At 42.2% G+C, this 144,179-nt stretch overlaps 3 protein-coding genes and 1 non-coding gene across 4 annotated transcripts; 2 read left to right on the forward strand and 2 right to left on the reverse strand.

The window, feature by feature from the left end:
* Positions 1-4,705: 4,705 nt before the first annotated feature.
* ITIH2 (inter-alpha-trypsin inhibitor heavy chain 2) lies at positions 4,706-66,749 on the forward strand. Its single transcript, XM_077472767.1, has 21 exons — positions 4,706-4,872; positions 7,324-7,377; positions 13,468-13,500; positions 17,928-18,100; positions 20,298-20,402; positions 21,290-21,452; positions 21,550-21,657; positions 24,317-24,442; positions 28,743-28,859; positions 29,317-29,485; positions 31,795-31,920; positions 32,346-32,527; positions 35,368-35,556; positions 36,228-36,367; positions 38,195-38,367; positions 40,305-40,460; positions 41,030-41,143; positions 50,648-50,846; positions 52,632-52,804; positions 55,091-55,202; positions 66,165-66,749. The coding sequence occupies exons 1-21, from the start codon at positions 4,783-4,785 to the stop codon at positions 66,310-66,312; spliced, it is 2,850 nt and encodes a 949-aa protein (XP_077328893.1). The 5' UTR covers positions 4,706-4,782; the 3' UTR covers positions 66,313-66,749.
* Positions 38,302-38,402, forward strand: LOC143965211 (U6atac minor spliceosomal RNA). Its single transcript, XR_013271592.1, has one exon. It is a non-coding gene; the product is annotated as a U6atac minor spliceosomal RNA (small nuclear RNA).
* KIN (Kin17 DNA and RNA binding protein) lies at positions 66,058-118,030 on the reverse strand. Its single transcript, XM_077472768.1, has 13 exons — positions 117,838-118,030; positions 115,140-115,234; positions 114,273-114,316; positions 112,440-112,562; positions 103,710-103,891; positions 99,764-99,812; positions 96,885-96,942; positions 95,614-95,734; positions 93,091-93,141; positions 90,734-90,802; positions 71,120-71,219; positions 67,763-67,863; positions 66,058-67,420 (listed from the first exon to the last, which is right to left on the reverse strand). Exons 1-13 carry the CDS (start codon positions 117,949-117,951, stop codon positions 67,358-67,360), a joined length of 1,170 nt encoding a protein of 389 aa, XP_077328894.1. The 5' UTR covers positions 117,952-118,030; the 3' UTR covers positions 66,058-67,357.
* Positions 118,031-130,167: 12,137 nt separating this feature from the next.
* On the reverse strand, positions 130,168-134,196 carry LOC143963257 (uncharacterized). The gene has a single exon (XM_077472828.1). It carries the CDS (start codon positions 133,993-133,995, stop codon positions 133,429-133,431), a length of 567 nt encoding a protein of 188 aa, XP_077328954.1. The 5' UTR covers positions 133,996-134,196; the 3' UTR covers positions 130,168-133,428.
* Between the last annotated feature and the right edge of the window lie 9,983 nt (positions 134,197-144,179).

Here is a 144,179-nt window from a genome sequence, read left to right on the forward strand (position 1 = left end):
GTATGATATAATCAAGCATTTTTGCACAGTATTTTTTTCACAATAATTTGTATAATTATTTTTGCACAATATTTTGCACAGCATTCAGCACTTTTTTGCTTTATGTCCATGGACATATTATTGCACTTAGCACTTTCATATGCATGGATTTATATTGAGCAGTATTTATTCCTTTTCTAGTGCAGTGGCTAAATAGAAAATTGATTAGAGCGCATCATCATTCAGACAATTAACCCTACGAGTGACAGAACACTATTATATGGTCGCGGCTTAATCATTTAGTTTTTTTCTATTTTATATTCTCAGCACATATATATTATCATATCAGCGCTTAGGCCCCTTATATTTTGTACATAGTGGCTGATAGTTTCCCAGTGACTAATGAATTCCACAAAGTGGCTGCCCTTGCCAATATAGACTTCCCATTATGCTGAACAGTTGGCATGGTTTGATAATAAAAGTGCCATAAAAATACATAAATCTTTCCCATAGCTTGTAGACGATACAACCTTTGCACAAAGCAATCAATATACGCTTTACCAAAAATATGCAGAAGAATATATATTTGCCTAAACTGATGAAGAAATGTATTTTTTAAAAACATTTTTGGGGATATTTATTATAGCAAAAAGTCGTCGCTCTTTTTTTGTTTATAGCGCAGAAAATAAAAACCTATGAGGTAATCAAATGCCACCAACAAAAAGCTCTATTTGTGGGGAAAAAAGGATGCAAATTTTGTTTGGGTGCAGCATGGCATAACCACGCAATTGTCAGTTAAAGCGACGCCGTGCTAAATTGTAAAAAGTGCTCTGGTCAGGAAGGAGGTAACATTTTTCAGGGCTGAAGTGGTTAATATCTAAACTGCTGGCAACAAAAGTGAGTACACCTCTAGGTGTAAATGTCCAAATTGGGCCCACAGTGTCAATATTTTGTGTGGCCACCATTATTTTCAGGCACTGCCTTAACCTTCTTCGGCATGGAGTTCACCAGAGCTTCACAGGTTGCCACTAGAGTCCTCCTACACTCCTCCATGATGACATCACGGAGCTGGTGGATGTTAGAGACCTTGAGCTCCTCCACCCTCCACTTAAGGATGCCCCACAGATGCTTAAAAGGGTCTAGATCAGGACACATGCTTGGCCAGTCCATCACCTTTACCCTCAGCTTCTTCAGCAAGGGTTCGAGGTGTATTTTGGGTCAATCATGTTGGAATACTGCCCTGTGGCCCAGTCTCTGAAGGGATGGGATCATGCTCAGTATGTCCCAGTGCATGTTGTCATTTATGGTTCCCCCAATGAACTCTAGTGCCTGCAGCACTCATATAGCCTCAGACCATGACTCTCCCACCACCATACTTGAATGTAAGCAAGACACACTTGTCTTTGTAATCCTCACTTGGTTGCCGCCACACACGCTTGACACCATCTGAACCAAATATGTTTAACTTGGTCTCATCAGACCACAGGACATGGTTCCGGTAATCCATGTCCTTAGTCTGCTTGTCTTCAGCAAACTGTTTGCCAGCTTTCTTGTCATCATCTTTAGAAGAAGCTTCCTTCTGGGACAACAGCCATGCAGACCAATTTGATGCAGTGTGTGGCATATTGTCTGAGCACTGACAGGTTGACCCCCCCCACCCCTTCAACCTATGCAGCAACGCTGGCAGTACTCATCTCCCAAAGACAACCTCTGGATATGACGCTGAGCACGTGCCCTCAACTTCTTTGCTCGACCATATTGAGGCCTGTTCTGAGTGGAACCTGCCCTGTTAAACCACTGTATGGTCTTGGCCACTGTGCCGCAGATCAGTTTCAGGGTCTTGGCAATCTTCTTATAGCCTAGGCCAGTGATGGCGAACCTGGGCACCCCAGATGTTTTGGAACTACATTTCCCATGATGCTCAGCTACACTGCAAAGTGCATGAGCATCATGGGAAATGTAGTTCCAAAACATCTGGGGTGCCAAGGTTCGCCATCACTGGCCTAGGCCATCTTTATGTAGAGCAACATGTTTTACTTCAGATCCTCAGAGAGTTCTTTGCCATGTGGTGCCATGTTGAACTGCCACTGACCAGTATGAGAGAGTGAGAGCGATAACCTCAAATTTTGCACATCTGCTCCACATTCACACCTGAGACCTTGTAACACTAACAAGTCACATGACACTGGGGCGGAAAAATTGCTAATTGGGCCCAATTTGGACATTTTCACTTAAGGGTGTACTCACTTTTGTTGTCAGCGGCTTAGACATTAATGGCTGTGTGTTGAGTTATTTTAAGGGGACAGCACATTTCCACTGTTCTACTATCTGTACACTCACTACTTTACATTGTAGCAAAGTGTCATTTGTTCAGTGTTGTCACGTGAAAAATTTACTAAAATATTTACAAAAATGTGAGGGGTGTACTCACTTTTGTGAGATACTGTATAATTCAAACTAGACTGTTAATCCCACAGAACTGTCAAGTAAAACCAGGTTTAAAATCACTTGGGTATTATACCTAGTACACACATTGACTCTCTTTGCTTACACAAGCAATGTTAGTCAGTGATCTCCCCCACTGTGCTATTGTATTCTGACAGGGGGACTACCACCCCACCAAAACACACCAGTCGGTGCTCTCAGCCATTGGGTGGTGTCCCCCCCCTCCCCTACAGAATTCATTGATCAGTGCTCACAGCCATTGGCTGCCAGTGCTGCTTGGCTGCTGGTTGGGCGCTGGATTTCCAGCTAGCCCATTTGACAGAAGCTGGTTGTGAGACCGGCTTCTGTTGGACAGGCAGCTGTACACACCATCCAAATGTTGGCCAGTTCAGCATATTTGGATCGTGTGTACCCAACATTAGTCATAAGAGTAGTTTAAAGAAATGCACTTAAAAGGAGACTAATCTTCTATTACAACTTAAACCAGTTTCTGCTGGACAGGCAGCTGTACACACCATCCAAATGTCGGCCAGTTCAGCATATTCGGATCGTGTGTACCCAACATTGACTAGTCATAAGAGTAGTTTCAAGAAATCCACTTGAAAGGAGACTCATCTTTGCACAGAGCAGCCCTGATCCTCTTCTTCTGGGGTCCCCTGCTGGCACTTCAGGCCCCTCCTCTTCATCAGTTGCCCCCATGGAAAGCCACTTTCCCTGGAGCATTCTTGCGGGCTCACTCCTGAGTCCTGCTGCTGCGTCCATTGGCACAGAAAGCAGGACTCGGCCTCACCACCACTCCTGTGTCACAGGATTTGATTCACAGCAGCGGGAGCCAATGGCTCCTGCTGCTATCAATCTGTTCAATGAGAACAGAGACAGTGGCTGAAGCCGCTGCGCTTGTGCTCATCACTGGATCGGATCTGGCTCAATTAAAAAAAAGGGCGGGTCTGAGGGGGAGCTGCAGCACAGAATGTTTTTCAACTTAATGCACAGAATACACCCTGAGGCTTAGAACCACATTAATGAATGTGGTGAAGTTTTGTTGACCTCCACCATCCTATAACCTGCAAGCAAAAATTATGTTTTTATTTCCCTTGTTGGGTATTCTTCAAGATGAATGTTCACCAAATTCACTAAGCTAAAAGAAAATCCCATTGCAAAGAGCAAATTCCCTTGCAAAGTGCACAGCCTATTTGCCTTTAGTAAAATAACCCTTTAGTCAGCTGAGTTAAAGACTTGCAGTGTGAGAAGAAGTCATAAAACACAACCATTGTGTAGCACAAGGGTGTCCAACCTTTTGATTTTCATGGGCTACATTAAAAGAAAACCAGTGTGATATTGGACACTGTTTTTAAAACAAATGCATCTATGTCTGGTTTGATGTATGTAGTAGCAATTCTCAAGGTGTTCATTAGATATTTGGGTTGTAATTTTGCCCTTTGTGTGCTTCATCCTTGAAGATAGTTGCTCGCAAATGTAGGTACTGACAAAAACTGATGAAATGAATAAGACGTGATTGCGAAAAGTGGAATATTTTTCTTTGGGCAGATAAAACCTATTAGTCCAAAAAATATAGATAATTATAAAACATGTAAGTATATTTAAAAATTTGTGTTGGGCTGCATTCATAGCCATCTTGGGCTGCATGCTTCTTGTGAGCCACAGGCTGAACACCCCTATATTAATCTATATTAATCTGACTTATTTTATACTGTATGGACATAAAAATCACTTTTAATGTAAGGCTGGGTTCACACCAGTGCTAATTGGATGCAGATTTTTCGCATCCAATTCGTATAGCACGAGATTGTGACCGGCTCACTATGGAGCCAGTTCACAACATCTCCGCAGCGACTCTGGTGTCAATTGCACAGGAGCCCTGTGCATCTTTTGGTCCATTTCAGGTCTGAATTCAGCCAAAATCAGGCTGAAATCAGACCTGAAACGGTGAATGGAGACGTAGCAGACTCCTGCTGTGAGTGGCTACATTCTCCAGTGTGAACCTAGCCTAATGGTGCACTGGTCCTAGCTGTTTTCCATATATTGTTTTCACTATTAAAGGTTAAGATCAAAAATCAACTTCAAAGTAAAAAGGGAAAGATGCAAAGACAACATCCCCAGTACATGGTTATCATGAGATGATAAACTAAAAACTGCATGTTTGCATAACCTCTCAGTCCCTGTCCTAGCTGTGACTTCTTCTACATGGCAAATATTTGCACTGGACAGAACAAAGTTTATCATTTTAGGTTTAGAAAAAAAGAGAAGTTATAAACTCAACTTTAAAGTGGATTTCGCTACATTGGAAGAATTTTTTCTTGCTGGATGCCAGGATTCTCTGGCTGACAATTAGAAACCATGAGGAATCTTCTTTGTCTTGTGTTGCTACTATTCTCTGCTGAAATAAGGGGATTTGATCTGTACATAGAGGAGTTCCCCGATGCTGCTGTAAGTATTACAATTTGAAATCTTCTCTATATAAACCATAATATACAAACTACTGCATGCATGTTCTCATCTAGATTTAAAAATCAAATGCAGTGGCGTTTATTGCCATTAAAGCCTTTATTGTCTAAAGTCTGTTGTGGATAACCATAAGTGATTGGCTATCTGCTTAAGTTATGTGTTACCTATGTCAGTCTATTTCAAGTGCTTCTATCTATCACCTGTACCTTATACATGTCCATATGCGTTATGATACTGAGTTTTTTTATTTTATTAAATAATGTTTTTTTTTTTTATTCCAGTAATTTTATAAGTATCATTTGTTAATAATATTTCACTAGAAATGTTATGATTAGTTTTGTTTTAAATTACCAAAATGACCAGGGTCACACTACATATAGTAGGGGCTCGCATTAGCTCAAGGGTCCCCAAACTCTCCAGCTCATCTACCCCTTTAAGTAGTTTCAGACAGGTCATTGACCCCCAAAATATTTATTACATGAACTTAATTTATTAAATACTACTTCCAATAATAGTACTAGGGATTGTAATTATAAATTCATCACTTAATATTAGTTAATATTTTCAATATGAAAAATATTACAATTAGCAGACCATTGATACTAAAACTATTATCATTAATGGAAAGGATACATCTGATAAATATCATCAAGGGCACTGCAATTTTGTTGGAGGTTGGTACATTTAAGCCATATGTTACCATGCTCTTCCAGGTTCAGTCTATTCCTCTGCTTGATTAGAATTGTATTTGTATAGCTAAAACCAGCTTTACCATGTACAAACTTGGAAAAACAAAGTAAAAGTGGCTGAAGCATTGCTTACAGTTGAGGATATTAAGAAATAGTATTTACATTGCTCCATTACTCATGAAGCTCTACAGATACCTCAAAAGATTAATTGGGCCCATTTGACATTCCATAATTCTGTCACCAGTATCTCATTGCGGCCAATATTAAACCAGCAACAAACAATTTTCTATAGTCTGAGCAATGAAATCTTTTTCTGGTGGTATGAGTTACGGAGTATCACTGCTGATTAAAGAGAGCCTGTAAGGATAGCTGCAGAACCTGTCACCATCTAGCCCTAGGAGCTGGCATCATGGCCCTTGGAAGTGGTGCTAGTTTAAGGCAGAACACATAATACATGATGAGCAGTGACATGTAAGCCCAGGATCTAGACCTGACACCCTCAGTTGGGCTATGGCCTCTGGTTCTAGATAGAAATCTTAGCTGTGATTGGTAATAGACATCCAGAGGATGAGTTAGGGAATTTTCACAGGCCAAAAACAATTTCATGCACATATATATATATATATATATATATATATATATATATATAATATATTGAAATGGAAAAATGAAACAATATATAGTATGGCTATTTACTGACAAAAATGTTAAGACAGTTTCAGTGTTGCCTTTAAAGCCCACATGTTTGAAATAATGATTTCTTTAAATTCCTCTCCAAAGTTATCACAAGGCAGTGGTATGTTTAAAGTTCCATGAATGCACGGAAATTGTGAAATATAACAGATTATTGTATGGTCCAACAGAAATTTCCTTCTAGACCACAGCGATCTGTTGTTCTTCTCTAATCCCTTACATAAATGCAATCAGTCCTGCCACCAATCATAAAACCATCTGTCAGTAAAAATTAGCTCAATGTATACCTATCAGAAACAAATTGTCATGTGTAAAATGATATGCCCTTCAGAAACAAGAATACTATGCACAGATATATCACATTGATGTTGTAGTATTGTTGGTTTCTTATTAACAACAAAGCCTCCGTTTGCTCAAATGCAGTAAAGGTTTTAAAAAATATAATAGAGACATTCAGCACCAATATAATGGTTATTTCCTATTTTTCATTTTTTTTATTATTATTTATTATAGAATTTGTCTTTAAACACTATAGATTGTAATGACACTTTTGTGTTTAAATGCCTGTGATAAGTCTAAAATAATTACTTTTAGGACAGGAACTGGTGTGAATATTTCTATATATTATGTTTAATATGCACCTGCTATATATAGATTAAATAAATCACAGACTGGAAAGATGTTTTAGGTGAAGTCTACTTTTAGTACTTGCTTTTCTTCTTTAATAGCCATTAATTTGCCCTAAGAACTCTATTTTGGATTCTAATATTTATTTTTTCTAAGTCAAAGCATTCAAAGAATACAGTACATGCACCCAGGTTTCAGAAAAAAAAGTAAGCTTTGAAACAAGCTTTTGCCATTCTTTTGTTTCTTCCTTTCTGGGGTTTTCAGTAAATGCTAATACCTAGGTATGCTGGTATAGCCCCGTAAGATAAGTTAGATAAATCGGCATGTTTTTAAGTAAATATAACATATCTTCTGTCATATGGTACTATATGCTCTGGATAACCGAAAAGGACTAACTATAGAATAATGTGTTTTATTCTTTTAGGACCTTGGTCAAGTCATGGATGAGTTGGAACCCCATATTAAGGAGAGAATAAAGGTAAAATGTAAATGATCTTAGTAAATTACATAAATAAATCTTTATATCTGCAAATATTGTATATTTTTGGAAGGATTTGAGGTACCTAGCACCACATACTGTCTACACTACAGTGTCATAGCTTTGCCAGTTCTGGCACTCCTAAGTTAGATCTAAACCCAGGGACAGAAATGTAATACATTGCATTATACCAGTCCTTACATGCTACTGCAATTGGGTTTTTTTCAGTCTAAATTACAAAAAAAACAAAACATGGCTGATCTTACCAGAATGTCAGTTCCCTTGCAACATCCTGGGCTTTGAACTAATATATCAAACAATGTTACCAGCCTTCCCAGCTATCTGTGCGTTACAAAATACCTCCCTACTATTTAACAGATGTGAGAAGAGAGGAAGATTGTGTAGTCTAAATTAGAAGAGCAGACTAGGGGGGCAATGATGTTCCTTCATAAATACTCAGCAGTCAGTGAGTGTTATCATTCTAGCAGTGTCACCAGGTGAAATTAAAGAACAAAAAGCCTGAAGGAATGAATACAGCCACTACAGCTAAGCACTGATCAGCTGCAATGTATATATTTTTGTATTTAGGTTTAGATATGCTTGAAATAAACCCTGTATTGTAGTCTGCGATTGCTGACCTTCTGCAACTGCTAGTCCCCGGTCTTTCCTTTCTTTTGTTGTATTCTTTATTGAAAATTTTTCAATCTCTGGTCTTTCTGAGTATAGTACTTTCTGAATCACTGACCTAGAACAAGTATACAGTGAGTAAAGTCTACACTTGATTTACCTTTTACGAGTCAGTGAAATAGAAAGAATTGAAGCCATTTGATCAGCAGGCATTTCCTCAGCTGATATGCTATGGCCTCCATAATTCTCTCTGCATTCATTTTCCTAAATACTTTGGAGCATTGACGCACTTGATATTATTAAAAGAAAATTCAATTAAAGCACAATACAAGCCAAAACTTTGTCTTTTGTTTGGAATAGAGACGAATAGAAACTCTTTTTTGTTTATTGCTGTCTATGTCTCTGTTGGGTAGATTTTCACTCATTTGAAAATGATGGAAAATCTACAACAAGGACACAGACAAAAACACATTTTAAGTAGGGTGAGTAAGGTTTAGAACTTCTGAGAGTGCTTTTGTTGCTGTTTGTGCTTTCCCGTCCCCCATTCATATTTGTTGTGTGGGCATCACGGGGCCAGGGTGTGAGAACAAAATATCCCCATTGGAGTCTTAAAAAAAATTCACCACTTTCCCCAAAACTAAAAATAAAATTGTGGCTGGAGTAAAACATTAGGCATCATTTACATCTGAATTTGTAAATTAAAGTTTATGTCCAACAACCATCAGTTCTAACAGGTTAGAACCCATGTCAGGTAATACCTGCTATCCAGGTCTCTGTTAAACTGGCCATACACAGTTTTTTTTTTTTGTTCATTCAGCCAGTGGGATTCCTCAACAGCTGTCAGAATATGATGGTCAGTGGTAGCAGCTGCTGATTAACCACTTATCAACTGTATAACATAGATATATGGAGGCAAGGCAGCTCGGCTGCACCAGATCACATACTAGGTATGTAATCGGACACTTCTGGGTAGGGGGCGTACTCTCGCCACTGGGGGCCCAGCTGTGCTGTGATTAAACATAGCAGATGTTGATCAGCGGGTGTTGGCCCATGAATTACCGCCATCACCCAGCGATCGTCATGAATTTACACAGGACAGAGCCCAGCCTATGTAAACAAGGCAGAGCCTTTTTCCTGTCAGCAGGGAAGTAATAGATTTTCTTTCCCCACAAAGCAAAAGATAAAAATAAAATCAAACTCATAAAGTACAGCGCTACTAAATAATAATACAATAAAAAAAGCAATCAGCACACACAAAAATATACAAAAAAGGCTTGCAAAGATCTTCATGAAAATGATTTCAGTAACTAGTTTAGGGGACTGACAAATTTATTATCAGCAGCCCTAATGGATCTAAACAGCCATTAAAGAAAACTTTTCACTTAGGTTTCTATAGTACTCATACTTAGTCTACTAAGCTTTAATGCATTAGAGTATCTTTATTTAACGTACCAGATTTTGTTTTCAACAGTGAAAGCCAATGACAGCTAAAATATAACAATCAATCTAGCAAATAACTTGTTTATTAAGGTAAAATTATTTAAATCTAGTGTTTTAAATTGTTCAAAATTAACAATTTGTTAGCCTCTATTTATAGCTTTAACTGCATAAAAGTCATATAATGATTAAAATACATAAACGAAAGATCTTATGAACTGTGATCTTTAACCTGAATAACATACTATGAACTCCTATTTGCTGATGTGCAAATAAAACTGCTTGCACAATGTCATGTATAGATGTTCTTGAACTTATGTCACAATGTACATAGTTCTCAGTATTACTGATAGTCTTGTCGTTCTTGTAAATACCTACACAAAGTGCACCATCTATATGATGAATTATTGTGAAAGTGGAATTGGTAAGAAAGCAAACAGTACCTAAATGATTTATTCCATGTAAGACTAAAAGCATATTTCACATCACGTTCTCTTGTTTGAAATGGTCTTTTGGAACCAATGAAGCACAACATCACAAAATTGCAACATTGTAGGTTAAGCAAATAGTGTTTCATTTGTACATCTGATCTCTGCCACCATGAAAAAACAGTTGTTTTGCACACATCTACCAGGAACTTGGCAGAAAAGATCTACTTATACCTGAAATGGCATTTCAGTGATCACATATTTAGGATAAATAGCACAGATTTGAGAACCTTAACCACTTGCCGACCAGCCGTCGTCATTATACTACGGCAGGTTGGCTCTCCTTGGCGAATTGCCGTAGGTGTATGTCAGCCGCTTTAAGAGCGATCGGTAGCATGCCCGTAGCATGTCACCGGAGCTGATGCACGTAGCCAGCGGCTGCAATGTTCGCTGGCCACACGTGCACAGAGAGCCAAAATGGGGATCTGTGGGGATAACAAGTAGAGGGAGATCTGTTGCTCCTAGTAATCAGGAACAGTGATTTCTCTCCTCCTCCAGTCAGTACACTTCCCCCACAGTTAGAAACACCTCCCTAGGGAACACTTAAGACCTTGATTGCCCCTTAGTGTTAACCCCTTCCCTTCCAGTGACATTTATACAGTAATCAGTGGCTATTTTTACCCCTGATTGCTGTGTAAATGTCAGTGGTCCCAAAGAAGTGTCAAAAGTGTCTGATTTGTCCACCGGAATGTCACAGTCCCGCTAAAAATTGCAGATTTTACTAGTAAAAAAATAAATAAAAAAATAAAAATGCCATTAATCTAGTCCCTATTTTGTAGATGCTATAACTTTTGCGCAAACCAATCAATATGAGCTTATTGCAATTTTTTTTACCAAAAATATGTAGAAGAAAACATATTGGCCTAAACTGAAGAAGACATATTTTTTTACATTTTTGGAGGGATATTTATTATAGCAAAAAGTAAACAATATTGTTTTTTTTTATTTTTTATTGTGGCTCTTTTTTGTTTATAGTGTAAAAAATAAAAACCGCAGAGGTGATCAAATACCACCAAAAGAAATCTCTATTTGTGGGAAAAAAAAGGACGTCAATTTTGTTTGGGTACAGCGCAGCACGACTTGTCAATTGACAATTGTCAGTTAAAGCGACACAGTGCCGTATCGCAAAAATTACCTGGTCATTAAGGGGGCAAATCCTTCCTGTTCTTAAGTGATTAAAAAAGGGGATGTGTGGAAATAATTAGAATATGGGTGCTCAACCTGTGGCCCTACAGCTGTTGTGGAACGGCAAGTCTCATCATGTGTCTGCTTTTGTGAGTCATGCTTGTAACTGCCAGGCTCATGGGACTTGTATTTCTGCAACAGCTGGAGGACCACAAGTTGAGTAACCATGCTCTGAATGCAGTGGCAGCCCGTCCATTAGGGGCACCGCCCCCATCAATGCCTCTGCCCCCCTAATCTACATGCAGGGTGCCGGATGCATGGATTCCAATCATGTTTTTTTTTTTTGAAGCACGTGATTAGAGCCAGAGGCTCTTATAGGCATCAAAAACATGTGGGCTTGGGGCTCAGAGCACTGCACCCTGATCCCATTGAGCTGTGTGACAATAGCGAATGAATATTGGTTATTGCCACAGTGATTCTCCTCCCGGCCAATCAGGAAGCGGGACCCGTTTCCAGATTGGCCAAAAGGAGAAGCTTTCCAGGGAGGAGGATGGAGGAGATGCACCGCGCAAGCAGAGGAGAGCAGGGGATGAGGAAGCCGCCACCCATCGCTCCCTGAGGGAAACGCTGCCCACCATAGATGGGGTAAGTGCCAGTGCTCCAGTTGCCTAGGGGGGTGGCTGGGGGTGCACTGTTTGCTGCCCTCCCCCCCAAAAAAAGTATCAATGTTTTCAGGATCGATTACTATAACTGCTCTTACGTAGAGCAAAAGGCATTCCCCTTGTGACACTACCCTAAACTGACATTCCATGCAAAAATTCATATATTGTTATTTATGGGCCAAAATTTGCTTACTTACGTGTGATTTCTTCATGGTTTACATTGCTGCTATCTCCAAACTGGATATCTTTTTCTGCTCCCTCTGTGGAGTCTCAGTCCATCTGCTGCTCAGTAATCTTATGCATTGTCATATACCTAAAAGTAAATATGTTCTTTTTTATATGCTGAATGTATTTTTTCACTTATCTGGAAAAATCTGTACTTATGGTAGTACATTAGAAAGAGTGTGGTAAACACAATTCAACTCTCTTCTGCCTGAAACAAAATATGATAGCAGTTGTTTGATAAAAAGGAAATATTCAGTATTCCTGGACGCAAAGGATTTTGTTCATGTTCTGGCATGTTTGTCTATGAAAACTGGGATATTTTTGGTGTCCATAGGTTATCACATTCATTTCGTGCAACCCCGTGGGGTTGCACGAAAATAACCTATTGTGTGTACCAGGCTTTAGGTTGGGAAAGAACTGGCTAGATGGTGATAGACATCCCCAGCCAGGAAATGAGGCGACTCTCTGAGTTGATGCAGCTTCTACACATTGTGAGTAGCTCACACTTTGTAGTAAAATCAAAGTAAGCAATTTAGTGCAGGAGAGAAGCCTGTATAACTGTGCAAGATTAAAGGAAAGGCTGGAGTTCATCTTTAAGTTAATCAAAATGTTGGAATTTTCCCAAGGTCTTTAGAAATATCTAGTAAATTTACTGTAGAATGGACAAGGGGTCATTCATTGTCTGTTGAAGAAAGTTCACAATCAGTTTGCTAATATTTGCATAGCCTTTCAAATTCATCGTCATCATTTAACTCTACTATAACTATGTAACTATAACCCTAAAAATGCTGTAAGTTCAATTTTATCCTATTCCATAGTATCTGCCCCATTCCTTTTACACCCCTCAATATCACAATGCTTACTACAAATATTGAAAGCACATTGAAAATTTTTTCCTGTACCAAGACTCATTGAAATAGCAAAAAGAATAAATGCCCCAATGGATTGTATGGGTGGGGTTTAAAAGTAAATCAGTCAAAAAGAAAAAAATAATTAAGAAAAATATATAACCAATTTTTATTCATAAATTACAATATAACATAGTAATAAGATACTAATACATGCAGTTGCTCTTCCAGAGTGTGGGAAAGGACCCTCTAAAGTATAAGAGCACCATTGAATACACTCCAAATGTCCAACATGTTTCGGACTAATATTTTATATATATAATTCCTTCTTCAGGGAATTTTGAAGAGAAACTGCATTGTCAACTATAAAGATAAATAAAAAATACACGAATAACATAATATTTACAATATATACATTACAAGCAAAGTCATACAGAGCATATGGCATAGAATCAGACAGGAAATTCAAAGACCAAGACTCATTGACCTCTACAATAAAAAAACAACTGTATTATATAGCTAATCATGGTATCAATACTATATTATGGTTTGTACGTATAACTATTTCGTTAATTTAGACAGATATTTTTGTAATTGTCTGGGATAATTGTAATTTACAACAATGTTTTCTTTACAATGAAAATAAAATTGTATTTCATTTGTTTTATTTTATTACAGAGAAGTTTGACATTTGGAGATGATGGTATACAGGTATGTATTACTACTGAGCATGCAAGGTTAATGTAAGATAACCATTAGCTGTTTCTTTGACTGCAAGGTGAATGACACCAACCACAGGAAAAAATTAGTAAGTTGTCCATCACCAATGAAGACTAATGAATAAACGTTAGGCACAAAACATCATGGACACAACATGCCTTAGTATATCTAGCCATCTGCTTAATTTGTCTAGGAAAACTATGTCAAATAGTTGTAAAATCATTACTAAACATTTTAGAGGGAGCATTACATTTTTTTTATGTTATGTATGATTTAGGCCACCTCTGGGTCCTCCTCTCTCACTCTTAGTAAACAGTAGAAGGATCTCTGTCCTAGTGATGCTTTATGTGCATGGTAGGATGAATACGCCCAAGAAATGGGGAACACTATCAAATTGTATCACTATACCAATATCACCAGAAGAAGCTCCTACCAATAAAAGTTGTCCTAAGAAAATCAAGGAGCTACAGCAGGCAATCTTCCAAAATCTTAGCATAGTAACAGAGTCCATATATAACCTAAAAACCTAAAGTGGTTATCCCTTACATTGGACTACTCTGATATGCTCCATTTTGGTTTGTTCAATGTATATTTGAAAGTCTTTTCATCCCTAAAATAAATGTTGAGCCTAACAAAATTCTGGTGAGCTGATAACATCCCATGTTGTCTTTTGTGCTGACTGTTATCAATTAGCATTGCTCTCAGCTATCTCTAGGAACTACAAAACAGCTCCCCCATGTTATGGAGTAGAGGAGAGGAAGATGTGTTCTGTAGTCCTGTCTTAGACTGAGAATGTTGCTCCTTCATAGATATAGTATAGTACATTTTTATTATTATTATGTAGGATTTATATAGTGAAATGAAATACTTGTATAGCGCACAATGCAAACTGAATTGCCTCTAGTGCCAACAGTTTGCACAGCACTTTACAACATGAGAGTAAACAGTACAGTTACAATACAAGTCAATAAAAGAGCAATCACAGGGCCCTGCTCATTAAAGCTTACAATTAAAAGGGAGGGTTAAGTGATACAAAAGGTAATAACAATGAGGGATGAGCTAATGGAGAAAATAAAAGTACAGTTGTTAGGTGGAGGATATGCTTCTCGAAATAATGGAATTTCAGGGATCACCTAAATGTAGACAGAGTAGGAGATAGTCAGACAGATTGGGGTAGGCAGTTCCAGAGGATGGGAGAAGCTCTGGAGAAGCCCTGGAGGCGAGCATGGGAGCAGGTGACAAGGGAGCTATAAAGCAGGAGGTCTTGGAAGGAACAAATAAAATTGTTTGATTGGTATTTTGAAACAAGGTTAATGATGGGGGCAGAATTGTGGATGGCTTTGTAAGTTGTTGTTAGTATTCTGAATTTTATTCTTAAGGTGAGTGGAAGCTAGTGGAGCAGGGGCGGGCTGAGACACGGGCAGGGTGGCAATTTCGCCCCAGGCCGTCCCAACTTATATGCAAAAGACCGATGGTTGCCCGCTGCCTGCTGATGATTTTTTTTTCTGAGGAAATTTGGCCAGGGGCACGGTCATGGTGGTCAACCGCACCCTGTGGCATTCTGGGAGTTGTAGTCCAAGCACGCTCAAGCTCCTGGCGGGTGGAGAACTGAGAGCAGAGCAACGCAGCCAGGAAACTACAACTCACAGACCTTGGAGGCAGGCAGAGGCAGTAGGGCACGCCAGGGTTTCTTGACCCACATGACTGGCTCGGGCTTCAAGTTTAATGGACCCCAGGACAGGAGCATTACACCCCCAGGACCGGAGGAGGCCATGTAAGGACCTGCTGAGCTGGCACTGGCATGGGCAGCTGCCATCACTGAGGTGAGAGACCCTGACACCTGCAGCTGAACCCCACCATCCCATCTACCCCATACACCCTATGTTCCAGGCCAGTGCCACTGAGTAACCTTAAAATAGCCCTCAACACTGTGGGTCCTGCTGGGAGCTGGCCATAGCCTGTTGATCCTGCTGAGAGCTGGCCATGGCCAGCAGGACCCCAAGGACATGATCAGCTCCCAGCAGGACCCACAGTCCAGTGGCCAGCAGGACCCAAAGGTCAGTGGCCAGCAAAACCTACAGTTCAGCGGCATGCAGGACCCACAGGTCAGTGGCGTGCAGGACCCACAGGTCCGTGGTCAACTCCCAGCAGGACCCACAGCGTGTGTCCCCGGACTGAGGACACTATCCCTGGATTAAGTCTGTCCTCAGTATTGTCCCCGCTTTGCAGGGCCGATCCAGGGTGGGTGCACCGCATGCCAGGGCAGTGGGAGGGCACCCACGGCTCCCGCTAGGCCCGTTGAGCAGCCTTGGAGGGAAGGGGGGCAAGCACCACCAGATTACACAGAACGGGGATTTGCCGCTCACCTGGCGTCCGCTGTCATACAAATTCCCGCTTCCTGAACTGGCTCCTATGATAGATAGCACACTGATGACGCTGATGACGTCTATCATAGACAGTCCAAGAAGCGGGACTTCGTATAACAGCGGTCACGCTGGGTAAGCGGGAGATCTCCTCTCTGTGAAATCCAGAGGCTCTCTTCTTTCTAATCCCCATGCACTGAACAGGCTGCATTGATGGACACTGGTGAGGCTGCATTGATGAGCACTGATCAGGCTGCATTGATGGACATTGGTGAGGATGCGCGCATGGGCACTGGTGAGGCTGCATTGATGAGTACTGGTGATGGGGAGCTTATTCTGTAATTCAGTGGGCCACTTGACCGGACTTGCCCCCGAGGCCTAAGGCTGTCAGCCCTCCCCTACAGTGGAGGGATTGGCAGAGAGGAGTAGCAGACATTGAAACTAGACTGCCCTAAACTGAAAATGCTGCTCTCGGTAGAGTAAATATGATTTTCAAGTAGGTTGTATAATAAAATATTATTCTTGAGTTTAGATTTTAGACAATTTTATTTCAATGGGTTTTTTCCCACCACGCTCATTAGGTTGTTGTTTTTCAGAAACTTTTAAAACTGTCATTACCCCAAAGAAGGCAGGGTGATGGAAAGATATGGAGCTATACAAAACACACGAGAACAAGTCAGTTTATACAATATGATTGTGGAAAATCCGAAATCATAATAAATAATAATTAAAAATCTGTGACAAGTTGCTGCAAAACCAATATATGTGCTCCCACATATAAATGGCAATATAAGACAACAAAAAAGTGTTGCACTTTTTAGGTTTAAATACCTTAATTATGTGTGACAAGCAATGAGTCCAGATAATTGTGCCAAAATGTTCTTCAATGTTCAAATCAAATGCATTCATAAGTGCCTACTGAATGACCAACAAAATTCAAAAATGAATATAAAGGTGCCCATAATGAACAAAAGGTCCAGCTAATTGTGCCAAAATATTCTTCAATATTCAAGATGAGTACATTTATAAGTGCCACCATAATGACCAGCAACATTTAAATAATAGTGTGAAACGACTAGTGCTGCCACCGCCACACAGAATGCTCGCTCGCCTTATGGCATGGACCCATACATATCATACAGGTCATGCATGCTTGGTAAATTAATGGTGCTGCTTCCACCTCTCCTCGTTATACCAGGCTCATCCAAATTGTATTGTAGGTCTATTTAATTGAATGGTACCAAAACCACCAGACTGGTTATGGTACCCAAAAAAAAGGAAAAGCGCTCCATAAATTTATTAGGGATGATTCCTGAGGAAGTCGCATGGGTTAGTGATACAACACATAGCATGGAAGATGGGTGACATATGGAGTGTATGCTTAGTGTCTGTACTATTAAGTATGCAATGAGAGTGCAGTTTTATTATATTTTATATCCATTTCTCAATAAATGTATCTCACCATGGAGCAATTTTCCTTTTTTTAAGCTCGGTGGTTTTCGTACCATTAATTTGAGGCAACCTTCTGTACAGCCTGGATGAGCCTTGTGTAAGGAGGAGAGGTGAAAGCAACACCATTCATTTAACAAGCATGTCTGGCCTGTATGATATGTATGGTCCATGCCATAAAGTGAGCAAGCATTCTGTAGGGTGGTGGCAGCATTGGTTGTTCTGAAGAGAGATTCACAGGCACCTTCACACTATTTTGGGGATTTTGCTAATCATTTTGGTGGCACTTTTAAATGTATTTGTTTTGAATATTGAAGATTGAAGATTATTTTGGCAAATTATCTGGACTTATTGTTCATTACGGGCACCTTGATATTATTTTTAAAATGTTGTTGGCCATTCAGGAGGCACTTCTGAATGTTTTTGTTTTTGAACATTGAAGAACATTTTGGCACAATTATTTAGACTCATTGCTTATTATAGATAATTTGGGTATTTATATGTTAGCAACGCAGCACTTTTTTGTTGTATTACAAAATCAGTTTCTGTTTATCTTCTCTGCAAGACTATATTCTGAAATATAATATCATATCTTTATTCTTACAGGCTCCATCTAAGGACTCAATCTCTCTGTACAGCTATAAAGTAGAGTCTACCATCACATCACATTTCGTCAATACCATGATACAGAGCAAAGTGGTGAACACTGCTCCACATTCACAGAGCCTCTCGTTTGATATTCAGATTCCCAAAGGGGCATTCATCAATAATTTTACCATGTAAGATTTTTTCTTAATAGCCATTTCAAGTTACCTTTAATCAATTGTGTTGTTACTACAAAACAAATCTGGTACAAAGGCTCGCCAATCATGGATGAATATGCTTAACAGTGATATTTATTTGAACACAGAGTGGTTGGATTTTTCATTACTCTTTGCCCACATGCAGCCTGAAGATCCGGAAGATGGCTGAAATGTGTGTAAATGTTATCATATTTTGAAGCTATTTTTGCTTAAAAAATGTAAGCAATTATTAGCAGGAGGTTTCAAACAGAATTTTTTTCGTGAACACATACTTTGATTTATTATTTTATGTTTGTAATTTGGATGTGACTTTTGCATTTGTACCTTGTTGCTCTTTAATATTGTTATTGTATTTAGTGGTGATTTATAGATTAGTCTCTAGATCAGTCTGCCATCATACATTGAGATACAGAGGCTGATATACTGAAGGGGCTAATTCTGATATAGACATTTAAGGCACTGATAATAACTAAGCAGAAATATATATAACATCATATGAGAGGGGATATGATTTCAATGTACAAATATCATACTAGTGACCCCATGATAGGGATAAAACCATTTTATGTGAAAGGGAATTTAATAGGACATGTGGACATTCACTAAAATTAGAAGAAAAGCGGTTTAACCTTAAACTACACATAAGGTTCTTTACTGTAACAGCGGTTAGGATGTGGAATTCCCTCCACAGGCAGTGGTTTCAGCAGAGAGCATCGATAATTTCAAAAAAATATTATATAAGCACCTGAACGACCACAACATACGGGATATACAATGTAATAAGATAAAGAAAGAGAGACAGCGCCCTCTAAGTGCAGCAATTAGGTTAAAAGGATTTATTATGTGGATTAAAAACACTCACATGAAAAAGGTGGTGTACAGGCACATTAATATTGGAAGGTTCATCCGTATATCCCTGTGAAGCACAGACCATAAGACCCGATGTACAAAGGTGTCGGCATCCATCCTCTAGCCAGTAGCCGGCGGTGTGGTGTATTCCATGGCACTTCCGGATGGTCAGAGCACAGCCGATTGATATATTCCTCCTGCTCCGCTGTGTGTTGATAGTGTGGCTTCCGGGAGCGGGCTTGAGTGAGCGGCGCTTCGGAGCATGCGTGCTCCTTCCTCAGGCTCTATATTCCCATTTGTTTTTTCTATAGAATCACACACATAGGTTGGACTTGATGGACTTGTGCCTTTTTTCAACCTCGCCTACTATGTAACTATGTAAAAAAAAAAGTATATTTTTATTGTTACAAAGTCAGTGTAAGACATGAGGTTTAAGAATTAGTTGGCTGACCACATACATAGTTACATAATTACAGTTTGGTTGAAAAAAGTCCATCTAGTTCAACCACTTATATTGGAACATTCATCTAGACATCAACATCACCAAATCACCCCAAATACTACATGGAATAAGTAATACTGTATATCAATCATTGTCATGATGATAGTCCAACGAATTTCAAAATTAATCTTTTTCGGGGATAAGAGTAGTCATATATATATAAAGTGAACGTTAAACACATTGAATCAGCCAAGTTATAAAAACACAAACATCCATTGCTCAAATGGAGTTCACAATGTTCTTCATCTTTGGGGGAAAACGGGGAAGGCCATACACAAAGATTTAAGAGACACCCCATTTGACAAACTCCACTCCTAGGTGTCGTAGCCAATAATGTCAAGCAAAGAGAGCCTATATCCTTCCAAGACTGTTCCACCAGACGCATGTTAAACATTTTGTCTTTAACACTCAATTTATATATATATGAGTGCTCTTTTAATGTGGCATACCATTTTGCCTGCAAACCCCTCTTATGAAAGCATGTGAAGACATTGTGTTGTAAAGCGCTGCATAAACTGCTGGAGCTATATAAATCTTGTACTATAATAATAATAATAATAATAATAATAATAATTGGAGCTTTGCAGCCGGATCACCAATTTTGAAAGAAGGGATAGGAAGTAATATCACATGAATCACTGTTTGTAAGATAGATTAAACTGCATTTGGTTTTTGTTGAATCATTGTCTGTGATCAATGACTAAGTAATTGTTTATGGTCAATAACTAAAAGGCTATATTTATAATTTTATCATGCCAGTATGAACAATATTCCATAAATCCGATAATGTACTGTACATTGTTTGCTTTCCTTTTTTTTAAGGAATGTTAATGGAATCACATTTAGTGGCTCAATTAAAGAGAGGTCAGAGGCAAGAGGTCTGTATGCTAAAGCAAGAGCAAGAGGAAAATCAGCAGGTATACTGAGGTTAGTAACTCTGAACACCTTATTGAATTCATTTATGGCTTCTATATAAGCTTTCAAGATTTGAACTCAGCAGCAAACAAGTAACAGCCAATCAAAACATTACCGTCCTGCCCCTTTAAAAGACCTGGACCTGAAATTTTATCTTTATCAATTTGGCATACCAGATGACTGCTGGTTGTTTTCTATGTGTCATTTGGCTTATTGCTCTTCACCTCATTACATGTCTATATGTTTTGCAATCATTATCTGAGGACTAGAGATTTTTAAACGTATATGTGGGTCCAGATTTCACTACATGGCCACCATGTTGAGTTTTGTCAACCTGGTATTGAACATAATAAGGACAGATGTGGTATGGAAATAAAAATAGATGTGAACCTAACCATTAAAATTGTATAAAAGCTTTAAAGTGGTAATGTAATTAAAAACATTATTTTCACAATGTCAAAGTCTGTAGATTTAATTAAATAAAATCTGGTAATCCTGCTGTGAAGATTCTTGTTCAGGCACTTTATGTTTTATGGTGACGATACTCTGGCCTGTGTGTTAGCAAATGACCTCACAAAGGGAGATCACAAGTGTCTGAAACTGTTGGATGGAATATTATCTGAAAATATCTACAGTATATATATATATATATATATTAAAGGGCAAATTAAAATGTTTAAAGAAGAGAATATTTTGTCTCCTTGTACTTGGTAAAGTAAAATACAATATTTTGAGGGCCTTTTATTTCCAGGCTCAATTATGGTTCTCTAATAAAATAATCCATAAAAAAAATCCTTTTGTCTGTTTATTAAAAGGCCCCGAGGAGTAATCATGGAAAAATTTTGGCAAAATTTTGTTAACATGTTAAAGTTGACATTTTCCAATTTTGTTGTGAACAGAACAAATTCTCTTGATATGGAAAACTTCAAAGCTGATTTAAATGTACCAGGAGGAACCAAAGTTCAATTTGAAATTCATTATCAAGAAGCCCTTCAGAGGAAACTTGGGGTATATGAACATGTTCTCTATCTTCAACCAGGAAGAATAGCAAAACACTTTGAGGTGAGAGAGCCTGTGAAAAAAAAAAGATGGTTGCACTGAGCATTAGCTGGTAATTTGTAGAAACTATTTTGGTTGATATTATTTATTTTTATTTTAGGTGGATATCTATATCTTAGAGCCAGAAGGTATTAGCACTGTCAATGTGGTGAAATCAGTTGCAGATAAGTTTTCTAATCTCATTAAAGTTGACAAGAGTGATAAGAAGGTAATATCAGAATTCATCACATATTTTAATCTAGTACTGTATTTAAACTTTACTTGCTGTAAGTGCGGTAAACCTTAAGGCTCGGTTCACACTGAAACTGGCTGCGGGTCACACAGGAACACTGCGTGTCCCCATTCTCCGGTTCAGGGATGAATCAGGGCAGAATGTTTGCCTGAATTCTGTCCTAAAACGGAGGCAAAGACGCACAGCGTTTCTGTGCAGTGCACTCTGCAGCAGCCCCGGAGGCATGTGAACTGACTCCATAGATAGCTGGTCACATTCTCCTGCTATGCAAATTGGATGCAGGGAAACCCGCATCCAATTCGCATAGGTGTGAACCCAGCCTAACTGTAACCGTAAGGCAACAATCTAAAAATGTTCAGTTCATAATAAATTGTTAAAAAATGAAAAGTACAAAACAAATTATTGACAAAATTAGAAGCAAACCAAGTTTCCTCTCATGCAGCAAACAAGCATTTACGACCCATGCGCCTGTAGAACTGGGCAGCCAACTGTGCCAGGTTGACAACGTTTCTGAGACAGATTTATCACTGTAAATGAGACAGATTTTCACGTTAAACAAATGTACAAATTAGAAGTTCACAGGATCAGTTTTTTTTTTATTATTTATTATTATAGTGCAACACAGAGCAGCTGAGGCAGAAATGTATGATTTAAAGTGGACCTTACCTCCCTACTATAATGAAAATCTGTTGTGCATGCACCTGTCATCCCTTTCATCGGAAGCAGTGATCTCTGTCATGTTCTAGTGAGGCAATCCCCCCCACAGTTAGACTCACTCCCTAGGACACACTTAACCCCTTGATCGCCCCCTAGTGTTTAACCCCTTCCCTGCCAGTGTAATTTACACAGTAATCAGTGCATTTGTATAGCACTGATCACTGTATAAAAGACAACGGTACCAAAATAGTGTCAAAAGTGTCCGATGTGTCTGCAATAATGTTGCAGTTATGATAAAAATTGCAGATCGCCGCCATTACTAATAAAAAAAATTATAATAAAAATGTCATAAATCTATCCCCTATTTTGTAGACTTTATAACTTTTGCGCAAACCAATCAATATACGCATATTGCGATTTTTTTACCAAAAATATGTAGAAGAATACATATCGGCCTAAACTGAGAAAGAAATTTGTTTTCTTTTATATTTTTGGGGGATATTTATTATAGCAAAAAGTAAAAAATATTGCTTTTTTTTCAAAATCGTCGCTATTTTTTTGTTCATAGCGCAAAAAATAAAAATCGCAGAGGGGATCAAATACCACCAAAAGAAAGCTCTATTTGTGGGGAAAAAAGGACGTCAATTTTGTTTGGGTGCAATGTCGCACGACTGTGCAATTGTCAGTTAAAGGGACGCAGTGCCGAATCGCAAAAAGTACTCTGGTCAGGAAGGGGGTAAATTCTTCCACGGCTGAAGTAGTTAATATTTTATTTGCTACTTTTCTATTACCTTTTCCTGGTTATTGAAGCAATGGTGATGTAGGCAGGGCACACAGATGATCCTTTGGAAGGCTACGTCACTCGTACGTTCCAGTGAGATCTTACATACATTGCAAAATCATACAAGATTATGGGGGTAAAGTTTTATGTTTTAGTCCTTCAGATGACATGTAACTTCATATGATAAAGGTGGCAGATACAAAGCTATTCATGAATTAATGAAATTCTGCAAGATTTTTTTAATTCATTCATCAATCTGTTTATGCTTTCTACTACTGTTTATGGGTGCCGTAAGAGCGCTGGAGATAAGGAAAGTGAAAGTATTCAAGGCTTGAAGTAAATAGTCCTTTTTTTTATTATTGTGTTTCTCCAACATTTTTAAAGATATCTTTACCTTATGTTTGGGTTAATGTCTACTTAAGCTGTAGCCTTGTAGTAAATTTGTCTCAAAATCCATTTCACTACCCCTGTTTAGCAATGACTTGCTGCGTGAGAGAATTGATACATTCCAATCGCACCCCTATGATTTTTCTTTGTCTGAAATTCATTTTTGTTACGTTTTGGTAACTGACCTAAAATTTGATAAATGATTATCTTAAGTCCTGAAATTCTTTTTTCAAGACCCATACAAGCTGCTTTCACATAGGGCTTTAGAAAACAAGAAACCCACTTGGTAGACTTTCTTTTATAGCCCAGTAGCTTTAAAGTATCCCCAATTCCTGGTAATGTTTTATCCAGCTGAGAATTGGGCTTCAAAACCTCAGTTTTTTCTTCGATATTGTTACTATCCAGGCTTTGGTTAAAAAAACAAAACAAAACAAAAAAGTTTAAATTCTAACGTGAAACTGGGAAAGTCAACATTAATTCAGTCAGAACCTGTGTCAGATTTTGTCAAAGTGTGTAATGTTTTATATTTGACAGTTACATGTGTTTTTCTTTTTTTATTTGAGTATGTATAGAAATCTTCAGGGTGGAGAACCATTTTTGAACATGGCATTTTTTTACATTGGTTATTAATAAATTATTTCGTTTTGTACAAAGTATACATTTCATTTTTTTTATATAATTGAATATATAATTTAATATGAAATTTTGGAGACAGGTATGTATTCAAAGATGTAAGAAAAAAGCAGATGATCCATGGCATTCTTTCTGTTTTTGTTATTCATTTTAATAATTACATTTATACTGCCACAGGCTCACATATCCTTCAGACCAACTGTGGATGATCAGCGTGAGTGCCCCACCTGTCCAACTACTGCTGTGGATGGAAGACTCAGCGTGAAATATGATGTTAACAGAGAAAAAGCCAGCCAGCTCCAGGTAGCATCCTAAACCTGAGAAGAAAATTAGATCTCTGGATATTTATTAAACGTGGGCGATGGTCAGAAAAATATTTAACAACCTTAGCTCTCTTTTGGCATGCCATGTGTATTCTAAACATAATTCCTAAATTGCTAACATACATTGCAACCTGTTGAAAAACCCTAATCTTTACACCCACAATTGGAAAAGCTTAGTGTCAACACTGTAGTTAAACCAAACATACAATGATGCTCTAACATATGTTTTTTAGTATATATACTGTATTACTATCATACAAATATTTTGTAAAACAAGGATTAGGGAAATATTGGCACATCTCCTTCATCTTTAGTGAAAGTGATGAGAGCATTAATATAAATATTTGTCCTGAACTGGGAGAAATACACCCTGTTTCCTTCCAAAACCGTGCTAGCTCCTATCCATAAGGTAGAATACAGAGGGATTATTTTTTTGTTGCTGACTTAATTAGGAAAGGAAATATAAAAAAACATTTTTAGGGGCCCCCCATGTTGTAATATGGATATGTTGCCCATTGCTAGAACATCTTAATGAACACTATCAGTAATCCAATTGAACTGCTTTTTGGGACTCACCAGTACCTGGTTCAGCTGATATCTCTATGGTATAAAAACACCACCTACATGTGATTGATTGCAATGCCAGTGATATAATCTATCTAATATAACAAAAACTATTATAAATTTCATGAAAAAATAAAAAAAAATATGAAAACATAACACATAAATTGCATATGTGCAATCAAGTGAAAAAGACAACATCAAATTTTGCAATCTAGAAAATTATTATATAGAAAAACCTCAATAATGCTTCCACCAAGCTCTTCTTTTAATAAAGTGTCCAGTGCAATTAAATGAACACCTTCCCACCCGGCCAATAGCAAATTGACGGCCAAGTGGTGGTTTAGTTATCCTGACTGGGCATCATATGACATTCTGTCAAGTTGTCCCGATTGTGTGGTCGCAGGGCCACGCAGCGGCACGATCTGTCACCAGCCACATCCATAGGACATTGCCAATGACCGATCTGAGTACTGGCTCCCTGCCGATACCATGTGATTGCCATGACGTATTACAGCAGGTCACATGACAGTTGTAAACAATAGATGGGTTCCTTTCATGCCATCCAACATACAACTATATACAAATGTGTTGCTAGATGTGCTTGGACAGTGTGATCACATGGCACATACAGGGCCAATCAAAGCCCATCTGTACCACCTGACTAGCTCTGGCCAATCACAGCTAATCAAAACAACACAGACTGAAATGAGTCAGTTTCATTGAGTAAAATGCTTGCTTATAGCAATGTAATGCATTGCTATATGCAAACATAATGTGTAAAAAAAAAAAAACCCTGATCACTTCCCCAAAGTAATACAATGTTATTATGGTAACATTATATTGCTCTGGTCACAGTGTGTTGCAAAAAAAAAATCGTAAAAAAAAAAAAAAAGAAAAAAAAGTAATGTAATAAAAAATAAAAATAAAATAAATTATTAATTTTATTTGTTTGTACTGTGACCAGTCAGTGTCCCTGATAACTACCACACCCGTTATATGATAACACTGTACTGCTCTGGTGACAATATGTTAAAAAAATAAGATTTTTTTTATTTTCAAAAAGTTATGACAAAAAGTTACAACTTCAAAAAACTTGCCATGCCTCTTACTAATTACCTTGGATTGTCTACTTTCCAAAAAGGGGTCATTTAGGGGGTATTTGTACTGTCCTGGCATTTTTGGGCCTCAAGAAATGAGGCCATCACTACATCAGGATTGATCAATTTTCAGATATGTCCCATAGATTGTGGATTCTATAACTTTCCTACAGACTAAGTAATCTACATTGATTTGGTTTATTTTCACCAAAGAAATGTAGCACAGTACACTTTGACCCAAATTTATTTATTTGCAAAATTTTATAGCCTTTTTTGTTTATTTAGCAAAAAAGTCAAAAACCCAATGGTGAATAAATACCACCAAAAGAAATCTCTATTTTTGTGAACAAAATGATAAAAATTTCATATGGGTACAGTGCTGCATGACCGTGCAATTGACATTCAAAGTGTGACAGCACTGAAAGCTGAAAATTGGCCTGGGCAGGAAAGGGGTAAAAGTGCCCAGTTTTGAAGTGGTTTCAAAGTAATTGATAAATTGTCCCATGCACAGAAATCATCCATATATAAAGTGCAAAAAAGTCTCTGTGCAAAATGTGCAGGAAGGAACACTGCAAGCTCCACCATAAAATGTGTCAATAGTACTACCACAATAGTACTAAATCACCCACCAAAGAGACTGGCTGGTAAACTGAAAAAAAAAACAGCACATTTTCAAATAGAACCATCACTAGATCAGCAAAGATTCCTGCAGAGCATCACAGTGGATCTCATGGAATGATCCCTATAATTGCCATAATAGGGAATAGAGAGCTCCCATAGTGTAAGACTGTATATTTATTATCCTTAAAAAGCAATTACCATAAACGTACATAAATAATGCCACAAATGATACTAGTGTAGCGCATTCAATCTTATTAACAGACTGGCTCCTGCCATGGCTTCCAGGCTGCAAGTGCAGACCTGGCATGCGTGATGATGTCACGGCCAAAGGTCCCTATGCGTTGCATCTCCTGATGTGTTCTAGGGGTGAATTGAGTGGTATATCACCACTACGTTATTTATAAAATAGCACAATGTAGACATACCAAAAAACAAATCTATTTTAAAAACACAAAAGCAGCATATAACTATCTCTAATGGGAGCAAAAGACATTTAAAAACAGATAACTTTTTAGAAATACTGCACCAAAGCAGAATATTAGTGTCTTGAAGGGACGTGCACACCTAAGGCACCACTCCAACCTAAAAATATTACTGCAGCATTATATGCACAAAATAGATTAAAGCCACACTTTATGCACACTCAAGGCAGCACTCTAACCTAAATGTATGCACAAAAAAGGGTGGGTTAAAGAGGCACGATAAAGTCAACGAATAATAATGAAAAAAAGCAAGAAAATAAAATATGAATAAAAAAACACAAATAACCCCAAAGTAAAAAATATATATATATATAATATATATATATATATATATATATATATACATATATATATATATATATATATATATATATATATATATATATATATATATATATATATATCAAAAAAACTGTTCAAATCAATATCAATGTTCATGCCATCTGGTTGCAATGTGTCCAATTCAAATATCCATTTTGTTTCCCTTCTAGAAACCTCATTCATTAAATCCTTCCCCGTCCAATCATTCTTAATCCTATCTATTCCCTAGAACAGTGTTTCTCAACTCCAGTCCTCAAGGCGCCCCAACAGGTCATGTTTTCAGGCTATCCTTTATTTTGAACAGGTGATTTGATCAATTTCACTGCCTTGGCAATTACCACAGCCATTTCATCTGAGGGAAATCTTGAAAACATGACCTGTTGGGACGCCTTGAGGACTGGAGTTGAGAAACACTGCCCTAGAAGACTAATAACCTGGGATCCTTACTATGTTTCTACCTGAAATGTCTAGATACACTATGTTTCTTGAAGTTATTTATTATCTTATTAATATGTTCTCCTATCCTATCCAGGTCCTTTTCCATCCTAGATTCCCCCAGAGTATAGATTGCATTTATATTTTTGCCACCCAAAGGAATTATTTTACATTTTTCTATATTGAACCTCATTTGCCATGTAGTTGCCCACCCCATTTATTTGTTCAGATCTTTACATCCTGCAGAGAAGTTATTGCCCTGCTTAGCTTAGTATCGTCTGCAAATACAGAGATTGAACTGTTTACCTCATCCTCCAGGTCGTTTATGAACAAATTAAACAGGATTGGTCCCAGCACAGAAACCTGGAGGACCCCACTACCCACCCCTGACCATTCTGAGTACTCCCCATTTATCACCACCCTCTGAACTTGCCCTTGTAGCCAGTTTTCAATCCCTGTACTCACCCTATAATCCATACTAACGGACCTTATTTTGTACAGAAAACGTTTATGGGGAACTGTGTCAAATTATTTTGCAAAATGCAGATACACCACGTCTATGGGCCTTCCTTTATCTAGATGGCAACTTACCTCCTCATAGAAGGTCAATAGATTGGTTTGGCAAGAATGATTCTTCATGAATCCATGCTGATTACTGCTAATGATACCGTTCTCATTACTAAAATCTTGTATATAGTCTCTTATCATCCCCTCTAAGAGTTTGTGCTAACATAATGTTTCTATTATTTTTCTATATTAGGTGTTCAATGGATACTTTCTCCACTTCGTTGCCCCAGAAAATCAGCCTCCACTTCCAAAGAATATTTTATTTGTTATTGATGTCAGTGGTTCCATGTGGGGAATTAAGATGAAACAGGTAAGTGTAGGACACAACCTAGAAGAATACATTTAAAGAAAAACTCCAACATTAAAAAAGGAGGAAAAAACACATCTAATCACACCAGCATGGTCTCATAGTACTACTGCATTGAAGGTTGCTCATACAATACATGACTACTGTTAAGTACAGAAGAAAGGACTGCCTACCTCCACCATTGGAAATGAGAAAGGATCTAAGATGTCACCAGACTGGCCATGAAACCATATGCAAATTTTTATTTGTTATTCGTTTACGTGATGTATGTCCATTGGAAGGGAGCTAAATCACACATTACAGCAAGGAAATCCCACCATTGTAGCAGCTGAGAGATATGAGGTCAGGGTGTGATTTTTCTCTCCCTCTCCACCCTCCTTCCAAGTGTCCATGTGAAATTAAATGAAAGTTATATTTAAAGCATTTTTTATACCAATTTGTTGTGTTTATTTTTTCTTAGACAGTTGAAGCAATGAAAGCTATTTTGGATGACCTTCGTCCTGATGACCAATTTGGTATTGTTGACTTCAACCACAATATCCGATGCTGGAAGGATGAGCTTGTTTATGCAACACCCACTGAGAAAGATGGTGCCAAGAAATATGTTCAGAATATACAGGCTATTGGAGGTAAAAGCTTGCATTAAAGCAGTAGTAAAGTAATTTATTTAACTTTTACCTACAGGTAAGCCTATAATAAGCCTATAATAAGGTTTACATGTAGGTAAAAAAAGGTTTAGGAGATATTCCCCTTGTAATGAGCCACTGAATTCACCGGCACATGTACTCCGGGGATTCTCGATCATTATAAGTGAAATAAATAATGATCAAATAAATTATTAAAATAAATTTTAAGAAATTTTATATTTTAATAATAATTAAAAGTTCATCAGTGATATGACTAATTCATCAATAACAAAATTTTCCATGACAAAAGTATTTCATAATGAGCTAGTATGTAACAAAACCCACATTTTTTGTTCTTTTTCCCCACAAATAGAGCTTTCTTTTGGTGGTATTTGATCACATCTGCGGTTTTTATTTTTTTGCGCTTTAAACAAAAAAACCAACAATTTCGAAAAAAACACAATATTTAGTAGTTTTTGCTATCATAAATATCCCAAATTAAAAAATTCATTTTAATTTAATAGTTTAGGCCAATATGTATTCTTCTACATATTTTTGGTAAAAAAATTGCAATAAGCATATATTGATTGGTTTGCGCAAAAGTTATAGCGTACAAAATATGGGATAGATTTATGGCATTTTTATTATTATTTTTTACTAGTAATGACGGCGATCTGCGATTTTTATCAAGACTGCGACATTGCGGCAGACAGATTGGACACTTTTAACACTATTTTGGGACCATTGGCATTTATACAGCGATCAGAGCTAAAAATAGCCATTGATTACTGTATAGATGTTACTGGCAGGGAAGGGGTTAACACTAGGAGTGATCAAGGGGTTAACTGTGTTCCCTGGGTGTGTTCTAACTGTAGGGGGGATGGGACTGACTAGGGGAGGCGAGAGATCGGTGTTCATACCTAGTAAGAATACACGATCTGTCTCCTCTCCCCTGAGAGAACCGGGATTTGTGTGTCTACACACACAGATCCCAGTTCTCGCTCTGTCACAAGCAATTGCGGGTGCCCGACGGTCATCGAGCCTGCCAGGCACGTGCATCGGCTCACCTGCTATGATGTCTTAAAAGAGAGACGTACAGCTACAGCGATTTGCCCAGCCGAGCCAACCTGCCACAGTATAACTGCAGCAGCTGGTCGACTAGTGGTTAAAAAATGCCACCTAAAACTCAGTCTAAGTCTAAATCACAATCATGAATGTAATCCAAGTTTAAAACATGCAATTTAAGAAAATCCCTCTTGTAAGAGTATTGGAATTTATTTATGTGCCTATGGTGTGCTTCAAAGAGGTCAGGTTCCTCATTAAAGGGACCCTGTCACTATACCATTAATTTGAACAAAAATACAACCATACAATCATATATGAGGAGGATTTGGGCCAGCACAAAGATTAATCAGTTACTCCCAGAAGTGGTGAGGACTATGACAAGGATGAAGGGAGTTGTTCTAGGAAATTTACTTTTTTTTCCTAGCAAGTTAAAAGACAGGTTGCAAGTGAACAAAAATCATAAATGAATGGAAAGCAAAAACACTGCAGGTAGACATTTAAAACACTTCGTTTTTCTGTGCTGTTACTTTCAAGTTGGTGACAGAACTGCTTTAAATATCTGCCAGACGTTGCTGACAAAATGATTGTTGTCATGTAAGACAATGATTGTTTCAGCAACTGTCAGATTAATATGACTATGTAGAGAATACAGAGAAATGACAAGGAAAAGTAAATGTAAAATGTTCACAAAACCTCAGGCAGACTCTACCATATCCACTTGACCTCGGGAAGATTAGCAGTCATTAGTGCCTTAGATCTCACACTGCAGATATACAACAATGAGGCTACTCATATAAGATAGCAAATCTTGATTTTTTTTAAATTCAGGTCCAATGTGATGCTTGATGTGGGATGTTTATTATTATACATTTTGGCATACAATAATTTAGTTTCTATATCACCATGTATTACTTAATGTGTGAGGTTTAAAGCTAAGCTAAGTTTAGTGGTATGTTCAGAATAGGGTAAGGGGGTAGTTTAAGGCCACCCTTAAATTTTTTGTTAAATTGCATTACCTACAAAATGTAAGACTGTATTTCTGTGATTAACATCTTACTGCCACACAGTACCTAAATAAAATGTCAAGAGCTATCAAGAATCATCTTGGGTCTTAAAAAAGATTTATACACATTAGGAAAGACACATATGTTAGTAACTATTTAATAAATATCAACTGTCATAAAATGTAGTATATACTGTCAAGGTGTATATGTTAAAGTAATATTTAATGCTAATCATTTTAACAGGTACTAATATCAATGAAGCCCTTCTTAGAGCTATGTTTATACTGAAGGAAGCCAATGACCACAAACTGTTGGAACCAAACTCAGTTTCCTTGATTGTGCTGGTTTCAGATGGGGATCCAACTGTAGGTAAGAGCGCATTACTGTAGGCGGGTAGTAAGTGCACACACTGACCTTAACACTTTAATGAGAAAATTTGTCATTCTATATAGTAATCACTTCTATGGTATTAGCTGTAGCTGATCATACTCACAACTATGAGTTAATGTGCTATAAATGGCAAGACAATGATTTTAATGCTGCTGTTAGAAAAAGCCATTTATGTTGATGCTGAAATGTTTTTTTTCTTTTTTTTTTAAACTTGACATGTCTATATCCTCTTTCAACATAAAGAATGCATATAATTCAAATTTTGAGTATTCATAATACAGATCATTTTATGGTCAACACATTTTTGAGTTGAAAACATGTCACCTCATGATGTGAATGGTTATTTGAATTTGATTGCTCTGAATCGTATATTAAATGTATTTATATTGACTGTTTCTGTCTAGGTGAACTGAAGCTGTCTAAGATTCTGAAGAATGTTAAGACAAATAATCGTGATGAGTTCTCCCTTCATTCTCTTGGGATTGGATTTGATGTAGACTATGACTTCTTAGAAAAACTTGCTCAGGAGAATCATGGATTAGCTCAGAGGATCTTTGGAAATCAGGATACAGCTGCTCAGCTCAAGGTACGTTGTCTCTGCATTGCCTTTTTGCTCTTGTTAATCCTGGAAGAAATAATAATAATGATAATCTTGCCCCCTTATATTTCTGTAATGCCATATTTACTTTAAAATATGTTTTTTAGAATATTTTCTCTAGTTCCCTTGAAAAAGTTACATAGAAACAGAAAAGTGACTGCAGAAAAAAGGGCAAATCATCCATTGAGTCTGCCCGTTTTGTTTTGTTTTTTGTTTGTTTGTCTGTTTTAATTTATAAATGCTATAGGTTTTTTTTTTGCTTTTAGTTGAGATTGATTTTTTTTTATCTTTTAGCATAGTCCTATTTTCTCATTTTTGTCTTTAGTTTAGTCAAGATATGTTTTTATGGTGCTTACAAGTATAGTACTAATTTCAGCCATCTCATCTAATTATAGTCAGTTTGGGAAGCAATAGAGTGTATGTATATAACTCCCAACCTCGCCAGCAATCCCATAACCAAGAAGAGATAAAATTAATTAACCGTTGGGTTTTTCCAGACAATCGTACACTGTATATTTTCGTAGTGTGATATACTATCAGGGTGTTTAAGCAATGTTTCCTTCTTATATATAAAGGTGCATACAAAAATAGTGTTAAAATTCCAAATAACTAATTGGTTGCACGTGGCGCTATTACCTGTGTACCTTTCAGTAGACGTGCCCTCACCTCCTCAGTGATCCTATCTCAGACCATAAATTGTGTGATCAGTAACAAATTATATAGATATTTATCACTCAGTGAATACCCAAATTTACATTTAGATTACATATACAGTGACAAATATAAATGAATGTGAATATAGTCCATCCACCAAACAATATTTGAAAATATCCAGATTACAGAAAGTCTTTCTATAAATGCGTGAAAAAAGTATCCAGTGTTCAGATTCCTTTTTACAAGTGACTCCTTCACCACACCATCCGTGATTTATGCTCCCCCCTTCGTGAAAACACTCACCGACTGCTAAGCCTTACACTCTCGTGTGAGGCTCAAGGGCTTTCAAAAAATCTCTCAAGATGAAATTCAGACCCCAGCACATCCGATTGGAACTTCTCCACTTACGCACTTCATTGTATATATATATACCTCAAGGAGAAATCACAGAGGGAGACCCCAATAGTGTAATACTGCAATCACTCTTTAATGTTTTAAAAAATCTCACTCCTTATGCACTCACATGAACTTAAAAAAGCAAAATCACTTCAAAAGAGTAAAAAGACTCGCTTCACAACTTCACTCCACAATACTATTCTGAATACGTCGGGGCATTGGTGGTCACGGCGGACTCATTAGATGCGGTACTGAATCGCTTAATCTCACCCCTCCTCGTGCGTCCCGCCTGGTCCCACACAGCAGGTCTGTTCGAAAAAGGGGCGCCTTCAAGTCAAATGATTCAGTCCTCTTAGTCCTGTGCCTCCTTCCCAGCTCCGTGTATGTCAGCTCAATATTCACCAGATAGCCACGCCCCCGACATGTTTCGTCATATCAGACTTAATCATGGGATATGATATGACGAAACATGTCGGGGGCGTGGCTATCTGGTGAATATTGAGCTGACATACACGGAGCTGGGAAGGAGGCACAGGACTAAGAGGACTGAATCATTTGACTTGAAGGCGCCCCTTTTTCGAACAGACCTGCTGTGTGGGACCAGGCGGGACGCACGAGGAGGGGTGAGATTAAGCGATTCAGTACCGCATCTAATGAGTCCGCCGTGACCACCAATGCCCCGACGTATTCAGAATAGTATTGTGGAGTGAAGTTGTGAAGCGAGTCTTTTTACTCTTTTGAAGTGATTTTGCTTTTTTAAGTTCATGTGAGTGCATAAGGAGTGAGATTTTTTAAAACATTAAAGAGTGATTGCAGTATTACACTATTGGGGTCTCCCTCTGTGATTTCTCCTTGAGGTATATATATATACAATGAAGTGCGTAAGTGGAGAAGTTCCAATCGGATGTGCTGGGGTCTGAATTTCATCTTGAGAGATTTTTTGAAAGCCCTTGAGCCTCACACGAGAGTGTAAGGCTTAGCAGTCGGTGAGTGTTTTCACGAAGGGGGGAGCATAAATCACGGATGGTGTGGTGAAGGAGTCACTTGTAAAAAGGAATCTGAACACTGGATACTTTTTTCACGCATTTATAGAAAGACTTTCTGTAATCTGGATATTTTCAAATATTGTTTGGTGGATGGACTATATTCACATTCATTTATATTTGTCACTGTATATGTAATCTAAATGTAAATTTGGGTATTCACTGAGTGATAAATATCTATATAATTTGTTACTGATCACACAATTTATGGTCTGAGATAGGATCACTGAGGAGGTGAGGGCACGTCTACTGAAAGGTACACAGGTAATAGCGCCACGTGCAACCAATTAGTTATTTGGAATTTTAACACTATTTTTGTATGCACCTTTATATAATTGACAGTCTATGGTAAGTGGCCGCTAAGGTATAAAACATTGGGTTATCCGTAGCGCTGTGACGATACACTAGGTAAAGGGTTTTGTGGAGTGTGTATCTTTAAAATAATATAATGTTTCCTTCTTGTATATAAGCACGAACATGCACTCCAGGCTGAACTGAACCACAATTTGTATAAAAGATCTTTTGGTGGTTGGAATATGCCTGTATTTCCAACCACCATCTAATATTTCTAGGTGGTGTAAAAAGTAGTAAAATCATTTTTACAATATAGTAACTCCTAGTATTGGTAGAAATGTATATGTGGGACATTACTTGATAGTAAAAGAGAATATATGCAAAACAGTTTTGAAAATACAAGATTTTGCACATTTACAACTATTTAATTGTTTGTTGTAGGAATTTTATAAAAAAGTTTCCACTCCGCTGCTGAAAGACATTATTATTCAATACCCGACAAGTGGCATTTCAGATGTGACTAAAAGCCGTTTCCACCACTATTTTGGAGGGGATGAAATTGTTGTTGCTGGTAAAGTTGACACTGATCAGACATCGAAGGTCGAAAGCTTCATCGAGGCAACGTCTGCTGTAGGTGTTCAATGCAAATCAAGTCTGCCATTAATGCAAGCTATTCTTTTTGCTTATTGTTTTTTTTTTCTTAGTTTCTCTATAAAGACCACTGGAAGGAAATATTGTAAAAATGTTGTAGCTTTTTGTAGCTGTGTACCACCATAAAAGGCATCTTTCAAGTCAAGTGCTACCTTTAATAATTCTTATTAGCATTCAAAATTCTGGGATATATATGGGACACATAAAGATCAATTCATATAGTAATCTTGGTGTTTTTGTGCTGTAATTCTTAATGCAGTCGGGTGGATATCTTTACTTACTCTTGCTTCTCTGTCTACTTGACTCTCAGGACAGGTGCTGATACCTGTGTCACTGGAGACCAAGGTAGACACTTCTGCTCTGCAGTGTTATGATTGTGTTTCTCTCTAACGATTGGTACCTGGTACGGTCAAAAGTCTTACTTTTGCAACAGTTACCGATCAGTGTAGGAAGAGTGTTATCTAAACTCCAGACAGAAAGTGTATTTTCAGTGTTTTCCATTTGGACCACCTTTAGAATAACACATTCACTGAGAATGGGTCTACAGCAACATTACTAGACATTTTAATGGTGACATTGTGACGTTTAAAGCTATTTAAGACAAGATATGTGCTTTGGCAATAAATTTATCATATGTATTCCATGTGTAGGGGGATACACAGTTCTTATTGGATACAGTAGCAGAAGTAGAGGCCCTAAATGAATTCTTCGCAGAAAGCAAACGTGCCTTCCCTGATTTTGCCAAGCAATACTGGGCGCAGCTGACAATTAACCAGCTATTAGCAGAGAGGTAAGGAGGATTCCATGCCTTGTGTTATCTCATTGTTCGTATACTAGAAACCTCAAAGACATTGGCAGCTTTCAGCAAGGGTGTGAAAAAAATAATTATATTGTTAACTGAAAAAAAAAAATTGTATAAATGGTAAAGCAACAAAAATGCACCATCAAAGTGTCTCAACAATAATTAATTATTGTGCATCACATTAATACAAAGCTGGAGATGGGCTTTAACAATCATTTCATTCATTTTGATCACAGGCCACTAATCTGTAGGTTGATGGAGCTGCTCAGTAGAATTATTAATATAGGATTTATATTGCACCAACAGTTTGTGCTGTGCTTTACAATTTAAAAGGAGACCGCACAGTTACAATACAACTCAATACAAAAGGGTTAAGAGGGCCTTTCTTGTGAGAACTTACAATCTAATAGGGAGGGACAGGTGGTACACAAGGTAATTATTGTGAGAGGGATGAGCAGATGGAAATTAAAAGTTCAGTTTTTAGGTGAAGATGGGATAAGCTTCCCTAAAGAGATAAAGTGAAAAGTATAGACATAGACTTGGGTGTAAATAGCATTAGAGATGGTATTGAAAGCCATGAGAAGCTGAAGGAGATTAGGTGACCAAGGGAGCAGGTTTAGAAAAGAGGTCGAAGGACAAAGCCTTGGGGGACACAGAAAAAGAAAGTGGAGTAGAGAAGTCAGAGTTGTAGGCAACGCTGAAGGAATGCTGTAATAGGTAAGAGGAGAACAACACCAGGAGAGAGCAGAGTCTTGCTGGCCATAGGAGTGGAGATTTTGAGGAGTAGCAGGTGGTCAACAGTATTAAAGGCAGGACAGAGATCTAGTAGTATGTGTATGGAGTATGACCATTGGTTTTAGCAGTTTTTTAATCGTAAGTGAGTTTTAGTAGGGCACTTTTTGTAGAGTATTGCAAACGAAAGCCAGACTGTAAGGGGTAAAGAAGGTTTTTGTTAGTGAGGTAGCAGCTCAGACAGTTGTAGACTAGGCATTCTAGAAGTTTAGATGTAAATGGGAGCAAGGAGTTGGGTCCTAAGTTATTCAGGCTGGTGGAGTCCAGTGAGAGTGAGGTGACCAGTGCATACTCTAAAGGGGAGGTGAAACTGCCAGTAGAGAGGAAAAGAGTAAAGATGTGAGTGAGAGAGTATAAGATAGAGGAACAGGGTGACTGTAGTAGCAGCGAGGGAACATGGTCCAGGGGACAGATGGTTAGGTGAGTGTCTGAGAAGAGACTGGCAAAATCTTCACTAGTAACGGAGTCAAAAGATTAAAGTATTGCATGTGTTTTAATCAGGGTATGTTAAGTGGGGAGAAATCTTTTCAGTGGAGATGTCCCCACAAATTGCATCTTGTTTTTGAAATGATTGGCAATCTCCTAGGAAATATATTCCCTAGATGACATTATATGGCATAATGGAAATGGCCATGCCTTGCTATATCAGCAGAACTAATATACCTCCACCCCCCTAAAAGTGAAGTTATCAGTCCAATCTCCCAAGAATGGACTAGGCATTTTGTGAAATAGATACCAGGCTAGAAGGTACATGCCATTTACATTTTTTTTCATGTATTGCCATACTATTATAATTGCATATCTCAAGGATGTCAGAGAGTATGCTGACATTCAAACCCTTAATTTCAAAGAGTGCTATTAGACATACTGTAAATAGTCAGTGCAATGAAAAAAATGTGGAAAAAATATTTTGCTATCATTTGTATGTAGCCTTTTGACGTAATGTTAAGGTAAGATATTTGATTAACAGAATTTTTTACATAGATTGTAACTATAATTTGATTTATTTGATTTCTACTACAGGAGCTTGGCAGCTACAGCCGAATCCAAAAGGACACTTACCCACAAAATAATGCAGCTGTCAATCACACATCATTTAGTGACCCCTTTCACATCACTGCTGATCGAAAGTGAGGATGGAAAGGAGAGAATGTTGGCAGATCCCCCAAATGTTATCAAAGGAGCATGCTGTCAAAGTGAGAATTGTTTTTACTTTCAGCAATTTTTTTCTAGATCATATATTGATATTCTTTAGGCTCAAGTGCACATGTTTTTTTTTTTGCGTGCTCCCACGCAGCGTGTTTTTGTCCATTAATTTTAATGGACTGCCAAATGTGTTAGAATGAGCCAAAAAACAGATGGTACTGCAATTCCATGCATTTTGGGGGCCATGAATTCCTTCGTGTTTGCCAGATGTGGGAGTGCCTGCAGAGAGCATCGCGGTCCCACACTGCAATTGATGTGAACCATACAAAGTCCATACAATGTGTAAAAATGAACAAATATTTTTCCAATATGTGAAAAAGCAATACGCCAAACAAACCATTGTTTGTCCCCAAAAAATATATATTTATCATAAGTAATGATAGCTTTAGTGCCAAATTTAGAGGCCCTTACTTAAATATGAAAATGGCAAAGGAGTTCAACTGGTTAAATCAAGGAATAAAGTATTAATGTTTTAACAGCTTTTGACATACCACACCGCTTCACCTGGGCTGTAATTGAACAATATTAAGGCCTGGGCAGGTGTGGTATTGCTCACATCAAGTGGGTTTTGCAATCCTATACAAGTCTATGCCAAACCTGCTAGAATTAAGTCAAATGAAGGTCAGAAGGAGGCCAACTGCAGGTAAATGCACCTGTTAATGAATTCTGAATAATCTGAGAAGTGTCTCAAAGGGATGTCAAACTACCTAGATAGCAAGCAATTGTGCTGCAAGCTTGAAAATGACTTGCTAAGCTATTGATAGACTTGTCAGGCTTCACAAGCTTGCTGCACAATTTAAGCAAGTCCGCATTGCAAGACTCCAGATCAACTTTCTTTGCAAACATTCTGCAAGTCTGCTGCAAGTTCTGATTCAGTTATGTTGCGCAATAGTCATCCCACCACAGGGGTCACTGTGGCTGGATTTTAATGCTGTAGACTTGTAGAGCTCTTGCTGCAGACACACCACTGAAACTTTGCTCTTGCTAGAGGCTTGCCATGCAAATTTGCCACAAATTGGAAAAGAGTCAACTAAAACTTGTGCTTCAAGTGCTCTGCAATTGTACAACTTGCCAGTGAAAATGTGCAGTGAGTTAATAGACTTACAATCCAACACATCCACAAATTTGTGGCAAGTTATCCTTGCTATATAGTCGAAAGACAGTTGACACAGACCCCGAGGCTGGATTCACACGTATACAGAGAATTGCAGCTCCAAGTTTCCCTGCAAAGATAAAAATCAGTTATTCAGCGTTTCCTCTCTGTTGTAGCTGTGGATCAGCTGACCAGGGAGAGGGGAGAGGTGTAGTGAGGAGGGGGAGAGAACTTGTGCTCAGAACAGAACACATTTGCGAATCAGATGCTTTCCCAATGAAGATTATGTGCCTGCAATTCGCACCACACTGCGTAGAAAATGCACACTTTTTTGTGCAATGCGGACACCAAAGTCCATTTGTGAACCAGACCCATTGAAAATAACATATTTTCAAATGTTCTGCAAATTGAATGCATGTACCCAGCCTTAGAGAGGCTGACGTGTGGACTGGAGATATAAGATTCAGGTACCCATCCCCTTTCCAGTTTAGGATATATACTGGAATTTTTGAGTTTTGAATAAGGGGGTGGTCTTCAGAGCATAAGGGACCTAGGCAATTGCCCAGTTTTTTCCTCCAGGGACACCAGCCATAATATTAAGCACATTGTATTGTAGATACAGTACACACAGGGCAAAGAGACAATTGTCATTTTACTTTAGCTCTTTGCACAGTATTAAAAGAAAGATGGAAGATCTTCAAATCAAGACTGCTCTCTTTAGCATAATGTACATAAGGGCTGCCCTATTCCTTGTTAAAAAATCAAATGAATGTTTATGGTGAACACTTCTTTAACACTCTGTAAATGATTAACACTTGATTTTTTTACCAATAGCAACACTAGTTACAAAGCCTCCTCCTAGTGTTCACACATTACCACCAAAGCCAACCCTACCTCCACCTGAACCACCTGTATCTAAGGAGTCAAAAGGAGGAGCAACTGAAACGATGACTCCATGCAAGAATGGAAAAACTCCAACACCAACTTGTGGTAAGTATACATCTGGTCATACTTTGGCTATAATCCTAAGTGATTTAGTGAATGGGCTATAGCATATCTATAAGTTTTGGATGAGCTATAAATTGTTCTGACCTTTTCCCAGTTTACAGCAGCCTTGAGGGGATAAACATTTTATATAATAAAAGTCTGGCTACAACCACCCCCACCCCATGGTCTAAGCTAGCTCTTCATCTCAGTTATCTGATAAATTGTAATGTTTGGAAGCTCAGTTTACATTTGGATACCTGTTAACTCACACCATATTTAAATATACTAAAACTTTATGATAGATATTATGATCAGATTAATATTACATTGTTGACTAATGTTACTACACTTAGGTATACTTTAAGGCCTTCAGGCCTGTGTAATCATATCCCTCCTTTTTTTCCCAAAAAACCCTCTTATGGAATAAAAAAAATATATTATATGATAGGAATCAATTTATTTTAGATATTCCAGCAGATCTGTATATAAAACATTTGATAATGACCTCTGCACTATATAGAGTAAAAATACATAAAAACACCAGTATGTGAACACTAACAATTATTTTGCAGTTGATACGGATCCACATTTCATTATAAACTTGCCAATAAGCCAGACAGATGTCTGCTTCAATGTTGATGCACAGGCCGGAAATATGTTGAACCTCCTGACCGATACTGAATTAGGTAAGTGTAATCATATAATATACAGTATGTATTGCTTTTTATTAGCTAATGAGGAGTGTCATCATTCAGTCTACCTTTATGTCTGCTGCCTGGGTTTCATCAAAGTGACTGCAATGCCCGAAGATCATTATTTTTTCATATGGTGAAGTAGATGGCAGCCTACCCCATATTTCATATGGGTTATTCTTATTTTTGACTAACTGTTTGGTAATCCATTCTATGACTTGTAATGTCCCAGAGTGATCTGTACTCACCAAGGTGGTTATTCTAATGCTGCGTACACACGATCGAATTGTCTGGCGTACTTAGTCCGACATACAATCCGGCAGATAGTCTGGCGGACTTTCTACCAAACGGACTTGGCCACACACGGACACACAGAAAGTCCAACGTTCGCTTGCGCGATGACGTACAGCGCGTACGACGGGACTAGAAAAAGGAAGTTCAATAGCCAGTAGCCAATAGCTTCCTTTTTCGTACTTGCTTCTGAGCATGCGTCATTCTTAGTCCGCCGTACTAGCATACTGATGAACGTATTGTCCGCTGAAACCCAAGTCCGACGGGAAGATTGGAGTCCAAAAATACTTTCTTAGTCCGCCGGACTTTACGCTGGAAAAGTCCGCTAAAGCCCACACACGATCAAATTGTCCACTGAAATGCGTTTCGGCAGACTAAGTACGCCGGACAATCTGATCGTGTGTACGCGGCATAAGTCTGCAAGCCGAAAGCAAAGACCCTTATGACCTTAAAAGCAGCCTTTCTCAAACTGGGTTCTGTGGAATCTGAGGGTTCCTTCTGAGGTTGCTTGGGGGTCCTTGGAGCAGTGAATAGAGGTGAATTTATCAGGGGACACTAACATTTTCACTGTCCACATTTCTGTTCTGTTATTATTATTCCTTTCATGTCAAGATTATTACCGAGAATAATTTTGTTGTATGAAGAAAGGGAATGCCATGGATGTTATTCTCCTATTTAAAATTATTTATAACTTATTGATCACACTAATGTCCCATGAACTGTAGATATAATCATTTTAGCAGGACTTGAAACCTGAACATCACTTTAAGAGTGCTCAAGGGCAGGGCCTTTATTTGCCACTTAAAAGAGAAGCTTTTAGGCCATACTTTTCTTACGGGTAACAGGAGTACTTGTGCTCTCTCGTGATCCTGAATCAGCCGACAGTGGGCTAAAATCTGCTGTTGGCTGACCTCACACAGACATTACAGGCTCTGGAAGGATCACTGGATCCATCCAGATGCCTTTTTGGCAACTGGCTCAGCCTTTCAGAGTCACGTTGAGAGCCTGTGCCAGCTGCTCCAGCCCCCTGCTCAGCCTGGCGCTCCAGGGAGCGCTGGAGGGGTAGGGCAGAGAGTGGTGACTGACAGTTACTGCTTTCTGCTAAGAGCAAACCAAGAACTGAGCAATCAGCAGTCATGTGTTTGCTCAGTTCTCAGATTAAGAGCATGCAGGGGACTACTGCAGCATCACAGCAAGGGATGGTCCCAAAGTTCTAATCGAACATAAGTTCAACTCGAATATCTGGTGTTCGTTTGTACGTAGCCCACCACAGAGAATCCCATAATACACTGCAAGATCGCAGTGCATTGACAGCTGCTGATTGGCCAAAGCATACCCCTGACCTGTATGCTTTGGCCAATCACAGCGCAATGTGCTGCGAGAGCCATTATTGGCCAAAGGCCGGGTGCCCCACACTATATAAGGCTGCTGCTTATATGGCAGCCGTATATATTGTGAATGAATGGAGATTAGGCAGGTAGTTAGTGTAGTGTGCAGTCAGTCAGTGTAGTATATGTAATACAATTCAGAGTATATAGTGCAGTTAGTGTAGTATATACTGTATCTCACAAAAGTGAGTACACCCCTCACATTTTTGTAAATATTTTATTATATCCGTTCATGTGACACTGACGAAATTACACTTACCTACAATGTAAAGTAGTGAGTGTACAGCTTGTATAACAGTGTAAAATTGCTGTCCCCTCAAAATAACTCAACACACAGCCATTAATATCTAAACTGCTGGCAACAAAAGTGAGTACACCCCTAAGTATAAATGTCAAAATTGGGCCCAAAGTGTCAATATTTTGTGTGGCCAGCAATATTTTCCAGCACTGCCTTAATCCTCTTGGGCATGGAGTTCACCAGAGCTTCATATGTTTTCACTGGAGTTCTCTTCCACTTCTCCATGACAACATCACAGAGCTGGTGGATGTTAGAGACCTTGCGCTCCTCCACCTGCCGTTTGAGGATGCCCCACAGATGCTCAATAGGGTTTAGGTCTGGAGACATGCTTGGCCAGTCCATCACCTTTACCCTCAGCTTTTTTAGCAAGGCAGTGGTCATCTTGGAGGTGTATTTGGGGATTGTTATCATGTTGGAATACTGACCTGCGGCCCAGTCTCCGAAGGAAGGGGATCATGCTCTGCTTCATTATATTACAGTACATGTTGGAATTCATGGTTCCTTCAATGAACAGTAGCTCCCCAGTGCCAGTAGCACTCATGCAGCCCCAGACCATGACACTCCCACCCTATGCTTGACTGTAGGCAAGACACACTTGTCTTTGTACTCCTCACCTATTTGCTGCCACACACGCACCTGAACCAAATATGTTTATCTTGGTCTCATCATAGCACAGGACATGGTTCCAGTAATCCATGTCCTTAGTCTGCTTGTCTTCAGCAAACTGTTTACGGGCTTCCTTGTGCATCATCTTTAGAAGAGGCTTTCTTCTGGGATGACAGCCATGTAGATCAATTTGATGCAGTGGGTGGCATATGGTCTAAGCACTGACAGGCTGACCTCCCATACCTTCAACCCATGCAGCACTCATATGTCAATTTCCCAAAGACAACCTCTGGATATGATGTCGAGCACCTGCACTCTACTTCTTTGGTCCACCATGGTGAGGCCTGTTCTGAGTGGAACCTGTCCTGTTAAACCGCTGTATGGTCTTGGCCACCGTGCTGCAGCTAAGTTTCAGGGTCTTGGCAATCTTCTTATAGCCTAGGCCATCTTCATGTAGAGCAACAATCCTTTTTTTCAGATTCTCAGAGAGTTCTGTGCCATGAGGTGCCATGCTGAACTTCCAGTGACCAGTAAGAGAGAGTGAGAGTGATAACACCAAATTTAACACACCTGCTCCCCATTCACACCTGAGACATTGTAACACAAATGAGTCACATGGGAAAATGGCTAATTGGGCCCAATTTGGACATTTAGGGGTGTACTCACTTTTGTTGCCAGCGGTTTAGACATTAATGGCTGTGTTTTGAGCTATTTTGAGGGTACAGAAACTTTACACTGTTATACAAGCTGTACACTCACTATTTTACATTGTAGCAAAGTATAATTTCTTCAGTGTTTTCACATGAAAAGATATAATAAAATATTTACAAAAATGTGAGGGGTGCACTCACCTTTGTGAGATACTGTATAATACTAGGGTTGCACCGAAACCAGTATCGATATCAGTATCTGTGCCGAGACCGAGTATTTTCAAAAGAATCATACTCATGCAAATGTACCGATACCTGCAACGGCTCAGTTCTTTGAGCTGTCAGTGGGTCTCCTCGGTTGACATCTGAAGTTTTAAAGAAGTCTGGTAATTGGAGCTGTCAAAAAAAAAAAAGTACCTGCCAATGTTTATTAACAACATTGCTCAGCCCCTGAAACACTAAACTAAAAAGAAACATTGGGGGTTATTTACTAAAGGAAAATCCACTTTGCACTGCTAGTGTACATGAAATTGCGCTGTAGATCGAAAGGGGGACATGCAAGGAAAATAAAAAAACAGCATTTTAGCTTGCACATGATTGGATGGTAAAATCAGCAGAGCTTCCACTCATGTCAGATCTACCCCTTTGATTTAGAGCGACTTTACTTCCAAGTGCACTTTCAGGTGCACTTGCAGTGCAAAGCGAATTTGCCTTTTGTAAATAACCCCCATTGTTTCTTTTTGTATCTTTCTGTTTTTTCATCTGCAGATCAAAGGGATGAGCACATGTTCCTCTGTTTAACACCTTATTAACCCTTAATTTACTTGAATCGGCCTTAATTAACTAACTATTCTCTTACATTTAATTATTATTTTCCTGCCTTTTTTTATAAATGATAAACAATTAAAACGTTTACACATATATATTAACATATATTTACACATTTACATTGAAAAATCACAAAATAAAAAAAATAAACAATTTATTTATTTTATAAATAACTTTTCAATGCTTTGTACCATTGCTGACAGCTGCAATGAAAATATAACAGTTGCGTTAGGTATTGGTAATTGGTATCGGCGAGTACTAAAAAAAAAAGTATTGGTACTTGTACTCGTAAAAAAATTGTATTGGTGCATCCCTATACTGTATAATACAATTCATAGTATATAGTGTAGGCAGTGTAGTATAAATAATACAGTTCAGAGTATATAGCGCAGCCAGTGTAGTATATATAATACAGTTCAGAGTATATAGTGCAGTCTGTGTAGTATATGTAATACAATTCAGAGTATATAGTGCAGTTAATTTAGTATATATAATACAGTTCAGAGTATATAGTGCAGTTAGTTTAGTATATATAATGCAGTTCAGAGTGTATAGTGTAGTCAGTGTAGTATAAATAATACAGTTCAGAGTATATAGTGAAGTCCCTGCAGTATATACATAATACAGTTCAGATTATATAGTGCAGTCAGTGTAGTATATATAATACAGTTCAGAGTATATAGTGCATACAGTTCAGAGTATATAGTGCAGCCATTGTAGTATATATAACACAGTGGAGAATATATAGTGCAGTCAGTGTAGTATATATAAGACAGTGCAGGGTATATAGTGCAGTGCAGAGTATATAATACGTTGTATTGAAGTGGTTAAGGGGAACTCTATGACAGAATTAAGAAAACAAATGGCGTAGGTCCCCCCTCAAAATCCATACCAGTCCCTTTAGGCCTGGCATTTTAAGGGGAACTCCACGCCAATTATTTTTTTTTAAATGGCATGGGGTCACCCAAAATACATACCTGACTATTATCCGAGCAGATGCCTCCCCCCCTCCCCCATGTGCATGTGTATCGGGTAAACTGTACGCCTACCCATTCTCCAAAAAAAGTCTCAAAAAGTAAAAACCACAAGAGACAGTTTTTGACAATTCTTTTATTAAAAAATAAAGTGTCCTGCGATGTACATTCATCTTTAACCACTTCAGCCCCAGAAGATTTTACCCCCTTCCTGACCAGAGCACTTTTTACAATTTGCCACTGGCTTGTTTTAACTGACAATTGCGCGGTAGATTGACGCTGTACCCAAACAACATTTGCATCCTTTTTTTCCCACAAATAGAGCTTTCTTTTGGTGATATTTGATCACCACTGTGGTTTTTATTTTTTGCGCTATAAACCAAAAAAAACTATTTTTGAAAAAACTATATTTTTTACTTTTTGCTATAATAAATATCCCCCAAAATAAAAAATAAAAAGTATTGATCAGTTTAGACCAATATATATTCTTCTACATATTTTTGGTGAAAAAAATCGCAATAAGCGTATATTGATTAGTTTGTGCAAAAGTTAGAGCATCTACAAACTATGGGAAAGAGTTATGGCATTTTTATGGCATTTTTATAATTTTTTTCTTTTTTACTAGTAATGTCGGTGATCTGCGATTTTTAGCGGTACTGCAACATTGCGACGGACAGATCGCACACTTTTGACACTTTTTTGGGACCATTGACAATTATACAGCAATCAGTGCTATAAATATGCTCTGATTACTGTGTAAATGTCACTGGCAGGTAAGGGGTTAACATTAGGGGGTGCTCAAGGGGTTAACTGTGTGATCCCTCAGTGTGTTCTAACTGTGGGGGGATGGGAGTGACTAGGAGAGGATACATATCGTTTTTCCAACTTAGTAAGAACAAACAATATGTTTCCTCTTCCCTGAAAGCACAGGGATTTGTTTGTTTACACGCACAAATCCCCATGCTGGCGCTCGTGCACGTGATCGCGTGTGGCCAGGGTCGATCATGCCTGCTGGCCACGCGCATGGGTTCCCCCGCCCTGTCGCAGGTGCGCTCTCTGGTGGCCGAAAAGTGGAAGGACATCCCCGGATGGGGTTTCGCCCAGGAGAGCCATTCTGCCGCAGTATATCTGTGTGAGCCAATCATGCTGCCCGATGGACCCGAAAAATAGAAAAGGGAGACCTCCCAGCGACTGCTGTCACTTGGCTTTGACAGCTGTTATATAGGCAAGGACGGGGTCACCCAATGACATAACCGAGTGATCCCCTCCCCCGTCTGACATCATAAGATGTTGTGTTCTGAGGGGGTGGGGCCATCCGGTCACAGTATGTGCCCCGCCCTTGCCTATATAAGAGCTGTCAAAGTGAAAAGACAATAATCGCCGGGAGGCCTCCCAAGCAGACAGAGTTTTTTTTTCCTTTTTTATAATTTTCGGGTCCATTGGGCAGTGTGATTGAAGGTGGATTTACATTTTTTTCTGTTTCAATAAAGGAATTTAAAAAACGTTCTCTTGTTTTTTTCACTTTTTGACACTTTTTTTGGTGAATGGGTAGGGGTACAATGTACCCAATACCCATCAACATGGGGGGTGGGACCTGGGGGCCAGCCCCCTTGTTAAAGGGCGCCTCCAGATTACGATAAGGCCTCCACCCGCAGACCCAGGCAACCAATGGCCAGGGGCATCCCTGCATGTTGAGGGCATGCGGCCTGGTATGGTTCAGGAGGGGGGTGCTTGCTCACCCCCCCCCCCCATCCTGACCTGCCAGGCTGCATGCTCGTATAAGGGTCTGGTATGGATTTTGGGGGAGACTCCACACCAATTTTTTTTACATTTTGGTGTGGAGTTCCCCTTAAAAGCCATACTAGACCCAAAGGGCCTGGTATGGACTGGGGGAGGGACCCAATGCCATTTTTTTTATTGATTTTTCATCTATATTGCCAGGAGTCGGCAATACACTACAGCTGCGACCAAGTTTAAATGACATTTTTTCCTTTAGACATGCCATTATTGCTGTGGGATGTTCTATACATCACACATATGCGCCACTTTACAGGCAGACTAAGGGGACCCCCAGGTACAATATTTAAAGGAATATTTCATTTTTATTGTTTCACTTTAAGCATCATTAAATCACTGCTTCTGAAAAAAAACTTTTCTTGTGTTGATACATGTCCCCTAGGGCATTACCCAGAACCCAATACACTTTTTATGACAAAAACTTGTATATAAGCCTTTAAAATTAGGACTTTTAATTTTTCATATTAGTGTCCCATAGACTTTAATAGGATTTGCATGTTTGCTAGAACTTTTTACCTGTTCAAGGTGTTCTGGTGTGAACCGAACTTGGGGGTGTGATCGCCCCATCCCTTATCACAGCGATCGTGCATCCACAGAGTTAAGTATGAATGTTGTTGTTTTTTTTTTATTCCCACGCTCTTCTTTAATTGTTCTCCAACAACAGATTGACAGCTGTTAGGGCTTAAAGCAGAACTATTGGTAAAACTTTTTTTTTCCTTTTTGGTAGAGTATGGGAGGGTTATAACCTCTTTTGGATTTTTTTTTTCGCCATCTTGTCCCATTGGGGAGATTTCCCTTCACATCCTGTCTCATAGCCAAACAGGAAGTGAGAGGAAATCCTTGCAAATTAAGGGAATTTCTTGGGGACTCCCAGGTCACATTTTACCTCTTTTACACTTCTGGGGACAACCCAAAATTTTGGATTTTCTTTTACTTTCACTTTCAATGGTAATAGTAACCGGACACATAGAAAGGGTGAATCTAATAAAAACTGGTAAGCGTTCTAGTCCCTCTCCACGCTAGAAATTTTTTTTCTTTTAGTTATACTTTAATTTTGATGTGGAGAGAGAGGGCTGGTAATGCAACCTGAACCCAAGAGTCCTTCCCAAGCTCAAAAAACACACTGGATGACAAGTACAGGTATTTGCATTGACAACAAGATACAACGATTCTTTCAGTAAATCAACTTTGCAACATTAAAGCGGGAGTCCGCCGGGACTTTTTTTAAAGCCAGCAGCTACAAATACTGCAGCTGCTGACTTTTAAAATAGTGACACCTGTCCAGTGCGCCCGCGATGTCGGCACCCGAAGCCGATCTCTAGATCGTCTCTCTCGGGTGCTGCCGCCGCCATCTTGTGTATGGGAATCAGGAAATGGAGCCTTTCGGCTTCATTTCCCGGTTCCCTACTGCGCATGCGTGAGTCGCGCTGCGCAATAAGGACGGTCCCCGCTGCCTCTGGGATCTGTGTGTTTCCCAGCAGGCAGCGGGGCACTTGCGGAAAGGGGCGGGCACTTGCGGAAAGAGGGTTCCGATGAGCGGAAGGTCCACTTTAGGGTGGACCTCCGCTTTAACAAGTTCAGTATTTCTTTCTTGAAAGCTAAGCTAAGTGTCTATATTTAAAGAGTAAATCAGCAAACAAATTTCTAATTAGTGTTGCTACTATATGTGCATATTTTGCTGTTTGATATCATATAAAGGAGATTTGTCTGGCACAGACCTCTATAAAATAGAGTAGAATATAAAATATACATTTATATAAATATACAATAGTAGTAGCGTAGTTTATCCTAATGTTGGTCTAAAAGAAATTAGAGGTCATTTTGATCCAAAACCTGTATATCAGTTTCACCAAGACTCCTTAGCTATCAAAAAACACCAATGGATTGTACCTGTTGGAAAATAAAACGATTGTTGGCCTATCCAGTTGTAATGCTGTGACACATTGGAGGTCTTGTAGGAATATGGAGACTGAATGTATTTAAGAAAAAAAGGAAAATATCCCATGTGTGGTGGACTTTTCATGGATTCATGGACTGCATACCTCCATCTTATTGTGAGTAGGATGGATCGCATGGATTATTAGGCTTAATGGTCTTCTGGGGGTAGACATAGAATCAGTGGAAGTCTTTTTCCAGCTATGGGACTTCCTTTTGTTCTATTTTGAAAGAGATGAGGGTGAGTGCTACTTACTTAATAGGGATGGGATTTTCATTTGTTCTTATTTTTATTTGATGGTGGACTTTTAAGGCACAATATTAGATCAAAGCATTTTACTAGAATCTTGGGGATCTTGCCAGAGAATGAATGAACCCCTTTGTACTCATCCAAGCATAATGTAATAATTAATAATAATAATTAGAAAATAAAAAAAAACTTTTAATTTTACTTGAACTGGACATTTTGTTAAATTAAATCCACAGAACACTGATATCAGAGGGTAAGGGTTGTAGTTGGGCACCAGTAAGTTGAACTATTTACTTGCTACTTATACCTCTTGGGGATCTACCCAGAGCAATTGGTTCTTCGCTTATGCTACAGCCAAAGCTAAGCCAATAAAGACAGATCACTAATGCATTCTTTGTATGCAAAAAAATCTCTTTGAGAAAAACCGAAACAAGAAAGTCAATAGGATGCAAACTAATACGAGTAATGTTTTCTTCTGCAGGTATTGCGATTAATGGGAAAATAGTTACCGCTAAAAAAGCTAAGGATGGCAAGCTGAACACCTACTTTGGTACTTTTGGCATGTATTTTAGACAGCTAGATATGAAGATTGAAGTAAGCACTGACAAAATAACACTGAAAGATGCATCTTATACCAGAGTGATGCGCTGGTCTGAGTCCAGCAGCCTGGCTTACAAGAGGTGAGTGTAGCTTGAAAATGTTGTATTTATTGACTGATAAAACTTACTGGAGAGATATTAGAAGTTTCCTTAATTCCGTTTACATATAGTAGCTTACAAAGAAGTAATTGTAAATGATTGGTGAGTATAGTTTTGTAAATTAAATTATTTAAGAATATGCTTAAAGTTACCCTGTGAAAATAGAAACGTGGGAAAGAACATTGCAGGCACTATGGGAGGGAGTTACTGAAACTAGTGCACACAGAATCTGGTGCAGCTGTGCATAGTAAGCTTCTAGGCTTTTTCAAAGCTTAAAGTGATATTAAAGGTAATATTTTTTAAAATAACAAACATGTCATACTTACCTGCTCTGTGCAGTGGATTCGCACAGAGCAGCCCCAATCCTCCTCTTCTCGGGTCCCACATCAGCGCTTCTGGTCCCTCCCTCCTGCAGAGTGCCCCCAAAGCAAGCAGCTTGCCATGGGGGCACCCAAGCAGGCTCACTCCTGGACTGCTGCTCTGCGTGTCCATTCAAACTCAGAGCCATGGGTTGGCCCCACCCCTTCTCTCCTCATTGGCTCACTGGCTGGGATTGACAGCAGCGAGAACCAATAGTTCCCAGTGCTGCCAGTGAGGAGGGAGAGTCTTCAGGGAGCCGAGGCTCTCTTGCACATCGTTTGATCGCGATGAGGCTCAGGTAAGTATTAGACAGGGCTGCACAGAGAAAGTAGCATGAAGGTAAAGACCCTTCAGCTTTTAGAACCACTTTATTTGAAGAAACCAATGTTAGAAGCTGAGCAGTGATTTGTCCATCCGCTGGCACCTATTTCTATAATCCCTTCTGGGTCCCTATACCCATACAATGGCCTTGAGTTTAACCTATGGACCAGGGAGGAGGATCAAGTGGAAACAAATTTTATTTAAATTTACCTCGGCCCTATCTGGGCTAGTGGTGTCTATGGTCACCATGATTCAGCTGTTTTTACCCTGGCAAGTGTTGTATTCTTCTGGTTACATTGATACCTTGCTCCCTAGGATGGATTCAAATATATGTACCATGGCTAAAGAACCACCATTTTTTTTTAGTCTGCTGAGACACACAAGGATGAGGGAAGGTTGTACAATATCAAACCATGTAACAAAAGGATGTAGTCACCCTTCAAACATTTTAAAAACTTTCTATAACATACTATAATGTATGCATCTCTACTACTACCTGATAGCAGAGAAAACATCCACCATCACTGGTCTTGCTGACTGGAGCTTAGCACTGCTCTAATCATTCAGATGACCTATTAATGTTACACTGTTTTATGACATGCAGTTATGTTTTTGATTCCTCCATTCTAACTCTACTCATCATCATCAATTTCACTGTTAGAAAACTTACAACCACGTACCATGCTTGTAGATCAACATCAACACCAACTTTTTCCCCATATTGTAATATGAAGTGGAAATGGGGTGACCAGTGGGCTTTTTTCCACCATTTAGATCTACCTACATACTGATTTTTTACTAAGAATTGAACAACAGGTAACTCTTTATTAAAAAATTATAGCAAATTTGGATACATCATATATTGTACATGGTGTGTATGTGTGGTGGTAGATAATTTACAGAAGTGATACCGTTATGATTTCAACATGTATATGGTCTTTATATCAGGGTCTTTTGAGGGCAGCTTCCATTATAGATAGCCTTTTTTCAGATTATTGTTACACTAACTGCAGATTTTTGTTGTTTTCACTATTTGTAATAATATGTATTTTTTACATATTTACTAAACCCGCCTTTTTTTTTTAGGCTCACTGTGTCAGTGAAGAAGGAGAGTAATATTACTATTACCGTAGATGATAACATGACTTTCCTGATAATCTTGCATCGTGTATGGAAGAATCATCCTGTCAACGTAGACTTCCTTGGACTCTACTTTCCTTCTAGCCACTCATTTTCTGATGGGGCACACGGTTTGATAGGTAAGCCATGATGTACTGTATGGGCAGGGCCAATTAAATTACTGGGAATGTAAAGCATAACTGTCTCCATTTGTCAAAGTCGCATTAAAGCCATTTTTATTAAAATAAAAGCAGTTATACTGTCTAAGAGATTTCCTATTGCTTTATGTTGTGTCTATAGGATAGGATTTGAAAACTTCCCAACATTCCACAGCAAAAAAAAAAAAAAAAAAAACCCTAACAGGAGTTGAAAGAGATTTGCGAACATGTGTAATGTACACATTTTACTTTGCTGCATCTTTTATGTGTCTGCGTCATATGAGGTCCTCAGTTGGCAGTGGTTATACTGAGATGATGCCTGCAGCTACCAGAATCACCCCGGTATTAACATATTCAGTCGACGATGCCCTGTACTACAGAAGTGATGAGTGGCTAAACACTCAATCACTCCTGTGGGCGGCATGAGGCGGTACCCCCACCCTGCCATCTGGTCGCAGAGCCCGGCAGCACTCTGACCAGTGGTACTAGACATACAGACAGGAACTGACGTTGTTCCTCCCTCTCTGTGACCTGGGAACCGCAAGTGACAAAGATTTGGTCGCTTCCGGTTCTGCCTCTCTTTTTACCTGGTCGTTAACAGCGGAAAGAAGTCGTTCAGAGTGACAGAGTGATCTGTGTCTGATTGGCATCCCTTGTGATAGGAATAAAGTTAATAAAAAATAAAAAAAGAGACAGTGTAAAAAATAGTTTGGGATAAATTGATTAATAAAATAAAAATTGTAAGCGCCAACCCTCGAGCACATGTAAGTCCCACACGCATATGTAAATGGTGATCGCACGACAGGGGGGTATCGTCCAAAACATCAGAGCAAGAGCAATAATTCTACTGCCAGATCGCCTGCTCTGTAACATTAAACTGGTAACCTTTAAAAATGTTTAAAACTAGCCTATGGAGTATTTTAAGTACCGCAGTTTGGTGAACCTCCACATATGCAATTTTAAAGTGTGACATGTTAGATATCTATTTACTCCGTGTAACATCCGTTTTTAAGTTTTACCAAAAAATAGGTACTATGTTGTGTGTGTGTGTGCAATAAAGTTCATTAAAGCGTATTTTTTGGCCAAAAAAAATTGTGTTTAAAAACTTGCTGCGCAAATACCCTGTGACATAAAAAAAATTGCAAAATCAATCATTTTATTCTATAGGGCCTCTGCTAAACAAATATATATAAAATGTTTTGGTGGTTCTAAGTAATTTTGTGGCAAAAAAAATTGATTTTTACACGTAGAAGTGTAAGAATTGGCCCGGTTAGCCAGTGGTACTTTTATGAAAATGCATGTCATATAGCGTTAAATGGCAGAGATCCTAAAACACAAGAAAAACGTGTCTACAAAACAACACACTGCACAGATGTGAGCCAGCTATAATTACCTGTGTCAAAAAATACTACCTGTTTGTCTCTATCTTGCTTGGAGCAACTGATATATAAGAAGCATGCATATTAGAATGTCATAGTGCCCAATGTGTATAATTATTCCCAGTCACTATGTTTTTAGGGTATTAGGGTACAAACACATGGCCAGAAGAAAATACAGCTAGTATGCAAGATCTTGCTGGCAGAAAGATGTGTAAAAAGTGCTCCGTATGGCTGTAACATTTGAGTAATGTTTACATGTGTACAGCATATCAGTGTAAGTGGCCCGTTTACTAGAAGAAAGGCAGCTTCTCTAGGAAGTCAACCTAGCCCCATTTCATTGCTAAGACTCAGGCAGCTTCTCAAGGAAAGCTGCCTAGCGTCCTCTGTTGCTAGGATGCAGGCAACTATTGCCACCTAGTGTTCACCATTGCTAGGACGCACACAGCTCTTGTACTTCAATAGAGTACATTTGTGCAATATGTATACAAAAGTTAGTACAAAAATGTTTACATGCATACAACAATATGATCCAAATGCAGGACTTCAGAAAGATTTTTCTATTTTTCTTTCTGCACTGAACACGGTGCAAGTTTACTGATCTAAAAATGCTGCGTCTTGCGGCCATGTGTAAAAGCCCTTGAAGTCAGCTGGACAGCCAGAGAACAAGCATTTTCAGAGGTATAGGTAAGCAATAGTAGGCCTCCTGACAATATTTGCTAAGACTTACCTGTATGCAGACATAATCAGCATGTGCCATTGGCACTGGCTTGGAATATTTATTACTGAAGTTGTAAAACTTAAAAGAAAAGGAATATTGCTTTGCATATACTGATATATTGATGATTAAAAAGGGAGTCTAACTGCAAGTAATTTATCTTCATTTATTTAGGCCAGTTTATGAAGGAACCAGAAGTAAGTGTCTATGATGTGCGAGCAGGTACTGATCCAGAGAAACCAATAGCTACCATGAATGTAAAAGGAAATAAGCTGACAGTAACAAGGTTAGTATATATTACAAAAGAAAAAAAAATAGCTACTATGAATGTAAAAGGAAATAAGCTGACAGTAACAATGTTAGTATATATTACACACTGCTCAAAAAAAATTAAAGGAACACTTTTTAATCAGAATATAGCATCAAGTCAATTTAACTCCTGGGATATTGATCTGGTCAGTTAAGTAGCAGAGGGGGCTGTTAATCAGGTTCAGCTGCTTTGGTGTTAATGAAATTAACAACAGGTATACTAGGCAACAATGAGATGACCTCCAAAACAAGAATGGTTTTACAGGTGGAGGCTGTAAGTTTTGCATTTGACTAGGGTCAGTAGCATTAGGGGATATCTGGACCCTATAGAGGTTGCACAGGCATTCCAACTCCTCAAGGATGGCAAGTCAATACATGGCATTGCCAGGAGGTTGGCTGTGTCTCCCAGCACAGTCTCAAGAGAATGGAAGAGATTCCAGGAGACAGGCAGTTACTCTAGGAGAGCTGGACAAGACCTCCAGCAGGCCACTGGTTTAAATGTCTCTGACCAAGCAATCAGAAACAGACTTCATAAGGGTGGCCTGAGGTCCCCATGTCCTCTAGTGGGCCCTGTGCACACTGCCTGGCACTGCTGAGCTGGATTGCCATTTGCCACTGAACACCAGAATTGGCAGGTCCACCACTGGCGCCCTGTCCTTTTCACAGGTGAGAGCAGGTTCACCCTGACCACGTGACAGACGTGAAAGGATCTGGAGAAGCCGTGGAGAACATTATGCTACCTGTAACATCGTCCAGCATGACCAGTTTGGTGGTGTGTCAGAGATGATCTGTGGAGGCATATCCATGGGGGGATGCACAGACCTCTAAAGGCTAGACAAGGGCACCCTGACCGCCATTAGGTATCGGGATGAAATCCTTGGATACATTTTCAGACCCTATGTTGGTGCAGTGGGTCCTGGGTTGCTCCTGGTCCACGGCATTGCCCGGTCTTATGTGGCGAGAGTATGCAGCCATTTTCCAGAGAATGAAGGAATTGATACCATTGAATGGCCCCCACACTTACCTGACCTGAGTCCAATAGAACACCTCTGGGACATTATGTTTCAGTCCATCCGATGCTGCCAGGTTGCACCTCAGTCTAATCAGGAGCTCAATGATGCCCTGGTCCAGATCTGGGAGGAAATACCCCAGGACAGCATCCATTGTCTCATTAGGAGCATGCCCGGATGCTATCAGGCATGCATACAAGCACATGGGGTCCATGCAAAGTACCATTTTGCAATTAAATTCCAGCAAAATTGACTAGCCTGCTGCATCATCTTTTTTCACTTTGAGTTTCGGAGTGTCTTTGAATTCAGCCCTATGTAGATTGATCATTTTCATTTCCATCAAATGATGTGGCATACTTTCGTCCCTAACACATTACTCAGTTCATATCAGTATAGATATCTAGCATATGTTTCCCCATTGAGAACTGGCGTGTTTTCAAAGGGTTCCTTTCATTTTTTTTTTGAACAGTGTATATTATTGAAAAATTAAATACGAAAAACAGTATATAAAATGAATGTGAGGCCAACCATTGGATCCCCTAATGATTTGGCAGATGAGGAAACTTTTATTGACTGATCCCCCATCATTCAAATACAGTGGGGTAAAAAAGTATTTAGTCAGCCACCAATTGTGCAAGTTCTCCCACTTAAAAAGATGAGAGAGGCCTGCAATTGTAATCATAGCTATACCTCAACTATGAGAGACAAATTTTTTAAAGAGTTTATTTGCAAATTATGGTGGAAAATAAGTATTTGGTCAATAGCAAAAGTTAATCTCAATACTTTGTTATATATCCTTTGTTGGCAATGACAGAGGTCAAACCTTTTCTGTAAGGCCGCGTACACACGCGCGGACTGTTCGCCCAACTTTGTCCGTCCAACAGTTTCGGCAAACAGTCCGCTCAAACTTAGCATGGACGGACATGGCCACACACGACGGACGAACAGTTTGCTGAAACCGTGCGCGATGACGTGAACGGCACGTACGACGGGACGAAAAATACGACGTCCTATACACTGCATTATAGCTTTCGGCGTGAAAATCCTTTCTGAGCATGCGCGCAACTTTGTTTGACGAACAAGCCTACACACGAGCGGACTGTTCGCTGAAACAAGGTTTCAGCGGACAGTTTTACGGAATTTACGAAAAACCTTGTCCGTCCAACTGTCCGCTGAAACTGTCCGCTGAAAGCCCACACACGAGCGGACTGTCCGCCCAAACACTGTTCAGCGGACAAAGTTGGACGAACAGTCCGCCCGTGTGTACGCGGCCTAAGTCTTCACAAGGTTGTCACACACTGTTGTTGGTATGTTGGCCTATTCCTCCATGCAGATCTCCTCAGTGATGTTTTGGGTCTGGCGCTGGACAACATGGTCTTTCAACTCCCTCCAAAGGTTTTCTATGGGGTTGAGTTCTGGAGGCTGGCTAGGCCACTCCAGGACCTTGAAAATGCTTCTTACAAAGCCACTCCTTCATTGCCCGGGGGTGTGTTTGGGATCATTGTGATGCTGAAAGACCCAGCCACGTTTCATCTTCAATGCCCTTGATGATGGGAGGAGGTTTGCACTCAAAATCTCACGATACATGGCCCCATTCATTCTTTCATGTACACGGATCAGTCGTCCTGTTCCCTTTGCAGAAAAACAGCCCCAAAGCATGATGTTGCCACCCCCATGCTTCACAGTGGGTATGGCATTCTTTGGTTGCAACTCAGCATTCTCTCTCCTCCAAACACGACAAGTTGTGTTTCTAACAAACATTTCTACTTTAGTTTCATCTGACCATATGACATTCTCCCAATCCTCTTCTGGATCATCCAAATGCTCTCTAGCAAACCTCAGATGGGCCCGGACATGCACTGGCTTAAGCAGGGGGACACGTCTGGCACTGCAGGATCTGAGTCCCTGGCGGCATAGTGTGTTACTGATGGTAGCCTTTGTTACATTGGTCCCAGCTCTGCATGTCATTCACTAGGTCCCCCAGTGTGGTTCTGGGATTTTTGCTCACCGTTCTTGTGATCATTTTGACCCCACGGGGTGAGATCTCGCACAGAGCCCCAGATCGAGGGAGAATATCAGTGGTCTTGTATGTCTTCCATTTTCTAATTATTGCTCCCACAGTTAATTTCTTCACACCAAGCTGCTTGCCTATTGCAGATTCAGTCTTCCCAGCCTGGTGCAGATCTACAATTTTGTTTCTGGTGTCCTTCGACAGCTCTTTGGTCTTCACCATAGTGGAGTTTGGAGTGTAACTGTTTGAGGTTGAGGTTGTTATACTGATAACAAGTTCAAACGGGTGTCATTAATACAGGTAATGAGTGGAGGACAGAGGAGCCTCCTAAAGAAGAAGATACAGGTCTGTGAGAGCCAGAAATCTTGCTTGTTTGTAGGTGACCAAATACTTATTTTCCACCATAATTTGCAAATAAATTCTTTCAAAAATCAGACAATGCAATTGTCAGGATGTATTTCCACGTAGTTGAGGTGTACCTATAATGACAACTACAGGCCTCTCTCATCTTTTTAAGTGGGAGAACTTGTACAATTGGTGGCTGCCTAAATACTTATTTGCCACACTGTAAATGCTGCTGGGAAAGAACCTCAGCGATACATGTAAAGTGGAGGGGCTGCGGAATGGGACCACGGGTCTCATGTTACAACCTAAAGAAGGGTGCAATTATTCTTTAAATGCATGTACACCCTAAAGCACCATACACACTATCAGATTTTCTGAAGATTTTTGTCTTCAGATTTACTAAAACCATATAATATGAGGTCATACCTTAAAAGTTTCAATTTGTATGCAATCAGGCCAGCCCTTGCACTACATTGTTTTGGTAAATCTGAAGACAAAAATCAGCAGAAAATCTGTTTGGGGCTTAACAATGAACTTTTATTTGCATCTTTTTGGTTAACCACTAGAGATCCGCGCTATAGCCAAATGACGGCTACAGCGCAGACCTCCTTTGAGGGGACTACGTCTATTGACGTCGTCCCGTGCACGAGCGGCCTGTGCGCCCCCTGAGGGGCACGTGCGGCGCGCTCTGTGATCGGCATCATGGATCCGAGAAAGGGGTCGATTCCGACCCCTTACCACATGATCAGCTGTCAGCCAATGACAGCTGATCATGTGATACAACGGAGCCGGTAATCGGCTATTATTCCTCCTCGCGCTGACAGCACGAGGAGAAAAAAAAAAGAGCCGATCACTGGCGGCCGTAATCGGGACATCAGTCCCGATCACGGCCAGCTTACCAGTGCCCACCTGCCCCCCTCAGGAATAAATAAGTGCCCCCCGTAAGTGCCACCCAGCAGTGCCCACAGTGCCACCCACAATCTGCCTCAACGGTGCTGCACCCCAGTGCCACATATCCGTGCCCATCAGTGCCACCTATCAGTGCCCATCTATCAGTGGTACCTATCAGTGCCCCTTAGTGCCACCCATCCGTGCCATCTTATCTGTGCCCATCTTTGCCCATCAGTACTGCCTTATCTGTGCCGCCTTAACTATGCCTATCAGTGCCCACCAGTGCAGCCTATCAGTGCGCCTCATCAGCGCACTTCAATGAAGTCGAAAAATGACCTGTTTGCAAAAAATTTTATAACAAACTATTAAACATGATTTTTTTTTTTATTCTACATCTTTTTTTGTTTGTTTAGCAAAAAATAAAACTCCCAGATGTAATTAAATACCACCAAAAGAAATCTCTATTTGTGGGAAAAAAATTATAAAAAATTTCATTTGGGTACAGTGTTGTAGGACCGCGCAATTGTCATTCAAAGTGCATCAGCGCTGAAAATTGGTCTGGGCAGGAGGGGGGTTTAAGTGCCCAGTAAGCAAGTGGTTAAAGTATACCATTGAAAGCGATTTAGGTCTGTTTGCCAAAAAACTAAAAAATTACCTGTTAATCACATCAGAAATTCAGAGCAGTCTTGTGTTCAGTAATTAGCCCTTATGTTCAGACAACAGAAGGATTAGCCTTTATTATGTTTTGCAGAGATGGGAGAGTAGGTGGGGCTGAGTAGTTTGGCAAACTGGACAGGGCTCACAACATATGAATATATATATATATATATATATATATATATATATATATATATATATATAGCCCTGGCACTTTATGAAATATGTCCTTTGCATTCCTTTGTGGTAAAATGCGCACGGTCTGCAATGATAGGGCACACATGCATTCACGCACCTCTTCAACAATCCCCCAGCTGTCTGATCACTCAGACATCATTGGATGTAAAGTTGAACTAAACTGTATCTGGGCATCAAAAGCTAAAAATGTTTTTTTAATATTCAGAGCAAACTCACCCATCCATGTCTCCATGTTTTATTTTGTTTGCAAATCACTCCCTAGCATTTCTAGCCACGGCCGTCTTGAATAAGGGCAGACGCTTCGTGTGGCATTTACTTCCTGGAATCCACTTGCCTTTAGCTCAGGCACACACGTGCTTAGATGATAAAAGCCCTCCCCCAGAAGGGGAAGAAAATGCCCATGAAGATTCCGGGGATGTATGACATAATTTCGGCCTATGCAAGAAACCAATTGAACAAAACGTAACAAAAAAATGTTAGAACAACTAAATAGAATATCTTCCTATCTCTTAACTAATGCTAGTTGCACAGAGAGTTAGTTCCACTTTAAGGGCAAAGTTTACATACATATCCATGATCTCTACAATTAAGCACGTGGGAGGAGACAAGCTGAAGCCAACCTTTCACATATCGGGACTGGGCTGACTAATTTAATGCAGTTTCCTCTCTCATACTCAGTTTCAGTGGGCCAGGCAAGCCCTAACTGGATATCACCGTAAAAGCATTGGATTTCTTACATGGTGGCGCTTGGAGCAGTGCTCTGTGGATTGTTTAGGGTTGCAGTGCAAAATTTCAAATGGTTATTCTTTGATTTCCCTCCTCATATACACACTTAGCCACATTCCTGCCAGATTTACGGGGAGATGCACAGTTGCCATAGCAAAACTCTCCCAAGCTGTGCCTCACTTTTGCGTATTCCCAAAAAAAAAAATAGGATTTTTTGTACTCACCGTAAAATCCTTTTCTCTGTAATTCACCAACCGACACAGCTCCTCTCTAACAAAATGGGTTGTCAGCCCTATCATTGGAGATACTAGGCAAAGTTGTAACACAACATTTCAGAACTTTCAGTTCTGCCCAGGGGGCGGTCCCTAGGCAACAATCCCCACAGCCTGCCCTAGCAGACTCAGTACGTCAACAAGCAGTATAACGTAAAGAGAAAAAGGAGGGGCGGGTGCTGTGTCGGTCGGTGAATTACAGATAAAAGGATTTTACGGCGAGTATACAAAAATCCTATTTTCTCCTATATTCACCGATCGACACAGCTCCTCTCTGTAACAAAATGGGTCGTCCCCAAGCAGTGCCAAACGAGGGGTGGGAAAAACTGCATAAAAACTTCATCCACCATGGCAAGTGGGAACTAGTGAAACTAAACCCACAAAAAACAGCAGTGTGTGGAAAAACACCACCATATAACCGGGTATCTTCAACAGGAGTGATCCCCAAGACCACAACATTGCGGAAGAAATGCAACAGTGCATACACATAACAGTACTGCATTTTTATCAAAAAAACAGGAAAAACAAGCTTGCATATCCAATTGCAACTACCCGGCCGCCTGCAAAACTTTGTGGCCAAAACAGGCATAAGCCGTTGCACTGACATCTACCTTGTAGAACTTGGTAAACGTATGGACAGGCGAGCAGGTCGCCACCTTACACACCTGAGCGACCGACGCTTGGTGTCGGAAGGCCCAAGACATTCCGATTGCTCTTGTAGAGTGGGCTGTGACTGGAAAGAGGGGCACCTGCCCCTTCAAGGCATAGGCTTGTACTACAATCTGTCTGATCCACCTGGAAATGGTGGCCGACGAGACCGCCATACCCTTCTTTGGACCAGCCACCAAAACAAACAGGGAGTCTGACTTCCAAAAGGGAGCCGTGGCAGATAAATACACCTTCAGAGCCCTAACCACATCGAGAGCATGAAGGGCCACCTCTTTGGATCCGTCAGGGCTTTCTTGGATGCCTGGTCAGCAGACCAGCATTTTAGCCAAATTAGGTGCCTCAGTACCACAGCTGACACTGAAGCCCTGGATAACAGAGGGAGAGTATCCAGGGCCGGGTCACAGACGTACTTAAGGCCTTGCACTAGTTGGTCTGCTAGTTCCACGCAGACAGGGGAGGCATGTTGCTCTCCCAATTCGCGGTGCAAAAGTTTTGCCCACTCAGTCAGTGTCTGCGACACCAGTGCGGATGCCAGTACAGGTCGCACGGCTGACCCCACAACCGTAAACAAGGAACGAGCCAGCACCTCGGCCTTCCTGTCCGTGGGATCCTTGAATGCAGGAGTCCCCTCAACCGGGATAGTCGTACTTTATTTAACCTGGACACTGGGGGGGTCCACGACCGGAGGAGCCGACCACTTTTTTTAGAAGGCTTTCCTCAAAGGGGTAATGCACCACCATGTATTTGGGGACCGCAAAGGTCCGTTGCAGGTGACCCCATTCCTTGTAAATGAACTTATCAAAATAAGTCAGATACAAGAACACCTTAGGTCAGGGATATGCAATTAGTGGACCTCTAGCTGTTGCAGAACTCCAAGTCCCATGAGGCATAGAAAGACTCTGACAGCCACAACCATGACACCCAGAGGCAGAGGCATGATGGGACTTGTAGTTTTGCAACAGCTGGAGGTAAGCTAATTGCATATCACTGCCTTAGGTGAACGTGCTGGCTTGCGGGACCCAAAAGGGACCGGTACATCAGCAGAGGGATCCGCTGGCCCCTGAGGGTATCACGCACAGCTGTGATAAGTGCTCCAACTAGCGCTTTGTCGCGCATGGACCCGGATGGGGACTCATCCTCCCTGTCCGAACGGTCCTGGTCAGCGTCATCTGACAAGACAGAGCAGGGATCACCGGCCTCAGCAGGACCCGAGTCTGCGTCAGAGCTGTCCCCAGAGGAAAGGGGGGGGGGCAGGGGCCGCTTTTTAGCACCTTTCCTTCCCACGTACCGCCTCTATCTTGGCAACAAACGAATTGAGGACTGCCGTAAGGGTGTCCATAGTGACCCGGTTGCAATTGCCTGGATTTCGGGGGAAGAAACACCAGTTTCTGAAGCCATGCTGACCCTACCCTGTCTGCCACCCGAAGGGGACTTAACTCTAACCCGCTGGACTCACCACCCTAGGCAGTTCCACGCTGTATTACCGCAGCGCCTGATGATCCCCAGCTCTCCCAGATGCAGAGATAGCAAAACTGTGTCGGTGGCCGGCCAGTCGCACGATCGGTGAGCGATCTGACACGTGTCCAGAATCACAGGAGAAACCTCCCAGCGCTCTGTGATGACCAAACAGGAAGCTGAGGGCACAGGGGCTGCTGCTAGAGCACAAAAAAACGTGGTCGGCTGCAAGAAAATGGCCGCCAGTGTTCTAATAAAAAATCAGTAGGAAAATGGCCGCTTGAAGCCAGAAGCATGTCTGACCCGTGCCCATTCTTAAAATGGCCGCCGAACAGCGCTATGAGGGACTAGAGAGAACATGTGGCAGACACAGTGCTGCACCAACACAGGGCAGACTACACAGGCATCCAGCGGGACTAAGCTGCAAGACCCAGGCACCCAGTACAGCTAAACCCCCAGGTGAGAGCCCAGGCACACACACACCGCTCAGCACATGTACAGCCCCCCCGTGAGGGGGGGGAAGGAGGGGATTTAGGGACAGGGGAGAGAAGAGAGGGGGGCCCCCCCCGAATCGACCTCCCAGTGAATGCCCAGCTGCTCCACCCTGCCAAGGCAGGGAGAGCTGTACTTACTAGTCCTGAAGAGCTGGGGGACATTCCATGGTAGTCAACTCCTGATCAGTACAGGGAAGACTACTGGCCCAGCATTCTGTGACACAGACATCAGTAGCCCGGTCATATGTATGCCCTGGAGCATAAAGCTCAGCAGCCATCTCTGCAGCTGAGGTATGTCGTGACCTGCCGAGCCGAAGCAGCGACCTGCACACGCCCGTGGCCAGACTGGGGAGACTACAAGGATAAGTGAACCAGCCTGTCACCCAGCCGGCTGTTGATAGAAGATCACGGGATCATTCATCTTGCGCAAAAAGCCAAGCTTCTGCATCAAAAAACTGAGTCCGCTAGGGCAGGCTGTGGGGGTTGTAGCCTAGAGACCTCCCCCTGGGTGGAACTGAAAGTTCTGAAGTGTTGTGTTACAACTTTGCCTAGTATCTCCAGTGATAGGGCTAACAACCCATTTTGTTACAGAGAGGAGCTGTGCCGGTCGGTGAATATAAGAGAAATATATTTTTCATTTATATAAAAAAGGTTGCCCATTACGTTTCCCAACATTAGACAGCCCAGTTATAGTAATGAATAGGATTATTCCACACATACAGAAGTGAGGGCCTGGTCAAGAGTTTCCAGTAGTCACTCCGCAGCTCTCCATGTTCTTTACTGTGGTGATTTGGCAGGAGCATGGCGAGCATACTATAAGAATTTGGGTGGGACTTAAAGGTAACTATTGAAAAGTAGTCATGCAGCAAAATAGTGCATAACCTAGTGCTATTCTTTATTGACTAAAGCAGATTCTCTCAACCTTTTCACACAGAGGAACCCTTGAAATAACCTTCCTGCCTCAGGGAACCCTACTAAAAAGTTACTATACTACAGCTCATGGTACATTAGTGTGATGGAGTAATGCACCGAAATGTGGGCAGCCTAAAATTATTGTAGCCATTGGGAATAATCCCCAGTTTACAGATCACAAAAAAGATCAGTGTTAACAGTGGGAACCTATACGAGGAGAAATTGGTCATTGCTCAAGGAACCCCTAGCAACCTCTGGAGGAACCCTAGGGTGCCACAAAACCCTGGAAGAAAGTGATTCTTATTTCTAGAAAACCGATATGTGGAATTATGAATCATGCGCACACTTATGTCCAAAATTTACTACAGTTACATTTACTCAAGTTGCATCTCTAGGAAAATGTTTGTGTTTTTTTTTTAGTTTTGGATAGGGTGGGGGGGGAAAGGATAGACCCTCTGGTTAAGATTTGACCATACTCAGTAACAATGAAAGTAAGGGCAAATACAACATTTTAGTTATTCTCAAAACAAGAGGGGAGAGAAAATATTTAAATCAGAACATCTGTTCCAAGGAAAAAAACATTCAAAGGGGGAATATACCTCCTTAAGAGATTTCTTCTAACTTATTTTTTCATCTCTGGGACAGGAATGGAAGGAATATTCTCCCAATGGTACAAAGACAAAATAAACTGACAGATGTCATATTTCTTCTCAAAAAAAAAAAAAAGTTTTTGGCTATAAGGCCCTTTTCACACAAATGGACTGATCAGGTCCGCATGCCAGCAATCCATTGCTCTCTATGGAGGTGCAGATAACAAGCATGTGTCTGAGAACACCCGCCAACATCCAATCTGGTCCCGTCCGCTAAAAACAGACTGATGAAGATCTGTTCCCCATCTGTCCGGCAGATCGGATGACAGGAGGTCTGTCCCCCATAGAAGACAGTGGGCTGTGTCCGTAGTCACTCTGCATCAGTGGCGCAGACACAGACCTGTCATCCACCTGCTCTCGCTAAGCAAGTGGATCCGGTGGCAGACTTTGCCAGTGTGAAAAGGGGACTAATCGATACTGTTGTCAGCCATGTCTGTGCCTACCAAATTCATCAACTTGCTCATTGGTTAGTTGCCTATTCTCACACTACAAGTTCTTTGTGATGTAAAGTTACCATACATTCAATAAACACTCTGTGAAAATTAAAATTCCAACAATTGCAACTTTATTATCTACCACTGAAAGAATGAAATTTAAGAGCAGCTTTTCTGTGCAAAATACAACCTTTGATTTTGTCTTTATGTTACAGGGGAATGCAGAAAGAATACCAGCATAACCATCTGCTCGGCACCAAAGTCACTTGCTGGTTTGTACACAATAATGGAAAAGGTTTCATTGACGGACATTACAGAGACTACACAGTACCTCAGCTATACAGCTTCTTTAAACGTTCTTGAGGAGTCCAACACATACATATAGCATGGGATACATGTTTCTTCAGTTACAATAAAAAAGATTAATGTGGTATTATTTTCTATTCCAAATTCTTATTTTCAGTATTAGGAGTAAGATTCATATTAATGCTTGGAAATGCAATAGAACAGCACACAGCTTTTTTTTTTTTAATGGTTGTGGACTTCAATTGGGAAATGCCTCATTAAATTAAAAATAGAAAAGAAAAATGGTATACATACCCTCAACTTGATAAAAGTCAACGTCCAATGAATGTGAATAAACCTATCTTAATTGCAGCCTCATAAAACCAAGCTGTATCATGCTTTCATACAGGAACAGATGTGTTCACTCTTGCTTTATTTATATGCACATGGTGTATAAAGTGGTTCAGTTATAATTCATGTAATACTGAAATAAAGTCACTGTGTGCTGCCCTTTATTGTATTGTTCATTATTGGAAAAATTATTTAAAAAATAAATAAAATATCCTCAAATCAACAATATATACCAAAAGCCAAAACTCTGCATGACAAATGGTCCAAAGAGGAAAGGTTGGCATTTAAAACATTCATGTCTTTACTACTGCACATAGGAAGGAAACCAAGGGAAATAATTCTACCTATGATATGCCTCTATCTTCTGGGACTAAGCTGAACGAAAACTTATTTTAGACATTATATGATTTCCACAGATGGCCACTATCTGTGCAATTTTAACAGTGAAGTAGTGCACTCTTCAGTAGGTGGGATATAGAAAAATACACTGAAAAGTCAGAAGATGAGAATAAATATGTTTGTTCCTGAGCAAGGAGACATTACAATTAATTTATACAAATTATACTGTAAAAAAAAAAATTATTTTATTACAGGAAATTCCATTAGAAAATACCTTTCATTACTTTAGTAAGAGATAAGCTTTAATAGAGAAGGTAGATGCAAGTTGAGGCTAGCAGCTGACCATCCAAAATAAAGCAACAAATATATACAGTCTATAAAAACCCTGACATAGTAGAGTTTTGTATGTTTCCAGCAGATGTGTACACAGCAATCATGCCACCTTAGAAAAATCCTCATATGGCAGCTCTTCCACCTTACGACCTTTCAAAGGACCCTAGAAATAAACATTTGTGAAAGGTTACACACAAAGAAAAAAATAAGTGCGTGTGCACACGCAATATATAAAAAAATAAAAAAAAAAAAAAAAAAAAGAAGAGAGAGAGAGATAGATTATATATATATATATATATATATATATATATATATATATATATATATATATATATATATATATATATATATATATATATATATATATATATATATATATATATATATATATACACATACACACACACACACACACACACAGTGTTCAGCATAAATCGAGGCACTCACAAGACATGTCATGTAAAACATATAACATAGGACAGAACATATAAGAACGTATACTTACTGAATCAATAACTATTGTGGCAGAAAAGCGTTTCTCATTTATCGAATCTAGAACACCGTAATTTCCCTTGTATCCACCGTTTAAAATCAATATTTTCTTCCCTGGAAAAAGTAAAAAGGAATAAGACAAAACTTGAGAGCCCGTGTCATTAGGCTTTTAGTTCACACCAGAATGACTTCTCGTCTCATAAACACTCAATTGGAATGCAGAAGCAGGTTGTTGAAGCTTAGGAACAAGTAACATGCAGGTCAAATGCACCAGACTGAAAACTAGTAGTGTGTTTTTACTATGTTTTTGTGGTTTTTAATCTGCGGGTAAATAAAAAAAAATAAAAAAATAAAAAGGATAAAAGCTGCAAACTACAGAAAAACGCAGTTAAAAACAAAACCCACAAAAAAAAAAAAAAGAAAAAAGAAAACTGCATAGTTGTGAATGGAGCCCAAAATCCCTGGAGCTCCTTGGGCACCTGGGGAACTGCGTGAGCCGCCAATATAAATGAATGATTGTAAACAGCTGTGCTCAGTTAAACCAGTCTCTCCGGACATGGCAGCTTTTATTTATTCATATAAAACTTTTATCCCAAAAAAAAAAAAAAAAAAAACATTTGCTATAACTGCTTATAACGTGTGAGCTGAATTTCGGCTTCAATTCGTAGGTGTATTTAAATCTGCTAGTAAATTTAACACTACCCTCCCCTCCAGATTGATAATGCTACCTGCTGTGCCCTTTCATCCAGAGGGGAGGCACTCTAATACAGGTGTTTTACGAGCCAGATCACCAGGTGAAGACAGAGGGGGGGGGGGGGGGGAGCCTAAACAAAGAACTAATGCAGAAATCACAACTAATGATTGTTCAGCTGCAATATATTACAATTTAGGCTTGGGGTTTCACACTGCTGTTGGCTCTCCTGTAGTGTATGCCATTTCCTAGTGTAGACATAGCATAGAAGATGGAGCCGCCCACTCCTAAATTAAAAAAGGGGCTTTGTTACTTAGGAACAGGCTCTCCACTTTGGCACACAATTTTTCATTATTTCCCCCAATATATTCATTTGTAGCGGTCAAAGGAACTAAATGATATCTGTGGGTGTTTTTTTCTTCAAATGGAAGAGGAACGGCGCCTTCTAAGTGCAGTAAAACCCGGAAGTGACGCCGATCCCCGCCAGTGCTGGTGCCTAGTATTTGTGCTCCATAACCAACGGAAACATTGTATCCAGGGGTGTTTCCGGGCCTGGGACCGTCCACATCATCTATCCCTCTGCCGGATTTACTGCTGATAGCCTCTCCTCCCTGACGGCGACTAGCGGATGTTGAAATAATTACAATGCCCATCTATGAACCACTTTTGTGAGTGTATTGATTTTTAAAAATTTTATTAAAATTTACCGTTTTACTGCACTTAGAAGGCACCGTTCCTCTTCCGATTAGAAATGTAAAAAGTGCTCTGAAAAAGACTAATGGAACTGGCAGCCCCTATGGACAGTTTCTTTTAACAATTTTTCCTTATACTTCATAAACATTACTGACTGTAACAGCCCATTGTGGTCATTAATACTATTTATATTCTATGTTCATTCCCTTTCAACACTATATGAATTTGTTTACTAGTCATATTCAGAGTGCGCTGTAATATATTATATATATATATATATATATATATATATATATATATATATATATATATATATATATATATATATATATATATATATATATATATATATATATATATATATATATTTATTTATTTATTTTTTTTCCCCCCCTTATAAATACTTTACTAATTGCAGGGTTTCTTCAGTAACTAATTAAAGCGAAGTTCCACCGAAAAATGTAACTTCCGCTTTTCGGATTCCACCTCCCCTCCGGTGTCACATTTGGCACCTTTCGGGGGGGGCATGGGGGAAAGCAGATACCTGTCTAATCCAGGTATTTGCTCCCACTTCCAGACATAGAGCACTGCAGGCTCTGTGGCAATCTACGACATGTCCAGCCCTGTAAAAGTAAGGCAGTGCCGTAGCACAAAAAATGGCCTGGTCATTAAGGGGGTAAAACTTTCCAGGGCTGAAGTGGCTGAAGCAAACATAATAAACATATAAAGACCATGTCTTTTTATTTAGGTCAGTTTATGGACCAATTTAGATTCATTCCCTCTGCTTTACAATATGCCAAGTCATACAAGCCTAGTACACACTATCAGGAAAAAAAACCTGACAGCTCAGGTTGGAGCCTCCGTGCTAACAAGCCGCTGTTAGTACAGCGATCTCCCATGCTGAGCTATTGTATGCTGATTGATTTTCGTCCCCGGAAATATGCCACTGACAAAAAATGAAAAGGTTTTTGTCAACAAAAGTAACATTGGTGTGTACACAGGGGCAGGGGGGGGGGGGGGGCTTTACAATTTGGTTAAAACATATAGTAAACTTTCTGCATTGTAACTTTTTGCCATAACAAGGGAGCTGAGAAGAACGCTATGCAATATAGAAACATAGAAAAGGGATGGCAGAAAAAAAAAAAAAAAGACTATGTGGTCCATCGAGTTTCCTGGTGTTTTTTTTTTTTTTTTTTTTTTATTTAATTATATGGGTTTTGAATTTTTTTTTTGTTTTTTACTTTGTTTAGATAGATTCTAGAGTATAGATTTAGAATAGCATAGTGTAGGTGAGAGGTTCTCTTTAATGAGCTATCGGGGTCTCTTAGATCCCTAATGTCACCCCTGCACTCTGTTGAAGACAATCAAGGACAAACAGTGCTCAATTAGCTTTTTCTCCCGGGTAGAGCCGCCGGAGATTGACCGCTCTAAATACAGAAGTGCGCTTTAAGGTTCATTCTTCACAGGGAAGATCAGTAAAGCGCTGGCTTGCTGCTCTCCGTCCTGACAAACTATGATGGTCGCATTCGCCCAGGAAAGAAAAGTAAGCCAAAAAGGTGCATGACCGGGGAGGCACCTTGTGGAGCATGTAGAAGTGAATACTTTTACTAAAAAGCCTGCAGAAAAATGTAAACCATCTACAGCAGCCAGGGGTTTGTTTTATATGCCGGCGCTTTGTTCCAAATTAACAATGCATTAATTGGTTCATTGATGAATTTGGGAAAGTACAGAAGTTTACATTTAAATGTAATGTTCAGGGGAATGGAACTGGTTACTTATTACCTATGCAAATGCTTTTTAGCAATACAAAAAAGGTACAAAGGACAGCCAGCTATAATGACCCCATGAGTGACTGGAGCTCTGAAACATATTGCGACCCCAAACAAAAAATATTCAGAGAATTTCCATTTTATCCTCTTCCACAAATCTTGTGTACGTAGTGCACAACAGCTGTGTATCAGTAATCTAGCAATATTTTAGTTTTACCTGGTGCTGGGATAACAGTTTCTAGATGTGTCTGGTCAAGCTTCAGTTTATCTCCAGAATCGACAAGTTTCACAATTGCTGTGTATCTATTAAGCACTTCCTAAGAGTAACAAACAGCAAAGACAAAGTTTTAGGTTGTAATTATATTCATTTCATCTTCAGGTCATAAAATGTGATTATTCCCCAAAACAGCTCAGCATACAGCGGATATATAAAGTCTATACACCCGTTTAAAATTGTCAGGTTTCTATGATGCAAAAAATAATAATACACAAAGAGAAATTACAGAACTTTTTCCACCTTTAATGTGACATATAAACTGTACATCTCAGTTGAAACACAAACTGAAATCTTTTGGGGGGAGGGGTTAAGTGCATAAAAAATATGCATAAAATAATGTGGTTGCATAAGTGTACACACCCTCTTATAACTGGGGATGTACAGTAGCTGTGTTAAGAGTTAAGCAAGCCATAAAAAAAACTCATGTTAAATAGGAGTCAGTTCACCTATCATCATTTATAGTGCCTCTGATTAACCCCAAATAAAGTTCAGCTGTTCTAGTAGGTCTTTCCTGACATTTTCTTAGTTACATCCTACAGGAAAAGCCATGGTCCGCAGAGAGTTTCCAAAGCATCAGAGGGATCTCATTGTTAAAACATATCAGTCAGGAGAAGGGAAAAAAAAGAATTTCCAAGGTATTAGATATACCATGGAACACCGTGAACACAGTCATTTATCAAGTGGAAAAAAATATGGTACAATGGTGACAGTACCAAGAACTGAACGTCCCTTGAAAATTGATGAAAAGACAAGAAGAAAACTGGTTGAGGAGGCTGCCGAGAGGCCTACAGCAACATTAAAGGGGCTGCGGGAATATCTAGCAAGTACTGGCTGTGTGGTACATGTAAACAATCTCCTGTATTCTTCATAAGTCTGGGCTATGGGGTAGAGTGGCAAGACGGAAGCCTTTTCTTACGAAGAAAAACATCCAAGCCGGCTAAATTTTGCAAAAACACATCTGAAGTCTCCCAAAAGCATGTGGAAAAATGTGTAATGTCTGATGAAACCAATGTTGAACTTTTTGGCCATAATTTCAAAAGATATGCTTGCCGCAAACACTGCTCATCACCAAAAGAACACCATACCCACCGTAAAGCATGGTGGTGACAGCATCATGCTTTAGTGCAGTTTTTCTTCAGCTTGAACAGGAGGGAATTATGAACACTTCCAAATACTAGTTAATATTGGCACAAAACCTTCAGGCTTCTGCTAGAAAGCTAAACATGAAGAGGAACTTCATCTTTCAGCATGACAACACGCCAAAGCATACATCCAAATCAACAAAGGAATGTCTTCACCAGAACATTCAAGTTTTGGAATGGCCCAGCCAGAGCCCAGACCGGAATCCGATTGAAAATCTGTGGGGTGATCTAAATAGGGAGATGCCCTCACAATCTGACAGATTTGGAATGTTTTTGCAAAGAAGAATGAGCAAATATTGCCAAGTCAAGATGTGCCATGCTGATAGACTCATACCCAAGTGCCATGCTGTAATAAAACCAAAAGGTGCTTCAACAAAGTATTCGTTTAAGGGTGTGCACACTTATGCAACCATATTTAAGCTTTTTAGTTTGGACTTCCCTCCACCTAAAATATTTCACTTTGTAGTTCAACTGAGTTGTACAGTTTACAGGTCACATTAAAAGGTGGAAAAAGTTCTGAAATTATTCTTTTTTTTTTTACATCACAGAAATCTGACATTTTAACAGGGGTGTGTAGACTTTTTTTTATATCCACTGTACTTATTTCCATAGAATTGTGCTCTAATCATAAACGGTAAAAGGTGTGAAAATTACTAAATATAACTTTGGTTGCACCGATACCACTTTTTTTTTTAAGACGGAGTACAAGTACTGATACTTCTCTCCCAACCACCCCAACCCATCAATACCCCCCCCCCCCCCCCGCCAGACTAGCCGATAACGATATTTTTTATAAATGTAATGTGACAGTGGCACTAATATGCTTCTAATGAGGTGGCACTGATGAGGCGGCTCTACTATGCAGCACTGATGGGGTGTGGACTTTGTCAGTAGTTTTTTATTCATGTTCATTTGTCTTTGTTTTTTTACAATTTATTTTTTGACAAATATATAAAAATATATATATATATATATAAAAATATATATATATAAAAATATATATATATAAAAATATATATATATATATATATATATATATATATATATATATATATATATATATATATATATATATATATATATATATATATATATATATATATATATAATCTCCCTTTTGAGACAGGCAAAGAAACTGAGGACACAGATTCCCCAGTCCCTTTCTCTGCAGCCTCAACTGCACTGAGGATAAGTGGACAAGTGGGCAGACAGAGGTGCCTGTTCATTCATAAACTGAAGCATCGTAACAGTTTATGATGTTCAGTTATGAATGAAAAGAGTCAGTGAACACTGACTGTGCATTAGAAAAGGATGGAGCCGGTAAATGACATTTACCGGCTCCTTCCTCTCCATCCTAACAGATCCGGGATGAGGGTGGGGACCCGGAGAGCCAGGGTAGCACACAGAGGACCTGGGGAGCCAGGAGGAGGACCCAGAAGACAGTGGGGGGTGATCGGTGCGACGGTGGGGGCAGTTACAAGCACTGATCTCACTGTATAGCTTTCAATAAAGCAGCTGACAGCCGTGGGATGGAGAGGAGGAGAAGCGTCTGTCGGCTTCTTTATTAAAAGCTATACAGGGAGATCTGTGCTTGTAACTGCCCCCCACAGCCCCATCAATTTGAGGCTGCTCAGATGAGGATGTGGAGCCCTGTACAACAGGTATTGTTTTAAGCATCAGAGCATTTGCATGAGTACATGTACCGTGCTGATGCTAGGTATTGGCACAACCCTAAATATAAACAATAAAATACACCGATACTATTTACTTGCAATGACAGAGCAGTTATTGAAATCCATCATTCATACTCTCATAAGCCAGGTTTAGTACAAGAAGTCCTGTCCGCCAAAAAACTGTGGAGTTGACTTACTAAAACTGAAGAGTGCAAAAACAGATACAGCTGTGCATGGCAGCCAATCAGCTTCTACTTTCAGCTTGTTCAATTATGCTTTGACAAACAAAGCCTAGAAGTTGATTGGTTTCTATGCAGAGCTGCACCAGATTTTGTACTCTCCAGTTTTAGTAAATTACCCTGTTATGTCTGTCAAGATCAGAGCAGTTTGAAATCAGAAGCAATGGGGGTGAGCATAAATGCCACAACTAAACAGGTTTCCCTCATTGCGATATGGCCGAGGGCACGTTTGCTCACATTTTGGTCTTGCTTGAGGTTATGCACTTTCTGGGCAAATGTATTGGATACTATTAACTCAGTTGGCAACCTGTCTGTCCCTATGGACCCCTTAGTGTTAGGCTTCTTTTACACTTGTGTGACTTGTCCTGTGACTTGGGACTGCAAAGTCGCATGACAAGTCCTTCCCCATAATTTCCAATGATAACCATTCATATGTGCAACTTCAAGTCGTGCCGACTTCAAAGCAGTCCCTGCACTACTTTGGTCCGACTTTCATGCAAGTTGAAGTCCATATACCTCAAGTTTACATGAGGATTCCCTGAAATCACAGCGAAATAGCCTCAAATCGTGTGACTTTGAAGTTGCGGTAGTGTGAAAGGAGCCTGAAAGTCAAACTATTTATGTTATTTATGCTAGAAGGGAAATCCTGCAGAAATGGGAACGGCCTACTCCGCTTACGGTTTCTGGCTGGAAGTCGGCAGTCAATGGGGTTATTCCCCTATTTAAGCTTATGTGCATCAGCTGAAACTGTCCTGCTAAATTTGACAAAATTTGGGCTGGCTGGATAGAGGCACAGGGCATTACTGTTTAGGTGTTAATATCTCATGGGATATAACAGAGGGTTATCTATTGTACCTTGTGTATAGTACCCTAGCAACCCACACTGCTCCTTTCCCACCGTCTTCCCCAATCCCCCCCCCCCCCCTCATTCCCTTTCTCCCTGTCCTTCTTTTAGCTCTAACCCAAGCCATTGTATTTTTGGATTCTTGGATGTCACATTTCCCTAGGCTGTTTCATAGACTAATCACAGGACCGTTTTGGATTAATGAATGCATGACTCCTATGACCATTTATCTATGGTATTAATTGTGTTGTTTATGGACTGCTTGATTTGGTTTATGTATACCTTTACTTGTTCATACTGCTGAACAGGTTTAATAAAAAAAAAAAAAAAAAAAAAAAAAAAAAAAAAAAAATACAAACACACAACTGCCAAAAAAAAAAAAAACCTTCTCATTTGTTACTTAGGCACGAATATTCTGAAAAATGTACACACGGTCTTCAAACTTAATTTCTCCAATGTCTCACATGTCCAAATTAGATTTGTTGAGATGGGACAATATATATATATATATATACACACACATACATACAGTAGGTGCCTGCGATATTGTGTCAATCTCGCCGCTTTTATCCGCGAGATTGACACCCTGCGAGCCCCGTTGCGGATCGCATTGGGAAAATAAAAATGTTTCTCCTCCTTTCCCAATGAGCAACAAGCATTGCTGACATTGAGGCCGGGTTCACACTGGTGCGGGGATCCGACTTGGATTCCCGCCAATACCAGGCACTGTGTTTGGTATGAATCTTGAGGGAGAACTCCACACCAAATTTTAAATAAAAAACCGCCATGGGTTCCCCCTCTAGGAGCATACCAGGCTCTTAGGTCTGGTATGGATTTTAAGGGGAACCCCACCTATGCCGAAAAAAATGGCATGGGGGGGTCCCCCCAAAATCCATACCAGACCCCTATCCACGCTATGACCACGCCCCAGGCCTATATAAGTGATCGCAGAGCTCACACGGCATTACATCGGGAGAGAGCGTCGTGTCAACATCAGAAGAGACGTGGGAAGAAGGACGCAGAAGACTGGGCCACCGCTAGCAAAAGAGCTGGAAGAAGATAGCGGAGGAGCCGGCAGAAGACGCCAGAGAGCAGGAGAAGACACCAGAGCGCAGAAAAGAACCAGAGAGCGCGGAGAAGAACCAGAGAGCGCAAAGGAGTCGGAAGAAGACCCCAGGAGCTGCCTAATAAATTACTTTGAAAACCTGTGTTGTGTGTTTTTTTTATTGACACTTTTCCCCAGGGTACGATGTACCCCATACTCATAGGGTGGGGGGCCGGGATCTGGGACCCCCTTATTAAAGGGGGCTCCGGGATTCCGATAATCCCCCCGCAGACCCCAACAACAAATGGCCAGGGTTGTCGGGAAGAGGCCCTTGTCCTCATCAACATGGGGACAAGGTGCTTTGGGGTGGGGCGCCCCCCTTCCCCAAAGCACCCCCCCACGTTGAGGGCATGCGGCCTGGTACGGCTCAGGAGGGGGGGCACTCACTCGTCCCCACCCCCTTTCCTGACCGGCCATGCTGCGTGCTCGGATAGGGGTCTGGTATGGATTTTTGGGGGGACCTCCACACCGTTTTTTCGGCGAAGGGGGGGTTCCCCTTAAAATCCATACCAGACCCAAGGGCCTGGTATGCCCCAGGAGCGGGAAGCCATGCCGGCTCTATTAGAGAGGCAACATCGTCGCTTCTCTCGTGCTCGCTGCAATAGGAAAATGTGACATTTTCCTATTGTAGCTAGCGTGAGATGTACAGTGTCCTGTTGCCGAAAACCAGCACGATCTCATTGCGCTGGAAACACAATCTCGCGGTCAGGTACTGTACACACACACACACACACACACACACACACACACACACACACACACACACACACACACTGCAGTCTCTACTCAAGGCTTCCTAAAGGACCTGCATGTCAGGTTTCTGAAGTTTATATGGGCAGGTAAGCCAGCAAGGGTATGTAGATCTAGCCCGTTTCTTCCCAAGACAAAAAGGTGGTATCGGCTTCCTAGACCCACTAAAATACCATGCGGTAAGTGTACTCGATTGGTACGTCCAACGGAACAAGAAACCATGGGTGTACTTGGAACAGGCGACCGTGGGTATAGCATTGCCATTACACACCCCCCTGGCTGGAGCCACCCCCTGGACTGTTAGATCCTTTTTTTTAAATACTAAACTCTCTCCTTTCCCTAGCCCTTTAACCCCAATTTTGGATTCTCTGTCTTTTCAACCTGGACGCAATGATCCTCAAATCGACGTACCGTATATACTCGAGTATAAGCCGAGATTTTCAGCCTCTTTTTTGAGGCTGAAAGTGCCCCCCTCGGCTTATACTCGAGTCATCGCTGTCTGCCCGCTCGATCAGCGTGTCGAGCAGACAGACAGCGGCCATTCTAGAATTCAAAAGCCGCGCCTCCGGCTCCGCCTTCGCCTGTGATAGGCGGAACACTGAATTTCCCAGCAGCCTGTGTTCCGCCTATCACGGGCATCGTCTCATCCTCGTACTACGGACGAGGATGAGACGATGCCCGTGATAGGCGGAACACAGGCTGCTGGGAAATTGAGTGTTCCGCCTATCACGGACATCCGATAGGCGGAACAGCAGTCAGTGGGAAATTGAGTGTTCCGCCTATCACCGACGGAGGCGCGGCTTTTGAATCCTAGAATGGCCGCCGACGAAGAGCTGAAGGACGGAGGCTCGGCTCGGGACGGGACGGGCCGGGCCGGGACGGGACGCAGGCTGGACGGGACGCAGGCTGGACGGGACGCAGGCTGGACGGGACGCAGGCTGGACGGGACGCAGGCTGGACGGGACGCAGGCTGGACGGGACGCAGGCTGGACGGGACGCAGGCTGGACGGACACAGGTAGGCTGCACGGACACACACACACACACACACACACACACAGATGCATGGACACACACACACACACACACACGGATGCATGGACACACACACAGGGATGGATGGACCCACAGGGATGGACGGACACACAGGGATGGACAGGCATGTCTCACCCTCGGCTTATACACGAGTCAATAATTTTTTCCAGTTTTTTGGGGGTAAATTGGGGGCCTCGGCTTATATTCGGGTCGGCCTATACTCGAGTATATACGGTACTTATTTTCCAAGGTACCTTCCGATTGACGCATTTTCTCAAGCACATCGACCTATGACAAGTCTTGAAATTACAAGTAACAACACTAAAAAAATAAGGGCGCTACCTATAAAGTGCAATAAAATAAACAATATGAACAGAACTCAAAATGATCCAAGATGGCATTTACAAAACCATATAGTGAATAGCCCAAAGAAATTAAATATTTCCAAGAATGAATGTCCAATCACTGTGCTCTTATACAGATTGGAGCACTTATTTTACTGTATAGGACCACGGTGACAGGACATTCATTGTTGGAAATTTAACCACTTCAGGACCGCCGTATTGCCATTGTACGTCAACACAATGGCACAGGCAGGCACAATCACGTAGATTTACGTGATTGCCTTCCAGCGGGTGGGGGGTCCGATCGGACCCCCTCCCGCTGGTTACGGCGGTCCGGTTCGCTCCAGGAGCGCTCCGTGATGAGGGGATGGCCGTTGGTTTTCGGCCACCCCCTCTGGATCGCTCCTGGCCAATGAGAAGCTTCCTCCCCTGTGTATTGTTTACACAGGAAGGAGGAAGTGATGTCATTCTCCTCGGGGCGGTCTTTTTGACCGGACTACGAGGAGAAGACTAATAGTAAGTGTGCACCAACACTACACTGACATGTAGGTACACACAGGCACACAAACCCCCCCCCCGATCCCCCCCGCCCCCCCCTCCCCCCCCCAGTCACAGTGTCACTGATTGCATTGATCATTTCTTTACTGATCAATGCATTCAGTGTCAGTTGTGACAGTAAAAACTGTCAGGACAGTTAGTGTTAGGTCCAGGGTAGCCCCCTATCACCCCCCAATAAAGATTTAACCCCCTGATTGCCCCTAGAGTTAACCCTTTCACCCCCTTTTGCCAGTGTCACTAAGCGATCATTTTTCTGATCGCTGCATGTGTCGCTAGGTAGCTAGTTATTTTTTTAGGTTCACCGCCAGGTTTTTATATCGCTAGGTACCCCGATATACTACCCAATAATGGTTTTAACCCCCGATTTCCGCTAGTTAACCCTTTCACCCCCTTTTGCCAGTGTCACTAAGCGATAATTTTTCTGAACGCTGCATCAGTGTCGCTAGGTAGCTAGTTATTTTTTTAGGTTCACCGCCAGGTTTTTATAGCGCTAGGTACCCCGATATACTACCCAATAATGGTTTTAACCCCCTGATTGCTGCTAGTTAACCCTTTCACCCGCGATCACAGTATAAGTGTCACTGGTGACGCTGGTTAGCCAGTTAGTTATTTAGGTTCCCCGTCAGGTTTTTATATAGCGCCAGGGACCCCCATATACTACCTAATAAAAATTTGAACCCCCTGATTGCCCCTAGTTAACCCTTTCACCACTGATCACCGTATAAGTGTTACGGGTGACTCTGGTTAGTTTGTTTTTTATAGCATCAGGGCACCCACCATTTATTACCCAATAAAGGTTTAACCCCCTGATCACCCGGCGGGTGATATCAATTAGGTTTTAGGGTCAGGGTCTGCGTCGCCCCAGGCAGCGCTAGGTTAGTGCCAGTACCGCTAACACCCACACGCAAAGCATACACCTCCCGTAGTGGTATAGAATCTGAAAAGATCAATATCTGATCTGATCAGATCTATACTAGCGTCCCCAGCAGTTTAGGGTTCCAAAAAAACGCATTGTTAGCGGGATCAGCCCAGATACCTGCTGGCACCTGCGTTTTGCCACTCTGCCCAGCCCACCCAAGTGCAGTATCGATCGATCACTGTCACTTACAAAACACTAAACACATAACTGCAGCGATCGCAGAGTCAGGCCTGATCCCTGCCATCGCTAACAGGTTTTTTGGTAGCATTTTATATTCCAATCCGGAAGGCAGTGCTTGGTTTTCGGGGTCCCGTACGTGGCTAGGCTCCCAAAAAGTCCCCCACATGTGGTATCCCCGTACTCGGGAGAAGCAGCAGAATTTATTTTGGGGTGTAATTTGACTTCTGCCCATAGCATGTGTGAGCAATATATAATTTAGTGACAACTTTGTGCAAAAAAAAAAAAAGTTTGTAATATTCCCGCAACTTTTGGCAAAATATAAAATATTCCATGGACTCAACATGCCTCTCAGTAAATAGCTTGGGGTGTCTACTTTCCAAAATGGGGTCATTTGGGGGGGTTTTGTGCCATTTTGGCATTTTATGGCCTTCGAAACTGTGATAGGTAGTGAGGAGTTAAATCAAAAATTTGCACCCTTAGAAATCCTGAAGGTGGTGATTGCATATTATTGGTTTTGTGGGAACACGTTAGGCGCCTTATTTTTAATTTGTTGAAAATTACAAGTAACTTCTCTCACACATTGGATTTACTCTGTTGCGCCCAGGGAAGGGAATACCTGCGTTCCTTGCCGGAGGTGTATGTTAGGATCAGAGAGCCTTCCCTGTTCGAGCAGACCTGCCTTGCAGGGGAAGCAATAGGACACTTGTTGTCTCATTTAAAGCTCTTCATTGATGGCAGTTAGTTCCCCCCACAGGACCTCCCTTTCCTTCAGCAGAGACCTACAAATTACCTTTTCTCAAACCCAAAAAGAATAGAATTTTACTATTTGCTCACAAGTCCTCAGTAGCGAGCAGATATCAAGAGGGAGGATACAAACTCCTTATGAGATTGTACCTAACCCCAGCAGTGTTATAGCGTATGTTCCCTCAGACATCCAATATCTGTTGGCACTGTTGGGAATCTGAGGGTACCTTACTTCATATTTCTTGGGAATGCCCAGTTGAACGATTTCTGGCACAGGAAACAAAAAAAAAAAAAAAATGTCATTAGGACACTAACCCAGGCACTGACAATGGACTGCTGGAAGGAATTATTTATGCATATGCAGTGGCTGGAAAAAGGTTGCAGAGGATAAGCAACTGTCATGGAGTTTCTTAAAAATGGAAAAACAAAATGTTCCAGTGCATGATCTGCAGATCTGGATATAAAAGATCAGGGGACGATACACAGAGAATTACAAAGTGACTGAGGCGCTGGACCATGAATTCTAAAAGTAGGATTTTTATAACAGCTTACCTGTAAAATCCTTTTCTTTTGAGTACATCACGGGACACAGAGCCACAGTAATCATGGTATGAGTTATACGGCACCTTTAGGTGATGGACACTGGAAAATCCTAGACAGGAAGTTCAATTGCCCATATAACCCCTTCCCTTACTGGGGGTATCTCAGTTTTCGTAGCAAAGCAATACACGCGTAACCAAAGATGGGAGGAGGGACCTCTGTGTCCCATGATGTACGCCAAGAAAAGGATTTTACAGGTAAGCTGTTATAAAAATCCTAATTTCTTTATCATACATCACGGGACACAGAGCCACAGTAATTACTGTATGGGATGTCCCAAAGCAATGCCACCTGAGGGGAGGGGACACAAACAAAAAGTAGGGTGCAATCAGACCTGAGGACCTATACTGCTGCTTGCAGTACACTGCCGCCAAAGGCAATATCCTCATGCCTTTTTACATCCACCTGACAGAATCTGGTGAACGTATGGACTGAAGACCAAGTTGTGGCCTTGCAGATTTGAGCCATGGAGGCTTGGAGATGCACTGCCCACACAGCACTAACAGCCCTAGTGGAGTGCTCTTTGATTTGAAAAGGTGGAACTTTCCTTTTCAAACCCTAAGCTTGAATAATTACTTGCAGAATCCATTTGGCAATAGTGGATTTCGACGCTGCCTGTAATTTCCTAGGACCTTCAGGCAACACAACCACCACATCTGTTTTGTGAACCTGAGCAGTCGTCTTCAAATAGATTTTGACTGCTCTCACTACATTCAAAGAATGTAGTGACTCTTCATCCTTAGAACAGGGTTCAGGAAGAAATTAAAGTAAAAATATCCTGGTTTAGGTTAAAACCTGAAATCACCTTTGGCAGAAAGCTAGGATGAGGACACAGTACTACTCTATTCTTGTGAATGATTAAATATGTCTCTTTACAAGAAAGAGCCGCCAACTCAAATACCCTTATTGCACTAGAAATGGCTACCAGAAAAACTAGCTTGTCAAAAGGACTAAAGGAATATGTTTTATCGGCTCAAAAGGCTGTTTCTGTAACGCCAATAGAACTAAATTCAAGTCTCAAGGGTTCAAGGGTGCTCTAACCGGTGGATTAAGCCACGTTTCCCCCTGTATAAAGCTTCGAACCAAAGAATGCGAAGCAAGCAGATGTTGAAACAATACAGATAAGGCCGAGACTTGGCCCTTGATAGTACTTAAGGTCAGTTTCATCTCTAACCCCATTTGCAGAAAGGCAAGGATTCTACCTATGACATACTTTCTAGGGTGCCAACCCCTGGATTCACACCAGGAAACATATGCCTTCCAGACTCTATAATAAAATGACTCTGGAAGCTGGCTTCCTTGTATTAATCAAAGTAGATTTCTTGGGTATCCTCTACCAACTGAGGTTCTGATGCACTTTTGGCGACAAACGCATCAGAAAATCTAGTAGTTGTTCCAAGCCGACAGGATACTGTTTTGCAGCAGTGTTAAATAAAACTGAGCATAGGGAACTGCTTTGAATGAAGTCACCATCTTCCCCAACAACCTCACACAAAGGTGGATTGGAAGGACCTTTCTCTGCCCCGTCCACCGGAACCGGCATCTATAAATCAGTACTCCAATCATCTTACTGGTTTTAAAGAAGATTTCTCTAGGTTGGAGGACCCAATCTAGGCATTCCAGGTAGTTGACTGTGGTGACCATGGTTTGGTCCAGGCGGGCTACCGAGCGGTCTATCAAGAGCAGGTCGTCTAGGTATGCTATTATCGTTATACCTTGAGTCTTTAACCTGGCCAGAAGTTTTTGCACCCGAGGTGCAGTAGCTAGACCAAAAGGCAAGGCTACAAACTGAAAATTAAGTTTTTCTACTTCGAAATGCAGATATTTCTGGTGAGCAGGGAAAATAGGTACATGCAGGTATACATGCTTGATGTCTATTAAAGAGGGATTCCACCCAAAAAAAAAAAATATTAAAAGCCAGCAGCTATAAATACTACAGCTGCTGACTTTTAATAAATGGACACTCACCTGTCCCGGGTTCCAGCGATGACGGCAGCCGAGGCCGATCGATCGCTCGGCTGCTGCCACCACCATTCTAGGTGAGGGAATCAGGAAGTGAAGCGAATCGGCTTCACTTCCCGGTTCCCTACTGCGCATGCGCGAGTCGCGCCGCGCAATAGGAAATCTCCGCGCTGTCACTGGGACCCGTGTGTGTCCCAGCAGACGGCAGGGCAGGAAATGGCGTAGACTCCCACGGGAGTCTATGCCCGGAAGTGGGTGTAAATACCCGTCTTTGACAGACATCTCCACCCCCCACCCCCCTGAAAGGTGTCAATTGTGACACCGGAGGGGGGGGGGGGAGGGAGCCGATCAGCGGAGGTTCCACTTTAGGGTGGAATCCCGCTTTAATGTCAGAAGTTCTCCTCCTTGTAGGACGGAGACTACCGATCGGATTGATTCCAATGCGAAAAAAAGAGCGAATTTTCAGGAACTGGTTTAGATCTTTCATATCTAGAATGGGCCGGACATCTCCATTTGGTTTTGGCACCATTAAAACGTTTGAACAAAACCCCAACCCCTGCTCTTTCATAATCACTTTTTGTGACAAAAGTCGGTCTAACGCTAGAAAGAGAGACTTCTTTTTCTCTGGATCCTTGGGGACATTTGACTTGAGGAAACAAGGAGACGGGAATTCTCAAAACTCTAGTTTGTAATCTAAAGCCAAGAGCTTTTTGCATGGCGATTCGGCTGACCAACTTTTCAACCATAAGATTCTACGCATATGCATCAACCCAAGCATTAGGCGAGAGGTTTGAAGAATAGAATCTCTCATTACGTCAATGGCAAAACACAAAGCTGCTGGCAGCTCAGCTAACTCCATTGTCAACTGGACAAGTCAAGCTTGTATTCACAGAGGATATAGCAGCATCAATTGCTGGTATACTCCACATCTTAGTGAATTTTTCCTCCATAGGATAAAGTGTTAATTTTTAGGAGGGAAAAAAAATGCTCATCTGGGTGATCCCACTATGAATATATAAGCTTTTCCAGCAATGAATGTACAGGAAAGGCACGCAAGGCTTGAGGAGGCTTTAGTGAACCCAAACAAGTGGGCTCTTCAACCGACTCAGATAACCTCCCTGACGGTATTCCCGAGCGTGACCCAGGGTTGATTTTCTCTGCCAGGAGCAGTAACGCTTGGAGTAACATTGCAGAGCTGTCAGCGGAGCCCCTTACCTTCTCCTGGCGATCCAACGTCCTCCGCTGTGATTGCCGGCGAGATCACCGGCATCTGACTTCCTGGTTCCGTTCCCTGCGAGCAGGAGCAGTGCATGGGAGCGGAACTGGGTGGGAAATTCAAAAGTGACACACACATAAAAAGAGGTGATACATTGTAATCTGAGAGGATTACACTGTATCATCTCAGATCTGACACTTAATATACAGTGCCCCTTGCCTACAATTTTACTGTAATTTGTGCCCATAAAATATTTATAACATGGCATCAAAAAAGCATCACTTTACTACAAAAGCGTTTTTCGACCAGTTGAGTGACAGCGACACGGAGTTGCTCGCAGAACTGAGCGATAGTGAGTCTTGGAGAGATTTGTCATCTGACACTGATCTGGCAAGTGACAACAGTGATGATCCTGCACCTGACCTAAGCAATGTGCGCACTTGGTGCCCTATTGACTGCGATATGGACCAGGTAGCGCCCCCCAAGATTCCCCTTCACTGGATCACCTGGGATGAAGGTAGATCTTGAGTGTGACAACCCTCTGGCATACTTTCAATTATTCCTCACTGAAGAAGTAATTGAAAAAATTGTCAGAGACAAATCGCTACCAAAAAGCAGCTACACTGCATGCAAGGTTTTCCAGAAGCAGAAAGTGGACATCTGGCAGTTTCTGGGACTCATTCTTTAGGGGGTGGTGGGGAAACCGCTCCAGAAATGGTACTGGACCACCGATAAGTTACTGGCTACTCTGTTATTTGGCACCGTGATGTCAGAATACCGGTTTTCCTTTCATCATGAAGTATTTCCACTTCACAAACAATGAAGAATTTGATGAGGACACGCATCCTGCACCAAAACTAAAAATTTATCTGGGCATCTCTGTTAAAAAAAAAAAAAAAAATACAAATTTATCTGGGAGGTATGCCAAATTATTGTGACCAATTTCCAGCGGACCTACGTGCCAGAAAGGGAAGTTTGATGGCCTACAAGGGACGCCTAAGCTGGATACAGTTTATTGCATCCAAAAGAGCGCAGTTTGGCATCAAATCCTACATGCTCTGCGAGTCATCCACTGGGTACATCTGGAATTAGGTCATTTACACCGGTAAAGGCACGAAGTTCAACCCCAGGTACAGTGGCTATGGGATGGCCACATCTGTTCTTACACTGCTGGAGCCATTGCTGAATCAGGGATATTGTGCGACCATGGATAATTTCTACATGTCTCCGGAACTGTTTGAAGTTTTGCTACAAAATAAGACTGATGCCTATGGTACCGTTAGGCCTAACCGACGTGACATGCCATCTATGTTTGCCAAGAAAAAAAACTAAAAACCGGAGAAATGGTTACCTGGCAGAAGGGTAAGATGATGACAATGCAATGGCGAGACAAGAAGGACGTGCTTCTCATGAGTACTGTGCACAATACCTCCACTGCCATGGTCCACACAAAAGGTGGGAAAGATGTGCTGAAGCCGCAAGTCACGATAGACTATAATAACACCATGGGAGATGTCTACAGAGCCGATCAAGGAATGACATTTTATCTGGCTATGCTTCAAACAGCAAAAAAAAAAAAAAAAAAATAATAAGATTTTCAGGCATCTTCTGGAACAATGCATATATCCTGTGAAGAGCAAAGAGTGACAAGCCTCTTGTTCATTCTGATTTTATCTGGAAGGAGGCTGAGCAGATTTTTGTCAACCACCAGATGCCATCAGTCCTGGACGATGTGCTGTTGATGTTGCCAACCCAGAACGCCTGACTGGTCAACACTTTATGGACTACATACCGCCAACTGCAAAAAAGCCAGCACCTACCAGGATGTGTATGGTTTGCTGTTCAAAGAGAGATGGCAATGGAAAGAAAGTCCGAAAAGAAAGCAGGTTCCATTGTCCTGATTGTAATGGACTGCGTGCTGTACGTTGTTTCAAAATGTATCACACTCAGGATGCTTATTGAATTTTCTTTGACAAATTTCATCATTTTGTATTACATTATTTATTAGATTCTAATTCATGATTTTGTGTTTCAAACATTATCACATATGGGAAGTCTACTAGAGTCTTGCTTGGTCAGGTTTAAGTAATTACTAAGAATTGCAGGCCTACAATACAGAACACCAAATTTCCATGAAAAAAAAAAAAAAAAATTGTACTGCTTTTGGTACAAAATTCCTGACATAATCATACCACCAGGGAGGTTAAGGGTAGCTTGAATGTGGAGCTGACCATTTCAGTAAGAGAATGCACCAGCAATTTCTCAGCACATGAAGCTGAAGGTGGTCCTTCCCCACTTGATCCCTCAGAAGGGGAGTCAGTCTCTCCATGGTCATCTGAGGGGGATACATTTTACCCCTCCCACTGTTCCTGTTTGAGGATCCTGGGTGGTAGAAGGGGACCTAATGCGCTTTCTTCTATTCATATGCGATTAAAGTCGCTAACCTTTCTTCTAAGCCACTCATAGTTAAGGAAAAAAACTCCTCAGTTACACAGATAGGGGCTGAAGTGTCAGAAGCAATTGCAGCCCATGATGACCACGATGGCTCACTCTGACCAGCCTTCCTAGATCTTTTGGGGGGGGGGGGGGGGTGGTATTGCAGAGGAGGGGGGGGGGTCCTTAGGGCCTGAGGGTGACCCTTTTGTGCCCTTATTTTTGGCAATATTTGTACCATGCCCTCTGGTTATGGTGCCGAGCACAAATGCAGAGGTACAGCCAAGAAAATGCACCTATTGCTGAGCAATAGTCCAGCAACTGCCGCTGCTATTAAGCTCAGCCTGATACAAAGCAAATGTGTCCTGGGAATTTCTGTGTCAACCAACAATCACATGCGACCCATCTTCTCTGTGTCCCTCCTTTAGCTGTATGCACCTGAAAAAAGGTGCCCTTTATAGCTACATAGCCTGCATTGTGTGTGATGAAGCACAACGACAAGCCCCACCCCCTTTCCTCCGATCACCCACCGCACCCTCCTCTTTTTCAAAGATAGAGCTTTCCCACGCGAGCGGGCTCCGATCTGCTGGATCATATATGGAGGGCTGGGGTGGAGGAGAGCCGCCAGATGGAGAACTGCCACGGCGGCAGCAGGAGCAGTGCGGCACACCGCCGACTTAGCCACGCTCCCTCTGCCTCCTGGGGCAAAGCTGTCCAGGTGGGGGGAACATTCCCAAAAGGGAAAAAAAAAACCTTCCCTGCGTCTTACCTCGGGCTTGGGCTGGAGGAAACATGCAGCTTGGCACAGAGGCAAGACTGAGGAGCATAGAACAGGTACATGCCTCTTGACAGCCCCCGGTGGTGACCATAAGCATGACAGCATTTATGTTAAAGGAGAAATACCCACAAGAATTAGAAAAATTCCTTAGGAATCTCCCTCACCTTATCCAGCTGCAGGGTTCTGTGTTAATAGACTCAATATTCACCTCTCCCAGTGGGCTCCATTAAAAAAAATCTTCGGGGACTGGACTGGGACTTTGAATGGATCCGGTTGCACGGCTTGCCCCAGTAAGGAATATTCCAGCAGAGCTCAGCACAGCACAGCTTTACTCGTGACCAACACCTAAGACACTGGCGAAAAAACCGAGGTACTTCCGGTAAGGGGAGGGGTTATATGGGGAATTGAACTTACTGTCTAGGGTTTGCTAGTGTTCATCACCTGAAGGTGCCATATAACCCATACAGTAATCACTGAGGCGCTGTATCCTGGAGATGTACGATAAAGAAAATTTATTAAGCATTAGCTAAAACTTACATGGATGTCTTGGAACACAGTGCAGGAGGTAAGGGGGAATGCACAGAGTGTCACAGCACAGATCAGAGGGAGTCTAGTGGCTAGGTGGTGGTGAGCCAAAGCAGGCTGCATGCAGGTAAGCTGCCTGATGGCCAGTGTGGGACGACACTACCTGCCTGGAGTAAGCAGGTCCTACCTGTGCGGGTTTCCTCCGGGTACTCCGGTTTCCTCCCACACTCCAAAGACCTGCTGGTAGGTTAATTGGCTTCTGTCCAAAATTGGCCCTAGTATATGAATATGAGTTAGGGACCTTGGATTGTGGGCTCCTTGAGGGTAGGGACCGATGCGAGTGTGCGATGTGTGGAGCGCTATATGGGTACCTTAACTACTTCGTGCCCGGCCTATAGCAGAATGACGGCCGGGCGGTGGTTCAGTTATCCTGACTGGCATCATATGATGTCCTGCAGGAAAACAACATTACAGCGATCTGTGGTGTGGTGTGTCAGTCTGATGGAGGCGGAGGCTTTTTACCACGTAATCAGCCGTGTCCAATCACGGCTGATCACGATGTAAACAGGAAGAGCCAGCGATCAGCTTTTCCTCACTTGCGTCTGACAGACGCGAGTAGTGGAGAGGCGATCGGCGGCTCTCCTGACAGGGGGAGTCTGAGCTCATTGTTTATCAGCACAGCCACCCCTCGGATGCCCACACTGGACCATCGGGGAAGCCGCCAGGACCACTAGGGAAGCCCCCAGCATGTGGATGGCCAGGTACATCCCCCATGGCCATCCACTTGTGAAAAATGATGCACAACATATTCCAGTGCCCACAAATGAGCACTGACTGGCACCTCTGTGGCACAATAAAAAACAGTGATGCCCAGTACAATTGTACAATTGTAGACACGCTCCCATACTCACTCAGGTTGAACTGGATAGACTGGTGTCTTTATTCAACCTTACCAACTATGTAATTAACCCCGCATTGAGGAGCCTGGGTCAGGGCAAAGATAGAATGTGGAAGCCCACAGATGATGGCCAAAAAAAAGCGCTGAACAGCAGGGGTGGCCAAGACCTCGATGACCAATACACCTGGATGGGAGGCTGAACGCCAGGGGTACAAACCACAAGAGAAGCTGATCCTCAAGCCGCGGATGAGGTGTAACCTCACACACACTGTGCAGTCCTGTGAAGACCTTGTGCACGTTGGTGTAGAAAAGGGCGAAGGACCCAGAAAATAGGCACGTCTACCCACTGATATCCCTTGCACAAGGTCTACACAGCACTGTATAGTGTGTGAGGATACACTGCATCTGCGGCTTGAGGATCGGCATTTCTGGCAGTCTGTACCCCTTGGTCATCGAGATCTCAGCCACCCCAAATGTCCAGCGCTTTTTTGGCCACCATTTGTGGGCTTTCACATTCCATCTTTTCCTTAAACCAGGCTCCGCGGTGTGGGGTTGATAACATCCCACACTGGCCATCAGGTACCTTGCCTGCATGCATCCCTGCCCACCACCCACATTTCTCCCCTTGGTCTGTGCTGTGACAGTCTGTGGATTCCCCCTCATCTCCTTCACTGTGATCCAAGACATCCACACAAGTTTTGCCTAATGCTCAATAAACTTTTTGAATTCATGGTCCAGCGCCTTAGTCAATTGTTTGGATTTCTGGGATATGTTTAAACCGAACGGTTAACGCTCTAACTGGTGTGTCTCTTGGGAGGAATCTAATGGCATATTTGCTCCATGATACACCCTTATCTAACAAAAGGTCCAGAAACTCCCTGTTGAAACATCTTTTAATGGCTGCAAAAGATTGTATTCCAACACCTTGGAAGAGTTCAGTCCACACAAATAAACCTCACTGGCTGGCTAGAATTATGGAAACTCAGAAAATATTGTCAATGTCAATGAAGGAACAGAGTGTGAAATATTGAAAGATTTGGACCTCTTACTTTTTCTACAAAAGAATAGTCTCCTCAGGTCTCACATGAGTAATTTTCTTAGATCTTTGTTCTGTTACCTAGGACCTTGGGTGGCCAGGCGAGACAGTGGATCCGACTCCCTTGTCTGTGTCCTGGTATTCTTCCCTCCAATCTTTTAACCTGTGATGCCCCGTCACTCCTACCCCCCCCCATTGAAGCCAACATCTCCCCCCTCGCCATCTTCTGGGTTCTCAAACACCTTGATTGACGTAACTACCTCTAAACTTTGTATCGCATATTCCCGCCAGCCTCGGCTGGCGCCCTACAGGGCCCACTCCCGCGGCCGGCGCCCTGCGTTACTTCTGACTTCCTGTAAATGAATGAGGGCGTGTGGACAAGATGCTGCAAGGACAAGAACCCTGCAATCCTGAAAACAAAGAAAAAGGAACGGTGCATGCTAACAACATGGTTCATGTTACACCTCGAATATGGGTCAAACATGATCAGAAAGGTTTGAGACATGGTTTAATAGGAAACAATGTAAACATGATGAAAAGATATCAGGCACATCAAAGAGTAAACAAATAGTTACCTTAACTACTGCTTTTTTCTTGTAATAGCGGTCACCCAACTTCTTTGTTACAATTTTTACAACAATTTCCTTAAAAATAAAAGGACAATGTTAACCTTCATGCGCAGCATTACCAAAATACACCTTTTCAAGGGTGAGACATTTTTACAGGACCACCATCATTCTTATATTTGTTTGCAGCTATTACATGTAATGACAGTATTTCGCATATTAATACTTTTCGCTCATGTGTCTTTATTTTTTCATGTTTTTATGCAGACCAAGCTGATCAGCAAAATTAACAGTCACAGGGGTTGGAACAAAGTATTACACTTCACAAGGGGGGCTTGCCACACATACCTTTCCATTCTCATAACTTAATCCTGAAAGAACTGCAACTGCTCAAACCCCGTCACTGTTAATACAAACGTAGAGTAAAGTAAAAAAATATACTAAATACCATCATTACACGTGTTTTGTCAGAATTTAGTAATCAGTATTTTGTGATAGCCGCCCTTTAAAGTAAACATGTTCTATGCCTAGGGGTGCAACGGATCAAAAAACTCACGGATCGGATTGTTCCTCGGATCAGAGTCACGGATCGGATCATTTTTCAGATCAGCAAATAATAATTTAATTTGCAAAAACCTGTGAAAATTCCACAACCATATAGTCCCCACTGTAATATCCACAATCTCCCCCACTGTAATATTGGCCGAGTATGGCTGGGTACGGCTGGGTACGGCTGGGTATCGCAGAGTAAGGCTGGGCACGGCTGGGTATCGCAGAGTAAGGCTGGGCATCGCAGAGTAAGGCTGGGCACGGCTGGGTATCGCAGAGTAAGGCTGGGCACGGCTGGGTATCGCAGAGTAAGGCTGGGCACGGCTGGGTATCGCAGAGTAAGGCTGGGTATCGCAGAGTATTGGCAGGCAGGGTATTGCTGAGTATCGCAGAGCATTGGCAGGGTATCGCAGAGCATTGGCAGGGTATCGCAGAGCATTGGCAGGGTATCGCAGAGCATTGGCAGGGTATCGGGGTGTTGCAGAGTATTGCTAGAGTATCGGGGTATTGCAGAGTATTGCTAGAGTATTGGGGTACTGCAGAGTATTGGCAGGGTATTGCAGGGTATGGAGGGATGGCTTCTTCCATCTCAGGATCTCTCCCCTCCACTGTACAGGTTAGTACAGAGAGGGGAGAGAGGAACCGGCGTCATGACATGACGCCGGTTTGTTTAAAAGTGATCGCTCCTTCGGAGCGATCAGTGTAAACAGCCTGGGTGTAGAAAGATGGGCGCCGCTTCGGAGCTAGGCCAAAGCCACGGCCTTTCCTAAGGCCGAGACTGTGGAGCGCTCCGCGGATCGCGGCATGTGCCGATCCGAGCGGGTTGACCCGTTCGGATCACAGATCAGTGACGATCTGTTGCACCCCCAATAGCCATGCAGACCAATATGATGCAGTGTGTGGCTTATGGTCTGAACACTGACAGGCTGACCCCCCCATCCCTCCAACCTCTGCAGCAATGCTGGCAGCGCTCATACATTTATTTCCCAAAGACAACCTCTGGATATGACGACAAGCATGTGCACTCAACCTCTTTGGTCAACCATGATGAGGCCTGTTCTGAGTGGAACCTGTCCTGTTAAACCGCTGTATGGTCTTGGCCACCGTGCTGCAGCTCAGTTTCAGGGTCTAGCCAATCTTCTTATAGTCTAGGCCAGTGATGGCAAACCTCAGCAGCCCAGATGTTTTGGAACTACATTTCCCATGATGCTCTGGCACTCTGCAGAGTAGTGGAGCATCATGGGAAATGTAGTTCCAAAACATCTGGGGTGCCAAGGTTCGCCATCACTGGCCTAGGCCATCTTCATGTAGAGCAACAATTATTTTTTCAGATCCTCAGAGAGTTCTTTGCCATGAGGTGCCTTGTTGAACTTTCAGTGACCAGTATGAGAGAGTAAGGTGATAACACCAAATTTAATACACCTGCTCTCCATTTACACCCGAGACCTTGTAACACTAACGAGTCACATGACACCAGGGAGGGAAAATGGCCCAATGGGCCCAATTTAAAATTTTTTGCAAATTTACACTGCTATACAAGCTGTACACTCACTACTTTACATTGTAGCAAAGTGTAATTTCTTCAGTGTTGTCACATGAAAAGATACAATTAAATATTTACAAAAATGTGAGGGGTGTACTCACTTCTGTGAGATACTATATTTGGCTGTGACTGGAGCCCAAAAAAACAAGTTATAAAAAAAAAATCATAATGAACTATTTATACATATTCTACAGAACCAGGTAACCTGTTGACATGATTGTTTTCGCCATTAAACTTTGATACATTTTTAATTGAACATCTATTGTTTACTCACAGGTTGCAACCAAAAGTCTGTTCTTTCCGTTTTCTTTTTCTGCTCTTCCATCTATAAAAAAAACAAAGAAAAAAAACATAGTTTATCAGGATGAGAAACGACACAAGCCCACCCAATTCAATCTATGATGCAGTGTAATGATGCTTTGTAAAATACACGGATCAAGTGATTATTTTAATTCACTAACTAAGAATATGGATACAGCACAGTTTAAAATAATAGAAATGCATGTTTAGCCAAACAGAAGACAGAAGCAAATAGACAATTAAAAAAATAAAATAAAACTAGATTTGGCTGCAACATCCACCTTCAGTCCAGAGATTTGCTGCACAGTTTATTTCTGCCATTAGGTGTTCTCAGTCTGATGGCCTGCATCATTCAACTTACATCCTCTGAGCCCGGGTTGCCCTGAACATGCCCCAGCCTAAGACTAAATAGCTAAAGGTGAATCAGAACAATGACAAGCTCATCTCCGTCACTGTGCTTTCTCCTGCAATTAGTATGCTACTTGTCCGCACATAAACCAATTGGCACCTTGTGCTCCTCCTCCGTCTCACTAGTCAGACATTCTGTACAAGTAACTTACTAATTAAAGAGGAAGTAAACCCTTCCAAACAACTTGGACCTATAGGTAAGCCTAGATTAAGGCTTACCTGTAGGTCCAAGCAATATCTCCTAAACCTATATGGTTTAGGAGATATTTGCCCGAAAATGGGCACCGCTGTCTACGGCGCATGCGGCAAATTTGTCGACTCCCGTGCGCATGCGCGGGAGTGACGTCATCGCGGCTTCGCCGTATGACAGCAACGGAGCTGCGAGGCGCGACTCCCGTGCGCATGCGCGGGAGTGACGTCATCGCGGTTGCGCCGCTGTCATTGGTCGGAGCTGCGAGACGCCACCAGCAAGATGGACGCGGCGGACTGCAGGGATCAGCGGCGACTTCGCTGGCTCCTGTGTCAGGTAAGTGACACATAATGAGCTACTATGCGATGCATAGTAGTCCATTATGCTTTACCTTTGCAGGGAAAAAAAGAGGAAGTAAACCCATCAGGGTTTACTTCCTCTTTAAATTAAATTATAAGTTCACCTTTTATAACAGGTTACACCTGTATTCAGGGTTCAATATGTAATAGGTTACTGCTGCAGCTGCCCCTCTATATTCAGGGTGTAATATGTTACTGCTGCAACTGCCAGAGCAACCTAATTTGTACCTTGCTTATGGTGTGCTTTACATGGGTATGAGTCACATGACCTATCGAAAAGGAATCACGGGAGCATTTCTGATGCATCCTTGCTGCGCTTTCAATGGGGAGGTGCGTTTTTGGTGCATTTTTTTTTTAACTGACAAAATATACCCCAAAAATGCAGCAAGCAACATTTTTAATACCACTTTAAAAAGGTGCCGATAATGAACGACAAATTCATATTAATTAAAAAGAAGAAAAAAATTATTTATAAAAAAATATATATATTTTTTTTAAAAACAGTAGTTTCTGTTTGAACCTGTCTTCTCTGTTCCTCCCCTTCATCCACAGTCCCCAAACTATCCTCTGATATAACAGAGGCTAGAGGACAAGCTGCACATGCTCAGTTTTCCTTGGGAGAGTGCATGTGATCAGCCCAGGGCCAATCAGTACTGTGCAGACAGAGGGTCAGGGGTCCTACAGCATTAGAGGACAGTCAGAGCAGAATGAAAACTCCTCCTACAAGCTTTAACCAGACACTGATAGAAGTCACAAGGCTGCTTTAAAGGGGTTGTAAAGGTAAATGTTTTTTCATCTTAATGCATTCTGTGCATTAAGGTGAAAAAAATATCTCACACTGCCGGCACTCCCAGTCCCCCCGTTTTACTAACCTGACCCCTCAAAAGACCTGCGGTCGCCCCCGCCGTCCTCTTCGCCACTCAGCCTGGCCGCTGATTGGCTGGAGTGGATGGATTGAAATCAGCGCAGCCATTGGCCCACACTGCTCTCAATCACAACCGATGATGCGGCGCGCGCAGGGGGGCAGGGCCGTGTGATACAGCGAGCGGCTATAGCCGCCAGCTGTATCACAGGAGCACCCGCAGGTGCTTCTCACCATGCGAGGGAGCTCGCATGAACGTGAGAAGTACCTGTGGGAGGAAGCAGAGACAGCCGCAGAGGGACCCCAGAAGAGCAGGTTCGGGGCCACTCTGTGCAAAACGAGCTGCACAGTGGAGGTAAGTATAACATGTTTGTTATTTTTTTATTTTACTTTACAATCCCTTTAACTGCTGATGGAAAAAGGGCATTTAGTAGTTTATATTTATTAAAACAATTGCATTTCCATGTTCTGTGTACTGTGGGAGATCAAATATAGTGACTGCAGGGTCCTGGGTTTAGCAGCACTAACTAAATGTATTGGCAAGTATTGACATGCAATGTTCTTCTAAGAAAAAAAAAAAAAAAAAGAAACACAAACATCACGCCTATCCTACACAAAACATTTATCCGATAGTCTGTAAAAGTTTTTAATTGACTAACACAACTGAACAATTCCCACCTCCATGATTTCATCAAGGGCAGATTTCTTTTTCTTCTCTTTGGCCTGGGTCTGAACTGGGTCTTTTCTCTTGACTGCTCCAGATGATGCAGCAGATTTCAACGCATTCAATGACAGAGAACTAGATGGAGAAGATCATTTGAAATAACTTTGCAATTTATACGCAGGCACATATATTTACACACATTTTCAGCGTGGAACCTATGTCACCAAATATATATGCGACTAAAATATATGTAGCCATGCCCGATAATTTTTCTCTCTAAGACCCCTTTAACACCACACCGCCCATTGCATCGGCGGTAAAACGCCGCTATTTTTAGCAGCGTTTTACCGCCAGATTTGCGGCGCATTTCGGCCGCTAGCGGGATGCTTTTACCCCCCGCTAGCAGCCGCGAAAGGGTTAAAACCGCCGGCAATACGCCGCAATAGCGGCATTTTGCCGGCGGTATTACAGCACTGCCCCATTGATTTCAATGGGGAGCAGCGGTGGAGGAGCGGTAAACACACCGCTCCTTCACCGCTCCAAAGAAGCTGCTGGCAGGACTTTTTTCTGACGTCCTGCCAGCGCACCACTGTAGTGTGAAAGCCCTCGAGGCTTTCACACTACACACAATGGTGCAGCTTCTTTAGGGCAGATTGCAGGCGCTATTTCTAACGCTATAGCGCCTGCAAAACGCCCTGGTGTGAAAGGGGTGTAACTTTAACTGTAAAATGAACATGAACGCTTTAGCTTAAAGAGAAACTAAACTCTTCTCCAGGTATTGGGCTGTGTCCATCTTTATTAGCTGGAGTGGCACGATGTCACTTCTGTGCATGCGCAGGAATTCAGTCATCCCAGCACACAGCCGCAGTGCTGGAATGTAAATTAAGCTGCAAGCAGGCACGTTTCTTTATGAAGAGACATGAAATCGCTCTCATGCAATAAAAGAGCCTGCCTGCTCGCAGTTTTGGAAACTGGGACTTTAGTTCCACTTTAAAGTAAATCTGTGGCCAATCAATGGACAGTCAAGTATTTCTATATTCTGAAGAAACAGTTCTTGAGCTTTAAAATAAGGTCTCGCTGACCTCCATAACTGCAGACACTCTGGAGTAATTCATCCTCAAAATGTACAGTTGACTCCATGCACAAATTCCTTAAGCTCCTGTTGTGTGGTTACTTCATTTTATTAAAAGACTGGAAGGATGCCAAGTCACTTGTTGTAAAGGTACCCAACCTATGGAAAGGCTACACTTCCTGCATTATCTATGAATGGAAAAATTGGCCTTACCTGGATTTTGAAGCTGCTACTCCTGATGTGCTTGCAGCTTTTCCAAGATTAAATGCAACTTAAAAAAAGAAGATAAAAAAAAAAAAAAAATTATTTTCCAAGCTCAGTACCAGATCAGTTAAATGAAATTTCTGTCTCTCTTCACAAGAAAAACCTCCCAATCCCAGCATCCACTGTTTACAATAAAACATTACCTGCAGAGATTTTCCCTTTCCTGATGAACAAAAAGGAAGGGAAATTTCCCACGCAAAAGATACATTTGGAAGGGAAGGGTGAAATTTGGAAGGGTGTAAAACAAGGGTGAAAAACAAGAAGAAGAAAAAAGGGGGGGAGGGCAGATATACAAGCATGGCAGTTGCTTAACACACATTTTTGCCAAGGAGGAAACACGCATCAAAATGGGCCAATAGGAATGTAGGGGGTAATTTTTTACACTAACCTTGCAGAACGGTAAGCATTTGGAGCAAGAGAGCTGCTGCAGGTATGTGCAAGCATTTCTATGTGACTAAACCCCTTTGAAGCGGTCCCCTCCCCTGTAGGGTAAATGCTTGCTTAGTCTAGGGTGCAGAATTCGTTTTTTTTTTTTATTCTCCTTATTCCTGGCTCTGATTTTCTCAAGTTGAGCCCAGTCCATCAAGGACCAGCCGCCTAACTGATTGGCCAATGAAGGATGAGATCATCTCCCCATCACTCTGCTCTCTCCTATCAGTATTGCTCTTTGTAGGCATGCTGTTTGCAGAACAGTGACCTACACAATAGGCTGATACCTGGTCCTGTTCTGGTACCCACACTGCCTGAATTTAAAATGGTTGTTAACCAACCAATGTATATTTACATAATCCTCCGTTTTTTTTTTTTTTGTTTTTTTTTTTTTTATGTAATGCCCCCCTGTGACTGTGCTTTATAAAAAAAAAAATGCTGTATATGCCTTGTTTACAGAGTGCTGATCTGCGCTCATTGACCCGCCGCCCATCTCCTCTCTCGGCCCGACAGATGCAGTGGGTGGGGCCGGGGATCCCCCGCTGACATCAGTCAGGAGGAGAGCAGAGAGGCAGCCCCGCTTGCTGCTTCTGTTGGGTCGAGAGAGGCGGGTCAAATCAGCGCTCTAAACAGGTATACAACAGCATTCTTTTTTATAAAGCAGTCACAGGGGGAAATTACATAAAAATAAAACAAAAAAAATAAAAAGAGGATTATATTTAAAAAACAGTCATTTGAGCAGGACGGGAGAGGGCAGTGCGAACATGGAGCGGACAGGCAGAGAGGGGAAGGGGGTGAGGATGGAGGAGAGGACACAGGAGACCTGTGGATGACGGAGGCATGTATGCTGAGAACCGTGTCAAGGCTCAGCAGCCCTGATATGTTGGGGTCAATAGGCACTAGGTCAATAGGGGGGGGGATAGGCACTAGCAGGATCAACCAGGCATTACAGGTGATACAGGGGGCCAGGTGACAGCACAAGCACTGTGCTGTATAACATGCTTTAAAAGGAGCACGATCTTTATTTTTTGGGGTTAAATGTTTAAACAAAAAGAAAAAAAAAAAAAGGAATAAATTAGGGTTGCACACATGGCAATACTAAGCATTTACATGAGTACTCATGCAAATACTCAGATACCTAAAACCAATACCTTTTTGATGGGATTTGCACCCATACATAAAGAATGGGCTCAAACTGCAGTGCAAAGAATCGCAATCAATGTGAATCAATGTGATTTGAACAGGAATGCAGTGGGATCCCTGTCTGAATCACATGCAGTTTCCCGCACTGCTCCTGTGTGAACCCAGGCTCATCATAGTGACTTCAGCCTGGGTTCACAAAACAACAGTGCGGGAAACCACATGTGATTCGGGCAGGAATCATACCGCATTCCTGTTCAAATCACATTTTTTGCAGTGCAATTTAAGCCCATTAATTTTGTATGGGCTCCAATCACACTGCAAAGTTGTCGGTAATTGGTATCAGTACTCGCTGGTACAAAACAGGTATTGCTGGTCTCCAGCACCACGCACTGGGACTGCTGGGGAGTAGGTGGAGCAAGATGCACACGGATTGGCTGGGGAAGGGGGCGGAGAGCATGTGAAGGTGCCATTGTGTGAGAAAGAAAGGAGGAGCTTTGGCTCTGCAGTGGAAAAGCAGTAAAGCTGTAGTTTTATTTTTGTTTGTTTTTAATTTGTTGGACCCGAGTCAGCTTCCAGGGGCTGGTGCTGGAAGAGAAGGCGGATCCCCGGCCTTGGGAACGTGGTTTCTGGTCACTTTGGCAAAATGGCACCTGGGACTTGCCAAGCCCTAAAATCTGTCATAGGAGAAACACATAGACCGCCAGGGCTGTCCACTTTGGAAAATACTAGTTGTCCATTTATAATTATTATTATAATATGGGATTTATATAGCGCTGACAGTTTACGCAGTGCTTTACAACATTGGGGCAGACAGTACAATTACAATTCAATATGGGGGGGGGGGGGGTGGATCCAGAGAGCCCTGCTTGTTAGAGCTTATGCTGACCCTTTTTCTTCAATATCTGGATGGAGCCATTCACTCAGAACTAGCATGCAGAGATAAGGACTTCTGAAATTGGCAAGAATAATAATATTTATTCCCAAGAATATTTTGAGCGGTATCTGTCATCTGAAAAATAACCACATGACTACTACTACTACTACTACTACATCAAGCACTGAATATGCACAATGCCAATCTAGTACATAAAAATCTAAGTGTTGTTTATCATTTACAATGATCATTTCCATAGTGTAGATCAGAATTCAACACAAATCCTAGATTTTTTTTTTTGTCACCGGTAATAGCATTGCATTCTATTGGTTGAAGCAAAGCACTAATGACATTGAGTGCAACAGGCAAAAAGACGACTTACTTTTCTCTTCCTCACTTTCCCTATTTAGTTCAGTGAACACAGGAGTTTCCTGAAAATCAAGAAAACACAATGATTCCTGACTATTAATAGGATTCTATTTGTACAATTAAATTAACAAAAACACCAACTCCACGTAAAGTTGTCAAATCATTGTTCAGCGGATGGGCATGGGTTTTTTACCTCAAAGTCTTCTATAGATATGTTTTCCATAAAATGCAAGTGAATGAGGACTATTAATAAAATCACACAATATATTCAGTGTGTTGAATGCAGGAAAGATAGTGGTTGCCATGAGAGATGTGTGAATTTTTATTTCGTCTTCCTCGTGTGGTGCGATTTCAGATTAACTGGGAACCCGGCTTCATTTAACGTTGGCTGAGGGGCAGAACATTGCCAATTACATCACCAAGATGGGGTTTTGTACCACAGTAGACTCATAGGTAAAAAGCATGCCTCATGGTAATCTCTGACCTTTCCATGCATCTGTTGCCATTCACCAAAGTGCTTGTTTAAAGCGGAGCTCCAGAGTCCTCATTTTTTTTTGTTTAATGCTCCACCAGGATTGTTAGAGCTTCTACTTGCAAAAGGTTAATGTGTTCCTCCTTTGTTTTAAATCAATAAAATCTTACCAGATCTGGGAAGCAGGCAGGGACCATTGAGGTTGTGGGCATCTGAAGCCCACGTGATAATATCTGGGATTTGGTGCAGTTGGCTACCCAGCAAGCACATCCCGATTTCACGCCTGTGCAGTAACAACACTGCACGGTTCAGTTTCTCCATTAAACAGTTCCCATGGACTCCTGGGATAGAGGACGCCGATATCCCAAGAACCCAAGTGAATCGCCTAGGTGTCCGCACCAGAAGTGCCACAAACACAGATCTAAATACGGTGTTTAGACAAAATTAAAAAAAACACACACACACACACACACACACACACACACACACACACACTATTTAGAAATACACTGCGGATGGCCACATGGATGAATGTTAATTTTAAAAATGGGTGGAACTCCACTTTAATATGAAAATATTAAATACATTTTTAATCAAAAAATACCATACCAGGAAAAAAAGGAAGCTGGCACTGCGTATGTGGTTGTAAGGTCTACTGTCTTCTACAGGAAGCAGCGTGCACTGCTCTTACACCTCGAGGTTAAGTGCATGCAAACCCCCAAAAAAACTAAACTTTTAACCAATCCTTAGATGTTGTAGCTGTATTAGTTTTCTTTTTTAGGCTTTTTTTCACTAGATGGTGCAGCCAGTAACACACTACTTGTCTAAGAGCAGCTCTACTATGTAAAATTTAGATGGACACGTAGGTTAAGTAACTGATAACACTTTTTAAGTAGGTAAGGAAACGGGTTATTTTCCTTTTCGGATAGAGGTTTTACCCAAATGAATTATGCCCATTGTAAGCACCCCTCTCAGTGTTAAAGTGGAAGTAAACTTATAGGTGGAGGGGGAGATTTTTAAATAATTTACAATAATTTGCAAATATGCACAGCACTGCATACTTGAGGATTTTGACAAGCACCTACCTTCTTCTGTGATGTCCTCATTGATGAGGAAGACGCCGTCACTGATGTGTCGCCATTCCCCCCCACCACCACCAGCAATTCTCCCTACTCCAGCAGGGATGCTCTTCGGCCACTGGGTGGCCAATGATAATGTAACTCATCCACTGCAATTACATTCTGTCTCCGCCACCCTGCTGTATTCTCAGCATGCCAAGAACAGATCCAGGCTGTATACTGCACAGATGAATTTCTACATTTTTTTTTCAAGAGATTGTTATCCTTGCAGATTTCTTTTTGTAAACATTTTGCTAAACGTTTGTGCATATGTACCGCTTAGACCTTAGATGAATGGAGTAGATTTCTAAAACACCCTCACAGTTTGACCATTCTCATCCTGTGACTCCACAGACAATCCAATCACCACCTCCCACCCCCCCCCCCCCCCCTCCATCCCTATCTGACTTTCTTACTTTTATTAGTATCTGCGTGTATATTTTTCAGAAAATGTCATGTTTGCAGATTTTTCTTACTTCCTTAACCACTTTCAGACCGGACCATTTTGCTGGCTTAAGACCAGAGCACTTTTTGCGATTCGGCACTGCGTCGCTTTAACTGACAATTGCGCAGTCGTGCGACGTGGCTCCCAAACAAAACAGACGTTCTTTTTTTCCCACAAATAGAGCTTTCTTTTGGTGGTATTTGATCACCTCTGCGTTTTTTTTATTTTTTGCACTATAAACAAAAATAGCAACAATTTTGAAAATAAAAAGCATTATTTTTTACTTTTTGTTATAATAAATATCCCCCAAAAATATATATAAAAAAAAAAAAAAAAAACACAACACACACATGTTTTCCCCTCAGTTTAGGCCGATACGTATTCTTCTACATATTTTTGTTAAAAATTTTTTTAAAAAAATAAATAAATCGCAATAAGCGATTGATTGGTTTGCGCAAAAGTTATAGCATTTACAAAATAGGGGATAGTTTTATGGCATTTTTATTAATAATTTTATTTTTACTAGTAATGGCGATCGGCGATTTTTATTGTGACTGTGACATTATGGCGGACACATCGGACATTTTTGACACATTTTTGGGACAACTGTCATTTATACAGCAATCACTGCTATACAAATGCAGTGATTCCTGTGTAAATGACACTGGCAGTGAAGGGGTTAACCAGTGGGTAGCCGTGTAGGGGTTAAGTGTTCCTAGGGGCGTGTTACTAACTGTGGGGGGCTGGGCTTTGTTTTAGTGAACACTGATCTCTGCTCCAATCACATGGAACAGAGATCAGCGTCACTTGTTGCTAGGCAGAACGGGGAGATGCTGTTTACAACGGCATCTCTCCATTCAGCCACCCCATGAGATGATCGCAGGTATGCCCGCGGCGGCGCGCTCGCGATGGCAGCGCGGCATTTAAAACTGGACGTACCTGTATGCCAATATGCCTGCCCGTGCCATTCTGCTGATGTACATCAGCGTACGCCGGTCGGGAAGTGGTTGCAAATTAAGTTTTTTTTTTTTTTTACCTTACTGCAATCTCGATCCAGCGATGTGCACAAGAGTCGAGGCTCTCTCATTGGCTCCTGCTGCTGTCAAATCAGAGCCAGTGAGGAGTGAGAGGAGTTGAGCCGCACTCTGTGTGTCACATGGACACACAAAGTGGGGCTAAGAAGGGAGCACACACACAAGTGACCCTATAGCAAGCCTCTTGCTATAGGGTGGTGATGGCACCCCAGATGTTTTGGAACTACATTTCCCATGATGCTCATGCACTCTGCAGTGTAGTTGAGCATCATGGGAAATGTAGTTCTAAAACATCTGGGGTGCCAAGGTTCACCATCACTGCTATAGGGGAACTCTTCAGGGAGGGAAGGGAAGGGGTGAAGCGAGGAGGAGCCAGAAGGAGCTGGGGGAGAAGAGGATGATCAGGGCTGCTCTGTGCAAAAACATTGCACAGAGCAGGCAAGTATAACACATTTGTTATTTTAAAAGGAACAAAAAATAAAGAGAGACTTTACAATCACCAACATTCGGATAGACTTTAGTGTATTAGTACTGTATATGCACCCCCCCCCCCCCCAAAAAAAATAAATAAAAAAAAACTTGAATATGCAAATAGCTCTGTGCAAGTTGTAAGAAATGTCAGAGCATCCTTGAAAATTGTGCCGCTTTGCTTACACAATGCCAAAAGGTTTTGTTTGGTTTGAATGTTAGTAAAAAATTAAAAACTGTCTAATAAATTTATATTATATATATATATATATATATATATATATATATATATATATATATATATATATACACACACACACACACACACACACACACACACACACATACATACACACACACATACATATATACACACACACACACACACACACACACTTTATTCTTGTAAGCCAAGCTCTTACCGGCTCTGCTTCACCTTTGCCCCTTCTAACTTGCTCCTCGATAAATTTTGCAGTCCTCTCTTCATCATCGAGATCTTGTTTCTTCTTTTTCTCTAGCTCCTGCTGTCTCTTGATTGTTTCCGGATCCCGGTCTATGTACTGAATGTACCAGCCCTTAGGGGTTTCATCAACTTTACATAAACCTAAAAGCACGTTTGATATAAATAACTGATCAGGCAAAATATGCTGCAATAATGCAAAGCTACGGAAAGCACATTCACATACTACATTTATCAAATAAATATGAGAGATGAAGCTAAAATAATTTTACACAAAGAAGCCAAAAAGATTTTTTAAAAGATGATATAGGAATTTAACAATAAATCAAGTGCAGAATTGTTTATTTATTTTTTTAGGGAGCAGGTACCTAGTTTTGACAGGCGCCCGCTCCCACGTCTGACAAAATTCCCTCCGCCACAACTTTCTGGGACACGTCACAAGCCCAGGAGGCTGCGGGTCCATTGAGAAAGTGCTGCGGAAGTCACAGGTAGCTTCCCACATCCAAATGGCAGAACCAGGGATTTAAAGACCGGCGAAGAACCGGCTCAGATGAGGACAGCGCTGGATCCCTGAACTGGTAAGCACATGTTTATTATCCACTTAACATTAGGTGGACATCATGATATACAAACAAATAAAAATTATATGGCGCACTCTGGATAAAGCTATGAAATTATATATAGTTAAAAATGGTTGTGACCAAGTAACTCAATAGAGCAATGTTATCAAGTCCGTTATAATATGTCTGTAAGGACGACAACAAAGCTGTCCTTAGAGGTTGCCGGTTGGGAAAAGCTAGAAGAGACTCAAACATGAGAGGAACAAGAAGCAGCGCCTTCTAAGTGTAGACTGCCACTGTATACCTTTTTGGCTGAATGTATACCATGGCCAAATGATAAACTGCAGGATCTGCCGACTGCACAGTGTTCAGGTAAGAGGAGATTTCCACTATAACCCGTGTCCTCATGCTGTTATGGAAGGTGGATCATCCATTAATAAATATGTGATAACCACTGTTTTCTTTTTTTTAGTTACTGGGCATAGAGGAGGGGGGAAGGACTGGGCTGTCATTTAGGATCTGTATACACACCCAAATGTGTGATATCATACCATGTGACCTGAACAGCTCAACTAACACAGGAAATGTTCTCTCCAGCAATAGAGACCAAACTGAGCATGTGCAGGAGGACTAATCTGAATGCCTTATCTGGCATTGCACAGGGTGACCCTGCAGGAGGGGGAGGATCTGTACATACAGGATCAAAGAGCCTTTTTACCCAATGCAGAGGATTAACCCCTCAAACAGTACGTGCAACATGCTATTTTGCATATACAGACAGATTTTATGATTCTGGGTTTAGTAACAAAGTGGCAGATATTTTATTTTTATTTTTTACCAGCCAGTTATTCCTTCACATATAAAAGCCATCATAGACTTCTCCAGAGCCTATCCCATCCTCTGGAACTCCCTGCCCCAGTCTGTCCGATCAGCCCCTACCCTGTCCACCTTTAGGAGTTCCCTGAAAACTCATTTATTCAGGGAAGCCTATCCCACACCCACCTAACTGTCCCTGAGCCACCCCCATCAAATCATTCTCTGCAGCTATTGCTTTTTGTACCACCACCCCCTCCCTTTAGAATGTAAGCTGTATGAGCAGCGCCCTCCCGTACCTTTTGTCTAGTACTGTAATTGTGTTGTCCCCCTATACATTATAAAGCGCTGTGTAAACTGTTGGCGCTATATAAATCATGCATAATAAAATACTAATAATAATAATAATAATAATAATAATAATAATAGCGGCTGTTTAGTCGCTTGATTGTTCTTACAGACAGTACTTCTCCAGTCTCTCCTGCGATCCGGGAGCCGAAGAAAGAATCCACCTCCAGTTTACCATAGAGCTAGCTGGGGACCCTCAGAGGCTGAAAACGAAGTCATTTCCAGCTTCGGCAGATGTAAACACTGCTATTTTTTTTAGCTGAAAAGCCTGAGATCGATTTTTTTTTTTTCCATCCCAGGCTTTCCAGCCCGGAGGAGAGATGTAGGGCCTTATATACCCCCGATATCTCCGCAAAGAGGATCTGTCATGCCCTAATCCTATTACAAGAGATGTTTACATTCCTAAAAAAAATGAAAGGAAAAGTGTAAAAATAAAAGCGCCCCCATCCCCTGGTGCTCCAAACTGTTAACCTGTAAAAGCCTCACCTATGGAGATTTTTAAGCAGCAAAGTTTGGCGCCATTCCACCAGTGTGCGCAATTTTAAAGTGTGACATGTTAGGTATCTATTTATGCAGCATAAAAGCTTTCACATTATACAAAAAATAAAATGCTGCACAAATAGCATATGACATAAAAATTGCAAAGACCACCATTTTATTCCCTATGGTCTCTGCTTAAAAAAAAAAAAAAAATATATTATATATATATATATATATATATATATATATATATATATATATATATATATATATATATCTCTGAACCTTGGCTTAGAACTTCATTAGTCATTTCCTTATAATTCAGTTGGTCGGGTGTTTAACCACAAGTCGATCGGCCATAGTCGAAAGACTGCGACAGCGCGGTCGGCTTATTCTGGGAGGACGCCCATGGACGTCCTCCCAGAATCTCGCTCCCGCGCGTCCCTGGAAAAATCTGTGACTGCCGGGTCCGGAAGACTGGTAGCGGCAGTTTACCACATGATCGCTCTGTCAAATGACGGAGCGATCACTTGTAAACAAACCGCGTTATGACGCCGGTTCCTCCCTCCCCTCTCTGTACCGATCTGTACAGTGCAAGGGGAGAGATCATTTGCAGCAGCGCTGTGGGCTGGATCTGTAGTGCCCACAGCGCTGCTCAGTGCCAATACTCTGCCAATAAATTAACAGAAACAAAGAATTTTTTTTTTTTACCGAATTTTCAGTCTTTTTTGATTTATAGCGCAAAAAATAAAAAACAGCGGTGATTAAATACCACCAAAAGAAAAACGGAAAATTGTATACTCACTTTACCGTCATTTTCCTTTCCCGACACATCCCATGGCAGCACACAGTGTGTGTGTGCTGCCATGATGCGTCAGAAAAGCTCCATTTGTGTGAAAAAAAAAGACTCAGTTAGACTTACCGGTGACGGTATTTCTAAGAGCCTTTCAGGACAACCCCGGAGAGAGTAGCTCCACCTTGCAATCAGGAAACACATGCCCACTTTAAAAACACCTCCTCCTCCTCCATGGCTTCAGTTATTGTGGCCTTCCGACGCTGAAAAACAAAGCACAGAAAGCACAACACCATGGTAGAACTTAATACATTTACTAAGCATAACCTAGGGAGGGAAGTAACGGTTGTCCTGAAAGGCTCTTAGAAATACCGTCACCGGTAAGTCTAACTGAGTCTTTCTCAAATCGCCTTTCAGGACAACCCCGGAGAGGATAACCGAGAAACTTACCCTAGGGCGGGACTACTGCCTGCAGTACCTTCCTGCCGAAGGCCTGATCTGCTGCAGACAGTAGATCTAACCGGTAATGCCGGAGAAATGTCGAATAACTGGACCAAGTGGCAGCCTTGCAGATTTGTTCAGGCGTGGCACCGGCCCTTTCAGCCCAGGAAACTGCCGTGGATCTAGTAGAGTGGGCAGCAATACCTGAGGGAGGTATTTCTCCTTTTGCTTTATAGGCTTCTGTTATAGCCAACTTAAGCCACCTACCCAGCGTACTTTTAGAAGCTTTCTCCCCCTTGCGTGATCCAGAAAATATCACAAAGAGGGCGTTTGATTTTCTAAATTCTTTAGTAACTTTCAGAAACTGTAAAAGACACCTTCTCACATCCAATGTGTGAAAAACTTCCTCTCCTGCATTTGCTGGGCTTGCAGAGAATGTAGGTAACACTATTTCCTGTGATCGATGGAAAGTTGAGGATACTTTCGGTAGGAATGCTGGATCCGTCCTCAGTACCACCCTGTCCTGATAAATTCTAAGGAAGGGTTCTGTAATAGCTAGAGCTTGGAGCTCACTGACTCTCCTGGCCGAGGTGATGGCCACCAAAAAGATTGTTTTTAAAACCACCTTCTGTAAAGAAGCTTCTTGTAAGGGTTCAAACGGTGCTCCCGAGAGACCCTGTAAAACTGTAGACAAATCCCAACTGGGAAAGTCTTTAAGGGCTACTGGTCTATTTCGAGCAAGAGCCCTAAAAAATCTAGAAATTAAAGTTTCTTTAGATAAAGTCTTTTCAAAGAAAACTGATAAGGCAGCCACCTGAGTCTTCAGGGTACTGGCTGCGAGACCCTTCTCCATTCCTTCATGGAGAAACTCCAAGACGGACACCGTGCTCTTGACCTTGAGTTCTCTAGAACTGCACCAGGAGTTGAACTTTTTCCAGACCTTCATGTAAATTGCCTGTGTAACTGCCTTCCTACTGGACAGCAGGGTCTTTACTACTTTATCTGAGAGACCTTTAGCCTTTAACAGGTCCTCCTCAGAAACCAGGCGGTTAGCTGCAGGAGTTCCACTTCTGGATGACTTACTGTCCCCTGGGATAACAGATCTTTTCTGAGTGGTAACCTCCATGGGGGCTTCGAGGCTAGGTTTCGAAGACCCGCGAACCAGGGTCTTTTTGGCCAAAAAGGAGTGACTAGTATTAAGTCTGTCCTTTCTTCCCTGAATTTCCTCAGTACTAGTGGAATTAGAGGAAAGGGGGGAAAGGCATAGCACAGCTGGTAATGCCAGGGGTGAGCGAATGCATCCAACCCTATTGCTGCATCTCCTCGGTGAAGAGAAAAGAATCTGTCCACCTTTGAGTTCTGCTGGCTGGCAAAAAGGTCTACCTGAGGAACCCCCCAGGCCTCGGAGATCATCAGGAACACTTCCTGATTCAGACTCCATTCTGCCTCTAGCAATTTGCGCCTGCTTAGGAGGTCCGCAAACAAATTCTGAGAGCCCTTCAGATGCACTGCCGATAGTGAGGCTGTGTTCTGTTCTGCCCAGGCTAACAACAGATTGGCCAGCTCCATCAAGCTCCTGCTTCTGGTTCCCCCTTGCTTCATAATGTAGGTAACCGCTGTTGTGTTGTCTGACAACACCTGAACATGGTGGCCTCTCAAACTCTGCTGAAATGCCACTAAACCCAGAAAGATCGCCTTCAACTCCCTCCAGTTGGATGATCTTTGAGCTTCCTGTTTGGACCAGACCCCCTGAGATGTCTGACCATCCAGATGGGCTCCCCAGCCCCAGGCACTTGCGTCTGTAGTAAGGCGCTTGTCCACAGGAAAGGTCCACACCAGGCCCCTTGAGAGGTTTGCCTGGTCTCTCCACCACCAAAGAGCCCTTTTCGTCTTTGACGAAATTTTTAGCTGTTTTTCCAAAGGATCCTGATGGGACCAGCTTGACAGAACCTCCCTCTGAAGGGGTCTGGAATGGAACCTGGCCCACTGAACAGCCGGGATTGCTGCCGTAAGCAGGCCCAGAACTGCCATAGCCATCCTGACTGAGACTGTCTGGTTGCTCTGTATCCGCTGTACAGCTAGCTGTAACTTTTCCTGTTTTTCCAACGGCAGGAAAACTTTCTGGAGAATCGAATTTAATGTATACCCCAGAAATTTCATTTCCTGTGAGGGGGTCAGGATTGACTTCTCTAGGTTTAGAAGCCATCCCAGGCCCTCGAGGTGAGACTGGGCCCTCTGGAGATTGACTAGGACCTGCTCCCTGGAGTCTGCAAAAAACAAAAGGTCGTCCAGATAAGGAACAACTGGAATCCCCTTCAATTTCAGGGGTTCCAAAGCCTCTGCCATAATCTTCGTAAAGACCCTGGGAGAGGACGAGAGTCCGAACGGCAGAGCCCTGAATTGGAGGTGCCATACCGAACTCCCTACCTTCAATGCCAGGCGCAGGAACTGCTGCGATGCCTGATGAATTGGTATATGAAGGTAGGCATCCCTTAGGTCCAGGGATGCCATGAAGCATTCTGGGGTCAACAGCTTTGTGATGGAGAAAATTGTATCCATCCTGAAATGTTTGTACCGAATGAACCTGTTCAGGAATTTCAGATTCAGGATTAGACGGTACTTCCCTGAGGGTTTTTTCACCAGAAAAATATGTGAATAAAAACCCCCGCCCTGCTGGCTTACTGGGACTTGAATCAGAACCTCTTGCTGTATCAGCTCCTGTAACAACAGCTTCATTGCAGAGGCCTTCTCCTGATCCCTTGGCAATGTTGTCACATAAAACCTGCTCGGGGGTGGTTCTGAAAACTCCAACCTGTACCCCTGATCGACAACGCTCTTCACGAACAGATTTGGAGACAGCCTGTCCCATTGTTCGCGAAAAGCTGACAGTCTCCCCCCCACTGGGGAGATATTGTCACTTGTTCTTAGGGGACTGCTCTGGGGGAGATCTAAAGAGGACTCCACCCCTGCCTTTGCCCTTCTGTGAACCCCATCTGCTCTTGTGCTCCTGGTCTTTTTTATGGGACTGCTGAAAAGCACGAAAATTCTTTTTAGCCATCTGCTTTTTCTTAACTGGAAAAGCCTTCTTTTTATCGGCTGTTCTATCCAGCACAGACTCTAAATCAGGACCAAAGAGCAAGTCACCCGAGAAGGGAAGACCACACAGCTTGACCTTAGAGGCAGTGTCCCCAGACCATGTTTTCAGCCAAACTGCTCTCCTGGCTGAATTTACAAGAGCCGAAGACCTAGCGGCCAGTTTAACTGATTCTGCTGATGCATCCGCCATGTATTTGACTGCATTCAGGATCAGTGGAAAGGACTCTAAGAGATCCTTGCGGGGTGTCCCCGCCTCAATATGGCTCTTCAGCTTCTCTACCCAACATTCCAGATTCCTGGCCACCACCGTAGCTGCCATTGCTGGTTTTAGACTGACTGACGCGGCATCCCAAGCTTTTTTAAGGATGGAGTCAGCTTTTTTGTCCATTGGGTCTTTAAGGATCCCCATATCTTCAAAGGCTAGATCCGTTTGTCTGGATACCTGCGAGAAAGCTGCATCGACTCTAGGTTTCTTATTCCAAACCTCTGAGTCCTTATCTTCGAAGGGAAACCTTCTTTTGAGAGCTTTAGAGAAGAAAGGGGCTTTTTCTGGGTCCTTCCACTCCTTTCTCACTGAGTCTGAGAGGACCCTGTGGACAGGAAAAACTCGCCGTTTTGTTTCGTCCAACCCCTGGTACATTTTGTCATGAACTGACAGTTGTACTCTTTCTTCCTGAATTTCTAGAGTAGTGTAGATTGCTTTTAAAATATCATCTACTTCCTCTAGTGATAGCTTGAATTTGGAGCCCCTGCTATCTTCTTCCTCTTCCTCCTCCTCAGAATCCCTGAAGGAGATGAGAGTACTACCCCCTTCGTCTCCAGACTCTTCAGTTTCCACCTGTCTGGATGACGACGCCCTGGGGCTGGGCGGTAAGTTCTGAGGCTCGGTCTGTGCGGGAGGGTTTTGTATCAGGATGGACTTGACTGAACTCAAAGAGTTTGTCAGCTCTTTAACCGAAGAAAACAAATCCTTATATTGTTGAGATGTTTCCTCTTCCACCAATTCTCTGATACAATTTCTGCACATTGCCTTCTGCCATGAATCTCTGAGGGGGGTTTTGCAGGAAGGACATTTTCTCTGACCTGGTCTAGCTTTTCCTAGTGATTTTTCCTGAAACGACATACAGGTTTAATTCACTAAAAGCTCTCAACAACCAGTTGCTTAACACCAAGCCAGTGCAGAGACCCACCACCAAACAGACCTACTAGTGAGACCCCAGAACTAGGCTGCAAAAGGTCAGAGCGAAGTCCACCTCTGACCTGCAGCGACAGGCCCCCAAGAGGGGGGAACAAACAAAGACATACCCACAGTAAAGCAGAGGGTGCCAGTGCACCTTACGTACCTGGGCTGGACCGGTGCTGGGGGCGCCTGTCTCCGCCATAGCTGGCTTGCACTCTTCCATCGTTTGAGTGAGGCAGCTATTTTACAAACAGCTCTCATTTTAAATTTTCCCGGCCGCCGCGTCATCAAGGCCGGCCGGAAGCGGAAGCACACGGTCACCTGACCCGCCCCATGACCCCTGCGTTCCAGGCGCTGAACCACGGCGCCACGCCCCCTCAGAGCGCCCGCGCGTCACCGTGAACGACGCCGTCGCCGCCCGGGACCCGGCGCCGAAAACGGAGCCATGCCGCTGACCTGCAGCGGCCTCCGCCAGCAACAGAGCCCTCCCTGCGCTAACAAGCGGACACCGGGCACCCGACGCCGGCACTCCGAGGGTCCTTACTCCCGTGAGATGGCGGGACCAGGAGCTCCAGGAGTCCTCTCCCCGTGGAGATGCTGCTGGGGGTCAAAGAGAAACAACCTGCAACAAAAGGTAAGCCTTACTCCCCTGCAGAGAGTGTAGCTCTCCCTGGTTCAGGCACATGCTTCCTCCAAGGAGGAAACACAATAACTGAAGCCATGGAGGAGGAGGAGGTGTTTTTAAAGTGGGCATGTGTTTCCTGATTGCAAGGTGGAGCTACTCTCTCCGGGGTTGTCCTGAAAGGCGATTTGAGAAAAAAGGACAAACATTTCATATGGGTACAGTATTGCATGAGTAATTGTCATTCAAAGTGTGAGCACAGAAAGCTGTAAACTGGACTGGTTAGGAAGGAGGTTTAAGTGGCCAGTGGTCAAGTGGTTAATTTAATGTATATGTACGAGCTCAAACAAACAAATTACCTTCTCTGCCCAGCCATTTTGTGAAGTCTGTCAGTGTCTCCCACTGTGTGGCATTCATGTGTACGTGCTCTCGATGACTGATGTACTCATTGTAAACAATGTTATTGTGAACACGTTTAGTACCTGTTGAAGTTACAAATACAAAAGATAAGCCGATGCAGGGAAACCAATACTGTATATCTCACAAGAACATTTCAGCCCCGTCAGGAAAAAAATAAAAAATATAAAGTCAGCAGTTACAAATACTGTAGCTGCTGACTTTTAATATAAGGAAACTTACCTGTCCAGGGATCCTGCAATGTTAGCACCCCAGGAGGAGGGACCAGATATGTTGTAGATCACCGTGCAATGATCTCATCCGGGAAGCGGGAGTGGGTACTAGTCAAAACCAGGTACCCGCTCTCTTCACCCCCCACCCAAAAAAAAAAAAAAGTGGCAGTGGGGGTGCAAACAATGATTTGAATTGCGGGCAGGATCGCTGCAATTCCAAATTTTGGCAAAAAGCGGGACACTTTTTTCCCCGTTTTCCAACACTTCCGTTTTTTGTGAGTACGCTGTGAGGAGTGCATGCCGGAACTACAGAACTGCTTTGTTTTTCATGCCAGTCGGAGCATTGGAGCTCCTTCTGGGTTTTTTAAACTTCCTAGCAACTTTTTTTAATAAAAATATAAATTTATTCTACAGATTTACGATATGAGGTTCCATATTTTCTTAAACATATTAGGGATGCCTGTTGATTTCATAAACCATATCACAGAGGTGGAAAGAAACTGAAGACACCATCCCAGTATACACACAGAGGAGTAATACCTTAATTGGGTTACTGGATCTACTCCATTTGGATAAACACTGTGGACCAGGGGAATATCCCAGCAAGGGGGACGCGATTTGGATATAACAACTACGCCTTTTACCCCTGCAGGGATGAGGCGCTTTGGTGAGTGTAGATACAAGAGGGGAACATAGAAGGGACGGGAGTACTGAATAGTCAATTCCTTGCACGGATTACTTTTATAAACTCACTTTTTGGATTGAGCACATGCCATCAATTATCTCTCTTTTCTGGTTATATATTAGTTGCTGCACTGCTGACTAATTTATGCACTTTTGGATTTTATGTCACTTTATTTTTGGTATTTTACCCATGGACATTGACTGATATTTTGGATTTTGAGGAATTCATGCATATATTTCACATCTATATATTTTTTTACATTCATTGATACACATTTTTGAATGCACGTCACTTTAAGAGCAATTGCATTATATGGAGATCCTTTATTATTTATCTTTTACATTGGTTATTAGTGGATATTTATATTTCATATATATTTATAGGGTCACATTTTATGTGCACCACCTTTGAACAGCGCCACTTTCCCTTTCTTTGAGTTAATAAATTTTCTGGATTTCACCTAGGTGAAGTTTTTAATTAGGGAGCCTGCAGTTTACCCATTTCCTAAGCACAGAAACTTGTTACTTAAAAAGCGGGACACATTTGCGATGTCATTACTTCTTAATGGCACCCTAATTGCGGTGCGATTTTGGCAGGAAAAAACATGCTGCAATCACAGCAAATCCCAATGCCCTGTGATGGCATTGCAAATGCATCCCGTGTTTTACCACGATTTGGAACTGCGGGCAGAATCGTGAAAGTGTGAATGAAGCCTGATAAGTAGAGGGTGGAAAATCAGCTTTATCTCCCATTCAAGCTGTGCTTAGTGCAGCCATGTACACCTAGACTTTTTATAATTGGCAACATTAAAGCCAGAATCATATTAGCCTGGAATAATGTGGGTGTTCCTCAGAAATAATAGATACAACCTCACTCACCAAATCGCCGACTCAGCAACTCCAAAAATTCGTTGCGGAATTCTCTTAAAAACAAAAAATAAAAATGTTAAACATTCTTTCAATTAACAGTTCCTTTTAGTAGTTAGTTAATGCAAACAATGCTTAGATCAACTAGATTTACATTAAAAAGTTTCATTAAAAAATACCATTGAAAATAAAATGGCAATACATAAAAAATTTAGTGTTGCACGATACTTTTTTAAACTTTTTTTATTTATTTATTTATTTTATTTTTTTTAATCGGCAAGTACGAATAACAATACTTGTGCTCAACTACTCGCCGATACTGATTCCTTTGCGGTGCGGTTTGAGCCCAGAAATGGGCTCAAATCATACTGCCAAGAATTGCTTGTTATTTGAACAGAAATGGGGTGCAATTCCTGCCCGAATTGCAATGCCATTTCCCGTGAACTCAGGCTGAAGTCACTATGACAAGCCTGGGTTTACAGAGGAGCGGTGGGGAAACTATGTTTGATCAAAGTGTAGTGCAAGCACAGCCTACATGGGAGTGGCAAATTCAGGAACATTGAAGCATCTTTTTCACACAATCACAGAAAGGTGCAGTGGCTTAGGGGTTAGAACTCCTGCCTTGGGGCACTATGGAGGCATCATCTTCCTGTAATTCTAAGCTCCTTTCGCTGAGGTTTCCCTGCTGACAGGTTGGGAAAGAGCTGGGTCACAGGACAGCTATATATGGGATTATGAAAAAAAGATACTTAGATATATATTTTTTTTATTTATTAAAATAATTAGTGCCATCATCCATATACAGAAATAAAAGGGTTGATGTAAATTAAACAGTGTGTATCATTTTACATGAACATTTTTGAAACAAACGATACTCACTCTGAAAAATAATCCATAAACTGGTCGGGATTCTCTGAAGCAAGCAGCAGCTGCCTCTGGTGAGACTCTGACAAGCAGTGACATTTGAAGCCATTCTTGAATGGAGGGAAAAAAAATTCATGTTAAATATGGAATCACATCTTTTTAAACGAACTAAAATGCAACAAAGAACACTTGTACAAATACAAGAAAAAAAAATCATTTTTAAAATTCACATTAATATTTTGGTAAAACCAAACAGTCTCGAATGGAACTGAGCATAGGGAGCTGCTTCGAATGAAGCCACCATCTTTCATAACAACCTCATGTAAAGGCGAATGGAGGGATCTCTTTTCGACCTGACCATCTGCACCAGCTCTCTTATGGTGTAGACCTTTGCCTGAGGCAAGAACATCTTCTTCTGGGCTGTGTCTATGATCAGACCCAAGTACTGCAGTCTTTTTAGCGGTAACCACCTCTAGCCATGTTAAAGGCACAGGACATAACCGTCTTGGCGTACCTAGATGATCTATTGCTAATAGACCAGTTGGTGGCTCGTTTGGAGCAAAGCGTACGCATTACAACCAGTTACCTGTACCTGAAGCTGATAAGTCTGACAAAGGGAAACCATTAGACATCACAAGTAAATACTATGAAATAAACAAGTAAGCTATGAACAGGGAAGCAGGGTTGCCATAGAAACGTTGCATTGAGAAGGAGGCTTGGTTAACAGTACAGGAATTGCTCAATGTAAGGGCAGAAATACACTCCACTGTGGAATCAGAAAACAATACTTAAGATGATGCTGCCTAACCCCTAGAAACAAGTTTTTTTTAAAGTTTCTTTAAACAGTAAGTAATATGCGATTTGGGCTGGATTACAGTGGCTATAGTCTGATAATGACTTATTATAATGGACTAAATGAAAAGAAGCATCAGAGTGGGAGAGTTTACTTCCTCTTTAACCTTTCAACCTTTTGAAGAGCGAGGGCCACTAAAGCGACTTAGTAACCAGTCGTGGGCCACAATGAGCACATGACAGGTCCGCGTCCACTCTGCGAATGCAAAGCAGACACAGGCATAGTCCACTCTACTCTATTGGCCCTCTCATCTGATCAAATGGAAGGGGACAGAACCACTTCTGTTTTTTTTTTAGCCGATCGGCTTGGAAATAGGCAGGTGTAAACGGACACAAGTCTGTTTACATCTGCTGCTCCATAGAGGTGAATGGAACTTCCAATTGGGTCAGACAGATCATGTTAAAGAGGAAGTAAACCCTGATGGGTTTACTTCCTCTTTTTTTCCCTGCAAAGGTAAAGCATAATGGACTACTATGCATCGCATAGTAGCTCATTATGTGTCACTTACCTGACACAGGAGCCAGCGAAGTCGCCGCTGATCCCTGTAGTCCGCCGCATCCATCTTGCTGGTGGCGTCTCGCAGCTCCGACCAATGACAGCGGCGAAGCCGCGATGACGTCACTCCCGCGCATGCGCACGGGAGTCGCGTCTCGCAGCTCCTCCGCTGCCATTCGGCGAAGCCGCAATGACGTCACTCCCGCGCATGCGCACGGGAGTCGACAAATTAGGCAAATCCATTCTTGGACTTGCCGCATTTAGTGCGCCTGCGCGCCGCTGTCTACGGCGCATGCGCCGTAGACAGCGGTGCCCATTTTCGGGCAAATATCTCCTAAACCATATAGGTTTAGGAGATATTGCTTGGACCTACAGGTAAGCCTTAATCTAGGCTTACCTGTAGGTCAAAGTGGTTTGAAGGGGTTTACTTCCTCTTTAAAAAAGCCCAAGGCTACTTTTACACTGATGGTCTGAGGTCTATTCACTCAGTGGATGCAGCGCACCTGTGGCTTTCCTGCAGGTTAGCTGTACTTTGCCATAGAATTCTATTATTTTCTGCAGGTGTGGTGCACTTTCTGAAAGTGCACCAGACCCACAGGTAAAACCAGAAGTCTACGGCTCAGTGCAGGTAAGCCGCGGGTACACTGCACTACACCTGTGGATCAGTTTGGAAGCAGGCCAGTAACCACTGCAGAATAGATATGTCCATATAGAACAATGATTTTAGTAATAAACTTGCTGTCCCAGGCAGAGTGCATTTGGTATCACTCCACCTATGACAGGAGCCTGTGCTATACAGGGAGCATTGGCTTATGCAGCTCTGCTCCACAGCTGCTTGCTTTCTTTACCACTGGCTTCAGTCACAGCACTAATGCTCTGGCATGGCGGGTAGGCAACCTGCAATCTGGGCTTGCCAAACCACCATCCCAGAGCAGGAGGTCGTGGGCCACATCAGAGGGTTCCGCGGGCCACTGGTTGGGCACCCCTGTCTTAAACGCACTATAAAAAAAAAAAACTGTTGACATGGATGGAGGAGTCTAGGGAGCTGTAACGCTACATGTCAGATTAATGTTGGCGCAAACACAACTAAGCGAACAACAATGCCCACTACAATGCAGAGCACTGAAAGGCATTCACAAAGCTTCAAAAAACAACAACATAGATAAGTCGTGACACTCGAGTACACGGAGCCTGAAGGCTTCCATAGACTTCCATTACACCCCTTCATACTGTGCCCACAACACACAATGCGATCGCTCCTCTATGACAAGCTCTATGAGGCTCGGTAGGTGATCGTAGGGCATTTCGTGTATACAGAGCTGGGCACCATGCAGTGTGTAATCCATAGGCCTGGCATGTCCTCACCTCGTCCCGGCACTGTTTCTGGCACATCTGGCAGTACCATCGCAGCTTTTGTAGACCCTTCGATTTGATGCGATTGGCGATCGCCTTTGGGGTGAGAAAATCCGCTTTCCCCATCCCGACCACACTGCCAGCCGGTGCCCGAGCCCAGGATCTGACGTAAGATTTGATTTCCTCGACGTCACCGCGCACAGAACGGGCAGCGGACAGAGGAACGTCCCCTCTCTTCCGCCCTGCTCTAGCGTATATGTGGCGGCCATGTTTGAAATGGGCAATAATAAATCGAGGGTTGTGTGTTTTTTTATTTATTATTATTCATATTTGGTACAGATTAATAAATAACAGATGCATACTGAGGCAATGCATTATATTTTTGCACGAGAGTCCTCTGAAGATGTGCAAAAATATTTTGTGGCAAAAAGCAGAGACCTTGATGATAAATCATTTCCCCACCTGTAAAACTGATTCTGTACACTGCTTGTTCTGTATATGTTCTGGATGTAATGCTCAGTATTTGTTCTCAGGTTTAGTGCCACAACAAGGAGGTACATGCTAGACCTGTGCAATTCATTTTGTTCCGAATGAATTTTTTAACTTATTTAGACAAAATAATTAATTCAGAAATTCAAAGTGCGAAAATCCAAATTGAAATTCGAAAATCTGAAATAATAACTAACTGATAATAACCTAATTATTCTTGTAGCACTGACCCCCGAAGTAGCGGCTGGTTTTCTTGGGCTTACCATTTACCTCCTCCGCCTTGTAGCTCGTTGTTCTTGTCTTGGGGTTCCCGAGGTTGATGGCCCAATAACTTCAGAGACTGACACTGGAATTCCATTTTGGAATTTTTATTTGCCTAAAACGTTGAACAGAAACACAGTTTCTCAGTTGGGAATAGAGGGTAGAGGTATGGAAGCTCAGGTACTTTGAAACTGCTGACACTTAATAAATGTCTCTAGGTAATCCAGGGAGTAGCCACTCGCAACTGGATATTTCCACTGTCGGATAAGTCCTGGTTTTAGGGACTTAGCAGCCGACACCGGAATCAACTGCAAAGTCTCTGCCACAGACTTGGTTGCAAACTTTTAGATGAAACAGAAAGTTTCTCATAGGAACTTAGTTGTAACAGAAGGATAGGAATAGGAACCTTCTTGCGGTACCAGTATCTTGCAGCCGGTCCGGCGATACCGTAAGAAATGTGGATTCAATTAGTGTCCATACAGCTCAACATCCAGGCTCTACTGAGCAGACAGCCTCGTGCGTGGCCCTGTTCTGAAAAATCCTCCCTTGGTTACATGACAAGTTGCTGGGCCTCTCCAAAACCCGAGACGGCACCGGACCACTTTAAAATCCTCCTTCCAGTTACTGTGCCTCGGACTAGCCAGTACCGAGACTCGGAAACGGATGGATCCGCACCCCAGGCCATGAGGGCCTCTGGGGGCTGGTGTCAGAAACCATGAATCAGACCGAGACAGAAGTACAATTAAATCACACTTGTTTATTAAATAAAGATAAAAACGTAAATAGAGAAAGCGTAGTCAAAGCATAGCCAAAGGCCAGTAACCGGATCGAGTAGTCAGCCAGGCCAGAGTTCAATAACCAGATCGGGTAATCAGCCAGGCCAGAAGTCAGGGATACTAGTAGAGCAACAGCAAGCAAGATAAGGAGCCAGAAGGGATGTCAGCAAGCCAATCTTTAAACAGAACCGCAGGAGATGGTTTCTTGTGATGTGACCAAGGCGAAGGCAGAGGTAAAGTGAGCTGGACAGCTTTAAGTAGGCAGGTCAGACGAGCATGATCAGGAACAGCTGGTAACTGTGGAGAGAGATGAGAGCTGGCAATTAGCCGACAGCTAAGCGTCCAGCCCAGAGAAGGAAGGGCTAAGCCAGCCCTGACAGTACCTCCTCCTCAATGACCCCTCTCCCTTGGAGGACCACCGGGCTTGAGGGGAAACCATTTATGGAACTCACGGAGGAGGACAGGGGCATGTACATCCGAGGATGAAACCCAGGAGCATTCCTCTGGACCGTACCCCTTTCAAGGCACCAGGTACTGTATGCGCCCACGGAACCTACGGAAGTCACCAATGGATTGTACCTCATACTCCTCATGGTTCTCAACCTGAATAGGGTGAGGGCGTGGCAGCAAGGTGGTAAATCGGTTACAGACCAACGGTTTCAATATAGAGGCATGAAACACATTTGAGATGCGCATACTAGGAGGAAGGTCCAACGCGTAAGCCACTGGGTTAATCCTGCGAAGGATACGGAAAGGCCCAATAAACCGAGGTGCAAACTTCAGTGAGGGAACATGAAGCCGGAGGTTGCGAGATGACAGCCAGACCCTGTCCCCAACCTGGTAGGAAGGCGCAGGCAGGTGTCTGCGGTCAGCATGGAGTCTGTACCTATCATTAGCATGACACAAAGCCTCCTGGACTTGTACCCAAGTGGAATGAATGACCACGGAGATGCTCCTCTACCGGGGAACAAACGAGTCAGGCAATATGGAAGGTTGGAAACCATAATTCGCCATAAATGGAGACAATCGGGAGGCAGAATTCAAGGCACTGTTGTGAGCAAACTCTGCCCATGGTAATAGGTCTGACCAGTTGTTATGGTGGTTAGAAATATAGCAACATAGGAATTGCTCCAATGACTGATTGGCTCGCTCTGCGGCCCCATTAGACTGGGGGTGGTACACAGAAGAGAACGCAAGCTGGATTCCCAACTGAAAAACAAAGACAGAACATACCACGGCTCAACTTACCAACCAGTCTGCTAACTGACCAAATTAACCTGTCTAACAGTCTGCATTAAAAACAGGGGTTTAGTTAGCACACATTTTCAAACGCATGCATAAGCTGCAAGGCCTCTTCATGGCACCCTGTGTATGCTTGCAGTCCTAACGCTAATGAATTTATGTTTATAAGAATCTCCACAATGGAAGTACATGCATTAATGGATAGATGGGGGGCAGGTGGACCATGGAGGAAGCCCAATCCCCCTTAAAGGACCAGGAGCACACTGCACACCCAGCAAGAGCACAATGGCAGCAAAGGTGTACAGTGCGTTTCCGGACCATATTATACACCAGTAACAACCAAAAGGTCCCTGCCCCCACCTATAACTGGCCTTCACAGCAAGGAGCACATGGAAGGGCAGACACATGAAAAACAAAGACAGAACATACCACGGCTCAACTTACCAACCAGTCTGCTAACTGACCAAATTAACCTGTCCATGGTCCACCTGCCCCCCATCTATCCATTAATGCATGTACTTCCATTGTGGAGACGTTTTAAAACTTTTTTTGGCATTGATACATGTTCCCTGGGGCAGGACCTGGGTCCCCGAACACTTTTTATGACAATACCATGCATACCATGCATTTAGGCTGATATGTATTCTTCTACATATTTTTGGTAAAAAAAAACGCAATAAGCGTTTATTAATTGGTTTGCGCAAAAGTTATAGCGTCTACAAAATAGGGGGTAGTTTTATGGTATTTTTATTGATTTTTTTTTTACTAGTAATGGCGGCAATCAGTGATTATTATCATGACTGCAACATTATGGCGGACACATCGGACAATTTTGACACATTTTTGGGACCATTGGCATTAATCCAGCGATCAATGCTAAAAAATGGCATTGATTACTGTAAAAATGTCACTGGCAGTGAAGTGTTTAACCACTAGGTGGCGCTGTAGGGGTTAAGTGTGTTCTAGGGAGTGATTCTAACTGTTAGGGGTGTGGGCTGTGTGTGACACGTCACTGATCAGCGCTCCCGATTACAGGAAGAGCTGATCAGTGCTAGTGTCATTAGGCAGAATGGGGAGATGCTTGTTAGCATGTCCCCATTCTTCCTCACCGTGAGATGATCGTGAGTATCCCCGCGATGTTCTAAACACGGGAAAAATTTGCCACTTTACAGGCATACTATAGACACCTTCCAGGTACGAAATTTAAAGGAATATTTCACTCTTATAGTTTCACTTTAAGCATTATTACAATCACTGCTCCCGAAAAAACAGAAGTTTTTTAAAACTTTTTTTGCATTAATAGATGTCCCCTGGGGCAGGACCCAGGTCCCCAACACTTTTTATGACAATAACTTGCATATTAAGTCTTAAAATTAGCACTTTTGATTTTTCAAATTCGTGTCCCATAGACTTTAAGAGTGTTCGTGTGTTCAAACAAATTTTTTGCCTGTTCGCATGTTTTGCTGCGAACCGAACTGGGGGGTGTTCAGCTCATCCCTAGTCACCATCACCATTTATTAGAGTGTACCATACATTTTGGACTGTTTAGGTCTATTTTCCTTTGTTTAATTTTTCATGTATCGATTTATTATCGTACAGTATATGCACTGGTTGTTACTATGTAACATTGATACTATTGTAGCAACATTGTTTCACTATATCACCTTTAATTTAATGTTGGGGTTAAACAGCAGACAGCACAGTCTTTTATATCTTTTTAGTTTTCATTTGTTTCTTTATTTGGAAGTTTAAAAGTGCAACAGTCTGCTTTATAATTATAATTTCATTCACTAATATTTTTGAGGTTTACTCGTTTAAATTAGAAATTATGGAATGCCCAACTTGATAGCAACAAAACCAGGGACAACTTCCTCCCTATGTACAACTCCAAATGATTATTCTTCTTCTCTCTGCAGCACTCTGATTGATTCGACTCCTGAGTCCCGACTGCCTGACAGTCTCAAAGTGAAAAGATGCAACAGCCTCTTAAAGCGGGATTCCACCCTAAAGTGGAACCTCCGCTGATCGGAACCCCCCCCCCTCCGGTGTCACAATTGACACCTTTCAGGGGGGAGGGGGTGGAGATACCTGTCAAAGACAGGTATTTTCACCCACTTCCGGGCATAGACTCCCACGGGAGTCTACGCCATTTCCTGCCCTGTCTGCTGGGACACACACGGGTCCCAGTGACAGCGCGGAGATTTCCTATTGCGCGGCGCAACTCGCGCATGCGCAGTAGGGAACCGGGAAGTGAAGCCGATTCACTTCACTTCCTGATTCCCTCACCTAGAATGGCGGCGGCAGCAACCGAGGCCCGAGCGGTCGATCGGCCTTGGCTGCCGGCATCGCTGGAACCCGGGACAGGTGAGTGTCCATTTATTAAAAGTCAGCAGCTGTAGTATTTATAGCTGCTGGCTTTTAATATTTTTTTTTTTTTTTGGCGGAATCCCTCTTTAAGGACTAGGAACTATCAGTCCCTTTAGAAAGTAGCACAAAGTGTTGTAAACTGAATCCTGGACTTTATTCAAATCCCTTGTATACTCTGGTCCCAGCTCTGCCAACTGCAGCCCACCGGCTGCTTCTTCACTAGTCAGCCCGACTGACTCTTCACCAGTCTACCTGACTGACTGCTTCAGGGATTTCCAAGGTTAGGGAAGATTTAAGCACACTGCTAACCTCCTTGAGACCTGCCACGTTTCGCACTCTCTACCCTTGTAAGTCCCTCTCCATGCTGTAGTTCTCACACCGTCCCCCTTGCTTTTCAGGAAAGACTTCTTCCAAACAGCTCCTATTGTCAGGATCCTTCCAGGCTAGCCCGAGCTCCAGTCCGTAGCAGAGAGGCAGAGCTCCCCCCACCCCCAGACTAGGGTGTTCACAAGTGGGGGCACTTGGCAGTAGGGAGGGGCCAGGAGTGCCGATGAGGGACCCGCGAGGAGGAGAACCTGGGCTTCTCTGTGTAAAACTATTACACATAGCAGGTAAGTATGACATGTTTGTTATTTTTAAACCTAAAAAACAAGACATTAACATCACTTTAAGGGCTGCTTAGCCACCCTGCCAGTCCCACATGTCTGGGGATTAGCCAAACTCCCTTGAGTATGCAGATCAATCCTCCTGGCCTTCATCCACTAACCTCTAGAAGTTTCTCCAAATTTCCAGACCTAGGAGGAGGCACCAGAGACCTGCCTCTGTGAGTCATCCAGCTCGACCTAAACCCATGACTCAATTAAGGTTTAAGCACAAGTCAGAGCATACATTTTCCTGCACTCACACTAGTAGCACACTAAAGGGTGCTACATTGATCATCACTCACAGCAGACTGAAGTAGCTTTCTCTCATTTCTTTGCACTCTGTATGTGACTGTAGCATGTTCAGCTCCTGTCCTTTCATCTGTGGCTAACAACAGCTTGTCATGTCTAAGCTACAGCCCTGGACCAGAACACGTTATTGCATGCACATGTGGCATATTTGTGTTATAAATGCATGCACGGCTTAATGCAGAAGTAGTCGGTGTTACAAGCATACGGCAGCGTACAGCCATTCACTTGTATGTGCAGCAGTACACAACACTTGCTGCGTCTCCCTGGGCTTGGGAAAGGAACTGAAGTTTTCATCTAGAATTATTTTTGGCATGTACATGACCAGTGACCTTGTTATGGGTCACCTTTTATAGAGTAGCAGAGCAGCGGCAATACTGCCACCCCCTAAATGTCTGTTTTTATGGGTTTTTATTGCAGCTGAAAGGGAATTTTGAATGGGAATACTGCACTGCAAGTCAAGTATTTGGCACAAGATTGCGACTTGGTTCCATTTACTTGAATGATTCATGTTTGGCAGTCACTGCCTGCTGTAAGCAACCTGTTAACCTCACTCAGCTTAACCGGGAGCCTTCTATTGTGACCTACCCATTCACACCATATTTGAGATATTGCTTTTGTGACTAAGTTTACGGTACTTCCCTCCCCCTCCCCACCCCCAAAAAATCAAAAGAAAATACCATCCGCCACCCTGAAAAAACAAAACAAAAAAAAAAAAAACACATAATCGAATAGAACACCTTGTTGCACCCCCGCCCCCCAAACAGGGGGTATCATGCCCTTTGCTATCCTCCTTCCATACTCCTCACTCCCACCCCTAGCGGGGGGAGAGGAACACGGCATCTTCCTCTCCCCCCCAGTGATAGAACACAATACATATTAATTTTACGTGACCCCAGGGTAAGCCCAAATAGGACAATACCACAGTACCACTCTTCTAATGTCTCTCATTATGGGTTTACAACCATGCCTCCACCCTCTTAGGGGTGTCAAAAAATATAGTTCCTTCAGAAGAAGTTAGTCTTAATTTTGCTGGATATAATAATGCATATGTCAAATTGGCTTGGCGTAGCCTACGTTTTACTTCCCCAAATTTGGCTCTCTTCCTCTGGAGGTCTAGTGAATAGTCCAGGTAAATAGACACCCTGATGCCATTGTACAACAGGTTACCCAATTCCCTTGCGTTATAGTCACTTTATCCTTGTAACTCAATACTTTGACCAGAAGGGGTATTGCAAAGGCTCCAGAGTGGGAAGGCCTAGCAGGAACCCTATGGGCTCTCTCGATTGCAAAAAGTGGTGAGAAAGATTCCTGGCCAAATAACTCACAGAGCCATTTTTCCAAAAAAGCTGTTGGGTTAGAGCCCTCACAATATTCTGGAAAACCTAGTATGCAAACGTTTTTCTTCTCATCCTATTCTCCATTTCATCCATTTTATTTGCTTGTTTGACCAGTTCTTTAATAACGCTCATCTCACGTTTAAGGGGAGCTAAGTCATCCTCTACCACACTCACTCTACCCTCCAGGGCTGTAGTCCTCTCTTGTATTTTTTGTAAGTCATGTCTGACGAACGAGCGATCTTCTTGAATAGTTTTCAATTGATTATTCATTTCAGAAAAGGAAGTTCTACAGGAGTTAATCACCTCAAATACCTCCTTAAGAGTAGGTTCTGAGTTTTCTACACCAGGTCCTGCCACTAATCCCAAGGCCCCTTCCGCTAGTTGACCCAGGGACCTCCCCACAGGGTCTCCTACTTCTCCCTGCGATAGTTGATGACTCTGCCCTTGACTTTTCCTACCCCCTGCACCCCCAGCCTGTCTGATATGATGAACCTGTTGGTTTTGTGAGGTGGATTTAGGGGATATCTGGCCCGGTGCCTGACCTGGAGTGTGAGCAAATTTCTCAAGCTTTGCTGCTGCTTGACTTGCTTGACTGGTCTTTGTGGTGCATTGCGACAGCATAGTTTTAACAAAACAAAGTTCCAGATACAGAATATACAACTGATAACAGTCTTTGAATTATTTGACCACTCCAATAGGGGGGGATGTTGATGTGCAAAATAGGTTCTAATGCACAAAAATTCTTAGGAAGAAAAAAAAAAAGGAGGGGGAAGTTCACATAACAGTTCAAATAGCAACAGAAACCATCAGACCCACCTCTTTCCTTCTGAGATGTCCCCGAACTAGCAAACACAGCTCTTATCACTTTTACTTTCTCATGTAGTGTGAAAAAACAAGATAGAAAAAAAAGAGAGCAAACAAAAAAAGAGTTCTGGGTATTTCTCACCAATCCAAGTGCTGCATTTTTCAGTGGGTTGCTGTAGTCGGCTGTAGTCGGCTTCAGGCGTCCTATATTGTGTTGCTTTTCAAGTGCTGTCCGGACACACAGGGACACTCACAACTCTTCTGGCGCTGAGACCCCTCAAGCTTCCACTTGTATCACCGCTGTATCACCGCTTAACTGGATAGGGGGAACCCTCTCACGGTTCTCCCTCTAGTTAGGCACGCTGAACAGAGGCTGAATCACTTCACTGCAAGCTGCTCAGCCAGCATCTGGGTGGAGGGAGTTCAGGTCTCACTTCTCTCGCCGCCCCCTCTGCTACCTCACATCCGACTGATGTCTGGTCCACGTCCCTCGTCCTCCACTTGCGTTGCACTGCATACACCGGCCACAATACCTGTGTCCTACCCGTCCGTCGGCTCACTCACAGCCCCGTCTACAACATGGCTTTTGGGGTGGGGGAGTGCAGGCCACCCTGCCCCAAAGCACCCACCCCTGGTACGGATCAGGGGGGGGGCGCTCGCTTGTCCCCATCCCCTTTCCTGACCTGCTGGGCTATTTGCTCGGATAAGGGTCTGATATGGATTTTGGGGAGGACCCCCATGCCATTTTTTCAGCGTGTGGGTTCCTCATAAGATCCATACCAGACCAAAGGGCCTGGTATGCTCTTGGAGGGGGAACCCATGGCATTTTTTTTATTTTTACATTGTGCATGGAGTTCCCCCTAAAGATTCATACCACACAGTGCCTGGTATTGTCGGAATCAAAGTCGGATCCCTGTTCATTGAAGTCAGACGCATGTCAGACTTCAAGTCGCAGAGCAAAGTCGGATCCACAGTCGTAAGACTGTCATATTGTACAAGTGTGAAAGGGGCCTTACACACACTAGGATACCTTAAAGCAGTGGTCATCTGTAATGTACATAGATCACCCAGAGGTTTTCTCAACAAAAATGTAGTTATTCTTTAGGGCAGTGGTCATCAACCCTGTCCTCAAGGCCCACTAAAAGGCCAGGTTGTATGTATTAGATGCAGACTAGAATACGGCAATCACTGAGCAGAAAATTATATCACTGGTGATGTATTTCAGTTATCTTTCAAACCTGGCCTGTTAGTGGGCCCTGTGGACAGGGTTGATGACCACTGCCCTAAAGAATAACTCCATTTTTGTTGAGAAAACCTCTGGGTGATCTATGTACATTACAAGGATTTTAACAAACTTTGTTGCACAATCTTACCTTTTGTTATTCTGAAGACTTCCCTGTGTGTTTGTCTGTGTCCATGTGAACCAATGGGAGTGGTTCCATAATTATCAACCAGCTGATGCAACCACAGGGCTCTAATGAGGAAAATTACAGGGTCTACATCACTTTAGGCGTGATTTCCTTTTGGGAGTATCTCACCAAAAATGAAATTTTTGCTGTAGAGGATGCCAGATATCTGACTTATATCTTAGTGCAAACAACACTCTTGGGGGGGCACACCCTAAAAAAGCATTTACATTCAAGATAGTGATGCTATAAGCCCTTGTACACATGGTCGGACATTCCGACGACAAAAATGCGTCAGATTTTTCCGACGGATTTTGTCCGAAAGTGGTGTATGCAACACATGGTTGGACAAAGTTGTCGGAAAATCCAATCGTTCGGAACGTGTGGTCGTTGTGACGGGATTACGTTGCGTCTAGTAGCCAATAGCTTTGGTCTCGTAATTTGATCTGAGCATGCGTGGCACTTTGTCCGATCGGAATTCTCTACAAACGATCGGACAAAGTCCGATCGGATCATGTTGTTGGAAAATTTTACATCCAGCTCTAAAACTTTGTTGGTCGGACATTCCGATGGAAAAAGTCAGATGGAGCCCACACACGGTCAGATTATCCGACAACACGGTCCGATCGGACCTTTTCCGTTGGAATGTCCGACCGTGTGTACAAGGGCTTAGACTACAAACAGAACAAAATAGATTACAGCGCACACACATACAAAAATTACATTTAAATCCTGCAAGGCTATTTAAAACACCTGAACATATTCAAAAATATGGGGATTTGGTTACAACATATGGCCATATAGTTATAAGCCCACTACTGCATCAAAGTACCCCATTATCAGTGGGTTCTACATTATTAATAGAAGCCTCTTATTAGTGTCCAGTCCACCTGTGTTATAGGAGAAGTTATAGGAAGAGTCCTTATAGATCTCCCATAAAGAGGAGTTTGTCTCCCATGGTTGAGATGCAGGACCTTTCATTCTATAAGGACTCCTTCTATAACTTCTCCTATAACAGTGTAGTATAGGACCCACTGATAATGGGGTACTTTGACGCAGTAGTGGGCTTATTCTTAATCCCCATATTTTTTAATTTGTTTGGGTGTTTTAAATAGCCTTGCATGATTTAAATGTTATTTTTGTATGTGTGCTCCGTAATCTAGTTTGTGTTGTATCTTAGTGCAGACTTCTGGGAAAATCGCTGAGCCAATCACACAAGCAGGAAATTATGTTTTTCGGGGGGTTCTGTACACAGATAAAACCAGAGGAAATTCCCAGCTCAATTTAACAACCAGTCTGCTTACAAACCAAATTAACCTGTCCAACAGTCTGCGTTAAAAACAGGGGTTTAGTTAGCACACATTCGCAAATGCATGCAAAACCTTCAAGGCCTCTTCATGGCACACTGTATCACTTGCAGTCTATGTACAGAACACCTCCAGGCCGACATATTGCATTGCACTTTACAGAAAATTACAGAGCTACAGATTAAAAAAAGAAAATGTAATTTTTAATAACATTCAATTACAATATGACTTGTAGAGCAATTGTATATGCTATATTATTTTATTTATTTATTTTGCTATCCCCCCCCCCCCCCAAAGTGGGGTTACCCTTTAAAGCTGAGCTCCAGGGATAATATATTTTTGCATACTTACATTGGGCCAGTTTGGCCCAATGCACATGTGATACCTGATTGACCTCAGACCCGAGTTACTTCAATAATGGCCTAGAACAGGGATATGCAATTAGTAGACCTCCAGCTGTTACAGAACTATGAGTCCCATGAGGCATAGCAAGGCTCTGACAGCCACAAGCATGACACCCAGAGGCAGAGGCATGATGGGATTTGTAGTTTTGCAACAGCTGGAGGTCTGCTAATTGTATAACCCTGACCTAGAAGATCTTCCGGGTGCCTTGACGAGCAGCTGCCCTTGTGCATAGTAATCACAGCGGATCTTTTGCTTAGCATGGCCACCATTCAGAGAACACCTTCGATTTTTTCTCAGTGGCATCACCGCCCCTCCTCTCCATCTCATACAATCCAAGACAGCTTTACATTCATTGAGAAAACTTCTATTTGAGCAACCCCCTGTGGTTACCATGCAGAAGGACAGCTGCTTGGCACGGCAACCAGAAGATTGCAGCCACCTCTGTAGTAGCTTGGAATACTACAGTGATTTACAGCTTCCATGGATACTGCTTAGGTATGGCATATGCTTAATTACATTGGGCCAGGCTGGCTCAATATCACCTTTGAGGTTCACCTTCAACCCAACATTAGGATTATTATGGATGTGCACAGCCTGGCTGGGGAGTGTGACTGCATGTGTGTCCCCATAGCACGCATCTTGCTGATGGGGGAGAGGAGAAGCAGACAGCATCAGTGGGGTACTCCAGAAGAAGAGGTAAGGGACTACTCTGTGTCATACCATTGCACAGAGCACGCAAGTATAAACCTCTTTTTTTTATTCTAGTTAAAAAAGAGGTTTACAATCACTTTTAAGTTATGTAACCTTTACTGTCCTTCACAAACAATATATTCCCTATATCATCAATTACTAATATGACTTTTAATATAAAATTATAGATACATCTCCGAGGAAACAGATCGGTAGTCTCAGTCTGTGAAATGTGTTGAATTACCCTTAAGCCTGCTACTGAAATCAACCCCAGCGTATTTAATATATTGAAATTTGAATATCAATGTGGTTTTGATCTTTATTTTTAATTAAATTTTTACAATTTTAACAGTTACTTTGTCATAAATAAGAAATATATGTGTGTGTTGTATAGTTTTATGTAGGGAAATGTCAATTTAGCAACCTAATGCCGTGTACACACGACCGCACTTTCTGGCAGACTAGGTCTGACGGTCTTTCCGATGGAATTTTGATGGAGTTTCGACCGACTTTGCGGACAAACGGACTTGTCCACAGACGAACGGACTAAGTCCTTTTGTTTTGAACGTGATGACGTAGGACAGGACTAAAAAAAGGAAGTTCAATAGCCAGTAGCCAATAGCTTCCCTTGCATCATATTTGGTCCTTCGGACCAGCATACAGACGAACGGTTTTCCCGATAGGAATTGAGTCCGTCAGACAGATTAGAAACGTGTTCTATTTCTAGGTCCGTCGGCTTTTTAAAATTAAAAACGATCGGATTTGCCCACACGTGATCGGATTGTCCGACGAACTGATCCCGTCGGACCTAGTCTGTCGGAAAGTCCGGTCGTGTGTATGCGGCATAAGATTCCTGCCTTGCTATGTGAGTTTTTGTTCTTCAGATTGGGACGCGGTGGTGCTGTGATAATCCAGTACGATCTCTTGCACAGTGCTTTTATGAAAAAGAAAAAAGGTTTTGGCTTTGCCTTAAACAACAAACACATTTTTCTACTAGGCACAGGTAAAACATTTTATTAATTTCCTGTTGTATGTGCCGCCTGGTGACACCATGCAAGCCACAGAAAAAAAATATTAGTTCTATATTGTAAGTTTTATGTGAGATGATTTCTTCATCCGCTGAGTTACTGGCACATTTTGTTTTTTCTCTAGCAGGTAAAAGCAAGGTTCACCACAAGCCTTAGGGCACTTTCACACTGGTTCGCTTCAAAACTGACAGTAAAACAAATATGCATTAACTGGAGTGTTTTTGCTGCACTTTTGCAGCGTTTGTGGTGCAGTTTTTAAAAGGACATGTGACTCAAAAGCTGCACCAAATACGCTTAGTGGGGGTGTTTTTGAAGCATTTTTTAAGCATTTTTGAGGCATTTTTGAGGCATTTTTGATGCGGTTCATATTAATTTCAATGGGGAAAATTTTTGGTACGCTTTTTTTAACTCCCCAAACATGCTCCCAAAATTCTGCAAGCAGGATTTTTTTTCACTGTAACAGAAGCGCACCACCCCAGTGTGAACACATTCATTGCTTTTAAAGGGAAGCATTTTTCTTGAGTTTTTCAGGTGCTTTTTTTAATGGGAAAGCACTTGGAAAAAAAACTCCTCAGTGTGAAAGCAGCCTTATAATATACATTTTTCTCAACTGAAACCCATTGCATTGACACGATACAGATGAGTTACTCTTATCAAGGCTTAAAAAGAATGTGTATAAGGAAACAGATTTCTAAGAAGTATTTCCAAGCATATATACCTGTTTTTTGCATTTCAGTGCTTCATGTTCAGTGTTTTTCTTATACAAATATAGATAATGAGGTATTAATGTATTCACAATTAAAAGAAGAATTAAATCCAAAAGCAAACATTTATTATATTGCAGCTTACCTATTTTTAGATGTGACCGCTGTCTTAGTTTCCTTTTTTAGACTTTCTTTCTTCTATTTTTCAGATGCTCAAGCTCTCTAGCAGAATGTATCAGTTTACATGGATGAGGCAATTAATTTATCACTGGCAGGGGTGATTAAAATAATCATCTTTTATTTGTATAAAATCTTTGTGGTTGATATACTAAAACTGGAGAGTGTCAAAATCTGGTGCAGCTGTACATGGTAGCCAATCAGCTTCTAACTTGTTCAATTGAGCTTTGACAAAAAAAAAAAAAAAAAAAAAATGGAAGTTGATTGGTTTCTTTGTAGAGCTGCACCAAATTGTGTACTCTCCAACTTGAGTAAATCAAGCCCTTTATCCGAAAAGGAAAAAAACTGTTTGCTGTAACTGATTTAAAGTGTTCTACTCAAAAGTGGAAGCTCCACTTATTTGTTTCCTCCTCCTCCGATGCCACGTTTGGCACCTTTTGGCATCCCCAATTCTGAGAGATCTTGTCACAGAGAGATCACTCAGAAGTTTGCCACTTTACTCCGCTTTCACTCCGTGAGCTGGAGTTTGGCTTCCATTTGTATAGTATTTAAATCTGCTAATACATTTGATTTAACACTACCACCCCCTGCTGCTGTCCAAAGGTGCCTCCTTTTCTCTTTCACCCAGAGTGGGGCAGTCTGATACAGGAGGTGTGTTATTGGCCAGATCAGCAGGTGAAAACAGAGAGAAACAAGCCAAGAAACGAAAAAACGAATGCAGCCACCACATCTAATAATCGGTAAGCTGCAATATATTACATTTTTGTTTTTTGATTTAAAGACAACTGCCATGTAAAAATGGCAACATTTAAAAAAGAAAATATAGTAACTGAGATATTATTTCTCAACAAAGGTATGTAACATTTGATTTAGCACAGCCATTCTCTACCAGGGTTCCTGCAGAGGTTGCCAGGGGCTCCATGAGCAGTGACTAAGTGACCTCCCATTTGATGATGATTGCATACTTTTAGGGCCAACTCCACTTGGCAGAGCCAGCTGTGGGACACCAATTATCTTTTTAGCCATCTGTAAAGGGGCTTTCTTCCCATTAGCTAACAAGGTATGGTGCATTTCCCCATTGACCACAATTCAGTTGTTTTAGCAAATTTTCCCCAAGAATTGAAAAGAATTTCAAAGGATCCTCTATGGCAAGGGTCTCCAAACGTTCAAAGCAAAGGGCCAATGTACTGTCCTTCAGGCTGTGCCTAGTGGGTGTAGAGAATGCACTGGGATCAGTGCCCGTTGGTGTCCGTAGGGGGGAATGGTGCCCCATCATTGGTATCAGTTGGTGAAATATTACCCCAAGGGCCAGATAAAGGCAAGCAAAGGGCCACATCCAGCCCCCGGGCCACAGTTTGAATACTACTTCTCTATGGTAAAAATAATGAGAAAGACTGATTTAGCATGACAGTTATTTACACGTTTAACCTAATAATGCTTTAAGGGCACATTCACAAGAAGGAAGTTGTCTCATAAAGAAAAGCAGCAGTCTTTCCAGTCCTTACAAATGACAAAGCTTTAAAGACAGTTGTCAAACATGTCACGAATCTATATTGCCACTGGGCTCTATTAATCAACATGCAGGAATTAGCAAGTCTTCCCATCGCTTGGCCATCTGAATTGTTGTACAAATATTTACAGAAATAGGTAACATTCCTTAGGACATAGTAATTCCACGTTTCTTAATCATAGCAGAGAGTGTACTTAGGGCTTCCTGTAGTCCATCACCAGACATGGCAGAACATCCAAGTATTTCCCAGGCATGTCCAGTCCACTTATCCAGCTCCAATTCCAATGCCAGGTCAGATGGTTGTTTTGTATCTTGCAGATCTTGCTTGTTGGCAAGTATAATAAATGGCACACCTTCCATGTCAGATTCTCCTAAGATTGTATGCAAAAGTTGTTTGGCATCTGTTTGTCTTTCTCTATCCTTGCAGTCCACCACAAACATCATACCTTGTGTATTTGCAAAATAATGCTTGTAGAAAGGCCATGTTTCAGGATTTAAGCTAACATCCCACACAGTGAAAGAAACTCCATTGATAGGGTCCAGAGTCTCAACATTGAATCCAGCCGTTGAGATGGTGGCGACTTTCTCCTTTAGCTTTAGTTGATAAAGGGTGGTGGTTTTTCCAGAGTGATCAAGACCGAGGAGGAGAACACGAGCCCTCACAGGGTACCATGCAGAAAGGCATATCTTCACCCTGCTAATCAGACTGCCCATGATTGAATCCAATAAAACTGGCACAAACAGCGGGCAAAATATTATGTTTCCCGGTTTAGGAAAATGAATGAATGATCCTGTTGATGTGTGATATAATGTGGAGTATCACCTCTCAAACAAATGAACTGAAGCACGGCCCACAATGATCTGAATGGCAGTATTGTGTTCCTTTGCACAACTCCTTGCCCTTTTGAACATTACAATGTTGTTTTGCTGGTTTATAGCTTTGCATGCACTTCCTATTGGTTGTCATTCTTCATTGTATTTCTGGAATTGTCTGGAGCTCAGGTTTCAGATTAGTTTGTTCCATGCTATATTGCAAGCTGATTGTAAGAGTGTTTGAGCTTGTGTAAAAATGTTGTAGTTCTATAAGGGTTTTTAAATTTTTAGACATTTTGTATGATATAATTTTAACAGTTTAACAAAAGGTTTGTATACAATGTGAATTTAAGGTGTTATTGAAAAAAAATATAAAGATTAGCTAATAATAAGCGGTAGTAAATCCCCTGCAAAGGAATGGCCTATTGTGCTGGTATGCATTTCATACTAGCACATTATGAAATGCTTACCTTAGAACGAAGTCCTCCATCAGCTGATAGGGTTTCCATCTTCCCCCAGTATTTCTTCTGGGTACGTGGGATCCGGCTGTATGAATGGCCGAGGCTGCAATGACATCACTCCTGCGCAGGCTTATGGGAGCCCTGGCCCCAACATGAAGCTCTGGCATGGGTATGCCATCTCTTCAGAGTGTATGTGCCAGTGATGTCACCGGCTGCATCCTATGTAAATATCTCCTAAACAGTGCAAGTTAAGGAGATATTCACTGTACCCACAGGTAAGCCTTATAATAGGCTTACCTGTAGGTACAAGATAAAAAGTGGACTTTACTTCCTTAGATTGTATTCACACTTGGGCATTTTGAATTGTTGGCAGAATGGCTGCAATTCTGCCCATGATTTCAAATGCTCTGCTAAAATGACAAATCACACTACACAAATTTTGGATGCCATTTATTTTAATGGCATCTAAAATCGCGATGTGGTTCTGCTGCGATTGTCGCGCTGCAATCGTGGCAAACCACATCGATTGAAGCTTCCAGCATGAAAGAAGTTTCTAGATCCTTTTTTGGGAGACAAGCTTCAAGCGAGGCAAATTGCCGCAATGCAATTTATCGGTCAACAATTGTGTCAGAACTGCGCCAAGTTTTTAGGTGCCATTAAAATGAATGGCATCTTTAAACTCATGCTGTGCGATTTGTCATTTAAGCAAAGCGTTTTGAAATCGTCCATGTGTGAATGGAGCCTTAGGCCCCATGCACACAGGTAATTTTGCAAACCCTCTTATGCCGCGTACACACGACCGGACTTTTCGAGGGACTAGGTCCGACAGACTTTCGACGGAGTTCTGATGGAGTTCTGACAGAGTTCTGACGGACTTTCCGAATGAACGGACTTGGCCACACACAATCACACCAAAGTCCGATGGATTCGAACGTGATGACGTACGACCGGACTAGAATAAGGAAGTTCATAGCCAGTAGCCAATAGCTGCCCTCGCGTCGGTTTTTGTTCGTCGGACTAGCATACACACGAGCGGATTTCTCAGTAGGAACTGGGTCCGGCGGGTTTCCGGGGGAAAAATTTGAAACATGTTCCATTTCTAAAGTCTGTCGGATTTTTGCAAATCAAAAGTCCGCTGCAGCCCACACACGATCGAATGGTTTGCCGGAATCGTTCCGTCGGACCTTTGATGTTGAAAAGTCCGGTCGTGTGTACGCGGCTTTAGAAGTCATTCCTCCTGGCAACAGCATTTTAGCAGAAAAAAAAGTCTGACACTTGTAATAGTGTCTAAAGCTTGAACACATAGTTTAACGATGAGAGGCGTTTAGAGGCAGGGAAATAAAAACACTTAAAGCGGGAGTCCACCGGGACTCCGCGTTTTTTTTTTTTTTTTAAAAGCCAGCAGCTACAAATACTGCAGCTGCTGACTTTTAAATAGTGACACTTACCTGTCCAGCGCGCTCGCGATGTCGGCACCCGAAGCCGATCGCTCGCTCGGCTGCCGGGTCCCGCCGCCATCTTGGGTATGGGAATCAGGAAATGGAGCCTTTCGGCTTCATTTCCCGGTTCCCTACTGCGCATGCGCGAGCCGCGCGGCGCAATCCGGACGGTCCCCGCTGCCTCTGGGAGCTGTGTGTTTCCCAGCAGGCAGCGGGGCACTTGCTGAAGGGGGCGGGCGCTTGCGGAACGGGGGCGTAACCTACGCCCGTTCCGCAGAGAGCTAGCCCGGAAGTGGGTGCAGTTACCTGGATTATCCAGGTAACTGCACCCCCCTCCCCCCTGAAAGGTGCCGATTGTGGCGCCGGAGGGGGGGGGATTCCGATGAGCGGAGGTCCATTTTAGGGTGGACCTCCGCTTTAATGCCCCTAGAAGCAGCTGCAAAAATGTCCAGTGTGCATGGGGCCTAATTGTGTCCTCTCCTCCTGTAGACAGGTGCAATCTGCTGTCTCAACTGCAGGTGGCGCGCAGTGCAGAGGGTGAGGAAGTCATGAGGAACATGGCTCCTCTATGTTTCCTGAGTCACTGTAGCAGTGATTCGATTGGATGCTGGCCCCCATGTGATTCTAGTAACCATCTTAAGTGTGACAGAGTCAATTTAAGACCCTGGCCCTTGGGTTTGGCATGCATTATGCGGGTGGGTAGTGCAGGGAAAGGTACCTTGCTTGTTAGGGACAGTAGTAGTCATAGGGAAAGGTTCCTGACAAGGAGGGAAAGCATAGGGTTGCTACATTTCTGGGTACAAGATGGCTCTCAAGAGACGCTGTAAGTCTGGTTGGTTCCCACTCTGCCTACATTGTCGGAAACTATGAGTGTACCTGGTTTGGCTGCTTGCTCCCTGGGTGTGTTGTCAACCATTGCTGCATTACTTAAATACAGGTTTCTATTGCACCAATCTGAGTGAATTGTTGCCTCTGCACCATGCTGCACCACGCTGCACCCCACCTACACCCCAGCTACACCCTACAACCTATAACCGATATTTATGCAGTCTTTGCAAGAGATTCTGGCTTTCGAAGGCTGAGATGTGCAATTTCCATCTATAGGGTGGCTCCTTTGCCTTGCGGGGTCCCCTGGAGTCATGCTGACATGTGTGCTCCTGGCAGGGACAGAATGTTGATGCCCTTGTAACTTTGTTGCCACTACGGCTGACATGTTTTTCTGGTCTTCTTTTAGGTCCATACTTTTTAGCCATCCTAACTGGCCTGCCCCTTTTATTGTACATTCTCAAGCAGATCTCCCAACATTTTGAGATGGGAATGAGGGACACCTACTAGCAAATGTATGTAGACATAGGACACGCCCCCTGCCACACCCCTTTAAAGGAGAATTAACCAAAAAAAAGTTCATTAAATCCACAAGGGCTTTTTTTTACCACTACTATTTCTTTATATTGGCTTTTAAAATTTACAAACGCAGCAATCTAGAATTGGGATGAAAGCTTCAGCACTGGGAAACACTTTTTGAAAGATAAAAAGTGCATTTTATATACAACTCTATAGATCAGACCAAAATGAGGGACACATAAGGAGGAAAGAGGAACAGAAGGACATTGCTTCAAAGCAGGGACAGTCCCTTGAAATCAGGGACAGTTGGAAGCTATGGCTCAAGGATGTTACTTCATCCGGGCCCCCACAGCATGCCAACAATTGTATTGTAACTGTATTGTCTCCTTTTATATTGTAAAGCGCTGCTTAAATTGTTGGCACTATATAAAGCCATAATAATAATAATAATAATAATGCATGTGCAGGCAAGACCAGAGCATTTATGGCAAAAGTAAAATCAGCCATAGGCGCTTACCTGCTAGCAATTTATAAAAAACAAACTTATGCTCTGCTTTAAATAAACTGCAGATTTAAAAATAGAAACCTTGAGCAAAGCTTGAAAAACAAGAAACATAAATCTCCAGTATCGCTGTTTGATCAATAAAAGCAAAACAGGTTTAGCAAGATGCACATGCAAAGGAGTGTAGATTACTTTCAAGTTTAACTGCAAGCGAAACATAAATTCTGAATCTTATTAATCCTATTAACATCAGAGTTTTATTTTCAGCTAGGACGTTTGCCGCAACACATAATATAAAATGGTCGTTAAGGTAAAAGGTTTGTTTACCTTAATGCATTCCCTTTAAATCCCTTTAAATGCATTCCCTTTAAATAAGCTCCCTTTAAATACTCACCTAAGCCCGATCTCCATCCAGGGTTGTGCACATCTGCAACAGCTCTTCTCCCCTCTCCCCTCTCTCACTGGCTTGGCTGAGAGCAGCAGGAGCCATTGCCACCAGAACTTTCTTCCCAGTTTCCCAACAACCTCCTGCGCTTGGGTATGGTGCTCGGATAGGAGAGTACTTTCGCTGGTGCTTTATCGTTTTCAGTCTTTAAATTAACACCAAGCCTTGCTACCCTCTTAGAACTGGGGGAGTCTAAATACACTGTATTCTGAAAGAACAAAACAAAGGGCGCACCAGCCTAGCACATTACCATTAAACACCATTTATTTATGAAATACAAACTCATTTTATACTCCCAATGATTGGGGGCTCCTGCATTAGCTAGCTCTTGTTAGGAAATGTGGCCCGGTGGGCCCGGTCCACTGGGCAAATGCTACCAAGGCTGTCTAGTACAGTAAAAGTGCATTCACACTGCCACCAACATGTTCATTGCATACATATTGTGGCAGCAGGCAGGTAAAGTCACCTGGTTGTATCCAGGATGGGAAATATGTGTGCCCTAGATTCAGGCTTTATGCAGACTTTTACAATTAGAGGGGAAGAGTTAATGAGCCCAGCTGAAGTAAGTGGGCTCATTAAGACCTCTACAAAAAACCCCAGCATGCTTAGGGAGATGCTCCATCCTGGAACCAGTTTTGTGTTGTATAGACTGGGGAGTGTGACACCTGTTCTGTGCGGTGAGTTAACGCCTGTGTGGCAAACCTCTACAACAGAGACAGGGACTGGTGCAGCACAAGGCTGCACTCAGTTGTTAGATAGGGAATCTAAGTGTGTAATTAGAGGTCCAGCTGACCAGGATTTATTTTCATGTTTTATTTTTGTTTGGCTGTTATATGTTTCACTGCATGTAGCATAAATAAACCGCATCTTTTGTTTTTTTTTGCACCTACAACGCTGTCTGCTGTGCCTGATTTTGTGTTGTGAACCCATCCAGGGGGTCACACACACCCGCTGCCGAGCTAACCCCTCACAATATGCACAGCAATAAATATATACTTTGTGTACACATAGAGTATAGAGCATAAATGTAAAAAAAATGACAGTCGGTGTAATGCCAGGCTAATGCTTACGTTAAACATGACCTGTCTAAAATGTTCCTAAAGGAAAAGGGCTGCAGACATATTGTGGTAGAACTCACAAATGCAGGAGCTTCTACTGCTCAGTAAATGAATGACAGCCGAAGAAAAGGAGGTGGGTGATGGTGCTTGGAGGGGCTTGATCTGATCTTAAAGTGTACGTATATATATATATATATATATATATATATATATATATATATATATGGCCAAAACTATTTTTTTTTTATGTTGTATAGAGTATGGAAGGTTTAAAACTCTGCTAGGTTATTTTTTGCTGTTTGTGCACCATTGGAGAAATATCCCTTCCCTTCCTGTCTCCAAAACACAACAAGGAGTAAGAAGATTTCTCCCAAAGGGAGGGGAGTTCCTTTGTTAGACCATCTTTGAACAAGTATCCCCATTGGATGATTTCCCCTTACTTCTTGTTTGACAAATCTAACATTTTGGATTTTTCCTCACTTTCTGTCTTGATAACAATGGTCACTGGTATATGTAGTACCCTCTAGTGTGTGCTACTAGAAGTGAGAATAAGTAAAAGCATTATGCTGGCCAGAAATAAACCTGTGTCACTGAATTGGGTCAGGGTTACTAGGGGCCAGGGCTGGATGACTCATCCTGGCAGCTCTCTGGTGCCTCCTCCTGGTATCTGGAAGGTTGGATAACATTCTAAAATTAGAGGGCAGAGGTGAGGAGGAGCTGCCTTGAATATTTATGGGCTCTCAGCCAATCCCTAGAGGTGGGCTGGCAGAGAACTGGGATAACCCATAAATAGAACTGAGCCATGCCAGCAACTGGAGTTGGGGGGGAAGATGGAGAAACAGTGCTTAGGTAGGCTGTCTGTGGCCCTTGAGGGACACTTTTCCTGGGGGTTTACCTCAGGCAGGGAGCTCAGGAAAGCTGGCCTGGAAGGATCCTAACACAGGAGGCAGTGGAAGGATTCATGCAAGAGAGGCAGCGGGAAGGAGCAAGCAAAGACAGTGAGTAGATCAGCATGGTGCAGGGACAAGACAAGGGGAAAGACTGTCAGATGTAACAGTGCTTTCTTGAAGACCGCGTTGTGCCAAGTCTTCATCTAGCCTTACCCTGGGAGGTCTCCATGTGTGTGTGTGCCAGTCAGTCAGGACTGGGGTAGAGAGTCAGTTGGGAGGACTGTGAGGAAGCTCCGCCAAGCGTGTCTGGTGGCAGCTGGTTGGGCTAGCATTTCTACAAACAGGCAAGTGGAGCTGCAATCAGTGGCTACAGGGAAGCAGAAGGAGAGATGTTATGCTGTTCACTCTATTTGTGCTACTTTTCCCAAGCGACTTAGAGCCCTTTCACACTGAGGGCGTTTTGCAGGCGCTATAGCATTAGAAATAGTGCCTGCAATCCGCCTTCAAACGACTGCACCATTCATTCCAGTGTGAATGCCCCGAGGGCTTTCACACCGGAGCGGTGTGCTGGCAGGACATCAGGAAAGTCCTGCGAGCAGCTTCTTTGGAGCGGTGAAGGAGCGGTAAACCGCTCCTCCACTGCTGCTCCCCATTGAAATCAATGGGGCAGCGTGGCTATACCGCCGGCAAAACGCTGCTATTGCGGCGTATTGCAGGCGGTTTTAACCCTTTCTCGGCCGCTAGCGGGAGTAAAAGCGCCCCGCTAGCGGCCGAAATGCGCCGTAAATCAGACGGTAAAACACGCGCTAAAAATAGCTGCATTTTACCACCGATGCTATAGGCTCGGCGGTGTGAAAGGGGTCTGAGAGTTCCTGACTGTAATGGGCCTTTGTTGAACTAGTAATACAACTGCTAGTTCTAACCAAAATGAGCAGCAGGTGGTAAGTTGATTCAGGAAAAGAAGGGGCTGGTAGATATGACATATTTACCAGACCCTTCTCCCACTCTCCATCTGTCACGGTGGAGATCAAGCTGGAGAGAGAGCTTCTCTTGCACGTCCTTTCCGACACCCCTGATAGTGATGACAGAGAGTGACGGACACAGAGTGGCATGAGGGCCGATGTAGTGGATAGTGCTGGCCGGTCCTTGGCAGGAACCAGATGGCTGAAGAGCGCTGGGAAGGCTCTGAGGATCGGAGCTCTGTATCGCGGGGTGAGCAGATGGAGGAGTATCCGGAACGTAAGCCAGGAGGTCAACAACAGCCCGACAGAGCAGGTACCAAGACGAGAGGCAGAGACCGGACACAGGCCGGGTTCGGTACACAGACGGGCAGCAAGGTACAGGAGCATCAGGCAGTAGCAGAGTCAAATACAAGCCGGGATCAGATAGGCAGGCATAGGCCAAGGAGAAGGTTCAAGTGAAGCCGTGTCAAGACACTGGAAGCTGGAACAGATCGGGTAAACAAGCACTAGCTGAAAGACCACAAAGCAAAGTTCATGTGTAAGTGCTCAGTTTAAATAGGCTACTTGGCGCCCATACGTGCGTGTGTGCTGCATGCGCCAATACAGGTCCTTCTTTACATTGGTGCGCCCGTGCTTGTGTGCAGGTGCATGTCTGTTAGCCGGAATTCTCTTACACCATCTTAAGGGGTTCCTATTGTGTGTTTGCAGCTGCTGGCGGGAAGGAGAGGAGGGAAGTTGGCAGCACTGTGGGGTAGTGGATGGCACACAGCAGGGGCTGGGCAGCAGAGGGAAAAATATGGTGCACAGGGGGTGTGATCAGTGTGGCATGGGAGCAATTACTGGAACTGATACCCTGTATGGCTCTCTCTCCAGCAACTGAAAGCCAACAGCAAAGAGAGGAGAAGACGTCAGCTTTCAGCTACTGCAGAGAGAGCCATACAGGGGATTGGTTTGAGTAATTGTCCCCCGACCGCACCGATCATCCTCCCTGCCCACATCTGATTCACCCTGTTGCCTGGGCCCCCCTGCTGGACTTTTGTAAATAGTGAGGAAGTTGTCCCTGGTTCTGTGTTTAAACATTTTCAAGTGTGACATCCCATAATTCCCCAACCCCACCCAAGTTATTATTCCCTAATAAAAACAACAAAATCAAGCCAAGGACTGTTTTCTGAGTGAATGAAGGCAAATGCTATGTGACTGGCTGTGCAGCAGTGGGGTATCCTTACTTCAGTGACTCCTATGGGGATAGTGCTACACATAAATAGAGGGGTGAATCTTCCCAATGGGGAACTCACTACCTCCCTGCTATCCCCTGACTCTAATGTTGTGTCCTTCACTAATGTTGCAAGGTATAGTAGTTATAACACACATCCTGTAGGGTGACAATGCTGCTCTTCCATAGATATAGTACAGTAAATAAATGTTGTCACTCTACCCTGTTTCCCCGAAAATAAGACCTAGCGTGATTGTCTGTGATGGCTGCAATATAAGCCCAACCCCCCAAATAAGCCCTAGTTAAAGTCCTTGTAGGTCTTATTTTCAGGGTAGGGCTTATTTTCAGGGAAACAGGGTAGGGCTTATTTGGGGGGTAGGGCTTATATTGCAGCCATTACCGACAATCACGCTAGGTCTTATTTTCAGGGAAACAGGGTAGAGTGACAAAATTTATTTACTGTACTATATCTATGGAAGAGCAGCATTGTCACCCTACAGGACGTGTGTTATAACTACTATACCTTGCAACATTAGTGAAGGACACAACATTAGAGTCAGGCGATAGCAGGGAGGTAGTGAGTGGCGGAAAATAAAAAAGAGGGACATGATATTGGAGTAATATTTCAAGTGCATAGCAATACATGGGTGTGGGTGCTGTGAATATTATTCATAGCTTAACCACTTGCAGACCAACTTATTATGTGGATAGCAGCTGCAGACATTCACACGCGCACTGGCGTGCCCCCAGGGATGCACAGCAGCACAAACCCGTAGCACTACAGATCATGGTGATCGGTACCATACCGCTCATGTGATCGTTATGATTGGTCATAGCGATCACATGATTTCAATGGCAACAAAATGGAAGCCATTCATGACTGTTTTTCTTACTATTGTAATGCTGTGATTGGCCCACCCTATATCATGTGATTAGCTGTAGCCAATCACAGATCACAATAGTAGGTAAGCTGTCATGAATGAAAAGCTAAAACTATTGCTTATAATAGTGATCCTCACTACATAGTGATATAGTTAAAAGCAATAATAGTGTAACAAAAAAAAAATCCCTAATCGCCCCCCCCACTTTAGAGTAGTGTCACTTTGGTGACAGGATGTAAAAAAAAAAGGAGAAAAAAAGTCAATAATAGAAAACAGTTGACAAAAATTAAGATTTTTTCTTTTTTTTTTTTACTGTCCCCAGTCAGTATCCCTGATCACTGCCATACCAGTTATATGATGATGCTTTAAAGTGGTTGTAAACCCTTACAAACCACTTTGATCTACAGGTAAGCCTAGACGGTTTAGGAGATATTTGCCAAAAGACAGGCACCGCTGTCTACGGCGCATGTGCCATAGACAGCGGCACGCAGGCGCACCGAGCGCGCCGCTGTTAACGGCGATGTGCTGCGAGTGGCGGCTCCTGTGCGCATGTGCGGGAGTGACGTCATCGCGGCTTCGTCGAATGACAGCGCCAGAGCAGCGAGACCCACCAAGAAGATGGAGGCTCCGTACACAAGGGGACAGTGGTGACATTGCTGGCTCCTGTGTCAGGTAAGTGACACATAATGGACTACTATGCAATGCATAGTAGTCCATTATGCTTTACCTTTGCATGGAATCAAAGAGGAAGTAAACCCATCAGGGTTTACTTCCTCTTTAATGCACTGGTGACAGTAAAAAATTGTATATCTATCATGTGACCACAGAATAAAGCTTAGGACCCTCTTGAGGAATCCTTTGTGTGCTGATGACATATTGTTCACTTTGAT

The sequence above is a fragment of the Lithobates pipiens genome, unplaced genomic scaffold (genome assembly GCF_037356315.1).
Source record: "Lithobates pipiens isolate NorthernLeopardFrog02 unplaced genomic scaffold, aLitPip1_a1.2 Scaffold_8, whole genome shotgun sequence".
Classification (NCBI taxonomy): domain Eukaryota; kingdom Metazoa; phylum Chordata; class Amphibia; order Anura; family Ranidae; genus Lithobates; species Lithobates pipiens.

Bases quoted from the DNA above. Each gene is read 5' to 3' on its own strand.
- ITIH2 (XM_077472767.1), top strand. From the start codon at position 4,783: ATGAGGAATCTTCTTTGTCTTGTGTTGCTACTATTCTCTGCTGAAATA. The intron at 13,501-17,927 runs GTATGTATTACT...TTATTCTTACAG, and splicing joins TTGGAGATGATGGTATACAG to GCTCCATCTAAGGACTCAAT. The intron at 18,101-20,297 runs GTAAGATTTTTT...CTTTTTTTTAAG, and splicing joins TTCATCAATAATTTTACCAT to GAATGTTAATGGAATCACAT.
- KIN (XM_077472768.1), bottom strand. From the start codon at position 117,951: ATGGGGAAAGCGGATTTTCTCACCCCAAAGGCGATCGCCAATCGCATC. The intron at 115,235-117,837 runs GTGAGGACATGC...CCTCCATTCAAG, and splicing joins AGAAACAGTGCCGGGACGAG to AATGGCTTCAAATGTCACTG. The intron at 93,142-95,613 runs GTGGGAATTGTT...TTTTTTTTATAG, and splicing joins CCCTTGATGAAATCATGGAG to ATGGAAGAGCAGAAAAAGAA.
- LOC143963257 (XM_077472828.1), bottom strand. From the start codon at position 133,995: ATGGGCAGTCTGATTAGCAGGGTGAAGATATGCCTTTCTGCATGGTAC.